Raw genomic sequence first — 121,896 nt, forward strand, 5'->3', positions numbered from 1 at the left:
GAGTGTTTCAGAATGTGCCTACGCAGTTTTTGTTTCTCTAGAGTAAGCAGTCAAGTGACAATGATTAACAATTCAAAAGTGTAATGGAGACGTGTTGGTGGTATAGTTGTAAGCATAGCTGCCTTTCAAAAGTGTAATGAACTATACAACACACTAAAAGATACTGTGTAAGCTTTTGATAGTTATGGCATTGGGTATTTGGGCTTTTTTAGGCTGGGGATGATTGCTTAGAGTTATTTTGTTTCTTACCAGCCTGGTGTGATGCCGTACGTACAGTGGGCCCGTAATAAAAATTGACTTGCCCAGTGAACTTCTTCCTGATCATTCTGCAGTCTGGAGCTATAATACATTTATCTGAGAAATAATGACCCATCACCTATACCCTTTCAGATGGGAGGGTTAAGATTTGTATATAAAAGGCATTCGATAAATGTTTGTTAAATAAATGAAAAGAAGTCTCTAATTGATTAATTCAAACACTGAAGTCTTTTGACCCACTGAGCATTGCCCATATGCAGAACACTATTTAAGGTAGTAAAGCAGGGGAAAAAATTAAAAGGCATGACTCCGACCTGTGAGAAGCTCCCCTGTTAGCAGGAGGGATTGAAAATGTGCACATGAAAAGTGATTCTGGGGGCCGGCTCCATAGCCTAGTGGTTAAAGTTCCCCATGCTCCACTTTGGCAGCCTGGGTTCACAGGTTCAGATCCCAGGCATAGACCCACACCACTTGCCAGCCATGCTGTGGTGGCAACCCACATACAAAATAGAGGAAGATTGGCACAGGTGTTAGCTCAGGGCTAGTCTTCCTCAGCAAAAAAAAAAAAAAAAAAAAGATTGGCAGCGGAAGTTAGCTCAGGGTGAATCTTCCTCAGGAAAAAAAAAAAAAAAGATTCTGACCTTGAGGAGCATATAAAGGATGGTTTAACCTCTGTGTGATAATTGAGAGTGGTAAAAACACCTGGCATGACAGAAGAGTTTGTGATCATCAGGTGGTGGGAAAGAGAAGAGTATTATGGGCGGTCTTGACTGGCTTCTATGTGCAGACTGCTTTCGGTGTAAAATCAGAGCCCTAGGATTGATCTTGGTGTTTCTCCCTACAGGATGGTTAAGACGGTAGGCTCTGTACTCAGTACTGGGATTCATGCCCCGCTGGACTTCTTACCAGCTCTGTGTGATCTTAGACAAGTTATTCCGCCTCTCTGGGCTTCAGTGTCTTCATCTCTAAAATGGGCATAATAGAGTAACTACCTCGTAAGGTTAGAATGAGGATTAAGTGAGCCTAGGGTAATGAGCATGTAAAGTGGAAAGCACTTGATCAGTATTAGTGTTTTCCCCCTTCATTTCTTTACAGACTTTTCTTCCCTGCTTAGGAAAATAGTCCCATCCCGAACACCATTAGGCCTTCAATAGAAAGCATGGTCTCTCTGTCCTTAGTCAGGCTCAGTCTAATTGGAGGGGTAAGCTATACATAAAATAACCCAAGACCAAAAACAGACGTCTAATACCGCCTTAAGGGGTAGGCCAAGGGCAGGAACGTTTGCTACAAGCTAGGTGAGTCAGTGATCAGAGAAAGCCTTTAGGAGAAGCACAGTGAGGTCTTAAAACAATAGAGTTTTTCCTAAGTGGGGATAATGACACTGGGGCAGGAATTAACCAGACTGTGTAGAGGAACTCGTTTGGAAAGTGACAAGTCTGAGGGAAGTTCCTCTTCCCCTGAGTGAACAGAGGCCACCTCAGATCTTTGCTTTGCTTTTCCTTCTCTGTTAGGTTCCTCTGATTCTTGCGCCATTTCCTCTGGCTGTTCTTCTGGCTTGGCCTTCACCAAAAGGCAGTGCGGTCAGACTCGGTGGGAGCCAGGAGCTGACCAGCAAGCAAAGTTAATCCAGTGCCTGCGTTTCCTTCACAGGACTCTGACACCACCATACCGATGGACGAGTCACTGCAGTTTAACTCCTCCCTCCAGAAAATCCACCACGGCATGGATGACCTCATTGGAGGCGGGCACAGTATTCTGGAGGGACTGAGGGCCCAGAGACTGACCTTGAAGGTGGGGGCCCTTCTGGGGGACAGGAAGAAGCCCTTTTGTTTTGGCCTCATCCAACAGTTTGGTACCTGCATTTACTTTTTGATCACTGTCCTTAAACTGTGATATTATGGTTGTGAGACAGAGCCTTTGAGTTTGGGATCCTTCCTGTTGGAGTTGAATTATTTCGAATCCAAAAGTAACCAAATTCCCTTTGCCAGTAGGTGTTTCTTGTGCTTGCCATGAACCATAATGTGGCATCTCTTGGTATCCAGGTCTTTTTCCATTTCCTATACTTATCATGAAAGTGACTACTATTACGAGAGGAACCCATAATAGGCTAAGAAATTTGCTTATAGATTCCACTCTCAGAAGAAGGAAGGCATGGCAGTACTTTGGCATCTCAGTCTCTCTCAGGTGTTTTCCCATAGGATCCCTCCTGTCACTTCCTTATACCTGAGACCTTTTTGTACTGCTGTAATGGAGCCCCCCGGTGGTGTCTCAGGGCTGCCGTGGTTGACTGCAGCAGGTAGCTTCTAGAGCACGACTCTTCACTCTCTCTCCAGTCACAGGTGTTCCCAGAAGCCCTGCCCCGTGGCTGAGACTCAAAGCCCCGGGAGTGGTTTACAGAAACATTACACAGACTCTGATGTCAGTCTGATGTTTCAGCCTCAGCCCTTTTCCTGTATCAACCCTGTGGATGACGGGGTGTGGACTGTGCCTGTTATCAGGGTGTGGTCCCCTGTGAACGAAGCACTCCCAGCCACTGAGCTGTGAGAAGCAGTCACTCGGAAGTGTGAGCTTTATCTTAGTTTTTCTTGGACCATGTTGAGCCTGTCAGCTCCGCGGGACTTCAGTGCATTTCTGCACAGCCCCTGCCGTCTTCACCAGGGAGAAGGTCATGCGAGCCGCAAGTGGCACTTACCTCCTGCTGACGGCCCCGGTGCTTCAGATGATCTGGAAGTGTGGCCGCCGACGGCTTCATGGGTGCTCCCCTCAGAAGAACCACCTGCAGTAATCTAAACTGATACATGATGATTAATCCACCCTTTCTTTATAAAACTGCTGGCCACCTTCCCATATCTCAGAAAAACAGTAAAACCGTTTTAGGACAAGACTCACCATGCCACGCTAACGTCGGCCCAGCAGGAGTTAGAGCTTATTAAAGCAAATGTTAGCTTCCTGCTGAGGTCTGTATCACTGAGGAGTCCAGCACCTCCTGCCCCTACACTGTCACCAGGAGTGAAGTGCCCGGACCCTGGGAGGTGGTTGGGGCTCGGAGTGCGAGGTTTCCGACTGCATTTCCAGTGACCCTACTGCTACCTATATGTCCCTGGATTCCCTCTACCTGCCTCACCCCTACTTCTGTTGGGGAATTTTCTGCCTGAGCCATTTGAAAGGAACATAGGAGAGAGCATGAAGGAGCTGAGCCTTGATTTGTGGAAATTTGTGGTTGAAAATGAATACATTTTTTGAAATTTCTGTTAATTTTCAGGTGATTTTAGAAGCTAGATACTTGAACTTCATAGGGTGATGAAACAGTCTGTGCTTTCAGAGCCTGGCAGAATCTTTAGCGAGAGTAATTTTCACCATCACTGTCCTAGGAAGAACATGGCTCTGGGCTCTTTGGCAGCACTAAAGTGTGACTTGAGAGATCTCTTGGTGAGGCTTGTCAGTCATTGTCTGGGCAGAACATCAGTTTTGAATTCTTGTCCACGATGCCTCGTGTTGTTCTCACTTCTCTTGTCTATTCTCTCAGTTGTTCGTTAATGTGTCGTTCATCTGAAAAATGGATGCGGGGCCTTAGGTTAGATGCCATCCATACAAATGTAATTGGTGCTGTGTGAAAAGTAAGTTGGGGTCTGGCCAGCATTCATTTCTATTTGTTACCTCGGAAGAAATTGAATGTGCATAAAAATGAAAATTAGGAAGCAGAGAGGAAGGTCAGGCTGGGTGGTTTGGGCTATTGGTTTAGGAATAAAATACCTTTTTATTTTTGATGGTGGGTGGTGATATTTATGTAAGGAGTTTTAGGTCGTTGTGTTGGTGTCTGTCTGTGTTGGCGTCTGGTGTTTCTGTTGTTCCATCTTGCCCACTTTGAAACCCTCTTGTAGACATGGACACTGACTTACACCCATTGTCCTCAGCAGAATCCCCGAGGTTTCTAAAGTGCACAGGCTGATAGCAAGGATTTTGGAGCTAGGGAGCAGAGCAGAGGTTTTTGATATTAGCTTTTTTTTAATACAAAATATTCTAATTTAAATTTTTTCATTGAGGTATAATATACATACAGTGAGGTATACAGACCTTATTTGTACAGGTCATTGAATTTTGACAAATGCATACACCTTTGTAACTCACATTGCTATCAAGACTAGACCATTTTCATCACCCCTAAAAGATCCTCGTGCCCTTTCCCGGTCAGTCTGCCCCTCCCCTGGCAACCACCATTTTGATTTATTTCACTATAAATTAGTTTCGCCTGTTACTGAAATTCATATAAAAGTATTTGTATTACTATTTAATATGTGGCTTCTTCCTCTCCGGAATGTTTTCCAGGCTCATTCATGTTGTTACACGTTGGTAATTAGGTCCTTTTTATTACTGAGCAGTATCACATTGTGCAGATATATCATAAATTATTAATCCATCCTCTGGTTGGTGTACACCTGGATTGTTTCCAGTTTTTGGATACTCTCCTATGTTTTCTTCTGGAAGCTTTATTATAGTTTTAGCTTTTATGTTTAATTCTATGATTTATCTCAAATTAATATTTGTGTATAATATGAATCGAAGATTCTTTTGTGTACATATATGTGATATTTACGAGACATATGTATGTATATGATACATATATGGGATAGTTATTAAATAACCAGTTGTTCCAGCGCATTTGTGGAAAGACTTTTCTTTCCCCCTTGCATTGTTCTGGCACCTTGATCAGAAGTCATTTGACCATATGAAAGGAGTATGTACCTGTTGATGCTGCTTTTTATATGTTTTAGGCGTGACCAAGAAAGCCCCATCTCGTAATGACATTCACCCGCCCTGGGCAAAACGAGTTGATCTTTGTTTTTCTTTCTTTTTATGTCTGCCCCAGGGGACTCAGAAGAAGATCCTTGACATTGCCAACATGCTGGGCTTGTCCAACACAGTGATGCGGCTCATTGAGAAGCGGGCTTTCCAGGACAAGTACTTCATGATTGGCGGGATGCTGCTCACCTGCGTGGTCATGTTCCTGGTGGTGCAGTACCTGACGTGAGCCGGCCAAGCCCAGCAACTGAACAGCATTCCCACTGCGTGAGAGTGTGTGTGAGAGAGGGGGCCCAGAGGCTACCTTTTGAAATGTATGTCCGTCTTAACTGTGAAGACCACTTGGAAGTAATTATGATCTGTAACCTGGTGGGAATTTCAAACCTGCTCTGTTTTCTGTACATCTTGGAGGGGAAGTTAGTGCTACCAAGATGCGTGGTGCTTAGGAAATGAAAGAAGTACCTGTTCTCTCTCACTGTTACTGTCACTCTCACTGGGGGAGGAAGTGATGTAAGGGTAAGGGATGAAGAAGGAAGGGGGAGGAAGAGAATGGCTTTGGTGGTTTTGTCCACAGAGTTGATGCACGCCCCAAGAGGACTTTCATGGTGAGCCTTGTGGACAGGATTGTCCACACTTGGTCATCATCCAGGCTTTCTGGCTCCTAGGCTGGAGCAGAAGTGAAGAGAGGAAGAGAAAGAGGCCCTCTTTTTATGTGCCCAGTATAGTAGATGGATTCACATGCCCTCCCCCCCTGCCCCAAATGACGTACAGATGACTGACTGCTAATACTTGTCATCCTTCCCTGGAAGCAGCTACCTAGAGGAAACAGAGGCATTGACGCTGTTACTGACAATGAGTAAGACTTTCCACATTACAATCGTTGGGTGTTTCTCCTTTCTAAAATGAGGCCCCTGTTATTCCTGGGAGTGTTCAGTCTTGAGACTGAAGACCCTAGTCACTGATTTTTTTCCAGTTAATAGAATTGTTGGCTTTTAAGGTTCCAAGAATGCAGCCTGGCACCCATGCCCAGGCTTTGGTGAGGCTTTGCCCCTTAGAAAGTAGCTGTGAGAAAAGGTTAGTAATTTGTCAATTACAGTCTCATCTCTAGTCTTAGCATCTCTAATTCTTTGGCTCTCTTCCCTTCCTTGAAATGTAGTAGCAACTGTCCACCAAGCCCCCATTCTCCCTGGCCAGTGTGAGCAGAGGCCACCCTGGAGATGTCCCTGGTGCGTATGTCCTTGTGAGACTATTTTCAGGGACCAGGACCTTTTTCTTTCTGTGACCAATCCTGGATTAAGTCTGTATCAATACCCAGCGTATTGTGGAATTTATTTTAAAGCCAGTCTGTTTAATGAGTTTAATTGCTGAAAGTACCAGAAAGACCTGGTTAGCAAATTTTTTCATCTATCATAACAGGCCTTACCAGCCCTAGACTCAGTAGCCTCATGGCAATACAAAAAATAACACTCAAAACTTCCCAGAAACACTGGAAACCTGGTCAATATTAACCCCACCTTGATTGTCTTGCCCCACCTACTTCCTGTCTGTGCTTCCTGTCGTTTGGACTATCTTCTGTCCTCCCTTTTCTGTATGTGTTCTGTTCCACTTCCCTTATTTACCTCCCACCTGTTTCTGTAGCAGTATTGGTCTTTTCAGGCACATCTGTGGCGTGGATCCCCTTTTGATGAATGTTTCTTAATTGTCACAGATTTTTAACATTAGTTTCCTGGTTACTGATTTCACACTTTTGGTGAGATCACTATTGCTCCTACCCCTCTGGGCTAAACAGGGGACCTGGGTTTCCAAGAAAGGGGGAATCCGTGACCCCTTCGTGAAAGGATTGAAGGCCTTGCCAGAGTGAAAACTGTGGCCTGGAGGGTGGAGAGAGGGATTCAGGCATCTTCAGACCTAATCTAACTTTGGGGAAGCACAGTTTGAAATTTCCTTCACACCCAGCACCCCTCCTCTCCCAGGGACCCAGCAGAGGGCTCTTAGCAGTCCATAAAATGGATTTTCAAACTGCGCAGCGCTGGGCAACTGAGGATCCTGCCAGACAGCACACTTTGGGGGGAGGTGGACAAGGAGCAGCTAAGCCATTTGGACTTGAACTGTGGGAGGAGGAAACTCCCCCCACCCTCCCTTGGCTGATGTGACAGCTATTTGTAGTGAACACCAGTGTGCTCCACACTCGCCTTTGTAGTGATTGTTGGCCTTGATGAAGCAGAAGTAAGGCCTTCCTTCATGCTGCACCTTCAGAGCCATTCTCCCTACTTTGTAATAAAAATGGTGGAGGCAGTTTGTGGGTCCTTACTGCCCGGGGCTAAGGAACGGCAGCCACAGTGTGTCTGGAGACCCAAGGTCACTGAGACCTCATGTCATCGTGTGATTGCCTTCCCTCTTTCACAATGGCTTTCAGTGACCTGTGAGAAACACACCTTGGCCAAGTGGGTGCTTCTATCTCCACAGTCCCCAATGTAGGGAAGCGTTCCAGGCCAGGGAAGGAGCACCCTCTAGTGGAGTTGGGGTGAATTCTTAGGTCGCGCTGGTGCAAGAATCTCCAGAAAGCCTCTGCTGTCTGTACACACAGGATTTTGGTGTGCCTCTTGTGTTTTAAGACAGATGGGTGTCAAGGAACTTGGGAATATCTTCATTCTGTGGACCTTTACTCTAGGTGTGACCCCCTAAGAAAAGCCAAACTCAAAGACCAAGTGAGTAGGAGAGTCTCGATCTTACAGAAGCCTTCACTGCTAGGATTTTTCCTAAGTCCTTTGCCCTGATGAGTTTAAATGGGTTTGATTTGCAGATTCGGATTGACACCTATTGTTTTTGAAACACATCAGTTGAATAAAGTGAGATTTATTTTATTTAGAAAATTATATTTTTGTAAAGGAATTTGACGTTTATTGTTTTCACTAATGACCCCTTTTTTTATGTTTCCAGGCCAGAGATTCTCAAACACTGCTCTGTGGCCAGGGGCTGGACTGGCTGCCTCAGAAGCAGCTGGGAAACTTTTTAAAAATGATAGATTCCTGGGCCTACCCCAAACCTTCTGAATTAGAATATGTTTTAAGTCTCTAAGGTAGTTCTGATGTGTGTATTTTTAGAACCACTGTCTTTTAGACAGAAGGCTTTTGTCTTAATCAAAGATAGTAGCATTTGAAAACATATACTGAACTAGCTCAGTATATCTTTGGGAAGAACCAAACTTACCAAGTCTAAAATAAAGTCTCACTTGTTTATATCCTATCTTATTCCGGAAAAGATTTGAGGAGACGTATAGGAAATACCTAAACAGCGAAGTAGGAAGAAGTGAAGACCAAGAGCAAATCAGAGTAGAACATCAGTACCGAGGAAGAGAAGCTCACGCGCTGGTCACGAAGCCCCGCGGCAGTGCTCTGGGGAATGCCCAACCTCGCACTGAGCCCCAGCAGCCAGAGCAGAGAGAGAAGCGTCATCTGTTACTGTCTAAATGGGAGATGGGGCTGTCATATTTGCTCAGGGGAAAACCCAGACCTGTGAGCTTGCTTGTGGCCCTTAGTGGAAGTCAGTCACGGTTGTTTTCCTGGGCCATCCTTCTAATCCTGACCAACCCTGTGAATGAGGTCCTATATTAACCCCATTGGGCGGATGAAGAGGCTGAGCTGTAGTGATTTTCCCAAGGCCCCACAGGGAGTCCTGGAGGAGCTGGCCCCTTGTCTGTCTGGCTTCATAGCCCCGGTTCATACCCACTGCACCGACCTGCCTCCTCTGCTCGGTGTGAGGTGCCAGAGACCACAGCAGCCTGCCAGGATTGAGTATAGGACTGTAGGGCATTTCTTGCGCCTTATATGGCAGGTTCTCCTGAAATATTTCCCAGTTGAAGGGGAGAGGGGATTTGGCAGGGAGCTGTTAGAAGTGGAGAATGGGAGCTGTACTCAGGTCCTGCCACTAGGGAGCGACAGAACCCTGTGGCTGCTCTGCCCAGACCTCGGCTCTGTGCCTTAGGCCTGGTGTTGGGAGAGGGGGAAACACCTGCAGATCTGGTTGGGTTTCTTTTTAGATGCAAAATTCCCTGCTGAGTAGCAGCTCTGAGCTGTTGTTGGAGCTCTCAGACTATGGCCAAAATGACCTCTCCAGTTCTAATTTCTAGGCCTCTCCAGTCCTTCCCTTATCACGTGGGCAGATGGGCATGTTGCAAACAAACGTAGAAAACGCTTCTCAAAGAGTGTTCATTCCTTGTCCCCTTCTTGTGTCCTTTCATATGGCACATGGGAGAGGTGGGAAATGGGATGGGGGTGGGGGGATCTGGCAGGTCCTCGGCCCCTCAAGAACAGTTGGTAAGTTCCCCGACACAGGGGCTCTGTGAGCAGGCCCTCCCTGTCTCTTCCCTGTGTCCCTCTAGCACAGGGGTCTCAACCTTGGCTCTACCTTAGAACCCCCCCACCCCCGGAACTTTTAAGAATACCCATGTGTGAGTCTTACCTTGATCCATTCTGTTTCATTGGCTTGGGGTGCAGCCTGGGCATTGGGAGTTTTAGGAGTTGTCCAAGCGATAGTAATGTGTAGACAAGGGTGAGGAAGATGGCTCCAGCACAAGAGAGTTTTACCCAAGGTAAGGGAGCCGTCTGCAGCCTTCCCTCTGGCCCTACCAGGAGAACCACTGCCCTAGACAGCGGGGGAGAGGGGTGGTGAAGCCGAATTCTCCCGTCTGGTTTGGGAAGGGGCCACGTCCTTCGTGGCCCAGTGAGCCCCCCTCATTGACTGATGTCTCTGTGTCTGCTGAGTAAAGCATCTTAGTGTGACAGGCCAGCCTTTCACTGCCCCCTCCAGAGTACCTTCCAGACACAGACACACACACACACACCCGCCCCGTTCTCCATCCTCCCTGGACTGCTTGGCCTTTGAACATGCCACCTTTGCACAAGATGTGCTGCAGACACCCCTGCAATCCACGTCACCTCCAAGAAGCCTGCTGTCCTCCCCAAGATGTACCTCTAGTACTGCATGTTTCCTGGGGAATGGTGTGTTCAGGTGTGTCCCCACTAGGGGACCTTTGTGCATCCTGTGCATGTACTAAGCGTCCAGTAGCTATTGGGTCAGTGGCCTGCAGGAGGACACTTGATGAGCCCAGCTCATGTGGGTAACAGACTTCTGAGAAATGAGGGCAATGGTTCAGCAAAGCTGTTGTGCCAGGCCAGGAGGGGGCCAGAAGGTTCAAGGCCACTGATGCCACTAGCCATGTGCTCATAGGCTCTCAACAGTAGCCATGGTTAAAGTACAAGGAGGAGAGGCATGGGACCCCATGAGGAAAGATGCGTCAACCAGGACTGTGGGGAGAGAGAGAAGGGTGACCAATTTGTTCTGGTTTTAAAGCTGAAAGGCCTGAATCCTGGTGACCTCCTCAGGCTGAGTAAACCAGGATAGTTGGTCATCTTTGAGACGCTAAAGGCTAAGACAGCTGTGACTAACGCAGGGCAACCAGGAAGAAGGGGACTGTAGCCTCGGAGGCTGACCTTCTGACCTAGTGGTTCCATTAGTGGGGTCTCACCGGCCCCTCCTCCGGGGCTCCTATGACATGGAGATGACCCCTGGAGAGCTGGCATAGGCTTGACCAGGCCCAGCAGGGGAGCCCTCCTCCCTCCTCAGTCCCTTAGTCCCCAGCGACCAGAGCCCTGGCAGATGCCTGGCACCAGGTTAGCTGTTTCACGGTAGACGGGTTGGAAGCAACCTCTGCCCTCTGCACCTGGCAGGAACTAAAGAGGCATGAGGCAGCAATAAAAGCCCTGAATCCAGGATGCAGGCACTTGGCTTCAAGTCCCAGCCCTGCTAGCAGCAGCCACATGGCAGGGCTCTCTGAGCCTCATCTTTCTCCTCTTAGAATGGGGGTAACACCGTCCCACATCCCTTCCCAGAGTGGACGGGGGGCCCGAAAGGCCTAATGTTTGTGGCAGATGCCAGAGGTCTGAAGCAATGAGTCAGCCCTGGCTGCTGATTGCCATCACCTGGAGAGCTTACAGAGTCCTGATTCTGGGTCTTGTCCCCAGAGGTTCGGAGCTGCTTAGTCTGGGGTGTGGCCTAGGTTTGGGGATTTCTTTCTTTCTTTTTTTTTTTTTTTTTAACTTTCCAAGAGATTTTCATGTGCTGCCCAGGTTGAGAACCACTGCTCTAAATACCCTCCAGGTGTGATGGGTTAGTATTCCTGTTTAACTGGAAAGACAAGAACTATTCACATGAAACAACCAGAGGACAAATGACATGCAGAATCCCCAAGGTTGAGAGACAAGCTTAGAGTGGGGGCATTAACTAGGAAGGGCTTTCTGGGCGAGAGTGAGGTGATGGCCGCAGGAGGACTGAAGGAGAGGAAGGGTTGTGGGAGCAGTTGTGGGGAAGAGGCCCACCTGGGGGTGTTAATAAGCTCTACTCAGCCTTAACTGCGAGGCAGCAGAGAGCTGCTGGGAGGGTTGGTGCACTGTCATCTGCTTGGCTCAGCTTCCTAGCGCCGGCTCGGAGCCAGTCCGAGAAGTGGTTGCTGCCCAGAGGCCCGAGGCACCTGAAGTGGACTGTATCCTTGTTGGTGGGTAACTCCAGAGAGTCGAACAGGTGTGGGCTGTGCAGAAGGGAGGCAGTTCAACACTCTTCCTTCCCTTTCCAGCCCGGGCAGTGGGCTGCTCGTTTTCTCAGCCAGGACAGCTTGGGCAGGCCCACCCTGTGGCTCTGCTCGCCTCTGGCCCCTTTCGCAGGGTCTGCTGTGAGCTGCTTGTGCCCAGGGCGTGTGTGAGGCTGGAGTCGAGGGACCAGGGAGTTGGGACCTCTGTAGGAGGGTAGAGTGATCACCGCCGCCCCCAGACCTCTCCACGTTGTTTTGAGTATGAGAAGATGAAGGCCTGAGTACTCCTGGATGTTGTCCAAGTCTTTGTGGCTAGTTGCAGGGAGTGCGCGTAAATTCGGTGTCCATAGTCATTTATCCCAGGAAACCATTTCTTTCTTCCCTCTCCTTTACCCGTGTGGCAGAGGGCAGCCCCCAGAGCATAATTCTACGATGGAGCTGTGGTCAACTCCTTGGATGAGAAAACAGCTTGGAATAAATTTTCTGAGGGCGTCCATTCGGAGAGAAGAGCACTTAAAGATGTGGAAGGCCTGGGATGTTCACTTAAGGAAAAGAAAATAGCTCAACTCCATTATGTTAATTGTACCCATTTAACATAAAAAGTCGACTTAATAATTAGAAGAGATGTCATGGGGCAATGATAGGTGCCAAGCAAGTGGGTTAGGTACCAGAGACTGTGTGTTCAGAGGGCAGAGAGCTCATTCAGACAGGTGCGGGAGTGGTGACCGAGCACTTCCTGGAGGAGGGAGGACTTGAGCTGGGTAGAGAATGGATTGGTGGGCCTGGAGGCTGGTACTGACCGATGCTCTGGGGAAATCAGGAAGGGAAGCTGGTTTGAAGGGCAGGAATGAGCTCAGGTCTCAGACGGCTGGGTTTTGGAGTGGCCTGTGGAAAGAGTCGGGAAGTACTGGATAGGAAGCTTGAGCGGGGTGATGGAGGAAGGCCAGGAGGCCCTGGCGTGAATGCAGTTGTAGCTGTCATCCTGAAACCAGAAATGCTGGGAAGGCTCCCTGCTCATGCCCTGGACTCTGGACCCAGGAGCCACTGCTCAGGAACGGTGCAGGGGGGTGGGAGGGTGGCTCCTAAGCCAGTCTCACCTTGCCTCGAGGGTTTAGATTAAAACCTCCTCTTTGGTGTAAATGTGTAGGAGAGAGAGTGTGCTGGGGCTCTGGGTAGCCAGTCTCTCTCAGGAGCACCCAGCAACCCAGACTCCGCAGGTGGGGGAACCCTCCAAATGGGCACAGTGTGGGAGGCTGGCACTGCTGCATACCCCGAGAGCTCCCCACAGCTCTTTTCTTGATGTTGACATGGTGATGGGACCTAGTGGGGAAGCTGTCAGGCTGGTGTGGGGTGCAGACAAGCTCAACTCTCCTAGGAGGTCCTGACCAACAAGGACCTTGGACGTGATCTTCTGAGATGCAACATAATGTGATGGGGATGGTGGGATGGTCTTTGTGATGGGGATGGCAGACATGGCTTAGAATCTTGACTTTTCCACTTCTTAGCAGGGTAACCTGAACTTCATTGCCCAAACTGATTTCGTTGTCTGTATAATGGGAATAATAATAGCTGCCCTATGATGGTGACTCATATGCCAGTACTTGAGATATTGTCAGTCTATGGAAGTGATTTGTAAGGTGGCAGAAGAGCTTAAGTGGTTGGAAGCAAGTAGGCCTGGGTATGCAGCCCAGCTCTGTTCCTTAGTATTTGTGTGACCTTGAGCAAGTCACATCACCTCTCCCAAGCCTCCGATCTCTTACCTTGTAGGGATTAATAATGCCGATCTCATGGGGTCGCTGGGAGCCAGTGAATGCTGCAGTGTATATAAAGTGCTTCTGCACAACCTGGCACATAAAGAGATGGTAACTGAAGTTTTCTTGTTGGTAATTAGTGTTGTGTAAGGCCTGGGTCTGGTCTCTTCTTATTCCCTTGTTAGTCAAGGACCTGATATCCCCAAAGAAAGTACCACAGGCATTCACCAGTTAGACTTCATTTGTGGACAGGTATAATGTCATGGACATAATAGTGAGTTTGGCATCAGAAGATCTGAATTCAAATCCCCGCTTTATTACTTATTAGCACTTGCCCTTTCTCTTTCTCTCTCAGCCTGTGTGTCTTCATATGTGAAGTGGGGATGGCAGTAATGACCTCCTTCACAGAATGGTGGTGAGGACACAACGGTCCAGCACGGGGATCAGTGAGGATGCTCTGGGCTGCAGGTACTAGCAACCCCAACTCCAAGTAGCTTAAGCAGTAAGAATTTGTGGGGCTGGAGCAGGCTGCGGGGTGGTTGATTCAAGGCTCAGTGACACCATCCAGGACAAACTTGGGACTGCCTAGCTTCCTTGAGAGCAGTGGAACTCTGGAGAGGGATGTAGGAGAGGCAACAGTCATGGAATTGTAGCCTGCTAAAGTTCATCCACTCGTTCACTTATTCATTCACTAAATACTAATTGAGCACCTACTATGTACCGTCATGGGGCTGGGCCTTGGAGTGCAAACGTGATTCAACACGGCCCTGCCTGCATGAGTGATCTATTGTGGTCTGTAACAAGTCACCACAAAACGTGGGGGCTTAAAACAACAATACTCAGTTATACCTCACAGTTTCTAAAGATCTGGAATTAGGACAGGCCATGGCTAGGATGGCTCCTCTCTGCTCTGTGATGTCTGGGGCCTCAGCTGGAAAATCCCAAGTCTAGGGAGGAGAATCATCTGAAGGTTCACTCACATGTCTGGTGCTTGATGTCGGCTGAGCTCCTTGGCTGGGGCTGTCACCAGAACACCTGCTCAAGGCTTCTCCGTGTGGCCAGGGCTTCCTAACAGCATGATGCCTGGGTTCCAAGAGTGAGCGGCCCAAGGGAGAGAGCCAGATGGGTGTATCCTTTTTACAACCAACCCTCAGAAGTCACATAGCATCTGGAGTTCTGCCATACTCCTTGGTCTGTGGCATCACAAGCCCCCCCCCCCAACCCCATGGGAGGAGTGTCAGTCACAGTGTTAAGAAGAACAGGTGGGATGGGGAAAACCCATGGGCGTGGCCATCTTTGGATGGTACAGTCTGCCACATTCCCCTTGAATAATGCACACATCTAGCTCACAGCAATAAAATGCACAAACTCTGTCGCCATAGGTACCAGTAGCATCTGCTCACCTGAGACAGTCGGGGAGGCTTTTGGGCTGAATCTCAGCTGAGTCAGACTTGCCCAGGGACAGCTTAGGGGGAAGCTCTCAGCATTGGGAAAAGTGTGAGTAAAGGGTTGTGCCCTGGGAGGGGCAGGAGCAGCTGGAGCTCAGGCTTGGTGGGGGCAGGGAGAAGGGTGGGCAGATGAGCTGTACCTGAGAGCAGTCTCATTACTCTCTGTCCTCCTCCATTCCCTGCCCCTCTGCATGCAGTAGGCACTTAATAAATGTTGATTGAAATGAGAGTGAACAGTGTGTGTCAAAGAGAGGAAATTGTATTCCAGAGTGATGCCACGGGGCCTCCCAGAGGAGGCATGGTATGAAGACAGGCAAGAAGTCACTTTCTTAGTGTAGGAACTTGAGGTCCTTTTCTTAGTTGCTGGCTTTCCAGTATTTGTCAGTGTCACTGAAAGGGTCCACAGGAGCTGGTAGCAGAACTGGTATCACTTCTCTTTCCCATCCCTCACTCCCGAGAGAATTCTTGGGTCCTCTTCCCTGCCCACTGGGCCCCAACCCACACTCTCCGCTGCTCCTTGTAGGGTGGGGAGCAGGTGGCTGCCTGAGGAGATGGGGATGGAGGTGGCAGAGGGGGAGCGATAAGGCCAGGAGGGAGGGGATGGAGAGGGAGGGGACAGAAAATGGAATCAGTAAGTATATGCTCAGTGCCGGAGCCAAAATCCTACACTGCAAATTGCTTTTTCCTTCACACTTGTCCCAGGAAAGAGCCAATTAAAATAGCACCAATTGGAAATGGAGGAATAATTGCAACAGGCAGCTTATTAACCCTGTCTCAGGGAGCATGCGGGGGCAGCTGTGAGATGCAAGAAGATCCTTCTTTGTGCTCAGACACCCCTGAGCTCAGGCAAGATGGCCCTGAGCAGCAAGGCCGGGAGGATGGGGCTACCCCAGCATCTTGCCTGTCTCAGGCCCTGCACAGCAGCCAGAAGAGCCTGCACTGGGCTCTATGGGGGGCACCCTGTGCTGTGGTGGGGTAGTTCAGTGGGCTGAGATGTGGGACTGATGAGATCAAAACACTCAGGTTCCAAATCCCAGAAGAGAGGAAAAGTGGAGCTGGAAGGGGTCTGAGGGACCACCGCGCCTGACCTTCTGGAGGAGGGTGACTTGCTAAGGGTCCCTCAGCCAGTTGGTATAACAGACGTAGAATCAGAGTGGAGGTCACCTGCTCCCAATCCAGTGCTCCTGCCATTTCTCCCTGCTGCCCGTGGGCATTCTCACCATGCCAGCTCGTCGTAGGCCTAGTCTGTGCTCCTCGCCCCAGCTACAGTCCCGTGACCTGGCACTGTACCATATTCTTGCTAGGCACAGCTAACTCAGGGTGGCAGGAGCCATGCCAAAGACTTTTTTTGCTTTTGGGCTTTCTCTCCAGGCCCCTCAGATATTGACAGGAACTGACACGCACATTGTCAGCTTGTGATGCCCCTAAGAGAATTCAGACAGATGTGGACAGAGCCCATGAGCACAGCTGAAATGGCAGGTTCCAGAGGTGTCCACTTGCCACCCACAGTGAAGCCTGATGGTAGGTGGCGTTCTCCCCACGGGTTACCCATTGGACCGTGTCTCATCCACCCAGAGTCAGTTTCCATGGAAACCACAAGCTCCTTATCCATCATTTTCATCTTTAAAGATTCCCACCCCGGCTGTCTGGGCCTGGGCTCCTCACCCAGCTGCCAAACCAGCCCACGACTCCAGATCCCAGGTTTAACAGTGAATTGCCGAGCTGCCAGCCAAAGCCTCCTGGGAGGTGCCTGGCAACTGGCATAGCCCTTGAAAATGACCATATAATCACTTCTTAATTGGTTCAGGAACTTGCTCCCAGTGGCTCCCTCTTGCACCCATGTCGGAGCCGCCTCCCTCCTCTCCCCTGGAGCTTAGCATTGGAGATCTTTCCTGCGCCGCCGTCTGCCCGATATTCCAGGCCAAGATAATGCTAATCAGGGCTACTGCAGGGACAGCTGCCAAGCCAGGGAGGAACCCAGCCTCCCCGGAGGCGCAGGTGGGAGAATGCGCGCTCCAAGCTGCTCGTCCACCGCGCTTTGCCTCACACTCCCGCTCCCAGCCAGCCCTGTTCCTGGCCTCTGGGTGGTGATTTTCCTTCTGTGCTTTTGCCTCCCTGCTCCTCCTCTCTAGGCATCACCTCCCTCACAGCTTGGCTCCAAGTTCACTCCCACCAGGAAGTCTTCCTTTCTAAACCATTTTTCTCTGCATCCTCTCCACGTGGCTATATTTGGTTCCTGCAACACAACTTTGTATATATTGCTTCAGGGAGAGGGAGAGGTTCCTGAAGCTATTTTTTTTCTAAAGCTATTTTTTGGTGTATTTTCTTTCTATACTGGAAAATTCTTGTAGTGGATGTATGTTGTTTGTCTGCCCAGCATCCCTTCTTTGGACTACAAGCCCTATCTCCTTCTGCTGGTAACATAATCTCTCTTTCCTGTGGAAAATCTGTTCCATGGGATTCAGCCAGGGCTGCCTCCTCCAACAGGGCCTGGCCAATCAGAGGACTTGGTCAGTAGGCCACAGTGGTTAGCTCAGGGATGACCACACGACCATGCAGAGCCAATGAGAATCTTCCTTGGTATTCCTATAGATACTGCTGGTTCCCTGACCAATGTCCATTCTCCCCGTGGTTCTCGCTAACAAAACCCTAATTTTATTGGTCTAGCAGGAAGCCCAGTTGAAAATACTAGCTTCTCCAGACTTTCTTTGAGCTAGGGATGGCCATGTCACCCAGTTCTTGTCAATAGATGTGGGGAGAAATTGCTGGAAGGGACTTCTGGGAAAGAGTTTCAAAAGGAACAGACTCAGCTGGCTTGTCCTCTTTAGCACTAATCCTAAATGATCATTGCCTCTATGAGAGCAAGACATCTTAACAGCTGTGTGGAGAGGCTGCCTGAGGATGAAGTCTTCCAAGAGGAGGGAGAGAGAGAGGACAATATCAGTTAAGCCCCTGGAGTGAGCCATACCTGAAGCCTCAGAACCTCCCAATTTGGAGAGCCAATAAATCCCTTTCCTACTTAAGCAGGTTTATGTTGAATTTCTGTCTCTCTCAGTGAAAAGGTCATGAAGGAAACTCTTCACAAGATAGAATTCATGTCCTTGTCTGTCTCTGATGTCCTCTTCCAAGCTATTCACATTATAAGATGCCAGATGCAAAGCTTGGCACACAATAAATATTAATTTAAATAGACTTTGAGCCCCCAAATTCTTATCTCCACAAGAGTCAAATAAGAACTTGAAAAGACTTGATATCTGAACTACTCTTTAAGGAACAAACTCACCAATTCTCTGTGGACATCTCAGGCCAAGCACACCACTGAGGCAATGCATGGCTTGGAATCCCTTCTCCTCTTCGCCAAACCATTCCTTCAGTACTCACCTCTCCAGGAAACCTTCCAAACTGGATCTTAACTCCATCAGCCCTCCTGCCTTTGTGATTCCTTACTGTTGCTCACACTTTGGTGCAGCTGTACTTGGTTAGATGTATCATTTGATGTAACTGTGTGTGCCTCATCCTGCCCCACCCCATCTCCTGCCGACTGACTGAAGAGCTTCTAAGAAGAGGGGCTGTGTCTCCACCATCAGCCTAGGAACTTTCTGGGAGCAGGAGCTCTAACTCCCCTCTTAGACTGGGGATTCGGATGCTGCCTCCCCTCACATCAGACTAGGAACTGCGCAGTCTAGAATCATCTCTCCATGCCTCATGAAGTCTCATTGGCAAGACAACAAAGTAGGGTCTGAACTACAACCCTGTAGAGATGGAGAGTAGGGCGGAAGAGGGGTAAGAGTGAGCAGTTAGCAGGAAGGTCCATCTTAACCTTCAGGAAAAAACTGATTACAGCCCATGAGATTAGTCCTGGATCTGTCATTTAAAAGTGCTTGTAATATTCTAACTCAGATTCTGTTCCTTCCTGTGTAGCAGTATAAGCAGAAATCTCCCCACATAAGGCCAGAATTCTGCATTACAAGCTTTCTTATTTCCTTTGTTCTCCGACTGTTGTGTAATGATGAACCCTTTATTGGGAAGCTTGTCAAATCCGCGTAGACACCTAGGGGGCGGCCATGTGTTTACTGTCTCTCGGTTCCTGTTGGACGGCAGCCCTGGAGGAGGCTGCGTGGCTGACAGTGCTGGCAAGACAGGATACCACCTTCCTGCTCTATTCAACTCGCTAGGCTGTCTGTGTATCCCCACCCCCATCTCCACACTGAAGCCTTTTTAAACAGCAGCTATACAAGGAGCAGTTGTTGAGGAACGATGCGGACATAGGGTCTTGAGGAAGGTAATGGATTTCCCAAAGACAGAAAGCCATTCAGGAAGGACAGGTAGCCTGAGTAAAGGCAGTGTGAGTGAGGTGGGTGAGGCTGCCCTTGGAGAGCTGACTTGGAACGAGAGAGGGCAGAGAGCAAAGGTGAGGAGGGATGAGGCAGAGAGGGCAGGAAGGGCTGGTTGGTTTGGTGGGAGAGGAGGAAATTGATGGAAGCTCTTGAATGCAAGTTGAGTTTATATTTGGTAGAAAAATGCAATGAGGAGAGAGACATGATAAAAATAGTGCTGATGATCCAGTCATCTTCATGTGGGAGGATGAGCACGCGGGGAAACAGAGGCACAGTGCTCACCAGCGGTCTGCAGCGGGGATCAGTGTGTATAGCGATGGCTGTGGAAGGGGGAATGGGGTTGGGGATCTGAGTGAACGACTCCTCAGCTTTTATCCAGGCTTTGTCTCTTGGAGGAAGGTGCTGGGGGCTCTGGCTCCTTTCCCCATCAAGGGGCTGATGGCTCCAGGAGGCTGGACTTCCATTTGGGGGACCAGTTGCTGTTAAATGTCATTGGATCTGGGCCACCCCATTCAACCCATGAAGAGCAGGTCTCCTTGTCCTCAGCTGTCTGAGACTTTCTTTCCATTGGTAGCGACTCACCAGGGGGCTCAGAGAAGACAGGAATGGGGAGCAGGCTGCCAAGAAGCTTTGGCCCAGGTCAACCAACTTGCAAGGCAAGGGAGAGAGGTAAAGAGCCTCCGACCTCAGCATTTTATAGGCATCCATATCACACACCAAATAAGGAAAAAGATGGGACATGTTTGCACAATAATTCCAGACAGAGTCTCCATGGCAACAATTACCCAAAAATCCACTCCTGACAGTCGCAACAGCAGGAGCTAGCAAAGAAGACTCTGGGGGTGGAAGACATGCGTGGGAACTCAGGGGATGGCTTCCTTTTATTCTTAAACTGAAGGAAGTGCTGACAGCAGGAACCAAGGCGTCTCAGAGCCTGAGTAGGCCAAGAGCCATTGGAAGCAGGAGCTGGAAGGAGCCTTAAAGATGGGCTACTCTGAGGCCTCACTGTGGAATACCCCAGGAGGATGTGCTAGCTCAGGGGTGAGGACTGGGCCATCAGGGCATCGCCCCTCCCACCACCCACTCCTGGTGGACAAGACTTCTCCGGCCTCCAAAGGTCTTGGGGTGGGATGAGGGATGGACCCAACTTCCTGGGAAGTCAAAGGCTCTGGGGAGTTTGAGTCTGCCCGAAGACTGAGTCCTGTCCATAAAAACCTCACACGTGACCTGGGTTGGGAAACCACCTCTAGCCTGCTCTCCCCCTGACTTGCGGTGTGACCTCTTAGTTTCCCCCACAGTGAAATATACAGCCTGCCTTGAAGAGCTAGTACAAGGCTGAGTGGGTAGCAGGAGATGGGCAACACTTCACCCAAGTCAAGTCCAGTGCAAAGACCAGAGGTCTCTGTATGGCCTTGCAGGGCAAACTTAGCTGCACCCAAGGCTCTCCTCCACAGGCAGAGCCGTGTCCTAGGACAAGTGAGTCTGTGTCAGGAGTGCAAGGGGGCCCTAGAGTGTGGCCCCAGGGAGTTGGTGGGAAGGTGAGTTGAGGTGACTTAGCAGCAGAAGCATCGTGTGCTTCCTACCAGCAGACAGATGGACAGACTGACTGATAGGATGAGTTCAGATGCAGGCAGCAAAGCATGCGACCTCCAGCTTTTTATGTTTTTAAGAAGAGGTTTGGCTCAAAAGGAAAAGTATTCCGCTTTCTTTTTGGAAAAACCTAAATCCACCCCACCTCCATGCCCAGCCTCACCCCCACTTCTCAGTTTATTTCTTTGTCCGGTAGTGCTCAAGAGCCATTGACTATTTTTCAGATCCTGTAGCTCAAGCTGCATTAAAAACTGTGGAGAAAGGAGATGTTTTTCATCTTTTTGGAGGGAACTAAGAAAAGAGGTAGTTTGACTCTGTCTCTAGAGCAAAGAAAAAACCTCTGCTGGGTCTCGCCTACATTTGGAAGTAAAACTTCCCTCCCGACTCCCACGGCGAGCAGTCCCCTCCACTGGAGTGTGGTGAGAGGGGATCAAGCTAGAGCATTGCCTGAGCTCTGTTGCTGTTCCAAGCTCTCTCTTTGCCATCCCACTCTCTACCTCAAAACTTTTTCCTTCCCTTTTTGTCTCCCTAACCATGGAAAGACCTCCCATCCCTGGAGGTCCTCAGAAGCCTTTCCTCCCACCCCTGAAGCTGACTTGTTTCCCTCCCCTTCTGGACCGAGCCGGGAAGAGAGAGATGCAAGAGAGAGGCCATCTGAGGAAGGTTGGCTGGGCTTTCAGGCAGGGCCTCACAGGGTGGACTTCAGAGTGGCCACCATGATCCAGGCGCCAGTAGGGTCCAAGGTCCAGAAGTTCATTTGGGCCAGGACGCTCGAAAGTGGCCAGCCACTCAGGACAGACCAAACTCAGTGATAAGCACCCAGAATGCCACTCCCTAAACTCAGAATGGAAGGGCTGGAGGCTGCCTTTCCAGTCACTGGACTCCTCATGCTCACTTTTCTGGGGATTCCTTTCCTGGAGTCAGGAAACCATGGGAACCAAAATACAGATGGGAAGGCCACTTGGAGAACAGAGAACCAGAGCAAGGGGGCTGTGTCCCCAGGGATGTAATACCCAGACCAGAGTGAGTCACCTCCTCAGTGGCCAGAAGACAGCTCCCCCACTCGCTCACTGCTTCATTTGCTCAATAGGCATTTGTGGTGCACCTGCTGTGCAGGCACTAGCTAAGTACTGGGGACACAGTAGCAGGGGAAAAAAGGCCCTGGATGGGGGAGATGAGGAACTCTGTGAGAGACACCGTCAAGAGAATGAAAAGATAAGCCACAGATTGGGAGAAAATACTCAAAAATCATGTATCTGCCAAAGAACTTGTACCCAAAATATATAATGAATTCTCAAAGCTCAATAATAAGAAAACAAACAACCCAACTTAAAAAGCAAGCGAAAGACACTTCACCAAAGAAGATACACAGATGGTAAACAAACAGGTGAAAAGATGTTCGCCATTGTCATTCATTAGAAAATGCAAATTTAACCCACAATGAGATGCCACTACACACATGCTACAAAGGCTCACATACAAACAAAATATGAAAACAACTGACAATGCAAACAAGACAAAACAGCTCACGAGGGCTGGTGAGGATGCGGAGCAACTCAAACTCTGACATGCTGCTGACGGGAATGCCGACTGTGGGAGCCACTGTGGAAGACAGCTTGGCAGTTTCTTCCAGAGTCAAGCATACACTTGCTATAGGACCCCACAATCCCACTCCTATGTATTCACCCAAGAAAAAAGAAAACTTTTGCTCACACGTAGCCACAAAAACTGTACATGAATATTTATGTTGGCTTTATTCATAATCACCAAAAACCAATACAACACAAATGTCCTTCAACTGGAGACAGTAAAAATAAAAATTCAATTTCCAAAACCTGTGATACATCCATAGGATGGAATACTACTCAGCAATAAAAAGGAATGAACTATTGACACGTGCAGCAGTGTGGGTGCATTAAGCTAAGTGTAAGAAGCCAGACCGAAAAGGCTATGAAGCATATGATTCCGTGTATTTGACATTCTGGAAAAGAAAAACCACAGGGACAGAGAACAAATCATTGGTTGTCAGGCGTTAAGAGAAGTGGGGAATGTTGGACTACAAAGAGGCAGCATGAGGAAGCTTGTTGGTTTGTTTGGGAGAGCTGTTCTGTATCTCGATTGTGTTGATGATTGCACAACTCTAAGCATTTGTCAAAACTCATAGTACTGTACACCAAGAAAGGCGAATTTTACTGTATGTAAATTTAAAAATAAAAACAAGTAGACATATTTATAATGACTACTTTGGGGAGAGTTTTAAAAAAAACAAGGTGGAAATAAAATACTAGACAAGAAAACTTGGTAGACAAGAGAGGTAATTAGAGTTTAAACATTCGAAGTCTGTTTTGTCCAGGATGAAGACACAGATATTGATTAATTTCAGACTGTTTCATCAAGGATGCTGTTAAAAATGGAAGGTACCCACTAGAAGAACAGAAATAAAATCCATACCTTCCAACTCAGTAGCAGGCGTGAAAGGAGGGAAAAAAAGAAGCAAGTAAAAAGAATGGTAAAAACAAAACACTAAATAAGATGGTATAAATAAACCCAATAAATTGGTTATCACAATAAATGAAAACAGATGAAACATACCAGTAAAAATTTATATTTTTCAATCCAGCTATATATTATATACTAACATGTTGACAGAGAAAACTTGCAAGGAAAGGGTTGCAGAAAAGATGCACAAAGAAAATATTAACCAACATATAGTTGGTACAGAAATATTAATATCCAACAAAATGTGCAGCCTTTATTGAATACCTACTGTATGCAAAGCTATGTCCTAGGCCTGTGGGGTGACATGGGAGAAACAGAAATGTGACACCTATCCTACAGGACTATTGTTGGGGTAGTGGCCATGTAACTCTAAATTTCTCTATTTAGTCAGAAAAGCTTGTTCAATAACTCTATGCAAACCCAATGAGAAATAATGTTTCTAAAAAAGGGATAAGGGAGTGAAGCATACATGGAATTCCAATAATAAAAGTCATTTACTGATCAATGTAGTGGTTAGTTTCCAAAGCACCCTGCAATGAACTATGCCTCCCAGGATTCATGCCCTTACGTAGTCTTTCCTCCCACAATGAATCTGGACTGGCCCTGTGACTCATTTTAATAAACAGGATGTGGCAGAAAAGAAAATATGCCAATTCCAAGCCTAAGCCTTACGAAGGCCTGGAAACTTCTGCTTTTGCACTTTGTGTGTGTGTGTGTGTGAGGAAGATTGGCCCTGAGTTAACACCTGTTGCCAATCTTCCTCTTCTTTTTTTTTTTTTTTTTTTGCTTGAGGAAGATTGTCACTGAGCCAACATCTGTGCCAGTCTTCCTCTATTTTGTATGTAGGATGCCGCCACAGCATGGCTTGATGAGTGGTGTGTAGGTCCACACGTGGTATTCGAACCCACAAACCTAGGCTGACAAAGTGGAGCACGTGAACTTAATCACTACGCCACTGGGCCGGCCCCTGCTTTTTCACTGTGAGAAAGAAAGCTGCCATGCAATAAGGACAGCATCCTGCTGTAGGAGAGAGGTGCAGCCATCCCAGCTGAGCCCTGCCTTCCAGCTGTTCCCGCCAAGGTGCCAGACTTCTTGCCCATCAACCCCTAGATGGCTGCGGTTCCTTCCGACATCACATGCAGCAGAAGCACTGCCCAGCTGGCCCCCAGTTGCCCAGTCAGCCCACAGAACCAGGAGAGAGAGCAAAATGGTTACCATTTTAAACCATAAAGTTTTGGTGGTAGTTTGTTATGCAGCTATCGATAACCAAATGATCACTCTCAATGTGTGCCATACACTGTGCTTGCTCATCTGTTTCATAAGTGGTGTTATTTAATCCTTTCAACAATACTTAGAGGTATGTGTCACTAACCTCCATTTTACAATGAAGAACTGAGGCTTGGAAAGAATATCTTGCAGCTAATAAGGAGCAGAAGCAGGGTTTGACTCGAGCCCTTCTTGATTATGGACTCCACACTCCCAACCATCGCACTGTGTGGCCAAGTGGGAGAGGTGAAGGGTGAAAACCACAAGACGTTTCAAAGTCAGCATCCCTCCTCTGTGAGCTCCCTTCCAGCTTTCCCCTCTTTGTCGTTTTCATCCTGTGCTACCAGGAGTGCGGTGGATTCTGGAAAGATGATCAGGTAAGTAGGCGGATGATATAAGTTGGAGATTTTCTGATAGTTTTGACGCATTTCATAACAAGCACTAATCATCCTCAGTGTTTAGTTGTCATTTGAGAAAATGTAAATGCCACATCTGCTCACTGCCTGTCTTTTCTTCTGGACAAAAGAACACATGTTCCCAACAAGGGAGCGTGCTTTGTTCCTCACCCTCAGTCACCACCAGAGAAGCCTCAGCTTTGGCACAGGTGGGGAATGGCTGCGTCTTTACGGGCTCTCCTCTCCCCCATATCAAGACAAGCTTCCGGGACCCTTGCGGGTCCATCAGGTGCTAGGGGTCATCTTAGTCCCCGCCTCAGTTTCACAGATGAAAACAAAGCTTCACAGGGAGGTGTGGCTGCACCACAAACCCGCTGAGAGCAATTGTCAGAGTCAGGCTAGGACCACGTCTCCAGATTCCTCCCCCAGTGCTCTCTGAACTCCAAGGTCCCCTGGAGTCTCCTCTCTAGCTGCAAAGGGATCTCTAGACTCCTAATGGAGGCCGCCTGAGTCCAGCAGTCTTTAGGAGTGCTGAGAACAGGATCTATTGAGAACAGGACGTGGCCCGGGAGCTCAATAGCCAGATGTTCAGCACCACAGACAGCTCAGCAGGCTTATTACTTGGGAGGCTGCTTGGTTGCTGTGCAAGGCAAAGAACGTCATGGGACAGAGACAAAAGTACTGGTATGTTCTTAGAGACCATCTTGTCCAGCCTCCTCACTTTGCACAGGAGGAAACCCAGGAACAGAGAGAAGTGACTTGTCCAAGGTCACAAGGCAAGTCAGCAGACAACCAGAGAGGAGGGCCCGTAGCCCATTTCCTCACACCTCTTCAGGACCCTCAGATGCCTGGTCCCCGTGACTTCTTAGTGGCACAGCCAGAGCTTGAATCAAGGTCTCCAAAATTTAGATCTCTTGCCTTTGGGGATGGCAAGAAAAGAAAAGAAAAAAGGAGAAATAAGAAGAAACTGAAAGAGCACCTGGCCCTGGTGGGAAGGTTTGTGATCTGGCCTCTAACGGCAAGTCCTTGACAGAAGCTTCCTACTTCCCCAAGGTGATGTGGCCTTTTAGAATCAATTTAGTTACCTTGGCAACCTCATTCTGGGTTTCATCTCCATGGCAATTTATTGGAGTTTTTCACCCTTATGGTAAGTACACATGTGACTGCCCATATGTACATTGCAGAAAAATTAATATAAAATCACATTTTTAGAAGTAGAGAATCTCATTATCCAAGTCCACAGTCAGGAGCATAACAAGGCAGGTTCCCGGGTGGACAGGGCTGGTGGCATGAAGGACCCAGGGCAGTCTTTGGGGTGGCTCTGCCACGTTACTGCCATTGCAAACCTCTCCTGATCTTTACAGCTCAGTGTATCCAAGCTCACCATGAGCATAAATAATTTCTCCTTTCCTGTATCCTCCAGTGCCCTGCCCATGGGGAAGCCTGAGTTACCTCTGCTGGCAAGAAGTGCTGGGGCAAGGAGAGAGGAGGCTGGTTCTTCTGACTACAACCTCCGTGTACCCCAGGAGTGCCTCTTCCTGCTTCTCTTGTCCATGCATCCCAGTCAGGGGTACCCCTGGAGCTGTTCCTGTCTCTTCTGATCTGTGGACTGTAGGCCTCCTCTTCAACATGACATAATCTGCCACCTGTTTTCCAGGAAATCTTCATGGTTTCTAGTCCACTGTGGGCACGCCTTCTGTTTTCCAGCAATGCTATGGATTTTCTTTCATGCCTGTCCTGATGTTTATAACGATGTAAAGCGCCTGGAGCATTTAGTCCACCATCTCAACCTTACCCTCTCTTTCTTTCTCTGCTTTCAGTGCTTATAATAACAGCTTTACTTGTCAACTTATAGTCTGTCTAATGATGGCGGTGGCTCATTTCTTGCATCATCATCATCTTCTTCATCAGCAGCAGCAGTACTAATTCGTGACTGAGGAGTCGCCATCACATTCTGCAACAAACAAAAGTGAGAAGGGCTCACAAAAGTGTTCCTCCAACATCCCACACAGTGAGACAGAAAAGTCAAGGCATGGTTTCATTTCAAAATTTCAATTACAAGTGTGAAACGTACCAGCTATTCACCTTCCAAATAGCTTTTGAATTCAGATAGACTTGAATTTGGACTCTGGTTCCATCAATTATCAGCCGAGTGACCTAAGCATTTTGAGCCTTGTTTTCCTAAGCAGAGATGACAGCATCTGCCTTGCAGGAACTATTAGATATGAGTTATGAGGGAAATCAAAAAGGAATATGTGATAACATATGAAAAGTGCTTCACACTGTTCCTGGCCTGTAGAAGAGCTTCTCTAAATGGCAAGTACGCTGATTAGCACCTAAAGGAGGACTCATTCCCGTGGAATTCTATTTGCATCTGACTGAAGAGAATGCGCACCCTCCTTGTGTTTCGTTTATTCGATCACAAGTCTTTGATCTCTATGATGCATGACATGACGCCCCTTGAAAGCAGGGGCTCTGTCTTCAATTCAACAAAGGTTCATGGTGTTCCTAAACTGAATAAAGCATCATGCTGGGTGCTGTAGAAAATACACACACAGAGAACACAGTTCGGGTCCTCAGGGGTAGTGTAGTGAGGGAGACAGACATGGACACCAGTAACCATAACACAATTCAGCGCGAGGCATATACCCTGCCCTGAGACAGTGTAGCCTGGTGGTTAGAAGTGTGAGCTCAGAAACCAGTCCACCTGGGTTTGGATCCCAGCTCCACTGAATTGCTTTACAACCTCAGACGAATCTCTTAACCTCGCTGGGCCTCAGTTTCCTCAAATGTAAAATAAGGTTGTTACTAGAAGCCACCTCTAAGGAGCATTAGTACATGAACTGAGCCTAACACATAGAAGGGCTCATAAACATTAGCTCTTGTTTTGTGGATGTACAGAGATCGTGTGATGGGGATATGTGATGGAAGTGATTATAATCCTCTTGCATGGACGAGGTTGCACTTGAGCTTGACCTTCGAGGACAAGTAGTTTTCAAAGGACAGAGAAGGAGCGGAGAAGCATTTGGGGGAAGCAGAGCAGTGGAGCAAAGGCATGGAGCGTGAGCTCTGCAGCAGTTTCAGGACATAGCTCTGAGGCTGGGTCTCAGGAGCACAGGGAGAAATACTGGGAAGTGGGCTGGCCAGAGGTTTAGGATCACCCTAGAAAGTCCTGAACACGGGCTCAAGCAATTAGACAGTTCTGCAGGCAATTCCCCCATTACAGGTTACTCAGGAGGGAAGTGACGTGATGTCACCTGTGTTTGGGCAAATCACCTTGGTGGCAGTGAAGGAGGGATCAGGCAAGAGGGAACTAGGTTGGCCCAGGGACAATTAGGGCGCTCTAGCACAGCCCAGGAAATAATCTTGAGGGCTTAAACCAGAGAGGTAGACAGGAGGGGAGAATCAAGAATGGTTTCCTGTTGGGTGGCTGGGAAGATGGTGACGGTGATGCCCTTACACAACCAGGCCACAGAAGAGGCCTGTCTTGGGGGTGGGGGGCCTTCTTCAGCTTGGGGTATGTGGCATGGCCCAGTGCACACTCTTCTATGTCCTTAGCTTCTGTTCCTCTCCAGTCCTCACAAAGCTCACAGAGCCCCCTACACAAGTCGGGTGCTTGGCGAACACCTGTGGGTAAGCAACCGGGGGAAGGAGACCTCCAAAGACTGCCCCCCATCTTCCTCCACCCCAGATCCAGCCTCTTCCTCTCCTCCCTCAGACAAAACAGGACTATGGGGTGATGCACGCTGCCACTGTGGGCACTCCTAAACATCCCCTCCTGTTTCTGAATCTTTAGGCAAAAATGACCCAACCCAGTCTCTCAGCATGGCCTCCCTCCCCTGGCCCATCCCAACAGACATGTGACTCCTTCCTACATGCCCATCTTAGAGCCCTGCCTGGAGTGTGCCCCCGGTGGGCACTGTTGGGCATCAACCACCATCATCATAACACTCACAACTGGTTGTCCAGTACCTGCTGTGGGCAGAGCGCTATGTCAGGCTCATCCGTCATTATCTCAAGGATCTTCTCAACAAACACACGAGGTGGGCTTTATGATTCCCATTTTACAGATGAGCAGAGTGTGACTCAGAGCACTTAATTAGCTTGCTCTTGCACACACAGCTCGTTCTATAAAGTCTGAACTGGATCCATTCCATTTGCCTGCCTCCCACACCAGCGCCGCCACCTGGATGGTCACAGGGGTCTTCAGGACACAGGTGGCGAGCAGGGACTACCTAAGACTGAAATACCAGGGCATCTCTCTTGTGATCAGCACCACCTGGCAGTCACTGAATGAGGAAAGACCTTCTAATTCTCAAGCCTGTTTCCACCCTGAGAGATTCTGATATAATTGGTCTGGGGTACAACCTGGGCAGCAAGACTTTTCAAGCTCATCCACGTAATTCTCATGAGCCACCAAGGTTGAAAATTGTTGCTCTAAGGGGAGGCCTTGCCCTGAGGGCGTCGTTGCTGACACCTGGCCCTCATCGTGGCTGCTGTGGACCTGCTCCGGGGCCTCAGCACCACCTCCTCCTGCAGCAGGGAGCTGTGCCCTGGAGGAGGTCCCACGGCACGGGCCTTCCTCTGGCCCTACACCTGTCTGCCTCCCTTGTCCTGCCCCAGCTCTTTCTCTTCTCCTCTCCCTCCTCAGATGCCCAGAGCCTTTTTATGGCCCAAAGCTCCCCGTCCCCATGAGAGGCCATTCTGGCTGCCCTTCTGGAAAGGACTCAAGACCCCAAGTTGATCCCGCTGCCCTCCTTGATTCTGGCCAGAGCACAGACTCTCACTTTTCCCTCTGTCGGGCCCACTCAGCACAGCAGGGAGGCTGGCTGTTTCAGCGGAGAGGATGGTGGCACATTTTCCCTTCCCTCTCCCTCCCCACACGGAGGGTGAAGCTTCAGGGTGGAGAGAGAGGGGCAGAGCCCAGGGCCTGGCTTTGAGGAAAGCCAGGACTGGGCCTGGTGGGGTGGGCAGAGCGCACAGCCCACATGAGGGAGGAGAGGAAGCACCCCAAGGCAGGAAACTGCTTTTTCGTCAAAGCCCGACCATAATCACCCTCAGTGTTGCTACTTCTCTTTATTTCCCTGCAGAGACACTGAGTATCTGGCAAATTGATGGCCAGGGTTGGTGGAGGCTGTGTGTTGGCAGAACCCGGGGCCAGGGCAGAAGGGGGTTTCCTGCTGGGCCTCCTGCTTCATTCTCCTCCATCCTCTTCTTCTTCCTTCTCTCTCCTCTCCCATCATTTTCCTCCTCTTTATCCTCCTTTCCCCCTCATTCTCCTCCTCTCTCTTCTTTCTTGCCTTCTGGTGCAGCTATAACGGGGAAATGACCCTGTAAAAAGCCCTGGCTCTTGGCCAAGATGGAAGGAAGACTCAGAATGGGAAAGGACCCCAACAAGAGGGTGAGGGTTGCATGGAGGGTCCCTGGAACCCCTGCTGAACTTCACCTTTGGAGCACAGGTGGAGTCTGCGCCTGCCAGCCTGGCCCAGCTCAGCAGAGAACCAGCGGTCTGCGCAGTGTGAGCACCAGTGACAGAAGTTGGCCTCTGCCCATCTGGCTGTGTCATCGTCAACATCCAGGTCCCATGTCCTGGGCTTTCTGCCCATGCATTCCCCTGCAAAGCAAGCCCTGGGCGAAACCCAGGTTCATAGCCAGCCTGCAAGCTCCCACCAGAACCCCATACCCACTGGCTGGTGCTGGCTACCTGGAAAGAAACAGTGGAGGCTCAGAGCAGGGCACCACTGAGTCCCCCACGTGGATGGTTGTTTCCATAGTCATGTTATTAGCATCTTGAGGGCAGAGTTGACTTCATCCTAGCAACCTCAGCAGCCCCCACCCGGAGAGTGATATAGGGCACGCCTAATAAGTACTGGCACTGGCTGGCACATTTATAAGACCTGAGTTTGCATCTCACCTCTGCCACCCTTTAGCTGCAGGTGTGACCTTGAACTCATTACCTAACCTCTTTGGGCCTCAGATTCATCACCAGTAGTAAGATAAAGTGAGGATAATGATGGTATCTGCCTTAAAGGGCTGTTATGAGGATGAATTTAAATAATGCCCTTAAAAGGAGTAGCATAGTGACTATGCAAAAAAAAAAAACCTACTTTATTATTACCATTGTTTTAATCTGGTTCGTGGAATGCAGCGCCCTTGTGGGTACAAAGGAGGAACCGATGCCCCAGTGTCTGAGGGTGTGTCTATGTCAGGTGTCCATTGGCTGGCCTGCCTGGGTCAGCCTGGGTGTGGATAGCTCTGTGTGTTAACTCCCAGGGCTACCAATCCCCACTGATGTAGTCTTTGGCTCCTCCAAGATGGTAGAAATGGGAGGACTTCCATCTCACACACACACAACCAGATGACAGTCTTATAAAAGCTGGTTTTCTAACTCTGTTGCTTTTTTTTTTTTTTTTTTGGCTGAAAGTTCTAGAATGCTCTCCACAGATTAAACGCTCCCTGTCCATGAACTGGAGCGTACCTATCACAGATTCCTGAGTTTAGGGGCATATGGCTGCAAAGGTAAGCAGGTGCTGCCTTAGGACACTTCTCCAGCTGCCATCTCAGAGGCCTGGACACGTGCCTGACCTGGCCTGAGCTAGGGTTCAGCGTTGAGGACATCCCACGTCCCTGGCATGATCTTGATTGACAAGAGAGGGTCATGAGCTGCACTCAAGGGATGCTACTCAGAAACCTGACTGAAGTCCTTTGTATAAAGTGTGTGTGTGTGTTGCACACATCCACACATATACTTTTCTCCAACATTGGAATGCTGGCTGTGAGCTGCTTTTGTCTGTGCCCACCACTGCTCACACTTCCCTCTTGCCCTCTGAAACCTCCCCCACGGCTCAAGGCTGCTCTTGGTCTGCTGCTGAGTTGGGGCCTCTGTGTGAACTGGGCTCAGACAGACAAGAGGGAAAGTAAGTGGATGGTGTGATGTAAGCCCTCCCTACGTCCCCCATTCCAGGGGACATCTTGCTAGTGAGGGCACATCTGACCCCAGAAATTCCATCCTTGATTCAGAGGAAAGGAAGTGGAGAGTTTGACCTAGTCCCTGAGACCCTGGAACCAGCTAGCAGCCCAGGGCTAGCGGCTCTGAGGACCCATGCAAGTACCCGGGGCCTCAGGCGCTGCAGGCCGGGCTAGACTCTAGCTCTGCCATCTCCTCGCTCACCCCAGGGCCTGGCACAGTTCCTGGCTCACAGCAGATTCGCAGTAGACACTGGCTGAATGAACGGGTTTGGGAAAGTCCGTTAAACGGAACCTCTTGTAAACAGGCCAATAAGAAAATGTCTGCTCTGACTCACCAAGCTGTTGGGGAGAGCAGCCAGATGACATAGAGTGAAGACTGGAGTCACACACCCGGGTGAATCCTGGCTCTGTCCCTTCCCAGCTGTGTGACCGCAGCCAACCTCTTTGAGCCTGTTTCCTCATCTATAAAATGGGAGTACTAATGAAACCCTTCTCACGAGGGGGACAGCTCAGGGCTTGGCATTAGACACTAGACACTCGACACATTATTTTCGTCCTGCTTATGAATGCTTTGAAAACTACAAAATGCTTCGCAAATGTGAATTACTATTTTTCTGTCCAGGGATCCCATTTCAGAGAACCAAATATATTTTGCTGGCAAAGAGTTCATACAATAAACAAAAATAGCAATCATCATAATAACTATCTTTGAGTGTCTACGGCATGTCAGGCATTGTGTCGGCTACGTTACACACATCATCTCATGGGAGCGATGGGTCCCACTGCTTCCATTTAATAGACGAGGAAACTGAGGCACAAAGGGGTTGAGTTACTTCCCCAGGGTCACAGATCTAGAAAGCAGGGTAGCTAGGACTTCAAAGACCAGGGTCCCAGGTCTTCTCTTCTGATGCCAGGACCTTCAGAAATTTGGGCCCTGCATCCTGGGCAGGCCTTGTAGGAAGAGCTCTCGCTGCCCAGTGCTGCCCACACAGTGGAGGGAAGCGCTTTTGAAAAACAGCCCCTTCTCCATCCTCCACTCAATGCCCCAGGCTCGGGATTCTGATCCAGTCTGCCTTTCCCCCGGAGCACTATGTCTCAGCTCTTATGTAACTTAGTGTTCCCACCCCACCCCCCGCGGTTTATGTAAGACAGCTCCGTAAACACACTGCAGGCCGCCAGGGCTGCAGGGAGAACTGACATAGGCTACAACTGTGATCTCACCTTTCCCCCCTTCCCAGGACCCCACTCACGCTTGCTGTGTTCCTCCTCAAGGCTTGAGCCTACCTTGTGTGTGCCTGCATGAGTGTGCATGAGTGTGCCCGAGTGTGCATAGTCGTTCATGTGGGTGCACTGGTCACGGGATGAAGGGCACAAACATCCATGTTAGTAAACACATATCTTCATTGTCCTTTCTCTTTTTTACAGTGAGAAAATCCTGCAAGACTTCCCCACTAAGGCTTTCCTTTTTCAGCCAATTCAGGAAACAACTCTTGAATCCCCTCCCCTTGACCCATCACAATTAGCAGCTGGCCCATTCTATTAGTCAAAGTTCCATAGTGCTCACTCTCACCTGGTCAGCCAGAAAACATCGTCTAACCCTGCGTTCCTCCTGAAACTCCTGTTTTCCATCAGTGGGGTTTTGCATGAACGCCTGCAGCTGTCTGAGCTGCGTTCTCCAGGCCACTGGGTCAGCCGACGCTCCAGACATCTGTGCTACACGAAGCCAGGTTGCCCAGATCATTAAAGACTGCTCTCCTCAGATCAGGCTGGGCCACCTGCAAGTCACCGTAAACCAACAGAATGTTCTCCACATTGTGGCTTTTGCTGCATAGACTCTTTACAAGTAGCCTCTGGCTTCTGGCCTTCGCTGGCCTGGCCTGGCCTGATTAACTGATGAGCTCTCCCAGGTCTGAGACTGGGGGGCGATGACACATCCTGATGATGATGATTCTGACTACACAGGAGGGCTCAGGAGCCAGAAGAGTCTGGATCCTTCATAATCAGGGACCATCTATGCTTTTGTCGAGCTACTGCCCCCCTCCCGCATAGGAACTAGCGCTGAAGACACGAGATGGTGTGCCCACTTCTCTTCCAAAAGCCAAGCGGGACACCACCCGTCTCTCTTCACATTCACCTTCACTTCCACCCACGGCAAAAGAGAGAAGAGGGGGGGTAGCGTCAGAGTCCTCCACCCCAGCATCTTCCAAGCACCAGGCGCCCGAGTGGGGTTGGCAGGAGGGCGAAGGGCGATCTAAATCTGCCACAAAGCCTTTCTGTCCTCCTGTGCCCCCACCCCCCAGTGTCAGCTTTCCCCGACCAGACACTTGCCCACAGCAGCGCCACCCACTCCCCCTTGGCCAGTGAGTGCCGAGGTTCTCACTGCTTAACACCCTTTAAAGGAATTCTGCACCAGAGAGGCGCCAGGGCTCCCGGCAGCAGGGGGCAGCTCATAACGGAGCTTCCAAATTCCCTGAACACAGCTGCATTTGGAAGCCATTTTCTCCAAATTAGACATCCTGGGTCCTTCACCCCACAAAGCCCTCTCCCAAGCTGACATCCCCCCTCTCTGGGATGCTGCTAGGGGTGTCTCCAGAATCTACTCGCTTACTCTCTACAAGGTGGGGGAGGGTTCCAAACAAGCCCTTAGACGCAGATTTTGGCCCTATAATTAAATTTTTAACTAGATCTAGTCCCCCCCCAATTAAATTTTATTTGTTCACTGTCCTGATGTTTTAATTTTGCTGTTTTCTCTCTTTGGGACTCAAGTCATTGATTTTTTTTCATCTCACGAAGTGGATTCAAATTTCCCAATGATTTAATTAAGCTCACCAGCTGTCCGGGCGCCCTGCAGAACCGTGGCTGTCCGCGTAGAAAATGGTTCCTTTTTCCCTCCCAGGCTGCGGCCTCGGCCTCGGCCTCGGCCTCGGAGTGGGGCGTCAGGAGCCACCGACCAGCCCAGGACTCCCCAGTCCTGCAGATAGGCGTCTGGTGACCGGCTTCAAGTGCTTGCCGCTAGAGTACACACCGCCCGCTCGCCCCCGCCAGCGCGCATCCCAACACACACACACACCCCCGCAGTGGTGCGGGTGGGAAGCCGCCAGAAGCCCGACGGCTTTTGGTTTTATTACAAGATTTCTTTTCAACTGAAAATCAGGCCAACAAGCTCAGAGACTCGGATTCCTCAATAACTTGCCCCCCACCTACTTACACACCAAACTCCCACGCGAGTGACCTCAGCCCCAAGTTGCATCCCACAGCCTCTCCACTCTGCCTGGAACTTCCTTTTTGAAAAACGGTTAAGAACTCCCTCTTCTACGCTCCCACCCCCCAACGCTGAAGCGCACACAGGAGCGAGCCGAGTGTGGAAGTCCCTTCCCGCGCCGCCGCCTGAGTCCCGCAGTGTCCCGGCCGGGCGCCCCGACGCACGTCGCTGCCCCTTGCGCTGCCTGGCGGGAGGAGGCGGCAGAGCCCGGGGAGGGGGAAGAGGGTCCCGGTCTCCCTTCTCCGTCTCCTTCCAGCCCCGCTGGCGAGGGCGGGCCGAGATGCTCTCAGTACAGCCCCAGGATGGCGGCGCCCACGTCCTTGGAGGGCCGGCGCTCCTGCATCAGAAAGTTGATCATGCTCTCCGACTTGATGAGCAGGTTGCAGCCCAGGAAGAAAACGCCGAAGACCACGGTGAGCGACAACACGCAAAGCACAGCGATCTGCGCCACGCGCGACACCCACAAGCTGCGCTCGTCAGGCGACAGCCCCACCGGGACCCCGTCGCTGGCGGTCAGCGGCGCGCCCCCGGGGCAGCAGCCCAGCCACGTGCCCAGCCCGTGGCTGCGGTTCCCCAGGGCGGCCCCGCCGCCGCCGCCCGCCGCCTCCAGGCCGCTGTGGTTCAGGAAGGTCGCGTTCATCGCCGCTCGGGGCCGGGGGTCTCGGCGCGCGGTCAGGGGCGCACGGGGAGGCTCGCCGGCTCCCGCGCTCTGGGAGGCGCTCGGGTCTACGTGTGCGCAGGAGAGGAGGAAGGCGGGGGTCCGCCCGCGCGCTGGCACCCCTCGGGCCGCCTGCTCCTGGGCACCGGGCGGGAAGCGGCGGCCCGGAGGAGCGAGCAACAGGCTGCGCGCGAGCTGGAGCCGGAGAGCCGAGCGCGCGGCGTGGTCTCGGGGGGCGCTCCTCGCCGGCGCCGCGGCCGCTCCCCTAGCAACGGCCCCGCCCCCTCCCCGCCTCCTCCCCCGCGCCAGGCCCCACCCCGTCTCCCGAGAGCGGGAATCCTGCCCGGAGCGCAGCTCCTGGGAGTCCCAAGGCCGGAAAGGGTCGGGAGATCCGGGCGGCATCGTCCTCCCCGCCGGCGAAGCTCGACCCCCTCGGGGCAGCTGCGGACTGTTCCGGGCTGGAAAATCTCCCCAAGGCGCCCATTCTGGGATTTGGTGCTCTTAGCAGCTAGATTCTTCCTGAAGTCTGCTCTCAATCTCTTCTCCGCTCTTTATTTAAATCCTGGCAAGCCTTCCGAGACATCAGGGGAGCAGCTGTGACCCCCGGCGCTGCCTTCCTTCCCCTCTCTCCCCTCTCCGCTGGCTGTGGCCCTGGGGCCGGAGCCGCCGCCCCGCGCCTCCCGGGTCCTCCCAGCTCCCCGCCCCCACCCCACTGAAGGCTGTCGGGGTGAGGAGTGCTCTCTGCCTGCGTCCCCCCCACCCCTCCCCATTGGATTTTTCTTTTAATTTAAAAATATTACTGGCGTTTTTTCTCCATTCCTTTTTACAAAAACACGTTATTGTAAACTAGTTAGGAAGTATGGATTAGCAAAATGAAAAAATCTAAATCCTCATAATCCTATCACCCAGAAAGTGCCGATATTGCCACCTGGATACGAAGTCTTCCCGGCCTTTCTGTGTGTCTATCTTTATACGCATTTACTCAAAATAGGGACGCTCTGGGGTCCAACCCAGTGGCGCAGCAGTTAAGTTCGCGCGCTCCGCTTTGGCGGCCCCGGGCTTGGCCAGTTCGGATCCCGGGTGTGGACATACGCAGCGCTCATCAAGCCATGCTGAGGCAGGCGTCCCACATATAAAGTAGAGGAAGATGGGCACAGGTGTTAGCTCAGGGCCAGTCTTCCTCAGCAAAAAGAGGAGGATTGGTGGCAGATGTTAGCTCAGGGCTAATCTTCCTCAAAAAAAAAGAATGTACTGTTCATACATAGTTTTGTACGTGTTCTGTAACCCTTCGAAATTTAACCGTGTAGCTTCTCCTAGTGGTAAATATTCATCAACGGTTGTTTTGAATTGCCTGGAGGACTTGAGACCCAGATTCCTGGGCCCAGCCCAGGGTTTCTGAATCAATAGGTCTGGGGCGGGGCCCCAGAATGTGCATTTCTGACATATTCCTAGGGTATGCTCATGCTGCTCTTCCAGGACCACACTTTGAGAACTTCTGATCTGCAACATCATTTTAGCGAAGGAATGGTGTTCAAGGTATAGGCTACTACAATTTGTTTAACCAAGGTCACTATTTTTGGATATTTGAGTTGTTTCCTTTTTTTTTGCATCAGAAACATTAGTACCATAAAGAGCCTTGTAACAAAGTCTTTGTACAGAAACAGTAATTTTTTACTTAGATTATATTTTGAAAGATGGACCTGCAGAATCAGAAAATTACATCCTACCAAATTGCTCTCCAGAAGCATACCAGTTTATACTCCTGCCCTGTGGGGAAGGGGAGCGTTGCCTTCAATCCTGATTATTGACTTTATTTTTAAAATCTTTGCCTGTGTGTATGGGATGGGGGTGGATGGTTTCTCAACCTTGTGTTAATTCGTATTCTTTGATTGTCATGAGGAAGGAAGGAAAGCATTTAGAAGTCTTTGCAACAGTCCAGGCAAAAGACTCTGACTGGAGGCTTGGATTCCCGTGCCAGTGGTGGTGGAGAGAGAGAAAAGTGGAAGGAAAGGGCTTGGCAAATTGCAGTGAGGGGGTGGGTTCAGGATTCCCCCAGCACGCCAGCATCTCGAAGCCACTCCCTCACCATGAGCAGAACACTAATTCATGTGTGTGTGCGCGTCTTGAGAAGCTATTGAATTTCTCTTCTTAAAGATGAAGAAACTGACCCACATGCATAAATACACACAGACACACAGGAGAGATTGGGAAGAGACCTGGCTCCCCTCCTCGTTCCTGGGAAAGCAGCCTGGCACAAGGCCACCCAGAGTTCTCTGGGCAGGAGTCTGTCTCCCTGCCCTGACCTCCCTCAGAGCCGGGACAGAATGAGGAGACAACTCGATCCAGCCCCACATCTCGTCCTCTGCTTTTCACCAGCTGGATTTCTTTAGAGGAATGCTCGTATATGTCCTTTGCCCACCCTTCTCCTGAGACCAATCCCTGACCTTTGATATACCCTGGACGTGGAGCGCATGCCCTTGACTCCATCCAAGCGGGGTCAGACTGTCTGCTGCACAGGAGGATGTGGTACAGCGGCCTGCCTACGCCGGCAAGAGGCTGTGGGGAGACCGATGGTTGGCTTTTCCTTCATTAAGCACCTACTATATGCTCAGTGCATTAAATATCTTACCTCACTGAATTCTCGCCCCAGCCCTGGGGTTCCACTGGATTGTCCCCTGGACGTGAGGAAGCAGAAGCTCAAAATGGTTAATTGCCTTACTCAAGACCACACAGCTAGTTAAGTATCAGAGCCAGAATTTGAGCCCAGATCTGTCCTGTTCCAAAGCTATGCTCTTGATGATTTCTGTCCCTCCCCCTTCCGTCATCCCTGATCTGGTTTCTCTGGCTACCTGGGGGGAGAGGAAGATGCTGTCTATGACGTGCGAGCAGGGAGGGAGAACAAGAACTTAGACTTGTGGAAATAAACAAAGACCACCCAAATGAGAACAATGACTATTTATTCAGAGCCTGCTACAGCAAAGGAGCCGGCTGCCATCACGTGAGTTTGGCAGGGTGTCAAAGGCAGGCAGAGAAGTGGAAAAGCTTTACAGTGGGAAAAAGGGAAGGCTTCTAGTGTGCCCTGACGGCAGGGGGAAGCCGGAGGTGGGCTAACTAGAAGCGGGGCATCCTATGTAATCCGTTAGGGAAGCATATTTGACTTTCTTCCTTTCATCCTATGTTGGAAAAGGAAACAAAACTGGGGAAGCTGTCAGTTATTGATCAAGTCTGGGCCGTTTGGGGCTGACTGCTACAGGGGTTGTGGTTTGGTTTCCTGGGCTGTTGCTGCAGGTGTGGGTCAGAATTCTGTTTTTGCATATGGTCTAGCCACTGTCTGTTTGTATATTCCACCCCTCCCCAGAGTTCAGGAGTGGGGGGCCTGCCTGGCCTGGACCCAACCAGATGCTCCCTCTCCAGTGCTCCCTCCTTCTGCTGCTCCTTTCTTCCTTTTCTAGAGCCACTGTTCCCAGTAAGTCTGGTTGCTGTTCGATGAGCCTTAATTCTTATAATAACCCTGAAAAGTAAGTGTATTTGTTACTTATTGGTGCGCCCAGCTAAGCTACTTCTAGATTCCTGGCCCTCAGAAACAGTGTGAGATAATAAATATTTGCTAAATTTGCTGAAGAGTTCCGTGGTTAAACACTGCATCCTGCATCCGCGATGGGAATTCACATGGGCTTATAAAGTCGAGCTGTGGCCACACCTTGACCACGGTCCTCTGAAGGCTCCACGGGGGGAGAGGACTTGCTTCCACGATGCCCCCAGCACGGCTGTTGTCTCAAGGCCTCGGTTCCTGGCCACATATTCCCATAGGGCTGCCTGAGTGTCCGCGTGACATGCAGCTGGCTTGCCTCAGAGCCACTCTTGAAGAATGTGCTGGAAAGTGAGCCACTGGTAGAAGGGAGAGGGCTAGGAGAGTGAGTTGCTGAGTAAAACCTGTCAGCTATCTCACTATTTAATCTTCACTGCAAACCTTAGAGAAATCAGGAGCCCCATTTGACAGACGAGCAAATGGAGGCTCAGAAAGGAGAAAAATCTTGCCTGAGGTCACAGAGCAGGTAACCGGCACAGCCAGGACTCAAGCCCTTTGCTACCTTGTAACATAGCCTGAGTTCTTTCCAGCAGTTTGTGTGTGGGGCGGAAGCGGGGCTTCCTTGCGAGGGCAGGACCCTCCAGACCCCAGGGCTCGGGATGGGTCTCAGGAGCCCAAGAAGGTGCCTGTCAGCTGGGCTGCGTCCGGATCTGGAGACAAGGAAGCTGTGGCCTCTGGGCCCAGCTGCACCTACACAGGGCTATTTTTACCCACCACCTCGGGGACAAGGCTGTGTCTCCCAGCTCTGCAAAGGCCATCTGGGCAGTCTGCTGCCCCAGGAAGAGCCTCCACCGGGGGCCACCATTTGTGCCTTGCTGTCCCTGTGGCTGTTTCTGGATGAATGTTTAGCTCTCTGGCAAGCCGTGGCCATCTGGGGTCGGTAGATCCAGAGATTAATAAAACCTCTCTAATTAGCACCACTTGCTGGATGGACCTATCTGAACTAAAATGTTAAAATCTGCAGATATTTTAAATCATTCACATTTCAAACAAGATTAAAAGTGCTCTATGCATGAGCCATTTTAGTGACAAGATAAGAATGATTTTATTTTCCTATTCTTCTGTAAACACACACACGAAAAATGTAAATAGATGAGCATTGCATGACAACATACTTCAAGGAGGCCCAAGGGCCCTTGAACACAATTTATTTTCTGAAGTGGTCTGCGACAACTCCCCGAGGATCCTGTTTACGCTGTTCGTTTGTTTGGCAAACTCTGCCTGGAGCGGGCAAAGGTTGCCTTCTGCCGGTTCCTGTCCACATGGTCCCACGTTGCACATTGACAGAGGGGAAGCTAATAACATTTCACTGCATCTGGTACAGAATTTAAATAAACATGGGTTGCCCTGGTCAGCCTTTGCCCCATAAAGGGCCTTAGGGTTCGCCCCTGCTCTGTTCCCCCACCGAGGTGGAGGGCAGAGGTGGCGGGCAGAGGTGGCCCCCAGGCAGTTCAGGCCAAAGTGTCTTTCCCCAAAGCAGCAGGAGAAGTGCCTTGGAGCTGCCTGGTAGCAGGAGACGGGACAGTGCCTGTGTAAGTACCACGCAGTGCAGAATGGGACCTGGAGCTTCACACCCCGCCTCCCGCCACCTGTCTGATGTGTGTTTGGGAGAAACCTTGGATTTTGGAGAACTGGGATCTACTTTTGCCTCTGCCCCTAATTGACTGTGTGACCGTGAACAAGTCAGCCATCCTCTCTGGACCTCAGGTGGCTTGTCTGTAAATCAAGGGAGCCGAATCAGATAATCTTCAACAGAATTTTATTTAGAAAAGCAGGTGGTGGGCCAGACAAGCCATAGTCTGCGTTTCTCTGCTCTGTGTTTCCTGTGGGTTGCAGAGAGCATGGAGCCCGAGATCCATGTGTTGTTTATACCTAAAGCACTGGCTAGGCCTCCGTTACCCCATCTATAAAGTGAGGGGCAGCTCTAACATCTGCCTTCCACAAACTGTGCTCAACAGAAGTGACAAAGACCTCAAAGGTTTCTCTACTACAGGACTTCTCAGGGCTGTGCGCTGTGAATTTCCCAGGGCGGATGCAGGCTGCTGCGCTTAACCCACACAAGCTAATATCTTTTGCCGCTATATACCGCTCAGCACAGTTTGGGAAACGCCCTGTAATCTCCCCAAAGACTCGGTCTCCTTCCCTGCAGAACAGGGGTGATGATGGTACCTTCCTCCTGGAACTGTCGGGAAGGTTAAATGAGGTCATGCCTGGAAACAAGCCTGGCACAATTTCCGGCACAGAGTAAGTGTTCACGAAACACTGGGAGCGATTATTTATAATAAGTTCTTCCTTTTCAGCTCTGACATTCTGTGCTTCCAACTGCAGCATGTAATTAAACTCCAAAGCATCTGGCTTCCCGAGTTGAAAGAACAAGCCTGGAGGAAGGAAGAAGGAAGAGAAAGATCCTTCTGGGTTGCCCATGTGGCACCAGCCTGGCTGCCAGTTGTCACAACAGGGGAATGTAGCAAGCTGCCAACCCCTAATGACAGGGCTCGGGGGAGCCATGGTTCCGTTTAGCTCGGATGCTGTGGGCGTATTTGAGAGGCGGAGAGGTGAGAGGTTGGATCAGTGCTGTTTTAGGGTCAAGCAGAAGAACCAACAGCATCCTGCATGGATCAGTTTCCCTTTCCCACTGTCCTGGGCACAGTGATCCCTGCCACTTGCAGGTATGTCTGACAACCTGGGGGGACAGTGACAGAGAGAGCTGAATCGGAAAAGGTAAGTAGGGGGATGCAGGCGAGAAGGGCAGGAAGGGCAGTCGCAGAGGGAACAGCATCTGCTATGGCTCAGAGGCCTGGAGGAGCCCATGGCTGTAGTCGCAGGGACCCAGGGGTGGGCAGGCAGTGAGGAGGAGCATCAGAAGAGAAAGCTCAAGAGTGGGTGGGCACCGGGACACTAGGGTCTTTATCCAAGTCAGTGGGGAGGCATTTACATTCCCTTGGATTTTTTCTAAAAAAACCTTCTTTTCAGTATTTTTCAAAAATTTGACAATGACTACGTATAGCTTTTGTAAGAAGAAAAATAACACTTTTGAGAAATGATCACCCTTGCAACCATGTGGAGGCCAGTTTGGAGGCTACTGCAATTGGCCAGGCAAAAGGTAATGATGAGCAGTTCCACTCACAGGATTACACCTAAAAGAATCAAAAACTAGGACAGATAGGTATGCACGCGTGTTCATAGCACGGTTCACAATAGCCAAAAGGTGGAAACATCCCAAATGTCCATCAACAGACGAATGAACAAACAAAATGCGGTGCAGCCGTACAATAGGATATTATTCACAAAAAGGAAGGAAGCACTGAGACGCTACAGCATGGACGAGCCTCAAAACGTGATGCGAAGTGCGAGAAGCCAGGTACAGAAGGTCCTGTGTTGTGGGATTCCGTTTATATGGCAGACCCAGAAGAGGTAAATCCACAGAGAGGGCAGCTAGTGGTTGCCAGGGGCTGTGGGGAGAGGGGATGTGGGCAACCTCTTAATGGGTACGAGAGAAAAGTCCCAGTGGTGAGAACTCTGAACTCCCTCATAGCCTGGTGACATAGGCCATTGAATCCCTCTTTATGGCTTCAGCTGCCTCTTACACAAGAGAGTCCTGTCTAAGTCACCTGATATCACCCCATGAGTCTCTTTGCCAAAGTTCTTGAATCAAGAATAAGATGATCATGCTATTGATGTTGCCAAAAGCTATACTGAACATGTGCGATGTGAGAATCTCGGAGAAACTTCCACCAGCCGTTGTGGGGGAGGAGATGGGGAAGGAAGTGGTTCACACCACACCAGGAACCAGCATCCAAAACAGCCGCCCCTCAAGGCCAGGTGGACGACGGGAAGATGTTCACACTCGTTTGAATGTTAGAAACGTGTCTTTTTCTCTCTCCTTTTCTGCAGGGCCATTTGACAGCATACAGAAGCTGCTTTTAAAAGTTCAGGTGTTTCCTCCAGCAATTACATTTCCGGGAGTTTATCTTATTGCAATGGTTTTCAATCTGTGTTCCTTATGGAACACTAGGATTCCAAAGATATGTTTTGTTGGTTCTGCGAAACTTTGATTTGAATGACAGAGGTGCTGAGGTTGATTTTTTAAAAAACCCAAAATACTGCAACCATCGTCTACAACCCCTAATTGACTTTCTAAAAATGAAATGTACATCTGAATTTTTAAAATACATTTAGCTAACAAAATGCCCAGAACCTGTTTGTTTATATGAGCTCCAGTTCAAGTTTCATTTGAAAAAGGGTCTTACTTCTAAAAATAAACAGTATAAAATCATTGTCTCAAGAAAATGATCATTTCATACTAGAAGGGTCAGCTTCAAGGATACTCACTACAGCACTGTTTCTATCTGGGGTCAGCCAACTATGGCACACAGGCTAAATTTGGCCACTGCCTGTTTTTGTAATAGTTTCATTGGAGCACAGCCATGCTCATTCATTTATGCCTTGTCTGTGGCTGCTTTTGCACTACAACGGCAGAGTTAAATATTTGCAACAGAGGCCTGATGGCCCACAAAGGCTAAAACATCTATTACGGGGCCCTTTACAGAAAAAGTTTGCTAACTCCTGGTTTTTAATGATGAAAAATTGGAACCAACCTAAATGTCCAAGAAAAGGGGATTGATCAAATTATAGAGCATCCCTTCAGCAAACAGACTGGAAGATCACTACTGAAAAATGATGCCGTAGCACCATGCCTCTCCAGCTTGGCTGCATGTTGGAACCACCTGGGGAGTCTTTAAAAATCCCATAGCCCAACTCCATCCTGGACCAATTAAATTTGACTCAGGGTGGAACCCAGACATCAATATTTATTAAGCTTTCCCAGGGGATTCTAATGCAGCGGCACTGTTGTTGAAGACTATTCAATGACATAGAAATATGGCCACTATATATTATTAAGAAAAGCAGATTATTTAACAGAGTGTATATGACTCTTTTGGTGAATTTCTACATGCACACAGGCATGCACATAGACTCACATGTATGAACAATAGATGCTGCCGGTGGTTATCTCTGTAGGATGGGGCTAGGAGAGATTTTGGTCTTTTTTCTTTTTGATTATCTGTATTTTTTATATGTTCTACAATGAACATTATATCTTATAATAAGTAGTCAGCTTAAAAAGTCATATACTTTTCATTTGGGGAAAAATACAGAAATGAGCATCTAATCAAACAAGGTGTCCCCAGGTCATTCGTGTACACAGCACACCCGTGGGGGTGCTGGCGCTGCAGCCCAGCAGCGAGGCAGGCCCCAGCCTCAGGGAGACAGCAGGGCTCTGTGAGTCCAGCCGCAGGCTCCTCCCTTGTTAAATGGGTGGATATGCCCCCCTCGCAGGATCGAGTGTCTGGTGTAAAGTGGGTGCTCAGTGGAGGTTGCTTCTTTCTCCTTAAGCAGCTCTCAGAGTCAGAACCCGTACCCGGTTGGCTTCCTGCTGTTCTTGCCCAAGGAGAAGGATTGGCTTTGCCAAGGCTGGGCCTGCCCAAGTTCGCCCACAGCTGCCGTCCCGGCTGCTATTGCAGCTGTGCTGGCTGGCAGCCGCCGCTCATCGGCTTTGGCTTCGAATCTCTGCTGCCCTTAGAATTTTCCCGTGCTCCCTAGAAAGACCCTGGCTTCTCATCAACACAACCTGTTGACCCTCTTATCAATACAGCCGGCTGGGATCCCCTATGCCCAGATTGGGTCTCATCTGCATAAAGGAGGCTTTCAGTCTTCCTGGGGCTAGTCTCGCTTTTAATAAAAAGGACAATAGTAGTTGCCATATATCAACCCTGTGTGCCTGGGCTCACACCATCTATCTCTCAGCCTCAACTCTGCAGGGTATGTGATGGTGTTCCCAGGTCACAGATGAGCCTTGGAGAGGCGAAGGAACTCAGCCAAGGTCACGCAGCTGGTAGGTGGCAGGCCCGTCTGGCCCCCAGCTTTCTCTCCTGTACCCCACTGCCTTCTTCGCTATCTCCATTCCTTCTTCTTCTCAAAGGCAGATGTTCCCCCACTTGATTCTAACATGCAGCCTAGTTTGATATAAAAGCAGTGATTGCCAACATTGACTATGGAAGCCTCTGCAAAGATTTTTTTAAATGCTGGGGGTGGAGGTGGGTGTTGGGGGGGAGGGTGAAGTTGGGAGGAGGGGGTGGGTAGTAACTGGAAGAGGATGCTCGCAGCCCCCTGGGGTTCTGGCAATCTTCTATTTCTAGATCTGGGTGCCAGCTGCGTGGGTGTGTTCATTTTTTGTGAAAATCATTGAGCTGTACATTTATGATATGTGTACTTTTCTATGTGCATGTTATTCTATAGTAAAATTCTTTTAATGATTTTTTTTTAAAGTAAAGAAAGGCAGTTGTCATCAGCCCCATCGCTGGGAGAAGGCGGTTGTGGCCTGTGCTCGTCATCTCAAGGATGCTCTTCACAGCACCGAGCCCTCGGCCTTCGAGCCTGCGCCTGTCCTTGACGATGAGCAGAAGCTTCTTCCTGGGCTGGTGCCAGGCTTAGTGACAAAATGCACGCTGTTGCTGCCGCAGGTGCTCACAACCCGTCAGGCCCCATGGCTACGCTCGCCAGCTCCTCCCTCCCCACAGTTGGACTCATACGACCCCATTCTGCCCGAGCCCTGGGACCTAGGGCAGCAGGAATGTAAATACCTACAGCCCAGCACCTGGGCCTAAGCTGCGCATCCCCTGCTGACTTCTGCCTCATATCATAATTCAAGTCACCTGACACAGGTTCTCTTATCTTCAGTTACAGACTCTCCGATTTTTAGCTGGGCCCATGGATGTGTGAAATGAAGACTGTATTTCCCATCGTCATTTGCAGCTAAATGTAGTCATGTGACTCAATTCTGGCTAATGGAATGTAAGCGAAGTAGTCTGCACAATTCTGGGAGTTCCCTAAAAAAGGAGGGTGTGGGGCCTGGCCTGGTGGCATAGTGGTTAAGTTCACATGCTCTGCTTCAGCAGCCTGGAGTTCACGGGTTCAGATCCTGGGTGTGAATGTACACTCTGCTCATCAAGCCATGCTGTGGCGGCGCCCCACGTACAAAATAGAGGAAGATTGGTACAGAGGTTAGCTCAGCAAAAATCTTCCTCAAGCAAAAAGATGTTAGCTCAGGGTCAATCTTCCTCACCAAAAAAAATGGAGAATGTTCTTCTCTTTTCCCTACTCTTTCCTACACTACCTGGAATATGGCATGGAAAGGCTGAGTTCCAGCAGCTATACTGTGCCATGGAGGGAAGTCATGTTGGAGGACTGCAGAACAAGATAGGAGAGCCTGGGCTCTCTGTCTCCGTTATTTCCTTTGTACCACAAAGCACTCTATTGGCTATGGACTGACTCCCTCACGGTGTCTTAACATGAGAGAGAAATGAACTTCTACCCTATTCGAGCCAATGATATTTGGGATTTTCCATTCCTCTCAACCCAACTTAATCCTAACTAACACTCAGGCCTTCTGACTTGATCCTTGGCCTGAGTTCCTGCCTTGGTCACCTGGCCAGTGTGAGCATGAGGGTCCTGGCTTGCTCCTCCTGCGGACTGGGGCTCTGCCCTCATCCATGTCAGTGGCAGGCCCCTGCCACCTGCTGGTGTGCCCCGTGTACCTGCCTGCAGGATTTTGTGTGGTTGGGCTTACCTCTTGCCAGCGTGGAGGACAACCCACCACTCCAATTGCTTTCCTGGAGTGTGCCCTTCTGCCTCCCCTCTTCCTGCTCCTTCCTTTGCTTACCCTTGGCTGCTGCCCTGTGCCTGACAGGCTGGCTGCTCCCTGGACAGCTGCAGCAGGGCCAACGCCTACAGTACCTTCTCCAGTGGACAGGTTTAGGAGCAGCCATTCCCGAGATATAAAAGCAGTGTCACCTTCATTCATTTATCCATTCAACAAATATTCACCGAGTGTTCTTCGTAGGCACTGGGGACTCAAGGGTAAGTAAGACGAGGTCAAGAGGCAGACCTAGGGCAGTGGGTACAAGTGCAGGGTGTAAGGTGAGGATGTCAGACACAGCCATCAAAGACACTGGAACCGATCACAGGAGTTTTCAGGGGGCTCCTTTAAGGATATGCCCATGACCTTGGTTACGTGTGCAAGCCTGCCTGGGGTCCTCAGCTTCCTCATTTGAATACGGCAAGGCTGAGTTGGATGATGTTTAAGATTCTGTGCAGGTCTGTCCTCCCAGGACTGGAGAAAAGGGCCCAGGAGCCCTTAGGCCTGGCTTTGCCGCCCATGGGCTACTGCCTGGCTTGGGGCCTTAAAACAGCTCCCACTTAAGTATTTATTATGATTCCATGGGTTGACTGGGGCTCAGCTGGACACTTCTTCTGGTGACAGCTCCCTAAACCCTCTGACCACAGTGTGTCCACAGGAAGGAGGGGATAATCGCATGGACCCAGAATCCGCACAGAATTCATGAGCTCATACCCTGGGTAACCGATAGTAGATGAGGGGCAGTTTCTCTTTATGGAAATAATCCAGCTGATAGATGAGGAAGGAATAATGGAATTAGAATAGCACCATATTTAACCCCCAGGGAATTAATGGATATAAGTGTTGAACATCAATAGCTGGTAATGTCACAAAAAGGAAGCCAATGAGACGTTATATCCCTTCTACGGAAGAACACAACACCTACTCTGACGTACTCTTGCCAATAAATTCGAATCTTAATCTGATCAAACCTCTAGACTCAACTATCAATTTACAGGAAATACAGAAGACAGAGCAATATGTTAAACTACATCATGGGTTTACAATCATCAGAACCCAGACTGCGGGCAATCTCTAGGATACATGACATGCCTTCTTCAATAATAAATTGCAAAGAAAAAGAAGAAGATGAAGGAGGAACCTATGGATTCAAAGACATTTAAGAGACATCGACCAATCACAACTGAGTGCATCTCATTTGGATTTAATTTAATCAAACTGCTAAATAATGCTTTTTGATATAAAACAACAGAAAATTTGAACACTGATTGAATATGTGATGATATTAAAGAATTATTGTTTTAAGAAAGACACGGTGAGATAATGAATAACAGTTGACAAAGTACAAAGTACCCAGCAGCAAGGACCTATTATTTAATGAGGCTAGGACGGGAGAAAGGGACTGTGCTGGTCAGTCATTAGCTCACTCCGTGTGTGGCCTTGGCCGAGTCCCTTTCTCTCCCCAGGCTGCAGTTTTCCCATCTATGGAATGAAGCAAGTGGACCTGGTGGGTCTGTGAGTGCTTGCTTGAATCTGGCCTCCTTTTGCTTTGTTCTCACATGTGCAGCCCTGGGGCCTTTACTTGGTGCCCATATCAACTCTGCCATGTGTCCACAAGGGCATAAAAACTGCAGGATGGGCAGAAGCCCAGAGCCTTGACCCCTGCCTACAACAGGAGGGGCCACCTCCCTGAGGTACCTCACCTGGAGGATGGAGCTGCGTGATCCCAGGTGGGCCAGTCCAAACCCGAGGGAAGTGACGTCCAGGAGAAACTGCTGGAGGACTTCACTCACTCACCCCACGAACCACGGCCATGAGCTATCTGCTCACCAGGATGCTTTGGTCTTGTTCTGATAACCAGGGCCTTCTGGTGAGTTCCCTGGGCCTGAATCCTGGCCTGGTCATCTGCTCAGGGCTTGAGACGGGGTCCTGCTGCATTGGACACAGTTCTCCAGGCACGAATGAACAACGCCACTAATCGCCACGTGTCACCTGCCCCTTGATTCCTTTTCCTGGCCTCTGCCCACCTGCCCTTCAAATGCCATCACTCTGAAAGTAGCAGCCTTAGCACAGAACCTCCCACAGTGTAAATGCTCATCAAATAAAGGGGGAAGACTTCCCTCCGGGGCCATCAGACATGCTTAAAATCAGGAGCTTTATCTCCAGAAGGTTAAACTAAAATACCACCACCTGCTACCAACACCAACCAGTTGAACACATGAACTAAATAACACCTCAGCCCCAAAGAGCAAGAAAGACAATTCCATTAAAGTGAGGAGCATAGAGCAGCTGCTAACCCACCATGTGGGTGTCAGACCTGGATTCAAATCCTTGCTCTGCCTCCTACTAGCTCTGTGACTGTGGGCGAGTCACTTAACCTCTCTGCAGCCAATTTCACAAGAGTGCTGTGAGGATGAAATGATTCTCTGTGCACGCTGATTAGCATCATGCCTCACACACGGGGAGGGTTCATTATGTGCTAGCAATTGCTTTTCGTGGAGGCCTCCATTGTAGCACCCACGGATGCTCCACCATCACCTCCTCACCCCAATTAAATCTTCTCTCCTTTCCCTCTCCCTTTCAAGAATGCTCTCTCCAGGGCTTCATTCTTTAGTCTGCTTGGCTAAGCCTGTGATGTTGCAGTGTGTGATCATGGAACCTTGCCTTGTTTTATAACGGTGGGGTTTTAGGCAAGGTGGAAGGCCAACACAAAAGGTACTCCGAGCCCGGGAGGTCTTCCAAAGGCACCATGAGAACCACAACTCTTTGGCGCCCTTTCCGACTACTTCACATCAACCCTGTGGATGACAGGCCTGGAGTTAAAGCTGCTGCCCACTGGAGACAGGACTCTCTTTCAAAAGAGAGGGTAGCACAAGGAGATCTCTTGGTGTTGAGGGACCAACAAGGTGGAATCAGGAGCCAAAGAGACCATGGCCCAAATCCCAGCTCTACTACTGTGTAAACTGGGGATATTAATGCTCACCTCCCAGGCTAGCCAGCATACAGGAGGGGATTTTACAAGCGTTGGTGGCCTGCAACCCCCACTTCCTGTACATGGGCCGCTGCTGGCCTCTAGTGGCCACTGTTTAAATTACACGGAGAGTTGGCCGGAAGACCCGGATGTGAGAGGTTTTCCCTCTTGATCTATCTGATGCTGGCGTTCTCAACCATGAGACCCGTAACTCCTTTTTCATAAAGTATGTTTTGTGTAATTATAGTAGTTTTTAAAGATTTAAAGCAGGTTTACTGAGGTATTGACATATAATAAACAACACATTTATAGTGTACAATCCGATAATTTTTGACATACGTATACACCCATGAAACCATCTTCACAATAAAGATAGTGAACATCTCCAACAGCCCTAAAAGTTTCCTTTGGACCCTTTGTAATCCCTCCCTCTGCCCCCTCCTACTCCCCCAGCCTTAAGCAACTGCTAATTTGCTTTCTGTCATTATAGATTAGTTTACATTTGCTAGAGTTTTCTGTAAATAGAATCATACAGTATGTACTCTTTTTTTTTTGTCTGGCTTCTTTCAGTCAGCGTAATTAATCTGAGCTTTATCCATGTTGCTGTGCATACCAATGGTTCATTCCTTTTTATTGCTGAGTAGTATTCCATTATATGAATGTACCACAATTTGTTTATCCATTCATATGATAGTAATTTACATCAATATAATGCCCTAATTATAATATGCAAGAAAAACTGAGGGAAAGTAATAAATAATAGGTCAGTTCCATGTAGATACTCAGGCGTGATCACACTGGAATGCATACTCACAGAGTCAGACGCTTCACCTATACGCACGGTTACCTGAACCCAGGTTTGTTTGGCTCCAAAGCCCAGTGGTTGGTCACTCCATGCAGGAGGGCACAATGCTGTGTGGCCCAGCGTGTGGGGCCTGGGACTGAGTGGAGAAGGTGGACACAGGCAGATTTTAGCTCAGTGGAAAGACTCGTTTTTCACACTGCTGACCATCAGGGGGACGTGTTTCTTTTTAAACAATGTGAATGGTGTGTTTGGAGTGGACCACCAAGGGATTTCTCCAATCTGTTAAGCACCCACACTCCTTCACTAAGGTTCATATTTGATTTTTCAAAGGCATGTTTGTATTTCACTTATCTTGGATTTCACAGCCAATCCAGGGCTTTCCATCGGCACTTTCCTGAGTGGAAATGTAAGACGTCTTTGCAGCCCTGTGCTCAAAGGGGCCAGCAGCCTGCACGGGCGCTCCTCAGTCCTGCTGGGGGCCTCTCTCAGGCAGGATGTAATTTTATGGACGAAAGTATTTGGCGATGCTTTTGAGGCAACAAGGCTTTAGAACCTTCTACCACTAATATAAACTTCAGTTACATTTACCTTCTTGGATAATCTGCCCACAGTGTTATTCTTAAAGGAGTCTGTTGGTTGGTGGTGACCTTTGGCTTCTGAGTGGCCTGTTCTTGCAAGGAACTCACTCCAGAAACTTTGAAGAATGTGGTTGACCCAACAGGAGTGCTACAGAGAAGGATCAAAGTCCCCGGCAAGTGTGATGGGACATGCAACTGCAGGTTCTCTAGACTTTGCTTCTTGACTCCATTTTTAACATCAACTCGTTTTTCCCTGAATTCAATTACATATGTCATACTTTCCTTCTTATCCTTTGCTTCTTCCTGTTTTCCTTGGAAATGATTTCCTTCTACTTCTTCTATGAAGTGAACGCTCCGTTCATTTGTTTCTTTTATTTGAATGAAAGCAGTTAAGACTATGAATTTACTTCTAAGTACATTTTGGGATAAATTTCAGAAACTTGATATGTTAATGTCATTTTCATCATTTTAGAAACCTGTTATTACAGACTTTAGTTTGCCTTTAACCCAACAATTAGTCAGGGGAAAAAAAAGTGTGAGCGTGTTTTTCTTTTAAAGTTATAAGAAATTGGGAGAGGGGAGTTAATTGTAGCCAGAGTATGAAGCCTATATAATTCCTCCTTTTGGAAGAACTTGAGGTATCATTTCTAGCCTAGTTTACAATCAATTCGTGTAACTATTCCTGAGGTGTTTGAGAAGGTATATATTCTGTGGGGTAAAGTGCATGCCTGAAAATAAAGCCAAAAATCGAGTCTTATTAAGATATAGTTTGAACATGTCTAAGTGGTGACTGTCTTTTCATATATTTTTCCTGGAACGTAGGATATCTGTCAGATCTGCAAACACCTTTTTCAGCTCTGGTGTATTTGTTCCATTTAAGTCTCCAATCTTCGTTGTCCGTATCTGTCCTTTTTTGTCTCTTTGTTTTCCACACGTCTTTCTGCTCTGCATTCAGAGAACTTCTCAAGATGGTGGCTGCAGCCTTGATCGACCTTTCTGCAGTTTGGATTCTGCTGTTTCTGCCTTCAATGCAGATTTCATTTCTGTCACCGGATTTTGGTTCCTTGTTTTCTGTATTTCAGCAGGCTGTATCATTTTGGAGTTTTCTCATATTTTATGGAAAACTCAAAGTGGACCTTTCCTTAAGCTTTCCTCTATTTTCTATGGCAATTTATTTCTAGAGGCATACTTTCCCAGCATTGCCCTTAGAACTGACGGGAGGAGCCCCGAACTGGACCCAGTGCTTTAGAGTACTCTGCACACAAAGTATTTATTTTTAAATAAGTTTATTAATTTATTTAAGGACCACAGTGTGCTCTGGTACTCAGGATCCGGCGCTCAGCACTGGCACAGCAGGACCTAACCCTACACACCCACTCTCTTGACTAATAGTCTTCAGGCCCTGGCGAGATGCTCCTTCCTACCCTACCCTGAGTCCTACTGCGTGGAAACGTTTAATGGAAGCTTAATGGGGCCGCCACTAGATATTATTTCGGAGTACAAAGAGGCTTCGAGCAGAAAAGTATTTGGTAAAAGACAAATGAACTAACTTGTCAGATCTTTCCTCTCAGTCTGCATGCAATGGACTTGAGCACAATGAAATATCACTTTCTAGTGGTTCTGAGTGTACAATTTCTTCCTGTTTTTATGTTTTTATTCATGGTTCCAGGGGTACATGTAAATTAGTCCAGTATTTGCCTCAGTGGTAAATGGAAGCTGAGGGAATTTTTGCAATATTACGTGAATCACATTACGCGTTACTCTTACATTTGTATATGTGTCTAGATTTTAGACATAACATGCTATTGATTCTTTACTTTGGCAATGAGATGGGCATTGACTGCTAGAATTATGAATTTTAACATTTTTATTTAAAAAGTTACTTAAATTTTAAATTAAATTTATAATTTAAATACAATTTAAGTTAAATTTTAAAATTAAAGTTACTTAAAATTTAACTAAGTTTTCAAAGAGTAGAATAAAATGTTTGGATTTATGTCAATAATTTTGATATAAAAATTTGATATTCATTAATTCTAATTTTTATTTTGCCTTTTGAATTGTTAGATACATTTCAATATGTTAAAAAGTTAAGTTTGGAAAACATATTGGAAAAATGCATTTAAAAATTTTTACATAGGGGCTGGCTCTGTGGCCAAGTGGTTAAGTTCTCGCGCTCCGCTGTGGCGGCCTAGGGTTCGGACCCTGGGCGTAGACATGGCACCGCTCCTCAGGCCACGTTGAGGCGGCGTCCCAGATTCCACAACTAGAAGGACCTGCAACTAAGATATACAACTATGTACAGGGGGGCTTTGGGGAGATAAAGCAGAAAAAGAAAAAAAAGATTGGCAACAGTTGTTAGCTCAGGTGCCAATCTTAAAAAAAAGAATTTTTTTATATAAATTTATATTTTTGATGAAAATATATTTAAATTTTTGTACCTTGCATATAACTGTTTTTAATCCTTAAATATATTTTTAAATCTTGACAATAACATAATTAGTGATTTTACTGAAAGAAAGAAAAATGAATTTCATGGAAATAGTTATAATCATTTATGAATTATGTATATATTTGTTATTCATCCCAGCATTATCAGCTCATTAACAGAGCACCCAGACGTGCGCAAAAAAATTGAATTCAGTCATCTTTGACATTTTTCTTTCAGTCAGATACAAACCATAGCTTCATACACACTTCAAAATTTTATCCCTTTAAAGGAATATTTGTCAGAATATGAGGACAGAACATATTTTATTTAGCAGCTTGTTAGTTTGGTTTCTAACTTGTAAATATTTAGGCAGATGATCAGTGGCCTCCACTGGCCTCCTCGCCCCCAGCTGTGACACCCAGAATTTATTCACAGGCCCCAGGTTGGGTTTTCCAGTTCCTTGAATGAGTGAGAATCCAACCAGGGCTCATGTCTATCACAGTTGGGGGGGTGGGGGAATAGAGGGTCCCTCTGGTCCCCCTTTGAGTGCTGACATCATCCCCTCTAAGATTGTAAGCTGCAGAGAGACCCTCCCTGGGCCAAATTCCCAGCGTGTGGTCCTGGGCTATGGACGCCTCTCCTTCCGCCCAGGACTCTAACAGTACAGACGAGTTTATCTGAGGCAGCTGAGGCAGCTGTGGATTTTTAGCCACAAACAGTACCTCATTAAGTAGTACCCCAAGAATGCCTTCCTCCCAGGGTTCCACCTGCACCCGAGCTCCTGCTGGCTTCCATCCCGAGATGCAGGGTGCTGCTGCCCTGCTGGGAAGAGAAGTCTGGAGGGGGAGGGTCTGGGGCAGCGCCACCCGCTTAGAAAGCTCTTCCTACTTTCTCTCGGACCCTGCCACGCCAGAGCTACCACCAGTAACAAACCTTTCTCTTGTCTCCTCTTTGCTACAGTTGGTGGAATGTCTCTCAGACTTCTGGTGACTAAGGATACTAAGATACGTGGCCTTCATAGGGGAGGAGACACGTTGTCAGGTCACCGTTCCACAGATGGTTAACCCCGGGCTGACTCTCCTAGGCAGGTCTCTTGTGGTTGCAAGTGACAGAAACCCAACTCGAACTTGTCTATGCAAGAAGAAACATTTATTGAATCACAGGATTGCAGTAAGGGCAAGAGTGTGCTTAGGCCTCAGAAAGAGTGGACTCTGGGACTGGAATCCTGTCTGGACTCTGCTCCCTCTTCAAGGGGCTTATCCTCTCAGATGGGCTGTATGCACAGGATTCCAAACTGTTGGCCTCTCCCCTGAAGGCTCCCCGTGAGAAGCTGAGCTGCTCCACTTAGTTTCAATTCAAAATATACTGCTTGGGACTTAGGCACACCCTGTCACCTGGAGGGCAGGGCCTTGTGACGGGCGGCTCCCTCTGAACCCCATGGGGAAAAGAGTTTCCCCAAAGGTGGCACTGTTCCCAGAAGGGAAGGGAGGTGGGCAGACAGAACAACCACTGCTCTCTACCCTGTCCCACCCAGTGGCCTTCATCACAGTTGTCACCAGTCCTTCCAGGCCCATCTACCATTTCTGCCTGAAGCTTGGATAGGCCTCAAGACTGAGCCAACTTACATGGTAAAGACTAGAGTATTTCCAGGAGAGTGATGACATCACAGAACTGGGGTTCCAGAAGGCAGGGGTGGCCAGGCACCCCCACCTTCTTTAGAACATGGTGAGCTGTGAGTTGGGTGGGGCTAGGCTATAGTTCATGAGGAAGAGGTGGCTCCTATCTAAACAGCTTTGTTCTACAGATTCTCACAGAGATCCCTGGGCCGGCTGGGACCTGGGTTCAGAGAGGGACGGGAGAGAGGTAAGCTTCAGAAAGGGAGAGGGGAATGCACCTGCCAGAACCACTGTCTTCTCCAAGGAAACCCCAAGAGGGGACTTCACGGGCAGAGATGGAGCTCCCCACTTCCCGAGGTTCGGTGACACCTGTCTCTGAAGGGACCTGCTGAGTCAGGGCAGAGGAGGGTTGCATGAGACAGACTTACACTAAAAATTTGTTTGTCTGAAATCCCAATGTACCTGGGCATCCTGTAATTTAATTTGCTAAATCTGGCAACTCTAGGGTACGAGAGAGCTGCAAAAGAATGGTTGCAAGCTCAGGCTGGCGTGGAGGAGTCTTAGGAGAGAGAACAAAAGATCCATGAGAAAGCAAGGCCATCAGGGCAGCCATCTTGTTCAAACAGAAGCTGCCTGGCTCAGGAAGCTGGTGGATGGAGGAACCCAGGGCCTTGCCCTCAGGAACACATATCTAGTTTAAGGGGAAACATACATACACACACACACACACACACACACACCCCTAGTGACAGAAATAGCCCCATCCTTTGTTTTCATGGCATTGACCATTCTGAAGAATATAGACCAGTTACTTGATAGATTTTCCTTCCATTTGGCTGTCTCTGATGTTTCCTTGGGATTAGATACAGGTTATGCATCCCTGACAAGAACACTACATAAGTGATACGGGTCCTTCTTGGGGTATCACATCTGGAGGGGGTCACATCACGTAATGTTTCTCTGTCCCTCATTGGTGGCCTTAAATTTGGATTGCAAGGTCAAAATACTGTCTGGTTTCTCCACAGTGTAGTTACTGTTTTTCCCATGCAACCAATATGCAATCTGTGGAGAGATACTTTAAGACCATGTACATATCCAGTTCTTCGTCAAGCTTCTCACCACTTCAGATTTAGCATCCATTGACGATTCTTGCTCAAACCAATCTATGATGGTTATGATGTGGTGATTTTCCAGCTCCGTGACTACCTCCACATTTGTCAGTCATCATTTCGTTGTCAGGAAGAGCTCACCCCTTCACGCCCATTATGTTTCTATTTATCTGTTTATTGCTATTATGAACTTATGGATTCCTATCTCATTCAATGGATTATAATCTGTTACTATCATTATTTATTTTGATGATGAAATTGTCCCAGATTACCTTGGAAAATTATGCAATGGTTTCTCAGATACAGCACCAAAACTATAAGCAACAAAGGAAAAACAGACAAATCAGTCTTCATCAAAATTTAAAACTTTTTTGTTTCAAAGAACACCACCAAGAAAGTGAAAAGCAACGCACAGAATGTGAGAAAATGTTTGCAAATCACATATCTGATAAGGTTCTAATATCCAGAAAATAGAAAGAACTTCTACAACTCAATAATAAAAAGACAAATAACCCAACTAAAAAATAGCAAAGGATCTGAATAAACATTTTCCAAAAATATTCAAATGGCCAATGAGCACATGAAAAGAGGATCAACATCATTAGTCACCAGGAAAATGCAAATCAAAGCCGCAATGTGATACACTTCACACTCACTAGGATAGCTTTGACCGGAAAGACAGATATTAACAAGCGTTGGTGAGGATGAGGAGAAATTGGAACCTTCATGAGCTGCTGATGCCAGTCTGGAAGTCTGGCAGTTCCTCAAAAGTTTACACATTAAGTTACCGGCAATTCCACTCCTTGGTATAGACCCAAAGAAATGAAAACACATGTCCACACAAAAACTTGTACATGAGTGTTCAAAGCAGCATTGTTCATAATAGCCAAAAAGCGGAAACAGCCCAAATGTCCACAAACGGATGAATACATGAACAAATTGTGGTATATCCATACAATGGAATATTATCCAGCCATAAAAAGGGACAGAATACTGATACATGCCATAACATGAACGACCCTTGAAAACATTATATTAAGTAAAAGAAGCCAGACACAAAAAGCCACATATTGTGTGACTCCTTTTATATGAAATGTTCAGAATCGGCAAATCTGTAGAGATAGAAAGTAGATTAGTGGTTGCCAGAGACAAGGGAGGCGGAGCGGGAGTGTCTGCTAACGGGTACAGGGTCTGTTGTGCTCCATGAAAATGTTCTGAAGTCAACTGTAGTGATAGTTGCACAGATCTGCAGATAAACTAAAAAACTACTGTACACTTTAAATGAATTAACTATATAACATATGAATTACAAATTGTGAATTGTATCTCAATAAAGCTGTTATCCAAAAAATGTTATTCCAGATTTGGCCAGTGGGCATCCCTCTGAGCTGGTCTCGTGTTCATTTGACAGGGCCCAATCCGTATTTTGAGTACTTTCTTCCTTTCTGGCACAAAAAGATAATCCAAACTTACCTCATACCCTTTCCTATTCCAGCCTAGGAATCACCCAGTTTCCCAAGAGTTCTGGTTCCCATTCGGAGGAAAAGTGAAACCAAGATCTGGGCATTTATTATCTCCTTTAATCATCAAGACAACCCTATTAAGTAAGTATTAGCCTATCTTCATTTTACAAATAAGGCCCAGAGAGGTTAAGTATGTTGTCCAAGGTCATACAGCAACCCAGCCTTTGAAAGCAGGCAATGCGAATCCAGAGCCCTTGCTCTTCACTGCTTCCCCTACACACACACCCACAGAGTGTGGAAGTGAAGGTTATTTCTACAACTAGATCACTCTTAGGGTAGACCTTATAATGAGCCCACCAGGAATTGCACAGGCAGAGTATGCCACCGGGAAGGTGACGTGTCGTGGGTCTGGAGGTGTGGGGTTGGGGGGATCAGCGTCCAGTGCGTAGCCCTTCCTCTGAAAGCACGTGCCCTGTCCTTGCGAGGACACACACACACACATCCGAGTGAAGAGTGAAGTCAGTGCTCACCAATCTCCCTCGCCAACCCCACCCCCACCCTTGTACCCAAATGCTGTGCCCATTACAAGAAGGGAAGAGGGGTGGAGACCGACAGATGAAAGGAGATTGGCCTTGCTTTTTAACTGGTGAAGCTGGGCAAGGGGTACACGGAGGTTCATGACAGTATTCCCGCTCCTTTTTGTGAATGTCTGCAATTGTCTGTAGTAACAAAGTATTTATAAAACAAGAAATGAGAGGAAAAAGACTGGAAGCAGCCAGATGGGGAGCAGTGAGTGAGCGAGGACATTCGGCTGCTCTCTCTGGATTCCTCAGGCTCGGGAGAAGCCCAGCAGGAAGTCTGTGAGACCCTGAGCCCCACGGCCGCGACCGCACCTCCCGCGCCCCGAGGATGGCGAGGGCGCTGCTCCTCTCCCTGGTCAGCTGCCTCGCTGCCGTGAGTCAGGCCAGCCTCATCAGACGCTGTGACTTGGCCAAGGTGCTGCACGAGGAGGACTTGGATGGGTTTGAGGGCTACTCCCTGAGTGACTGTGAGTGCCCTTCCTCAGCCGCCACCCCCGTTTCTCCTCCTCTCCTGGTTGCGCCCTCGGCGGCCATCTTTCTTTCTCTCTCATTCATCGTTCAAAAAGCAGCCCTCTGCAAGAAGCCTTCCCAGTATTCCATATTCATTCAACAATTATTAACTGAGCCCCTCTTGTGCACCAGGGATGGTTTTCTGCGCTGAGGATGGAGACATCAACAAAGCCCCTTCCCTCATAGTGTTCACATGCTGGGGGAAGAGAAGAGCAATAAACACACACAAATTTATGAAGTCTTTCTTGGTGGTGATAAATTCTCTGCAGAAGAATACAGCAGGGGGAGTGATCAGTGACGCTGTTGTGGAAGGGGAAGTCAAGGGAGGCCTCTAGGAGGGGGTGACATTGAGCAGCACTGAATGAAGTAAAGGACCTGGTCACCCAAATATCTGGGGGAAGAGCATTCCAGGCAGAGGGAACAGCCAGTATAAAGGCTTCGTCCTACTCCATGGTAGGGATATCTCCCTTTGGCCCAGAATTTGTGGACACCTGTCTTACAACACTGTCTCCTTTTATCTTGCTCTGTGGTTTTTTTAGGTACATATCTTCATTCTTGTACTATAGGCCCCTTGAAGGCAGCAACTTCATTTGACCCAGCTAAATTCCCTCACTGGGCTTTGCACAGTTCCTGGCACACAGTAGGTGATCATTAAGTGCAGAAAGCATTGACAGACAGATGGACGGATGAGTGATTGTACTGATGGGTGGGTGGATGGACCAAAGGATGAGAGAAGAAGATAAGGGGTGTTTCTAGCCCACTAGCCCATCTAGCCTCTTAGGCCTTGTTCCTGTCGTCTTCTCCCTTTCTCCTCCATCTCCCTTCTCCCTCAGCTTGGCCCCTTCTAAAAACCCTCTTCTCCCTTTTCTAAGGGCTGTGCCTGGCTTTTGTGCAAAGCAACTTCAACATATCAAAGGTAAATGAAAATACAGATGGCAGCTTTGACTATGGCATCTTCCAGATCAACAGCCACTACTGGTGCAACGATCACAAGAGTCATTCAGAAAACCTTTGCGACGTGGACTGTCAAGGTCTGGCCTGGGCCCCAGGGTGGGAGAGGTGAGAGAGATGACCAGGCTCTACTCACAGGACCTCTCTTCCCACACACAGTCTGGGAATGTTCCCGGGGGATGGCAAGGAATCAGGGAATCGCTTTACTGAGCAGAGTGTTTGACTAGTGGCCCTAATGACCATCTGGTTAGATTTTGCAGTATCCTCGAGCAGGATCCAGAAAGCTCTGCGCAGCTGGTGGTAGTAGAGAAGTGGCAGCAGCCAATGTTTATTGAGAGCATATTATATACTAAGCACTTTATGTGCATAGCTCATTTCATCCAACTTTCTATGCAGTAGAAACTAGTATGATTCCCCACTTTACAGATGAACCAACTGAGGCTCATAGAACCACTGCCGAATGCCAGACTGGTGGCCCTGAAGGCTCAGCTGTAACCACTTAGCAGTACTGTCTTTGGCTAATGATCTGATCAAAGGCCTAGAGAAAACTCCCCACCTCAGAGCTGATCCAGGAGGCTTCACAGGTCCAGGAGCTCCCCTTACCTCTGAGTAATGTCCCTGGGCTCTTCGCCTGAAGGGCCTCCTTCATTAGGCAGGACTTTACCCCGGTCTCTATGCTGCCTGTTTGGGCATTTCCTTTCCCTAGAAACCCCTCAAGTCAGTCAACCACCATCTGGGCGAACCACCATCTGTTCTGGCTAGGACCCAAATCTCAGTCCTCCTGCCTCTCCTCCACCCCGCACCCCGGTCACTCCAGCAGCCACTGTAGGGATGTCTAAACCGGCCGCTGGGAGAGAGGCCCTGCCTGATGGGGAAGCAGTCAGCTCCTGGGCAGCCTGTGCCTGTGCAGGGAGAGCCAGCGTCTGTCTCAGCCACTGGGACTCTCCTCTGTGCTCTCACAGCTGTTCTCCTTCTCCCTTTCAGAGTTGCTGAGCCCCAATCTGCTCTCGACCATCAACTGTGCAAAAAAGATCGTGTCCAGTGCAGGGGGGATGAAGAACTGGTGAGGGGGACACTCGGGAGCTAAGTTAGTGGGCAGAGCCCCAAGCAGGATGTGGTGACAGAGAAAGGGACAGTAGGCAAGGACCACAGCCTTTCTACAGTCTGGAACAGTATGGGAGAGTGGCAGGGCTTGGGCCTCTGACTTAGAAGACCTGGGAGCTGGTTCTTTTTCTGTCTTGTATTAAACAGAACTCCTTTGGTTGTAGTAACAGAACAACCTGAGCTAGCTCAGGAGCTTTATCCTGAGAGGACAAGGTGTCTGCTGAGCCCACCCAAGGGGTGCAGCTGGGCCTCGGGAAGAGAATGGAAGCAGGCCTGGAAACTGTCGGCCAGCTTTCCCTGGCAAGTTTCTGCTTCTCTTGGTGCATTTGCTTCCCTACTCCCCCTGCAGACCCGCTGTCTCTGCCCCGCAGTCCTCAAGACAGACTACGCTGCCCTAAGTTTATGGGCCAACATCCTAAGCAACCATAGAGACTGTCTAAGCTCAGACCAGTCCACGTGCCTGGGGTAGAGAATCTGATTGGTTCCACTTGGACCCCAGCTTTGTGTCCTGGCTTGCCTCAGTCAGCTGTAGGCGTGGGAACAGTTAAGCAATGCAATCATGGCTTCCACTGGGGCCCACTCTCTATAACTGGCAGCAATATTTTCTATAAAAACTGTGTTGCTCATCAGCTGGGCAGACACCCCCAAAGCTGTCAGCTTACTAATAGTGGATGTCGGGATGGTCACTTAACTTTTCTGAGCTTCAAACGGGATATACAAATAATATAAATGGCTGCCTCTACAGGCGACCGCGAGGGTGGAAGGAGTTAAGTACTGTGCATACTCTAAAAACACAACGCAACAGGAGGGACATGGAGGGAGAGTCAATGGTTACACCTGGGACTTTTTTTTTTTTTTTTTTTAACCAACTCTCGGCCCTGTACAACAGTGCTCTCCCCCTGCAGCGGGAGATGAGGATTTGAAAATGTGGGAGCATATCGAATGGGGAAAGAGGGGAAACCCTACAGATAAGGGAAATTTAAAGGAAGAATCAGAGAGGCCACAGGAGCACAGATCAGAGAGCTAGGAATGAAGGGGATTCTGGGCATTGCTGTGGAAGATGCACTAAGAGCTGGGTCACGTGTGTGGAGAAGCAGCTACTAAGTAGGAAGCAAGAAGCAATCTTTTTTCTCTCCAAAGGGTAGGATGGAGGTTGCACTGTTCGGGCCGGCCGCTCTCCTACTGGATGACAGGGTGCCACCTGGGGTGAGACCGTGTGCAGGACTGCTGTGGAGTCAACCCAGAACTCCTCTCTTCGCTTGGGAATTCTTCATTTCTTCTTCCTCCTGCCTCCCTGTTATTTTCTTCCCTTCCCGTTTACAAATAAAACTAACCAGAGCCCCAGGAATAAATGGTTTTCTAGGGCTTTCTCCATATTTCCATCCAGGTCCAGGACCCTGGTTCCTGACATTTGCAAACCAAGAGGACCACCATGACAAAGTTTCTGTATTTTTGGAATTATCAAAGCATTCCTTGTACGAAGAATGTGTTAATTTATTCATGATTAATTCCACGTATATTTGAGTACCTATTATAGTAGAGCGTGCTAGGTACTAGAAGAAGAAAGATCACACGTGACTATTGTTCTGGAGGTCAGGTGGAGGAGCAGAGATATACATGAAAAACAGATACAATGAATGAATGGATACATACAATGAATACAATGGGTAATAAAATCTATAATTACTGGTTTGAAACAGTATCAGGATCTGAGTAATTCCTCAAAAGCCAACTATTTTTGAAGTAAAAGAGAAAGCTCAGAAGTAGATAATGGGTGGGACTAAGGATCTGGTATATTGAGGTGGAGAAAGTATTGGTCTTTGAGAAATGGTACCAGGTGCCATTGATTTTTGGGGTGCTTGGGAGAATGGGCTAGAATCTAGGTAGGATGTGATTTGCTTGGAATGAAAGGTGCTGGTGTGGAGTAGAACCTGCTTAAGGACATTGCAAAGGCATAAAACAGGCAGTTGGAGCGTTGTCCTGTACCTTCCCTCTCATCAGGCCTGCCTGACTAAACTGGGGTGTTATCTTGGGCCATGTGTGTCCCTACCTGTGAACCTTAACTGCCTCAGCTGTAAAATGAGAGATTTGACTAATCGATGATTCCCAGACTTCTGGATTTCATAGACTAGTAAACTGTCAAAAAGATTAAGACCATAAGATTTCCAACCTTTTAGTTTAATGCCCAAGTAACAGTATTAATCAAAACAACTGTCCTCTATCAGCATCTCTTGACAAAACCATTTTTAGTATCAAAATTGAAGGAAGATCATACTTGTAGGATAATAAAATGGAATAGATTTGTGAAAAAAATTTTTTTTTAACTCTGATTGTATTGTCTTTTTCCCATTTTGCGAAAGACTGATGAAAACTTCATCACGGACCAGCATGGGTCTGAAGACCATTGTTTAGAGACCTCAGGAGACCTGTTTTGTAAGGTCCCTTCCGGCTCTAACATTCTAAGATTAAGCATCTTAGGACCTACTTTCCCTCTCAGTGTTACTCTGCAACACCGCTAACAATCAGGGCTCCTAGAACAGCCCTTGTCAGGACCATGAGCTCCAAAGTTGTTGCCCTACTTGGACACACTCTTTGATTTTTCCAAATTTCTCTCTCCTTCTCACCCTGCCTCCCAACCTCCCACATCATGCCACGCCTGAAAGCACACATACACAATACACCAGAGTCACTTAGGATAGTCAGAGAATTCTTTTTAAGGATTTCATGCTAGACTGTTAATGGCTTAACGAGTCATACGGTAATTTGCATGTTTAAAATTCATGAAAACATTCTAAAGTCAAAGGATTGCATCTTGAGTAGTCATTTCCCACACCGAGTCGGGAAATCTAAAATTTCAAAGTTCTGTAGATAACTACCACTAGTAGTACTCTGAGTCTTCTCCAGGAGGGTAAATGAAGCCGGCTGCTATGGAGGGGTCCCTACCCTTCGATCCTGTAAACTCACCCATTGGATTCTACCCTAAAAATACCCGGAAAATACACTAAGCTCTGTGACATTGGGGCAGTGGGGCTGCAGGAAGGGGAACTAGAGGTGGGGACCCGCTGGAGTGGGAGGGGCGAGGGGCGATCAGACACCGCCCTCGCCCCACCCCCTCCAGGAGGACCCCGCCCCTCGCATGCGCCCCTTTTAAAAAAGCGCGGGCGCGCCTTGCGCAGGCGCACTGCCTCTCGAGCCTTAGCTGCGCACGCGCAGTGACGGTAGGATGGCGGAGTTGGTGCCTTTTGCGGTTCCCACTGAGAGTGACAAAACCTTGCTGGTGTGGGAGCTGAGCTCTGGACCCACGGCCGAGGCCTTGCATGTGAGCCCGGCCTCGGTGGAGGGTGGAGGGTGGAGGGAAGGATGGAGAAAGCCGCCCCTGGTGGCTGGGAGTCCCGGAGTCCTGCCTTAGCCCCTCACCCGCCTTGTCGTCTCCGCTGAGGACCCTTAGTTCCAGAGGGGACCTCCGGTGTCAGCTCGCCCCAACAGGTTTCTGAGAGGTGACTCTCAACAGCCAGCATGTGTTGCCTTCTCATGCTTCTCGAATCTTCAGATTTCAGAGGGAAACTTGTTGATGAAAGGAGGAGTGTTCGCGTTGCACGCTCTCCCCAGTTGCCTGTGGAGAAGGGCTTGGGGAAGAGAGGGAAACGGGCAGTTTTGTTTTCTGGGCGTGACAATCCGTGCACTTACCTGGCGGGGGACCCCCCACAGCATTCTCTGTTCACAGTGTTCTCCCAGTTTGGCCTCCTGTATTCGGTCCGAGTCTTCCCAAACGCTGCGGTGGCCGGTCCTGGTTTCTATGCCGTTATCAAGTTTTATTCAGCAAAGGATGCCCACAGAGCCCAAAAGGCGTGCGACCAGAAGCAGCTTTTTCAGAAATCTCCGGTGAAGGTGGGTCCAAATAGGGCATTCCTGGCTCCGCTGGGGTGAAGCGCTGAATTCGGTGATAATACGCCAGCATTTGTACAGCTCTCTGGTTCACAGAATGCTTTCAGATGCGTTGCTACCCTGATCCTCTTGTCACCCCCCCCCCCCTTTTTTTTAGATGAAGAAACTCGAACTCAGGATGGTTAAGTGACTTACTTAAGGTTCATGACAATAGCTTGGAAGCTAGAGGTCAAACCCAAACTTACTGATGTTAAACCCCGTGTCTTTTTTTTTTTTTTTTTAAAGATTGGCACCTCAGCTAACATCTGCTGCCAATCTCTTTTTTTCTTCTTCCTCTCCCAAAGCCCCCCAATGCATAGTTGTACGTCCTTCTACTTCCTCTATGTGGGACACCGCCTCAGCTTGGCTTGATGAGCAGTGTCGTGTCTGCGCTCAGGATCCAAACCTAGGAAACCTTGGGCCACCGGAGCAGAGCATGCAACTTAACCACTAGACCATGGAGCGGCTTGTAAATCGCATGTCCTTTTATGCTGCCTCTTAATTTTAAAAATCTTCACAAGAAGAGTTTTGCTTATATTTAGTTTTGTGTGGATTTAAATGTGTGAGCTTGACAAACTCTTCTGTTAATTGTAACATTAAAGATACTTCAGCAGCAGGAGCATTACTCTCAAACTACCTATTCAGAACTCCTTTCAGTTCTCAGAAAACAGTTAAAACATTACTGCATTGTAGAAACCTTATTCCGTACTAACATGCCCTCCAATTTTACTTTTCCAAAGCCTCAGAATTCTATTTTATATGCTTTAATGCAACCACTATTCCCTTTTCAAGGGTCATTTCAAATCCTCTGAATAAGAGTGAGGCTTAGATTTCCCAAACCTTTCACTTTATAATTGTGTCTTCATAAGCCTTCTCTGATTGCCGTCTTGATCTGGCTACTTCCCGCCGATCTTGCTGCCTGTTCTTACCCATATTCCTTTCCTCAGTGAAGTAACCTGGATCGAATCTGAGAACTTTCTTCAGGTGTGACTCCAGGTGTACCACCTCCACTTCTGTACCCTGTTTCAACACCCTCTTCAACCCTGGCTCCACTGCGTGTGATTACCTGTCAGACATTCTTTAATTTGCAGACTATGATCTACCTGCTTCTAGTCTGTGACCATTTCACACAGCCACTCAGATGTTACAGATGGTGCTGGAAAGATTATGATACAATTGCTTGGCATCACTTGTGAGTAATGAGGGGTTTTTTTCCTCTCATTGGATATTAAGACCATCTCATAAGCTTTAGGTTTTGAGATTTTCACAGCATAAAGCACATCACTGATAGAGTGGTGAAGGAAGTATTTTACAAGTTAATACATAGTTCAGAAGAGAAGGAATTCACATTAGCTTTCTTTCTTTATTTAACACAGAGCCTTGGGACTACCAGCTGCCCCCAAAATTGTTATCTAGTTTAATTATATGTTCTTTTATACTTTGGCAAGTACACATAGTTCCTGTCTTTTTTGCTTTTTATGAATACAGAAAAGAGAATAATGTCTTAAAATAAAATCAAGGAAAGGCCTCAGGCATCTGAGCGAGTTTTTTTCAGTAGCATGAAAGAAAATGGTTGCCAGAAGGAACAGTGGTGAGGTTATCCAAGGTGACCACTGTCTCTTCTACCCGGGGGCTCAGAGCCCTTCAGAGGCTTCCTAGTTGTTCAGAACAGCTCCACTCTGGCTCGCCGTATGGGCTAGCCTCCCCTGCCCCACTCAGCATGTAAAAATTAGTCTTCATTTCTCCTTCCCAGCAGGCAGCTTCAGGTGGAGAAAGTAATTTCATTTTCTTATTTACCCATTCTTTTCATTCATTCACTCAATCAACAGACCATCACTTCCCTATTATATGCCAAGAACTGTGCTTGGTTCTGGGAACGAGAATAGAATAAGATAGGGTTCCTTCAAGCACTTAAAGAGCTTATAAACTGGTGATAGAAGAAGATGCACAAACAAATCAAGAAAGAATTAATAATGCTTTGACATTATTTGAATTTTTATGGATATATTCATAAACTACACCCTGTTTAAAATTGAAATAGACGTTTAAAAAAGAACTAATAAGAAATCCACAGTAACGCATAAGTCATTTAAAGAGTTAACATTGGAGACATTTACGTTCTCAAAGAAGCTTGTTAATTCTTGTTAATGTTTTAGTTGCTTATAAAGTTCATAGAGGTATGTGTATGGCCACTTCTAACAGGAGTTAGTGACTTGGGGAGGCAGGTGCTGCAGATTAAGGTCCTACCTTAGTGGCAGGTCCATCTTATCTGCTCTTTAGGTCATATTCTCAAACAGGAGCTGGGGGATGGGACAACAGGTAGTTTACTTCCTTTGCTTACTCACAACCCTATAATTTGTGTCTGCAGGGATCCCTTAGATGCTTTCATTACCACTTTCACCACCAGAGGTCGGGGAAACCTTCTGATTAATCGGGGCCCTGGAAATGATGCAGAAAAAGTACTGTGGCTTAAAAATAATAAATAACATTTATTTAAGACTTACTATGAACTCATTTGCTTAAAATGCTGTCTCCTATTTCGTCTTCACAACCACTCTATAAAATTGGTATTGATAAATCTCAGGTGTGTCTAAAATAAATCTCTGTGGCAGGTTATGGTATTTCTACGTCTGTCTCATGTCTTTAGGTTCGTCTCGGCACCAGACATAAGGTGGTTCAACATCAGGCCCTTCCCCTAAACAGCTCCCGGTGCCAAGAATTGGCAAATTACTACTTTGGTTTCAATGGCTGGTCAAAGAGGATCCTTGAGGTACACTTTGTAGATTTTGTTTGACTAACCAGACTCTTTTCAACATTGAAATCCTAGACTTTAGAGAGAAGCATAGAAGTGGGTTGTGGGGAAGAGGTGTGGGAGATCTCTAAGTGGGAGTATCTGAGCATTGGCCTGCCACCCAGAACTAATAATCATCTCGTCGACTTGGGCGGTGGTGTCCATAATTTCCTCCAGGATTTGTATGGTGTATAATAAAGAATAGTTGTCTATATCTAGTAATTCGTTTGCAAGTCTTACTGGCTTTTGAAGCTGTAGGACACCTCAACTGTTAGCTGGGCTTGCTGGAGTTTAGTTTTTATTTTTAGCAAGAAAACACTTTGAAGTCTACATTGAGATCCTAAGAAGGACCTTGAATTCAAAATCCTAACAGCTTCAGGATCTTTCTGACACTGAAGAAAGGGGAAATGAAAATGGAAATGCCACAGGAGCAGGACTTCAGAAGCAAAGCGTCAAGTTCTTCTGTGCTTTAGAGGTGGTGGTGCCCTCGCATGAGTGCAGAAGCCCTGGCGCTGGCGTGGCTTGGGAGCCTTTGGACCAGCTGGAGGAGGGTCTGTTTCCAGGCAGGGATGGGAGGGTTGGGGTAACGGCGGCAATCTCTTTTTTTCTTTCTTTCTTTCTTTCTTTCTAAAACTTATCTCTTCAGGGCATCTTCAGGCCCTCCCCTTGCTAAGCTACTAAAGCACCCCCTTACAATACAGGTTTTTATCTTAGGCAATACGTGACAGAACCTCTAACTTTAAAATTTTAGAGCTGACTTCCTGCCAAGTAGCTTAGGAAGAGAGAAATCATGTTTTTCCCATTTTTGGTTACGAATTTTCTTTGTGCTAAAAGAGTCCTTCAAATATAGATCTCTTGTAGCCTTCAGTTATCCCAGCAAAATCATCATCTAAAGATTTCAATAAGCTCTTGTGTAAATGTTCAGTCCTTTGCCTCCTATAGAAGGACTTGAGTGGAAAAAGAGTCAAATGCCGACACCTAGAAAGGGTATTCCGATTGGTACTGAGTTTTTTCCCTAGAATCCATGGCACTCAGGCTGAGGGTTTTAAGTCAGAGACAGGGCTCTTAGCACATGAAGTGGTGTGGGCTCCCGAGGGTGATGCTCAGGGAGAGGCCAGCTCATCTGCACCACCGCTGTACCATTCCCATTGTGTGATTCCAGCCCTGGCTGCACAGAACAGGGTCCGTCGGAGTGCAGTTTCAACTTGGCCGTTTGAAATCTGTGAGCGTTGTGAGATGTGTACCATTTTCTTGGCTCACATCTCCCTTCTAGTACTTCAGGAACTTCCGGAATAGATTTTGGCAGTAAAAATGTGCCCTTTAGGATATACCTACAACAGAGCCATTCAACCATACCCTTGTGTTGTGCTTGCCCTTAGTCACTAACATAATGATCTAAGAATCATGGATGAATTTTTATTTTTAAACATAAAACATAAAAATCAATTTCATTCAGATAGGCATTTTAAATCCATTTCTTTTGGTTGGACTTAGGACCATTATCATTCCTTATGAAAAGGAAGACAACCCAGAAGCTTGCTATTCAGAAAGCTCTATCAGATGCATTCCAGAAACTGTTGATTGTGGTTTTAGGTAAGACTTTCTTGATTGTCCTTAAAGTACTTCAGCTTCAATGAACAAATAAACTCATTCTGAAAGGTTAATTGAATGAGAATAATGGATATCTGAAACACTCCATATTCTTTCATTCACCAAATGCTTTCACAGCAGTGGTCTCAAATTTGTTCTTTGAGGCATTTGGGAGAAAAATGACAGCAAATACTGTTGTCCTCAGTGTAGAGATGTAGATTGATTTGCCTCAGTTCACACTGAAAATAAGTGTTTGATCCAGTTCTTTCTCGGTTGCTTGCCTATCATACAGAATAGTATAATGATTACAAGCTTTAGACACCTGTGTTTGAGTCCTAACTCTGTCTCTTAGATTTTTTTATGCAATTCGAGGTTTTACAGCCAGAGAGATTTGAAGGTATTTAACATCTCTAAGCTGCAATTTCTTTATCTGCAAAATAGAGTTAGTAATTCAACTTGCCTTGTGGATAAAGAGTAAATAAGATGATGAATGTAAAAAGCTTAGAACTATGCCTGGAACATAGTAAGCAGACAAAATAAGTTAACTATTATCATTGTTTTCCTGTTGGAGAGTTTATTAGATTATGTTTTTGGAATCAACTCTGTTTCCGTTTTAATTTCTGGCACTGACATATTGGGTGAATACGATTCTTCTATAATTATCAGCTACGTTTTTGTGAGCCTTGAAAGTGGTCATACTATTGAATAGCATTGACTGTGTTCCCTATGGAGTTCTCCGGTGGTGTGAATGTTACAGGCTGTGCCCAAAGTAAACTTTATGATTAGTACAGTCCCTGAACAGAATTGCTCCCCTGCTTCACAACCCTGCAGCCTTAGAGATCGAGAAATCCTAGCTAAGCTGTCAGAGCCCTTATTGCTTGTAAGGGTTGACCCTGGATTGTTCTCGGCCTTCCAGCCTGGGTGGCCCTTCCGGTGAAGGTTGACTTCCCTAATCATCAGGTAGAATCTCCATCAGCTGTCAGCTCTGAGTAACAACCTTTAAGAACCAAACTAAACTTCTGGGTTGTTTACCGCTCCCTAATATGCTAAGGTATCCCTTGTCCACACTCAAAACTCCTGAGACGAGAAAGCCTTGTGTCCCTAGTTTGCCTTGAGGGAAGATGTATTGTCTATAAAGTACATGAGCCAGTTCTGCCAATAAAGTGTTCAAATGCTTGCCTGCTCTCTGTCTCTCCAAAGCTTTGTTCATTGTATCTTGTGGAACTTTGGTTCCCCGGGAGTAGACACTTGCCTTGTGTCTAATATGAAGTATCTACTGTAGTCCAATGGTCTCTATCCCAAGTTTGAACTCACTTTGACCCCCACCTAATGGCTTACTGTTTTTTTTTTTTTTTTAATGTTATGATAGATTACAACCTTGTGAGATTTCAGTTGTACATTTTTGTTAGTCATGTTGTGGGTACACCACTTCCCCCTCCGTACCCTCCCCCCACCCCCCCCTTTTCCCTGGTAACCACCGATCAGATCTCCTTCTCAATATACTAATTTCCACCTATGAGTGGAGTCATATAGAGTTCGTCTTTCTCTGACTGACTTATTTCGCTTAACATAATGCCCTCGAGGTCCATCCACGTTGTTGTGAATGGGCCAATTTCGTCTTTTTTTATGGCTGAGTAGTATTCCATTGTGTATATATACCACATCTTCTTTATCCAATCATCATAATGGCTTACTGTTTAATCATTACGATCGAACATTTTTGTTTCCACAGTTTTTACTCCCTATGTCGTTATTCCTTAATTCCTATCTCTAAGTTCATAAAGTTTTTGGAACCAAACAAAATTGATACATCGTGTATATTTTTTCACAAATAGTTATGATAAAAACTGAAGTGTGAGATGAGGGAACTTCTAGGAAAATGCTCTTCTTTTCTGCTTTTAGAAATCAAAGGAATGTGTAATGATTGGGTGCTACCATTGTATACAGGAAGTTTTAAAAGAAGAAAAATTCTGAATTGATCCTTAATAACTTTATTTCAGAAAGTGGTAAAATAGCTGTGGCGTATAGACCCTGTGAAGAGATCACAGATGCCAGATCCGAAGAGGAACAACAGGATTTAATTCAAGTATGTGGAGACAGAAGCTGTAATTCAAAACAGCCAGCAGGATCTGGAAGACCTTGGCATGTACAGTCAGCAATGCCATCCTAGGAAAATGTGAACCTCTGAAACTACTTTTGAGGGCAGGGAATTTCTGGGGCTTTTCTTAAGGTCCTGGCCCTTGGCTTTGAGCCCTTATTTGCAGTTTAGAGAGCAGGCCTGAGGACCATCAGAGTACACCCACAGTTGTGGACACAGGCCTTTTAGGACTCCTCTCAAACAGGATCCCAGGGATGCGGGAACAAAGTAACTCTAGCCTTAAGTGTGATTATGCTGTAGCGTTTGAAAACTCTTACGTCTTTCAAATAAGATACTCGCCAGACCTCAGCATCTCATTTATCTTGTATGAAATATTTTGCGGAAGAACCTTTCTGTAAACCAATTATATGGATGCCCTGAATTAGGGATTAAGTTGCCAAAGTAATTTCTAAAAGAAAATATTAATGTACTACATATAGTACATTATGTACACATAGTACATTTGCTCCTTTTTATAAAAAAAGGAGCAAAATATGTGTTTCATGTCATTGAGAACTTAATTTGGGGCTAGATTTCTGATTATTTAACTCACCCCAGAGTTGCAAACTTTGAAGGGAAGGAAATAGAGAAAGAAAAGGTGATTACACTCTGAAAAAGTATTTGAAGATTTTTTTGTGTGCAAAATAATTATTTTAATCCAATTTAAATCAAACCAATCAAGGAAACTTCAAACTTAACAAAGTTTGGGCTTTAAGAATTTGAGCTTCCTGTGAAATGTGAGAGGAAGTATTCAGTATTGATGCTAAAGATTTCAGAAACCTGATTATAACAACAGATCCATCGCTAGATGAGGCTCATCTTGGAATCAATTCCATTTAAAAACCATTACTATGTGCTACACACTGGGAATAAAATGAAGCCCCTTCTCTCTTGGAGTTTAAGTGCTAGAGGTTGTGCCAGACAATAAACAAGGACTAAGATAAAATAGATTACGAAAAGGGCCATGAAGAAGTAGTAAACTGGGTGCTCGTTATAGTATTTCAAGAAAATTTTTTAACATGCTGACTTTTACGTCCTCCGTGTCTTCTCCATGTGTGCACACAGGGTAGACCTCTGACAAGGGGCATTGCTGATTTTTCTAGATTGATGGCTATGCTGAGCCACATTGGGAGGGGAGGAGTTTTCCCATGCCAATGTAAAGGGCTATTCACTTGGCTTCAGACCCTCTTTCCCAGAATGAATTGCTCATCCCTGCAAAACCTCTCTTACAGACGCGTTGGCGTCATTACCGATTCACTGGGAGCCCCTAACAGAGTGGTGAATTCATTATCACACATGGATACTGAGAGTTTAGAGGAAATGGCAACATTTTGGAATAACTGACTGTAAACTGTGCTCCCCTCCCTGCCACCCTAACTCGTGTTCATTTCGCAGGTCGGCTACTTTTCTTGGAAGCAGTATGGCCAAGGGGAGGAAGAATATCTCTCTGATTTCAGCTTTGAAGAAGAAGAGTTCAGATTGCCAGAACTGGACTAGCACTTTTGAATTTCCCGGGACGCCAGGCCCTGTGGCTTCCTTGGGAAGCTCTGCACCCCTCCCAACCCCCCACCTCCCCTAATCCTCCCATCCCCCCACCGCTGGGCTGCTGGAGTCCCCGGCCACCCAGGTCTGCAGCCCAGATCCTGCCTCTCTGTGAGGGGGGGAGAGGGGCCCAGAGGGAGGTAGTTGTTGTCTTTGCAGGGAGAAGAGAGGCTTGGACCCTGGTGGTTCTGAGAAAAGGGCTCGCTCTGGCGGTGCGGTGCCGATCTCGGCCGGAACTTAATAAAGGTTGCGTAAATAAAGGGTGCGACGTGAGGCGGGGGAGGGGCGCGCGGTTGCTAATGGTGCGCACCCGTCACCGGGCTGCCGTAACGGTTCGGCTCCCGCTCAGGGCGTGGCGCCTGCGCCCCACTGGCCTGGGTCGCTGCGCCCCGGAGCCCCCGCATGTCATGTCCCGGCTGCGCCTCTGGGCCCCACGGCTCCTCCTCACGTGGCAACTGTTGTGGCTGCCGGTCCAGGCATCTCATCCTCCGGAGTGGGCCCTGGACCCTATCCAGCTGACCTCCGAACCCCCGGGGCTGACTGAGCCCTGGTCTTCGCACTCCTCTAATCTCCCACCCGAATCGCCCCGTGCACTTACACCCCCGGCAGAGCCAGGGGGCCTTAATTACCTGGGGGCCTCTTCTCCAGCCCAGATGTTGGCATTGCTTCAGGAGTTGACTGAGACTTTGGTTCCATTCCCGGACACGGATTCAGCTGGAGAGCTGCCTCCAGGGCCAGATCAGTTTGCTGTTCCACATCAGGATCTGAATGATAAGCTAACTCAGCGTCAAAGGCTTCCAGAGGTGATTCCAATGCTAGGTTGGGGTCAGAATCAGGCCCTAGGTCTGCCTCCTCGACTCAAAAATCAGAAGCAAACTGTAGGTCTAGGTCAGGCTGGAGATCACCAGTCATTTGAAATACTGGTTCCACCTCTAGATGGTCAGAGTTCAAAACCAGCAAGGTTTATCGTTTCACCCTCAAACCTGAAGAAAGAGCTAGCTCAGCATCGACGGCTTGCCAAGATTGTTGTTGGAACTCCACACCAATTTGCAAAACAAACTCAGCATCTGGAACAACAATTGCAGGATGATTATTTAGATTCCAGTATGGAGAGCTTTTATCGTGAGGAGAACCAACCTATGGATTTCCTGGGGGCCCCAGATCAATCTGCAGAGCTTTCTGAGGAGGCTGAAGTTTCTCCATCCCTGCAGGAGGCCCAAACTCATCATCCAGAGACCCCTGAAACTTCGTCCCAGCATCCAGAGCCTGCTGAAGAGATAGAACCACTTCCTCTTGGGCAGCCCCTAGAGCCCCCCAAGGAAGCTGAAAATTCTGCAAACCCACAGGGGGCCCTGTCTACACCCCCTGAGTCTCCTGAGGAATCGAAACTGTCTTCAGTTCAGCAGGAGGCTCCAGCTGAGCCTTCAAATACTCTTGAAGAGGTTGAACCTGCTGAGCTTCAGCAGTCAGACTTCCACAATGTCACCGATAGGCCTGTGGATGTGGCACTTACCGTAACTCCAGAGGTGACTAAGGAAGTTGAAACTCCTCCCACCCAGCAAGAGGCCCCAGCTCAGCCTCCAGAGCTCCTTGAGGAGATTGAACTTGCTCCCAGCCAGCAGGAAGCCCCAGCCCAGCCCACACAGCCCCCTGAAGAGGTCCAGCCTCCTCCAGGTCAACAAGAGGCCCCAGCTGAAGCTCCAGAGTTCCCTACCATTGCAGCGAGTGGCGAGGCAGCAGTTCAACCTGCAGGTGAGGAGGAGGCTTATCATTCCAGCTTTCCCAACATTACACTTAAGCCTGTGGACGTGGCAATTACCATAACCCCAGAGCCTATTAAAGATGTCGAATCTTCTACAGCCCAGCAGGAGGCCCCAGCTCAGCCCTCTGAGCCTCCTGAGGAGATTGAACCTTCTCCATTCCCACAGGAGGCCCTGACTCTGCCTGCACAGCCTCCTGAAATGGACAAACCTTTTCCAGCTCACCAAGAGGCCCCAACTGAAGCTGCAGAGTTCCCTGCCATTCTAGCAAGTGATGAGGTGTTATCTCGACCTGCAGGTGTGGAGGAGGTTCATCATTCAGACTTGCCCACAGGTCCACTTGAGCCTGTGGACGTGGCAATTACCATAACCCCAGAGCCAGTTAAGAATGTCGAATCTTCTACAGCCCAGCAGGAGGCCCCACCTCAGCCTCTTGAGCGTCCTGAGGAGGCAGAAACTTCTCCAACCCAGAAGGAGGCCCCAGGTCAGTCTCCAGGGGAAGTAGAACCTTCTGCAACCCTGCAGGAGCAACCAGCACAACCTCCAGAGCATCATGAGGTGTCAGTTTCACCTCCAGGTCACCATGATGCTCAGCCTTTAAAGTTGCCCAATGTCACTGTCAAACCTGCAGATGTACAGCTTACCCTAACAGCAGAACCCACTACAGAGGTGAGACCTTCTCCAATTCAGCATGAGGCCCCAACTCTGCATCATGAGAAGCCTCCAACACAGCAAGAGGCTCCAACTCAACATCCAGAGCCCACTGAGGGGCTCAGACCTCCAGTCCAGCATGAGTATCCATCTCAGCCTCCAGAGTCCTTTATGAATGTTGCTCAACCTTCAGTATCTCCTGAGGTGACATTCTCACCTCTAGGTCTGGGTGAAGCTCAGCATCCACTGTTGCCTAATATCACAAGTAAACCTCTGGATCTGGAGGTTGTCGTTACTCCAGAGCCCACTAAGGAAGTCGGACATTCTCCAGTGTATCAGGAGGCTCCTCCTCAGTCTCCAGTTCCCCCTGAGCAGGTAGAACTTTCTCCAGCCTATGTCAAGCCCATTCTCCAGTCTCCAGAGTCCCCTGAGAAGGCTGAATCTTCTCTAGGCCAACAAGAGGCCGTAGCTCAGACTCCAGATCCCCTTAAGGAGATTGTCAAACAGGAGGCCCCAGCTCAGCCTCCAGAGCCACCTAAGGAGATTGTAGCACAATCTGCAGTCCATAATGAGATGACAGCTCCACCTCAAGAACAGGATCAGGCTCATAATTCAAGTTTGCCCAGTGTCCCTGTTACACCTGTTGACGTAGGGGTTGCCATAAGTTCAGAACCTACGACAGTGGTCGAACAGTCTACAGCCCTGCAGCAGACAACAGCTCCTCCAGATCACTCGGAGGTGACACTTGCACATCCAGAACAGGCTCAGGATCAGCATCCAAACCTGACTGGAGTCACAGTTCCACCTTTGGACACAGGGCCTACTGTAACTCCAGAACCTACGACAGAGGTTGATCAGTCTACAGCCCTGCAGCAGACTACGGCTCCTCCAGGTGACCATGACGTGACACTTCCACATCCAGAACAGGCTCAGGATCAGCATCCAAACCTGACCGGAGTCACAGTTCCACCTGTGGATGGGGAAGTTAACATAACTCAGCAACCAGGGTCGCCTGAGATAGCCCCTTTACCTCCAACAATTCCGCCTTCAGTGATACATCCTCCACAATATGCCATGCAACAGGCATCCGGAACTGAGCAACCAGAACAGAATCCCACCACACACATCAAGATCTGTGAGCTCTGTAGCTGTAAAGATGAGACACTGTCGTGTATTGGTCTCAGCCCAAAGCAAAAGCTCCGCACAGTGCCTGTGCTAGAGCCCCACGCCTACAATGGAACCTTGACCATCCTGTAAGAACCAGCTTTCCTCATTTGTTCTCTGCATCCTGCCTGACTGGGCAGCCTTTGCGAGGTCTTCCTGGGACTTCCTCGTCTCCCCAACCCACGTTGACTGACTGCCTGTTTTTACCTTTCATTTGTCAGCTGTTTCTTATCTTCATTCTCCTCCTTACTATTGTTCCCCCTTCTCCAGTCTTGTAATTGCCCTTATTCTTTTGCCTTATCCATTTTTTAAAGCCCCATTATTTCATTCCTTAACTTCTACTCTCTTCCCAATTTTGCTCCATCCTTCTTAAAGCAACATGTCCCTCTCCCCATCTCACTGGCGGTGATACAAGAAAGTGGTTAAGAATAGAGATTCTGGAGCCACACTGCCTGGGTTTGAACCCAGGTCTGTCATTTATTAGCCTTGTGACTCCATTTCCTCCTGTGTAAAATGAGGATTATGATATTTACCATCTCATAGAATTATTGTGAGATTTAGATGAGTTAATACAGGTAAAGCACTTATATCCCTGGCATATATACAATGTGTTAGCTATTACTATTATCAGATCCCTCATTTACGTCCAGAACTCATCTTTGTCCCAACTTTCTATATATATAGCACCCATTTTGTGCCCAACCCAGGGCTAAGTGCCGTAGGAGCCACAGAAGTATGACATTGTCTCCAGAAAATGACAATAATAGGTGGGAAGAAAGGGAATATGCGTAAAAAGGGAGATGATATATAATTAAGTACTAAAAGAGATACAGACCATGGTGATGTAATTCATTAGAATCTGTGATCACTGGGATGTGGAGGTCAGGAAAAACTGCATGGATAATCGAAAACTTTGGCCAGGATTTAAAGAGTGGCTATGATTTGTTGAATAGAGACAAATAGGGTGTACAGTCTAGGCAAAGCTGTGGCAGCAAGAATAATCAGGATTTAATAGAGCAGTGTGGCTATAAATAATTGGGTTAGGAAGCAAGGAAGATAAGACTATAAAATACCTTGACCATCAGCTATAGGTGTTTGAAAGTTACACTATGAGATATGGAGAGCCATTGAAGATTTTCAAGCAAGAGAGACAAATGATTAAAACAGGAGGATTATTTTAGATTCCACGTGTAGAGCAATCTAGAGAGGAGAGCTTGATTCAGGGAGACCAAATAGAATGCTTTAGCAAAATTTTAGAGTAAAGTGAGAAGGGGCTGAATCAGAGTAATTATGATTGGAGTAGAAAGAAAGCCCTGAGAATATGACAAAGGAAGAAATGACAAGGTTTAGTAACTGACTAGAGTTGGGGGACGGGGTGTACAGGAAAGAGAAAAACCAAATATGACTCTCACGTTTCTGTCCTGGATGATGAGAATGATGTTGGTAGAACAGGTGGAAATACAGCAGTTGGGAAGGAGAGCCCTTCTCAACACTTGAGGAAGATGAGTTCAGTTTCAGGCATTTTTATTAGTGAGCATAAGGGAACCAGGAGCCTTCTGGTTGAGTGGAAATGCCCACTAGGCACATGAGCAGACAGGTATTGGTTTTGACTTATTTCTGACCACCTCCCTCCCCCGACAAATGTGTATATAAACTGAATGGGTAAGTTGTTGCCGAGGGAAGAGGACAAAGCTACAGGTAAAGATTCCAAGTCATCCACCAACTTGGTGATTGAAACTGAACCTCAGGCATTTGACAGCTTTTAAACATGTGTAGTTCATAGACACATTCTCACTGTTTAAAGAACAACGTCACAGGTTTATATAGGACAAACCCCATCCTACCCTCCCTACCGTTCATAAATAACTCCTGTTACCGTTTTAGTGCGTGTCTTTCCTTCCAATCTCTTTCCTTTGCATTTTTCCCCTAAATGAGGTAATACTTTACTCCTTGCTCAGTGGTTTGTGCTTTTCCTTATGCAATATGTCTAAGAGATCTTTCCATATTAGTCCCTCTAATTTCAAATTGCCCTTATCCTTGTAACACCTGGAGAGATTTCCCCAGAGGGCACTAAGCCAAAGCTTTGGTGTTGCCTGGCATAGGGTTTCTTTATATTTATTTGCTGATAACGATAATTTCTTTGCCATTTTTCTGTTGAATTGTTTATAATTTCTCATTGATTTCTATGTGGAAGGAGTCATTTTAGACACATAAGTGATTTTGGAAAAACTACTTACACTCAAAGTAATTAACTGGTATTATCTATTCAAGAAATTGGACAGATAGGAAGTTCAGGTTCCAAGGACATGCCTCATTGTTTGCACCAGTGACCCCATATTATGTCTTTATTAATTGTGCAAACTGGGAAGCTGATAGCTGTGGAAATTAGAAAGCTGATATTATCTGCTTTTGAATATTCCTCACAAGGTTGCCATGTTTCTTTAACTTACTCTGTTCATTCTTTTCCAACCTAATTAAGGATCTGAACTGTGTTTCTTCACAGAAATTTCCAAGGAAACTATATTTCTTACATTGATGAAAACATATGGAATACATACCGTTGGGCTGAGAAACTGTGAGTATAATCTCCAAATACGAATACAAAAAACTAACTACATTGTAAATCCTTCTTGGTCCAGAATTTTGAGGTCAACATCTCTGAGAAAAGGTATTTCCCCCTCCATATCCCAAGTCAACCTCTATTAATTGCATTCTATGTTTGTTTTAAAAACTAAATTTGGCAGGTCTCCTTTAAAATAACTGAGTCAATTTAAACCTATTTTCCATTATGCAAGTAATAAGTGATTATATTCTCAATATGTAAGAATGAAATAACAGCTCCATTGAAAACCCTCCTTGTGCCCTTGTCCCCCACCCCTGAGGTAACCACTACTCTGAGTTTAGTATATATCCTTCCAGACCTTTTCCCGTGCATTTGCCTACATACATATTTACAGAGAGCAAAATAGGTTTGTTGTGTGATTTTCTTCCCTTTTTTTACATAAACAGTAACATCCTACAACTTGACTCTTACTTCATGCTATGTCTTAGATTTTGTTCCTTCCCTGTACATGGAGGGTTACCCCATTCACTTAAACTGCTGCATAATATTCCATAGTTTCACAGTTTAATAATTCCCCCACTGATGGATATTTAGATTATGTCCAGTTTTCTTGTTACATGCATTGCTGCAATGAGCATCCTTGTACATGCATCTTTGTGAACATGGGCAGGTATTTCTGTAGAGTAGATATCTAGAAGTGGAATTGTTGGGGTGAAGACTATGCAGATATAAAATTTTAATTGCCCTCAAAAAAATTGTGTCAACTTACACTCCAGTTAACTGGCCATGATAGCATTCATTTTCTCACACCCTTCCACTGCTGGATATTCTCCATTTTTTGGTTGATCTGATGGATGAATAAAAAAGGATCCCATCTTGGGGCCGGCCCGGTGGCCAAGTGGTTAAGTTCGCGCACTCCACTTAAGCGGCCCAGGTTCGGATCCTGGGTGTGGACATGGCATGGCTCGTCAGGCCATGTTGAGGTGGCGTCCCACATGCCACAACTGGAAGGACTCACAACTAAAATATACAACCATGTACTAGGGGGATTTGGGGCAAAAAAGCAGGAAAAAAAAAGGGGATGCCATCTGAGTTTGAATTTTTCTGATTACTTGTAAATTTAGATATCTTTATATATTTACTGAACAATCGTATTTCTTCTCTGAATTGTCTGTTCTTTGCCCATTTTCTGTTATCATTTTTTTATTGATTTGTGGAAAAAGTCAATTTAGACACATTAGTGATTTTGGAAAAAATGCTTATACTCAAAGTAACTGGCATTTTTCATGACAGTTTGTATGTCATATTGTTAGTTCAACTTAACGGACAAGTCATAAATGACTTTTGAATTAATAATAAAAGACAACAGTCATAGTAATCTAAAGATAGGGATTATGACCCCCCCTAAAATAGATCTCCCCTTAGTCCGATATCTTATTGGTAAGGATAAAATAATAGAACCGGCAAGTTTTTTTAATTTATGAATTTCTTAAATACTAAATAGAGTTTATATTTCCCATGATAGTATCTGACGTTGAGATTTATTTCCCACTTGTAAGAAAATTGAAAGTCATTTGGCACAAGAAATAAGTAATATAAGTTTCCTCTGGGGAGTGGAGACAAGGGTAGGCTGAGAGATGGGGAGGAGAAAAACTTTGGAATTTTGAGCCGTGTGAATGTTTATTACATATTTTTTAAAAATAAATTGAAATTTAAAAATTAATTTTAAAAAGCGTGTGTTTGAAAGTTTATACACTATAACATGAATCTGGTAAAGTTTGAAGATTTCTAAGTCAGCTTGAGATTTATACCTCATGAGGCAGAGGTTCCTAACTTGGGGTCACTGGTCTCCAGGGCAGGATTTCTTAACCTTTTTTATCCCTGTATATCTCTTTAGCCATCTGCAGAAGCCTATGTTCTTGGAATAATGTTTTTAAATGTATAATAAGTTAAAGTATATAAGAAAACAAAACCGATTATATTGAAAATATTTTTTTAAAAAATTAGTGATATAGTAATAAATATACTTCCCTTAACATGTTAAATAACAAGATATAGTGGTAGGTCTAATAACTATTATAACTTCAAGGTAGTGATGAGAAGAAATGCTATTTTGAGATACCTGCAACAAATACACGATATGAGAATATCTGTGATTTTTATTGGGGACCAAATTAGCTATCCTGTTCATCTACTGTGGTTTGCTGCCTGTGTTCATAATGGAAGGAAATGCTAATTTTATTTAAAGGTTTATGAAAATAGAGATGTAATTTTATTTCCCACCCAATTTTGGCCGCCTAAATTCAATCCATTCTATTCACGGGTCCTCTGCCTTAAAGGATGATGCCCAGTTGGAAATTGCATGCACACTTTTGCAGATAATGAGAAAGTGCACTTTTCTAGGGAAAGCGTTCATAGCTTTTATGAAATTCTCAAAGGGTTCTTGTCTCAAAGGATTGAGTCAAAATAAGTGTAGGGGAGAAGAAAGACTTTTCCTGTAAAGCTGTACTTATCCTCACAAATGCTAATAAATGGATAAGTTGTTTTAAATAAAAGCAGTTTATCTGAAAATTGATACCTGTCACTTTCTAAATTCATTTAACACATATTAATGGGGCATCTACTATGTGCCAGGGACACAGGCCCAAGAACAAAATAAACCAAATATCCCAGTCATCAAGGGGTTTACAAATATATAATGTAAAAATAAATATAATTTCATATATTGCTAAGTGATTTGGAGAGAGAGAAAGCAGGGGAAGTAGAGTATATCAATTCCAGAATGGCCTACTGTTTGTGTTATATGTGTAGTTAAGTCCAAAAAAGAAACTCTGAGCCCTCTCAGTTCCCTAGAAGTTACAGAGGTGGGGATAAGGATAATTGCCAATAATATAGAGTAAAAAATGTGTATGGTAAAATTCAGAAGATTGCCTTAGTGACAGGAAGTCTGGTCAGAAGTTAGACATGAATGTTTCTTAAATGTTAGTTCCTGCCCAGTTTTGATGTTTTCATGGTGTGAGAAAGTTTTAGATCTGGGTTTAACTCTGATTCTCTACAGTTTTAAAATTTTGCTTCAGTTAAAATGAATATTTGGAGTTTTACAGATGAATGCATTTTATTCCAATTAGTTGCTAATTTGAGGCTTTTTACAGTCAGCTTTTTTCTTTTTTTTTTTTCAGATTGGCACCTGAGCTGACATTGGTTGGCAGTGTTTTTTTTGTTTGTTGTTTCTTTTTCTCCCCAAAGCCCCCCAGTACATAGTCGTGTATTCTAGTTATAGGTCCTTCTGGCTCTGCTATGTGGGACGCTGCCTTAGCATGGCTTGATGAGTGGTGCTGGGTCCACACCCGGGATCCAAACCAGCGAAATCCTGGGCCACTGAAGCTGAAGTGTGCAAACTTAACCACTTGGCCATGGGGCCGGTCCCTAGGGTAATTTTTTAATGACTGACTCATTCTCAGTCTAAACTTTCCATATAGGTTGAATTTATTATTGTTATTTTAAAAAAATCTACTATCCTGTCATCCAAACACCTTCACAAAAAGAAACATCATTAATTTAAAATACATACTCTTAGGCCAGCCCCAGTGGCTTAGTGGTTAAGTTTGGCACGCTCCGTTTGAGCAGCCCAGGTTCAGTTCCCGGGTGCAGACCTATACCACTTGTCAGCGGCCACACTGTGGTGGCCGCTCACATACAAAAAGCAGAAGACTTCAACAAATGTTAGCTCAGAGAAGACAGTGCTGTAAACAGTTGAGGATCAGCCCTCATCTCTTCTCTGTCCTTAGTGAATCCTCATTGGTGTTTATATTTTTTGTTATAATTAGTGTATATAAGTTTGATTTTTATGTTGATTTTTTCATATACCATCATTTCATGTGACCTTTTTGTATATCATCTACAGTATACACATCCAGTTTTGTTATGTGGTATGAGGAGGTAGAGTTTTTTCCAGCTTTTTATAGTTATGAAAAGGGTTAGTATGAACATTGTTGGGCATATTGATTTGTTTTTTCTTTTTGCATCATTTCCGTGGAAATATGAAACCTTTACCTAACAGAGGTGAGAAAGCAATCAATCATAGTATCACCTGTTGACCATTCCCCCTTCACACATATTCTGACCATTACTGCTGTTTCTTCCATCATGGTGAATTTCAAATTGGGGTCAAGCTCTTTGATGCATTCTCAGGGCTTCAAGAGTTTTTTTGGGAATTAAAGGTTTTTTGTGTTTTTATTTTAATCCTCTTTTTTAAATGTGTGTAACTATATTCTGTATACTATAAACTACCTTATAACTGAGAACTGCCCTTGATTCCACTTGCAGAGTTTCCAGGTAGTAATATTTTAATTGTTATAGGCTATGATTAAGGAATTAAGCTATGAGATGGAATTCGTATAAACATGTAGCCAACAGACACTGTGAGGGAAAGCAGAATATTTTAAATGCAGAACTTGATGGAATAGTTTCACAAGGCAACATAGCATGTTCTCAGATCTCCAGGCCTCCTGAAGGATGTACAACTGTTAATATTACCCACGAGGAATGAGATTCTCCCAGGCAAGAGAAACTTAACCTTTGCCATCTTACAGAATTTCTTCAGTATTGGCTCTACCACTCCCCCCTTAGAGACACTGGCTTCCTGCTCATCAGGTGTAAGACATGGGTGCAAACCTCCCCCCCCCCCAAGTGTGTTCCTAGTCTTTACTGTGAGACTAGGTGAAGCAAAGGCCTTAACATTCTTTGGGCAGACCCAGCTGTCAGGCTTGTCTGTGGGTCATTCCTGTTCCCTTCATTCTGCATTCTGGAGAAATCATTGGCCAGATCTCTCAGTTTTCTAATACTTCAACTGTAATTTCTACTGCTCATATAGTGACTTTTTAAAATTAATGATAACACTTTTCATTCATATAATCTTGAGTTAATTCTTTTCACTGGATGCACTATCTGCTTACATCTGTCTGAGGATATTAATTATGTTATTCTAAAGTCCTCTTATGCTTTCTCTGTTAACTCTGATTCTTTGGCTGTAAGGTCTTACATTTGTTTTTGTTTTCTGTCCTTATTGGAGCTGGCTTTCTCACGTTGTGTGGTCATTCCCTAATGCGAATCATCTTTGCAGTTGAGATTCTACTGCTTCTGTTCTTCGGCCCCAGGGAACAGGTGAAATGAGCTTCTGGGGCTAAAGGATTCCCCTGAGAATAATGAAGAGGTGGGAGGTGCTTTCTGGGGGCTAGTCAGGGAGTGCATGCCTTCCTCCAGGGTCTGGGACCTTGCCCCCTTTCTAACACCAGATGCATTCCTGGAGGAAGACCACCTTTGCTGTCTGGTCCAAGGAGGAAAGATACGGCAGCACGCTGCAGGCTCCTTCTCCTGCAGCATCCCAACTATTCCCCCTGTGGGTAACCCAGGGCATTTCTTGTGGGGGAGCATTTGTGGAGCTGCTCCCACGCTTTGAGCTAAGGTTGTGACTTTTACATTATCTCATTTCTGTCATTCTTAGGGATTTTGGTGGAAGGGTGGAGACTTGGCATGTTTCAGTCTGCCAACTTGAAATAGCACAATTTCTTAGGAAAACAATTTTGTGCCCCTATAATATCCAAGAGAAAGTCAGGCAAGTTTATGTCAGGATAAAGTACAAGAATCTTCAAAGCAGCATTGTTTGTAATAACTAAGAACTAGAAAAATCTTAGTATCCACCAGCAGTCAAATGAATATATAAGATGTCGTATAGTCATATAATGGAATACTATTCATTAGGAACAACGCATGCCACATAAATAATCTTAAATTTTCTGGTAACCACTTAAAGATGAAACAGCTGAAATAAATGTTAATATATTTTATTTAACCCTTATGTCCAAAATATTATCATTTCAACATGTAATCGGTATATACATTATTAATAAGATATTCTACATTTTTTTCATACTGAGTCTTCAAAATATCCAAGCTATTGTCCTTTCTACATGTAATCAGTATAAAAATGGTTAATGAGAGAGTTTACATTCTTTTTTCCATACTAACTCTTTGAAATCTCAATTTGTTTGCTAAATTTTTATCAGAAATACTTGATCTGTATTTAGATTTCATAAAATTTACAGTTGAAACAGTAACATCACATACCATACATAGTTTTTGGAAACATGCTTAAAGGTTTTCTAGTAATTGCATGGAGTATCAGTTTTTAAATTTAAATTTTAAGTAATTAAAATGTGCTAAATTAAAAATTCAGCTCCTCAGTCACATTAGCTACTTTCAAGTACTCAGTAGCCACAAATAGCTGGACGTGCAACACCAGGCATTGAAATGAACCAACCTCAGCTACATGCAACAATACTGTTTACAAAATAATGCTGAATGAAAGACGCAACATACAAAATAATACATGTGATTTCCTTCATATAAGTTCAAGAAGAGGCAAGACTAAACTGTGTTGTTTATGGCTGACCTATAATAGGTAAAGCTGTACTGAAAAAGCAAGGGAATTATTAAAGTCAGAATAGTGGTTACCTCCAGGGAGTAAGAGAAAGGGTTGTGATTGGAAAAGGGCACACTGGGGTCTTCTGGGATGCTAGCAATGTTCTTTCTTGACATGATTGGTGTTACATGGGTATTTTCTTTGTAATTATTAAACTGAACATTTATGTGCATCTTATGCACATTTTAGTTCTCAAAAGTAATTTTGTGTGTGTGTGTATGAGGAATATTGGCCCCGAGCTAACATCTGTTGCCAATCCTCCTCTTTTTGCTTGGGGAAGATTGTCACTGAGCTAACATCTGTGCCAGCCTTCCTCCATTTTGTACATGGGACAGCATGGCTTGATGAGCAGTGTGTAGGTCCGCACCTGGGATACAAACCTGCGAACCCCAGGCCACCGAAGCAGGGCACACAAACTTAACCACTATGGCACTGAGCCGGCCCCTCAAAGATTTTTGTTTAATGGGGGAAAAAAATCAAATGGCTTCACTTGCAGCCCTGATATAGTTCTGTATGAGGCTTCCATAATAAGATTTGGGAAAAGAGAGGAGGAAATGGCCGTTCTGCCAATGTTGGTACCACCCAGAGTTGGGCTATAACAGACTTTGTGATCTAGAGAGTAGGCATTAAATATACAATTTGGGGGGAAGAGTGGATAGGGGTGTGTGTGTGTTTGTGTGTGACGGAGAGAGATGGACATAAAGGAGGACACGAGAAGAGAGGTCTGAATGAAAACAGAGCAGAGATCACCATCCCTAAATTAAATAAGAAATAGGGTATTTAAGTGGCACCATTACCCAGGTTTCCCCCACATATAGGAGTTAATCCTATGTGGTAAATAGTTGTAGTTATTTTGCATTTTGATCCAGAAATAACCTTTTTATTTTTCAGAATTCTCAGTGAAAATTTTTTGAGCGAATTACATAAGGATTCATTTGAAGGCCTGCTATCCCTCCAATATTTGTAAGTTAGTTAATTACATTTATTTCTGAGATTTTAGTTACATAATCTCTAAGATAAATAAGGGGTTCAAATTAGGTAATCTCTATAATTTCTTCCAGCAATAAAATTCTACAATTCTGTAAGTCTGTGAAGGGCCCCGGCCTATCTCTAGCATTAAATACCTCGGATGCATTTTTGTTTTTTAATTATATAGACAAGGTATAGATAGGAAAAAGCCCTTCCATTATAGAGGAAAAGTGATAATGAAGTCTGAGCAATTATAGATACGCATATGAACCTTGTTATATAAGAGTTTATATTTGCTATTATTAATGCTATCAAGTGGATTCCACTGACCCTGCTAGTATTTGAAATACCTGTGGCATAGCTTTCAGCATCACAGCAACACACAGCAGCCACAATATGACAACTGACAGACGGGTGGTGTGGTTCCCTAACCGGGAAATGAACCCAGGCTGCGGCAATGAGAGCACTGAATCTTAGCCACTAGACCACCAGTGCTGGCTCCAAGTGCTCACATACCATCTGCTTATATTTATATTTCACTTATGACCCATAGATCAAATCTGGCCCATGGTCCATTTTTATACAGCCTGTAAGTTAAGAATAGTTCTTACATTTTTAAAGGGCTGCAAAAGAAAAAAGCAAAGAAGAATATGCAACAGAGACCGTATGCGGCCTGCAAAGCCTAAAATATTTGCTATCTGGTTTTTACAAAAAAGTTTGAAAAACTTGATTTAATGAGGGGAATTAAAGTCAACCTCAAATTGTCACCTAAAGGACAAAAAAAACTTACATTAATTTGAATGCCATTAACCCAAAATTTTTTGATAATTTAATCTCAATTAAATTAACATTTAAATATTAAATACTTAACTAAGCAGATGAATTATGTAAACAATGTTGTCAGGAACTTATTAAGTTACCAAGAGAACAGACTGATGTTAAGGATGGCAGTGCAGGAATCGTTATACCAATATTTAAAAAAGATGTTTAAAATGATGGTTAAGTGGTATTTAGAAATGTTGACACTAAATAAGCATATCAGAAATGCCCCTGACTTTACTAATTACAAAATAAAAATCTCTCCAGCCTTGTTGTCAAGGAGAAAATGCTTGCCTAGTATTTCTGTTAACTTAGAGATAAGGAGATACTTTGTTCTTTGCTGTAAAAGCTCAATTTCCATCCTTTGTCCATGGCATCCAGAGCTGTATATGTCATTAATTCATATTAAGCTAATTAATGATGCTCTTTAGCAAGTAGATTAGTCTTGTAAATGTGGAAGGCTTAGGGGAAGTGGGTATGAAGAGCCTCACTTGACACTGAAAATAGTCTTTTGAATTGTCAAAGCTTCCAAGCCTTGGGGGACAACCACTTTTGTACTGGTCTTCTTGGGTACCTCTGCCATTTGGGCTCCAAACCTTACACAGTTTGGAGAAAAACAAATGAGATAACTGCTCAATGGATTAGGCCCTTCGTTACTTCTACTATGAAATACTTTGTAAGCTAATTATTTCATGTTAGCATAGATATTCTCATTCATTTTTTAAAAAATGCCAATCATTAAGAAAGCTAAAGAAGACTATGCCAAGCACGGCGCCTAGTATTGTAGGCACAGAGATGGGCAAGACAGGGTTCCTGTCCTTCCAGTAACTCATATTCTCACAGGAAAAATAAACTTATAAGCTCAAACCACAATGCACAAGCACTAAATGGATGACAAAGTGTTGGAGAGGCACAGAAGAGGGAGCCAGGAAGTAATAAAACTACAGCCCTTTTGGAACAGTCATTTTCCTCCTTCTACTCACTCCCCAGCTGTTTGTTTATTTTATAAATATTTGAGTTTGTTTTATGTCCATGCATCTCTTAAACATGGTAGACAACGCAGGTGAGCAAGTCTGAGTCCATCCTTTCAAGGAGTTTATGCTCAGAGGAAATGGAATGCAAAAATAACTAATCTAAAGGAGAAATAGAAATGGGCAATGAGAGGTATAAATTGTTTTTGGAGCACAGAAGGAAAAAAGACTTCATGTTGGATCAGGGAAGACGTTGCAAGAGCAGTGCTGTTTGAACAGGACCTTGAAGGGCCACTGGATATCATCAGGCAGACATCTTGGGAAGAGTAAGCTTGGAAAAGGAGAGTGGGAGAAAGGCAAAACACAGGAGCGTAGCTTGAGCGCCTGTAGAGTGCAAGTAGGGAGAGTAGGAGATTAAAGCAAGATCTCCTAGGGCTTTCAACGCCAAGCCAAGGATAGCATGCCAGGCTACCATGTCATCACAGCAGTGCTCTAGGATAAGCTTTAACCTGCAACAGAATCACTTGGAGGGCTTGTTAAAACACAAGCCCCATCCCCACAGTTCTACTAAATCAGTCCATCCAGAGGCAGGCTGAGAATTTGTATCTTCAATAAGTTCTCAGTAATGCTGGTATTTGAGAACCACTTCTGGAGAGTCAACCTGGTGACTGTGTGCGGAAGGGATTAGAAAGAGAGAGACTAGAGATGGAAACACCAGTCAGAAGACCGGTATACCCATCCAGGTGAAAAGTGGGGGACTAAGCTGGATTCAATGGAAATAAGAGAGTCAGCTATAGTCAAGAGTGGGTGTTTTCAAATAAAAATCCAGTACCATGTTGTTTTCTGTTGTCCCACCACTGTACAACTGAAGCAGTTAAATTCATGGCGTGTTAGGGCAATATAAAGCCAAAAATGAATTTCTATTAGTATGATAGAAAGTATAATTCTGAATTAGTTCAAAGTTGTGTATTAATTAGAGGAGTAACTTCTTTCAAGTTATGTGAAAGAGTATCTTTTATTTCTTCTGGTATTTAATTGACCTAGAAAAACTAAACCAGAAGGTGTGTAATTGTGAGAATATTCCTTTTAAGATTAGAAGTGATAATTATATATATGGAGATGAAAACTTTGAGCTCATAATCTAGAGCTCAAATGATGAGACTACTAAGGTCATCTAATCAATTCTTATGCTCTCAGGGATGATTACCTCCAGAATCTGTCAAGATCTATAGTTGTATATGTTATTTAAGAAGATCATGAAGGTGAGACTCTTATGAGAGTTGAGGGCAGGGTTAGGAGCTCTGGAAGGTTCCAATAGCAATTCCTAAGGTTTAGAGTTTAGACAGAATCTCCTTATTCAATATCACCATTCTAACCTCTACTAGTTGTTCCTACTAATGAGATATCTAATAGCTAATTGAGGCAATATTTTCCTTTTACTTTTCCTAGAGATTTATCCTGCAATAAAATACAATCTATTGAAAGACGTACATTTGAACCACTACCTTTTTTGCAGTTTATGTAAGTTACAAATATAACTTCATTATATTTGGAATTTTTATAAAACTTAATTGTAAACCTCTTTGTTATTCATTTTGAAATATGGTTAAAATTTTACTAGTAGAAAGCTACTAAAACTATGTAGCAAATCTTTTTTGTCTCTATCAAAGATTAGTGTGAGAATTATTACACAGATCAGAGAGATTCCTTCTAGAACAGTGGTTCTCAACCAGGGTAATTTTGCACCTGGTGCATTTGGCAACATCTGGAGACATTTTTGGTTGTCAGAACTGTAGATGCACTACTGGCATCTAGTAGGCAGAGGCCAGAGAGGCTCCTCAACATCCTACGATGCACAGGACAGCCCCCCATAACAAAGAATTATCCAGTCCATAATGTCAATAGTGTTGAAGTTGTGAAATCTTTTTCTAGGGAAATAAAGTTCACGTAACACACGTATTTATTGAGCACTTACTATTTTGTGTTTAATGCACCACATGTAGAAACATGAAAGTATAAATTATAAGCAAAAAATCCACAGGGAGATTTCTAATATGGAGGGAGTATTGAGGTTACAATTCATCATATATAAATTAGAATCACTGCCAAAGGATAAAAGTTCTGAAAGACTATCTTTTTCTCTTCTTCTTTTGCTTGTGTCTTTTTTTGTAGAAATCTTGGTTGCAATTTACTCACAGAACTGAGCTTTGGAACGTTTCAGGCCTGGCATGGAATGCAGTTTTTACACAAGTTGTAAGTGAAGTAGAAGAGGAATACATGTAAAAAACTATGTGTAAAAACACCATACAGTTATTGGCTAGCTGGGTGTAAGCCCAGGATGACCTCTGACGAGTATGTCTTAGGATCCATTGATTTTTTTTCCAAATGAGGAAACTATGGTACAAAGAGGCTGAGAGACTTGGCTAACTCACGTGTGGCACACTGCTTCCTTAGTACCAGACTCTGGCATGGGCGATAAAAGGCACCAAGCAAATAACACTCAAATTAGCACTGTCATGGGATTCCCAATGACACTGCTCTGTCTGATATGGGAATGGTCCTTGAAATTGCACTTTTGAATTTAACTTTGATTCCTGCTCACATGCAAAGTTCCCAACTGCTTACATGTATGCAACAGAGAGCTGCAGAGAATTAAATTCAGCACTAAGTTCTCCAGGGAGCAAAACATGTGGGTGCTTCCTCAGCCATCAGCTTCTTTTAAATGGTAAAATAGAAAGAATCCCTGAAAACCTGCACAGGGCACTTCTCTCCCCGGTCACCCAGAACATAATATTTTAAAAAGTACATACCTCTGAACTGAATTACCTGTCGGCTTTAGGAACCTTTGCGGTATGGAAAAAGATGTGTTAAGCTGTAGTGTGAAAAATATTCATAAAGGAAATACATTGCTATAGCCTAATTCCATATTCTTTCTTTCCTGACTACTCTTCAATAAGAAGTATGGGTTTTATTCCCTTTCAGCTTGAAAATTCTGTGACTTCTCTGTGACACAAGCAAATCCTGGTGGTTAGGTTCAGTGGGCTGAAGGGGATTTTAGACTCAAGGTGAAGATCGTCCTCTGAACATGACTTTGGAAAAGCCTGTCTTACCTGTCTCGTGGGTCAGAAATCCAGTTTCACACAGTTCATTTCGGGTTGGATGAAGATGTTCAGGGTGTGTCTGGAGCTGATTTCACAGTTCCTACAGATGCCCATCTGTTTCGGCCTCCCGTCTCCGCTCATTAATTTGCCGATACCTAACTTGGGAAAAGGACACTAAGGGTCAGTTTTTCTTTTGCCAGCGCACCAAAGAGCAGACTCATTAGGTCCCTCCACCAAGAGGTTTTAGTGGCGTCAATACAATGTCTTAAACGCACCACCTTTACCAAGCATTTTATGACGCTGAGAGTCCCGTGTAAGAATCTGTCTCACTATAGGTAGGTAGGCCACACGGGGAAAAAACTGTGGAATCACAGTTGATAAAAGTAATGAATTCACTCAAAAACACTCACCAAGTGCCATACCCACTGTGTGTCAGGACCGTACTAAGTGCTGGGGATACAAAGAAGAATAGGACAGGGACTTTGTCCCCAAGAAACTTTCAGACTAGAAGGAGGAAGATGGACATTGTTGGGAAAACATACAAGAGCCATGCTAGCATGTATGCAGCAGGGTAATGAGGTAGAGGGTGACGAAGTAGGGAACGGGTGGTGAGTTAGAAAAGATTCATAATGGAGGAGGCACCGGCTGGTTTATGTTGAGTTTCTGTGCTCATCTTAAAATGACAGAAAAAGGTAATGAAACAATCAGAGCTAGCTGGTGTTGGAAATAAGTTAATACTCATATCTTGTGATTTGAATAGAGCTGTCCTCCTAAAACTAACTCACAGTTACTGTCGAAAGATTGTCACAATATAGTGAGCCTGTGTTGGGGGCTGCACTCCTTCTTTGTTCTTTTTTTTTTTAAGGATTGGCACCTGGGCTAACAACTGTTGCCAATCTTTTTTTTTTTTCCTACTTTATCTCCCCAAACCCCCTCTGTACATAGTTGTATATCTTAGTTGCAGGTCCTTCTAGTTGTGGGATGTGGGACGCCGCCTCCACGTGGCCTGACGAGCTGCACCATGTCCGCGCCCAGGATCCGAACCCTTGGCCGCAGCAGCAGAGCGCACGAACTTAACCTCTCGGCCACGGAGCGGCCCCTCCTTCTTTGTTCTAATAGACAGAGCTGATTTGCTTCAGGAAACATTTCCCGTAGTGAGATGTAAACTTTACTGCATCTCTTTCCAAAAGCAAGTTGCCAAGGGCAGATGCCACCTCTCGAGTTGTCGTTTTATTACCTATGTGACATTACTGGGGTGTTTATAAGTTGAGACAGTATTTTTCCCTGTGTTACATAAGTTTGTCAAAAGGCCCCAGGTGAGCCGGATTTATCATGAATTGAATGAAGCTTAAGCTTCAGGGCTCCTGGCTTTCATAGGCCCCTTCCAAGGCCTTGGGAGGGGCCCTAGCAATTTTCGTATTCATAATTTTGTGTGTTTTTATTAGACAGACTTCCCAAGGTAGATGAGGTTTAGGTCCCACAAAACCTTGATTCACCCCTGGGTTTCAGGTAATTACAACTCAATAAGTTTCTTGACTGAAGCCTCTGTGTTATTGACAAACACGAGTGAACAAGTTAGCAGCGCGGTAAAGGATCTATTTTGAATCCGAAATCCACCCCAAAGATGTGCCAAGAGCTGATTGATAAAGTACCGCTTTTTTGAATGGTAGTAATAATCATATCTCTTTCTGATAAAATCAGGAATGAAATATATTATGGAAAACCAGCAGTGGTTGATAATCATAAGTAATAAGTATACTTTTTTTTTCCCTGACTTTAAAGTGCTTCTCCTTCCTTCACCTACACAGGTCCAGACTGACGGCTTATTTTAAAAAGTTCTTTTAGTCACTTTGTTGGTTCTAACAATATAAGTTCCATGACTTCAGAGAATGAAGGACTGTACGTGTAGAAAGGCTGTACCTCATTCAGGTAGAGCACGTTCACATGCTGGCTTGTCTGTGGTACATCAGTATTGTGCCAAGAACACAAGCACTAAGAGAGAATGAGAGGAAAATCCAAACCTTGTTCCTGCTGAAGTATTTACCCCACTGTTAAGAATATCAGTGAGATAGGTGGGGCCACACCATGAAGGCAAACTGAGCCGTGGTCACAGAGCCGCCCTAATGCTCCCACAGTCAGCTAGCATCGGTTTCCTCTAGATAGCTGTGGACACACAGAAGTTTACACACTTCAAGGTTTTGTCATCACTTTTTGATATGTGCTGGAAGCCTGGCAGCTTTTTCTCAGATTGAGAAAGGCATAAACATTAAAGATGAAAACAACTACTCAGGTCTGTCCGTTGGGGTAATTAAGGGTATCTGTTTTATTTGTAATAGTTCAGAAGTTTTGAGGTTGTCACACCCAGCAACTGCTGTCCTCTTCTTCTCCCAGCCACATCTTACTCTTCCCAGCTGTATAACAAGGTATCTTCCTTCTCTCGGAAACATAGTTGTTTTTCTCCTGCCCCATAATATTTCTTTAATCCCTACATTTCTTTAATAGTATGTTTATTAGTGTGTCCCAGACACTATACTAAGTGCTTGTACTTATACAGGTAAGATAGCATGGCTACAGCTCTTAGACTAGTTCTTGGCACATGGTAAATGCTCAGTACATGTTACCTCACTCTATATCTCATTTTCGTTTTCCCAGCAACTCTTGTGATGTAGATATTATTATCCTCATTTTGGGGATGAGGAAATTGAAACTCAGAGACATTGGATAACTTGCCTAGGTTCACACTATTAATAAATGGCAAAACTGCTTACGAGATTTTTCGAGTAATTTTCTAAGCAGCTCTGCATTCCCTTATAATAGGAGCTGGATGATGACAGCTTGGCTTTTTGTGCATTGTATCTGGAAGTTGGTTTCTAACTTAAATAGACCCTCTAGAACAGAGAGATCCTTTTCCCTGTGAAAATGCCCTCTTCTGGTGCTGCTGGCCGTGTCACCTCTGGGCATCCCCAGGGTTTCTGCTCACTGTCCTGGGCAGATGTGACATCATTACTGCTGAGCACCTGCTCTCTGCCCAGCCTTATGCCAGGTGCTTTGCATGTGCTCTTTTATTTAGTCCTCAAACTGCTTTATGAAGTAAATGGGACTAAGTAGGACTCAGAGATGTTCATGACTCAAGTCACTTCACCAGAAAGCGATAGCCAGACTTCAAACCTAGGTCTGCCTGATTCCAGGGCCCTTGCTTCTTCCACTGTTCCTCACTGCCAGGGACTTTTCAAGGCTATTCTCAGAACTTTGATTAAAATATAGATTCACCATTTCAAATTCTTTAGACTTCGCCCCCTGAGAAAGTGTTTACGTGACGCACTTAGAGGTATTGTACTGAGGAGCTTCACGTTGGGAGTCGTGTTCTCATGGCTCGTGGATCTTGCACCTGAATAAAGGAAAGAGGTTGCTCCATCCCCAAGTACTTTGAACATAGTGCAACAGGATTTAGGTCTCTCTGCTTATTTCTTTGACTACCTTCCTCCAAGGAACCAGTTTTCCCTGCCATCCTTGGGATTCTAGCTTAGACAGTTTGGGAGTTTGTCTTATTTTAAATTTATTTTCACTGCCTGCTTTGAACATTTTTTCAGCTAAAGCTGTTAGGATTACAGTACATTCAGGACAGTGATGACATGCTTCAGTCCCCACTTCTTCTCTGTCGCCTCTGTTAATAGAAAGGAAACGTAGCCCATCTATCTGGACCTGTATAGAAGAATTTGGAGGGGAAAAAAAAAACTGGTAAGAAATATTCCCTTTTTTGGGGAACTACCTTGAATCTGTCCCATTATTCTACAGCAAAAAGCTTATCCAAAAATATTTGTTTTCCTCTTCAAATAAGATATTTTTTAAATCATTTTAAACAATATTTCTTAAACTTTGACTTTGAGACAGTCTTTAAGGCTAGTAAAAACTGTTGCCATGTTTTACTCCTGTAAAGACAAGCCCATGAATATTAAAAAGGCAATGGACTATGAGTCAACACACCTTTTCTCTGTAAAATGAGGGAATTGAACCAAAATGGAAACGATCTCTAGTGCAATGTCCACTGTGAATCTAAAACCATTCATATTGCGGTTTGTGGAGAAACAGTTGCTGTAGAGTCTCCCAGATCTGAGCTGTTGAGTCAGTTCTCACTCCTTCTCTCCCTTGCCCAGGCACAACCTTGGTGAAGAAAAGACTGCCCTGCAGACAGGAGGAGGAAATAGGATCATTTAGGGTGGCCCTGTATTTGGATTTCGCTAGGGATAAAGGCAAGGATATTAATCTCAGTTGGAGAAGGGCTGCCTAGTTAAGAGGAAACGCTGAGCCGATGGGTACAAGGCCATGGATGAGCTGCTAAGAAAGAGTGAAGGAGTAGAGAGCTGAGATAATTTTGGAGGGAGGATCACAAACTTTGCTAAGTTGTTTTGGCTGCATATCGCTTTATAGTCCTTCTTACTGCCTGGGGGCAAAGTGGGCAGGGGAAGACGCAGAGGTGGAGGAGCTTACTTGCACAGAGCCCACCGGCTCTCATAGGTTTTTTGTAATGCCAAAGAAATTTTTTTCAAAGCAAGGAATATTCAGAGCCTCAAAGTTTGAGGAACTGTGCTTAACCAGACATGTGACACTCATATTCTTTCTCTTCATAACAGTATCTTACTAAATATTAACTCGTGGTACAAATCAAACAAGTTAATGGTACTAAAAAGATCTAGAAGAATGGGCTAGAATAGGAAGAATAGGGGAGTTCCCACGGCAAGATTATACTGCGTGGCTCCCAGCCTCGCCGCTGCCTCCCTCTGACCTTGGTCACGGAAGAGTCGGAGTCTTCGCCCCTCTTTTCTCCATCCAGCAACATGTTTGGTCTTCTGGCAACTGGTGCTCTATATATTACAACATGGTTCTTTTTCTTTAATTGAGCTATAATCCACATAACATAAAATGTAACATTATAAATTATGTGATTCGATGGTGTTTAGTATATATACAGGGTTGTAGAACAATCACCACTGTCTAATTCCAGGACATAATTCCCAAGAAGAAATGCTGTGCCTGTTAGCTGTGACTCCCTCCATCCCCCTCCTCCCAGGCCCTGGCAACTACTACTTTCTTTCTGTCCATACAGATTTGCCTATTTTGGACATTTCATATAAATGAAACACAATATGTAGCCTTTTGTGTGCCTGGCTTTCACACAGCATGTTGTTTTCAAGGTTCATCCATGTTGTAGCATGTATCAGTACTCCATTCCTTTTTAAGGCTGAATAATATTCTGTTATATAGATATACCACATTTTGTTCATCCATTCATCAGTTAATGGACATTTGAGTTGTTTCCATTTTTTGGTTGTTAGGAATAATGCTGCTATGAACATTCACGTACAAGTTTTTCTGTAGACATGTTTTTAATTTTCTTGGGTGCATACCTCACAGTGGAATTGCTGGGTCACATGGTAACTCTATGTTTAACTTTTTTGAGGAACTGCCAAAACTTCTATTTCTTAGAAGACAATATAGGAATAAATCTTTATGACCTTGGATTAGGCAACGGTTTCTTAGATATGACATCAAAAGCATAAACAACCAAAGGGAAAATAGATAAATTGGACTTTATAAAAATTAAAAACTTTTGTGCTTCAAAGGACACTAATAAGAAAGTGAAAGACAATTCATAAAATGGGAGAAAACATTTGCAAAATATACATCTGATAAAGGTCTAGTATCCAGAATATCCAGAATATATAAAGAACTCTTACATTCAGGTATTTGATCCATTTCACTTTAATTTTTATATATGATGTCAAGTGTAGGAGTCCAACTTCATTATTTTGCTTATGGATATACAAGTGTCCCAGCACCATCTGATAATGCTATTGTTTCCACATTGAATTGTTTTGGCACCCTTGTTGAAAGTCAATAGACTGTAAATGTGAAGGTTTATTTCTGGACTGTCAATTCTGTTCCATTGATTCATGTCTGTGTTTATATGTGTCAGTGCCACAGTGTGATTGCTGTAGCTTTGAATTGGGTTTTGAAACTAGGACGAGTGAGTCCCCGCTCTTTGTCCTTCTTTATTAAGAGTATTTTGGCTATTCTGAGTCCCTTGAATTGTCATATGAATTTTAGAATTAGCTTGCCAGTTTCTGGAAAGAAGTCAGTGGAGAATTTGATATGGATTGTGCTGAAGCTATAGATCTATTTGGGGAATAGTGCCATTTTAACAATATTGTCTTCTGATCCATGAACATGGCAGATCTTTCCATTTATTTAGATCTTGTTTAATTTCTTTCAACAATATTTTGTAGCTTTCAGTGTATGAGTTTTGCACTTGTTTGGTTAAAATTTTTTCTAAGCATTTTGCTCTTTTTGTTGCTGTTATACATGGAATTGCTTTCTTAATTTAATTTTTAGATTACTCATTGCTAGTGTATAGAAACATAGCTGATTTTTGCATGTTGATCTTGTATCCTGTCACCTTGCTGAACTCATTTATTAGCGCTGATAGTTTTTTTTTCTAGATTCCCAGGAATATGTCTCATGGTCTTCCAGTTTCCCAGGAATATGGTGGAGCAGTTCAGAGTCTCTAAGGACATCTCATTCCTCAGCTTTTCTTTTTAAGTTTTTGGTTAGGCTATTTTTAGCCTTAGTTGTTCTCCATTGTCTCATGCAGCTGCCATGTTAAAACATTTACCTGTAATTGTTTTTTCAAAAATGCCCCCTGAGGAGGGGCTAGCACCAGGCAGCTCTCAGTCAGGTCAAAGACAAGCCTTTCAAGTGAGGTCTTCCCAGGTACCACCAGACAGTAAAATCATGGCAGTTTTTTGGGAAAGAGGCTTTGGAGGCGCTCCAGCTCCACTCTGCTCCTTCTTGTACCAGGGATGTGGACTTTTTCAAGGCTACCACTGGGAGGGAGAACACAGGCCTAGGACAAGTTAAAGCAACACAGATCTCACTGATCTTACAGAAATTAATCAGTTTTTCTTGAATAAATGTCCCCTGGGTTGCCACAAGCCCACTGGTTAAATTTCCAGAGTTCTGGAAAAGGTGATTCTGACAATTGTTGCCAGTTTTTCTGTTGCTTTTATGGAAGGGTGAATTTTCAGGTGTCCTCACTCCACCATTTGCACTGAGTTGCCTACAACATGGTTTTAAATCTGTAAAGTCTCAATGACCATAGGCTCACTAAGTATTTAATCATGAGAGATAATTAGGAAAAGGAATACAAAGAAAATGTAATTTTCATAGAGGCTCTCCCAAATGGGATGAAGTTCGATGATGAAGTTTGAAAAGGTATTTCTATATTTAGTGCTCTCAAAATTAAGATAAAGTAACAGCTATTTTAAACCCCTTTTCTTCATACAGGTTAAACACAGTCTTTGGAGTCAGAACTGAGTTCAAATTCCAGCTCTGCTTCTTAGTAGCTTGATGACCTAGGACAAGTTATATAACCTCTCTGTGCCTCACTTTCCTCATTTGTAAAATAGAGTAATAACATTATCTAATGTATAAGGTTATCGTGAGGATTAAATGTGAAATGCTGATCACAGATGCCTGGCAGCACAATAGATATTAGTTGTGAAAATCATCTTTATAATATTTTGCAAAAGTATACTAATGATTCTTGAGTAGAGTTAAACTAAAGGCAGATTTTCTTTTCTTTCTTCTTGTTTCTTGTTTGTTCACTTGTTTGTTTTAAAGAATTAAGAAGAAAATCTATTCCAGCATTTTGGAATAAAAATTTGTGTCAAAAAATGAATTTGTTCACTTTATTGATATGTAAACAAAATGTTATTTATTTATTCAACAAACATTTATTAAGTACCTAGGAAGTATCAGGCACTATGTCAGGCACAGGGATAACAATGACAAAGTGTGGTCCCTGCCCTGAAGCAGACAGGTGATTATATACAATGTAACAAAGGCTGTGATACAGGAATACATGAATGTGTGATGGGAGGGAGTATGGCTTTCACCAGTTCCTCTTAGATTGATCCCCCTTCTTTGGCTCCAAGAAATTGATCCTATTTTTGTCTTTAACTGGGTAGTTTAAATCACGGAATTTTAAAAATTTCTAGAGATGAAAGAAAAGCATCTTGAAGTGCGGAGGACACTAGAAATAGTATTTCCTACAGAGCAAGGGCTTCCTACCAGCATAGTCACTTCAAGGGTTTTCAGCCTGGAAAGTTCTTTGGCATAGTTTTTCTTTGCTATCCACTTTTCTTCTATTTTTTTTCTCTTTTTCTTCTCCACTTTATCATCTAGAGACTTGGGTAGTTCCCAAAGGAAGAGTGCTTTATGGATTCTGAGGGTGATTTATAGGTAAAGACAGAAAATGATTTTTTTTTTTTACCTTCAAGTTCCATACCAAAAAAATGAATATAAACTTTCATGGCAGCTATTGAAAATGCAGATAATTTTAATTCCATTGCATTTTTCAGAATTCTCAGTCGTAATCCTCTGACAACTGTTGAAGATTCTTATCTTTTTAAATTGCCAGCATTAAAATATTTGTAAGTATTGCAACAATCTCATGGCTAATGAGATGATTTCTGCTCTTTTTTACCTTCACCAAAGATTAAGTATTTTGCATTCTTGTAAAAAGTTATAATTTAAATTTTAACTGGGTTATTGAAATAAGAGTTATTGACAAAGAAAAGGATTAAGAAAGAATATATATATCGGCAAGACAGTGTTGAAGCACACATACAGCTATGGAACATATAGATCCACGTAGAAATATCATTTATCCCAGAAAGCAATGAGGAATAACGTTACATTATTTTTTTTAAAGAGTAGTCAAGAAAGGTGGCTGCGATTGAGAATGAGAGGTGGGATAATGGTAAGAAAAAGATTGTACTGTTCAGCACCAAGGCCATTAATTTGATAATGCAAATAAATTTAAATTTCTTCAATAAGAGCTCTCTGGAATTATCATCTATGGTAAGTAGACTCTTGAGCTAGCTTGACAGAGAAGGCAGAATTGAAGGAATCACATGTCATTAAGTATCTTTTTAAGTATAGAATTTTTGTCTTTGGGTTCATATCATGCATCTTTGGGCTTCTCCTTCAGAGACATGGGAACAACACAAGTGTCACTTGCAACCATTGAGAGCATCCTCATGATGACCCTTGAATTGGAAAAACTGTAAGTTGATTTTTCTTACACTTATTTTCACTTAGTTGTTTTTTTAGATTTGTTTTATTGCCTTAAATCAAGTTTATTGAGGTATAATTTTCATTTAATAAAATTCACTCTTTTTAAGTGTACAGTTCGGTGAGCTTTGACAAGTGTATGGTTATGTAACCACCACCATGACATTTGAGATATAGAACACTTCTGTCACCCCAAAAAGGCCCCTCATATCCCTTTGCAGTCAATCCTCTCTCTCACCGCCAGCCCCTGGCAACCACCAATCTGATTTTTTTTCATAATGTTTAAAAATTTTTTTATTGAGTTCATAAGAGTTTACATCAATGTGAGATCTCAGTTGTACATTATTTCTTGACTGTCACCACATAAGTGCTCCCCTTCACCCCCTGTGCCCACCCCCCTCCCCCCTTCCCCTGGTAACTACTGAACGGTTTTCTTTGTCCAAGTGCTTGTTTATATTCCACATATGAGTGAAATCATCTGGTGTTTGTCTTTCTCAGACTAACTTATTTCACTTAGCATAATTCCCTCTAGGTCCTTCCATGTTATTGCCGATGGGATGAATTTGTCTTTTTTTCTGGCTGAGTAGTATTCCATTGTGTATATATACCACATCTTCTTTATCCAATCATCGGTCAGTGGGCACTTGGGTTGCTTCCATGTCTTGGCTATTGTAAATAGTGCTTCTATGAACATAGGGGTGCATATGTTACTTTGGATTATTGATTTCAAATTGTTTGGGTAGATACCCAGTATTTGGAGGGCTGGGTCATATGGTAGTTCTATTTTTAGTTTTTTGAGGAATCTCCATACTGTTTTCCATGGTGGCTGCGCCAGTTTGCATTCCCACCAGCAGTGTATGAGGGTTCCCTTTTCTCTACACCCTCTCCAACATTTGTTATTTTTAGTCTTAGTGATTATAGCCATTTTAACAGATGTAAGATGGTATCTTAGTGTGGTTTTGATTTGCATTCCCCTGATGATTAGTGACGTTGAGCATCTTTTCATGTGTTTATTTGCCATCTGTATATCTTCTTTGGAAAAACGTCTGTTCATCTCCTCTGCCCACTTTTTGATCGGGATGTTTGATTTCTTATTCAGTTGTGTGAGTTCCTTATATATTATGTAGATTACCCTCTTGTCAGATATATGATTTGCAAATATTTTCTGCCAACTGGTGGGTTGTCTTTTTGCTTTGATCCTAGTTTCTTTTGCCTTGCAGAAGCTCTTTAGTCTGATGAATTCCCACTTGTTTATTTTTTCTTTTGTTTCCCTTGTCTGAGAGGACATGGTATTTGAAAAGATCCTTTTCAGTTCAGTGTCAAAGAGTGTACTACCAGTATTATCCTCCAGGAGGTTTATAGTTTCAGGACGTATCTTCAAGTCTTTGATCCCTTTTGTCCCTACAGTTTTACCTTTTTCAGAATATCATGTAAATGAAATCATATAGAATGTAGGCTTTGTGTTTGGCTTCTTTTACTTTGCGTAATCCTTTTGAGACTCATCCGTGTTGTTGCACCTATCAGTAGTTCATTCCTTTTTATTGCTGAGTAATATTCCAGCTGTGTGGATATACCAGTTTGTTTATGCATTCATCTGTTAATGGACATTTGAGTTGTTTCTAGTTTTTTGCCTATTATAAATAAAGCCGCTAAAAACACTCACATGCAGCTCTTTGTATGAACATATGTTTTCATTCCTTTGGAGTAGAATACCTAAGGGTGGGATTGCTACGTCATATGCTAAGTGCATATTTAACTTTTTAAGAAACTGCTAAACTGTTTTCTAAAGTGGCTGTACCCTTCTGCATTCCCACCAGCAGTGTATGAGAGTTGTGGTTGCTCCATAGCTTCACTTGACCCTTATATTTCAGTTTTCAAAAAGTTTTAGCCTTTCTAGTAGGTATATAGTTGTATCTCACTGTGGTTAAATTTGCACTTCTCTAACAGCTGATGAGTCTAAGGCCATATCAACCTGAATGCGCCCAATCTCATCTAATAGCTAATGATGTTGAGTGCCTATTCATGTGCAAATGTCTTTTTTAATGAAGTGTCTGTTCAAATCTATTTTTTAATTGGATATTTATCTTATTGAGTTTTAAGAGCACTTTACGTATTCTGGAAAAAGTCCTTTGTCTCAGATATGTGTTTAGTAAATATCTTCTCCCAGGTTGTGGCTTGTCTTCATTCTATTAAAAGTATCTCTGAAGACCAGAAGTTTTTCATATTTAACTTTTGATGAACCCTAATTTAGAAATTTTTTCTTATGTAGTTTGTGCTTTTTGTGTCTTATCTAAAAAATCTTTGAGAACTCATTGCCTAATCCAAAATCACAAAGATTTTCTCCCATGTTTTCTTCCAGAAGTTGTATAGTTACATTTAGGTCTATGATCCATTCTGAGTTAATTTTTATGTATGGTGTGAGGTGAGGGTCAAGTTTCATTCTTTTTGCAGTTTTAAAAAATATCTCTGTAGGGCCCTTTTGTGACAGTTTATTACACAACTTACTGCACTTTAAATTTTGCCATCCCCCCTCCAATATGGCAAGCTAGTAGAAACTTGCTAAGGCTACATAGAAATATGCTAAGGCTACTTGAAGCGATGACATGAGATTAGGATGGGAAAGGGTGTTGCATTTAGCACTCTGATCCAACCATTTTTGTCAGGTCAGCTGACAAATGACTGTCTTCCCCACATTGTCACATCTGTTGGTCACTGCTTTAGCCTCATCTTCCTCAACCTCCCATAGCGTCTACCACAGCTGATCCCTCCCTCGTCAGCTAGATGCCTTCTCTCCAATATTCAAAATCATTTTCCTATGTAATTACAACACTGTTAACACTGAAGAAATTAAATTCCTGTACAATAATATTGTCTAATAAAGAGTTGATATTCAAATTTCCCAATTGTCTCAATTATATCATTTATTTTTAACAGCTTTTTGAGGTATAATTGACATACAGTAATCTGTGTCAATATATGTAAACACCATAAAACCATCACCAAATTCAAAATGTCCATCAACTCAGAAAGTTTCTTCATGTCTCTTTGTACAGTTATATGCTGGCATCATTCTATGAAGCAGAGTGCCCCACTCTTTTCTTTTTGAGTATCATTGTGAACTCACGGGTTCTTCTTTAAATTAATTGTTTTATACCTTATTATCATTGTTATTCTTTTGAATGTTCAGATAGTCCAGAGTTGGCCAATGTGATCTCTGTTATTGTTTAACCACACAATGTTTTCTATTCCCAGAGTAATTTCTAATATATATTTCTGATATATTTACCTCTCTCAACTAGGAATTAAGAAAGAGACTCCAGAAGTTGGGGACTTACTCAGACTCTTCTTAGAAGTCTACCCTCTTCCTGTGCACTCTCAACCCTAAGTGAGACTTTTGGGTTGGGAGATCATTCTGAATTAAACTGCAGATCAATGTCACCCAATTCTAAGCCCTGTCGCCTTTATTCTAGGCATACCATACGCACTGCTGTCCTGGCTCTTCTGTTGGATACTTCTGTCCTCCTCTCTGTTTATTATAATATTCAAGAACAGCAGTTGACCAACTGGTCCCTACCCGATTGTTCAGGCCATATGTCCCAAGAACTCCTTTTTTTGCAGAGCCCTGTGGTGGCCTTGGCCTGCCTCTTCTACATACTCAGTAACTCCTTGACCACTAATTTACTTATCTGTGTTTCCATTTATAGGGTCTTACCTAGCCGTATGGCCTGCTGCCTCTGCCAATTTAAAAATAACATTGAGGTGGTCTGCAAGACAGTCAAGCTACATTGTGACAGCGAGTGTCTGACGAACACCACACGTTGTGGTGAGTCTGCACTGCTTGATGATAAATGTGTAAATTTTTATTTTATGTTTTAATTTTTATTTTTAATCAATGATGATAAATATTTTAACTAATGATGTAATTGCTCTATCTTTATTCGCTCAATCGAATTCAACTCCCTAAATTTCTAAGAACTACTCCTTTGCTAAAAGTCAGATTCTCAGTTACATTATCAAGCTAATAGAAAAGAACAAGAGAAAGGAATGAAAAGGGGGAGGAAATTAACATTAATGGCTACATATTGTGTGTGGTGCTCTCTGCTTGGTACCTTACCCCCAGATGAGGACTTACTCATATAGTGCATCACAGTTTGTAAACTGATTTTATATGCATTAGGTCTCAAGTGCCCTTTGTCTTATAGGACAGATGTAGATAGATTTTTGTTTATTTTGTTTGCTTTTGCAATTTTACAAAAGAGCACAGGTGATGCTCTTTTATAAAAGTTTTATTTGGAGCCTCAGAGTTTCTGGTTCCATAACCAAAAGCTGCTACCTGGCCTTTCTCATGGATGGGAGGGCTCTTCGATTCTTAGACTGTCCAACTCTGAACTTACCATGAATCTCATTCTTCTCCATCCACAAAACACTCAGGTGTTTTTAAGTATTTTTCTGTATATTAGATGTATTGGCACCAACTTGATGACTTACAAAATGTGCTTTCATGCCCAGAGAGCTTGAATACAGGTCTCTATCAGTGACCTAGGGCACATCATAAATAAGAACACTTTGCTACTTATATAAAGACAGTGTTGCTTATTTTTCAAAACATTTTTTTTTTTACCAATTATATTACTCCCCTATCCCCTAGAGGTGGGCAGAACAGGCATTTTTAATCTCCTTTTACAGGTGAGGAAAAACAAGATCAGAGGTGTTAGGTGCTGTAGTCTGGTACCCAGGTCTCCTGTCCCCAGTTTCGGGCTCTCCACAAGCACCTCCTCCTCCTCTCTCATCACCTTTACCTCATCCTCTGACTCTCACCACCACCACCAAAAATACTTTTAATTTTTCTGGAAAAGAAGCCCAGCTGCACAATTGTACACTTGAACTTCATGCAGTGAAAACCTTTGGCTGGTTCCACAGGTAAAGCTGAAAGTATTAGAAATGAAATGAAATGAAAGCAAAGTAGGCATCTGACAAAAGTCTCTTTTTCCCTTCTGCATTTTAGGACTTGAAGTATTATTCCATTGATTTATTGAACATTCCCACCTTGGCATACAGTCTGGTGAATCTCTTAATCTACACCCCAGATCCCCGCCCACTTTTAAACAAAGATTCAGGGTGGACATAGTGGTTTTTTCTATATAGAGCCTTCTGTTACAGGGGCTAGGATATATGGGAGCAGGCCCAAGCAAAGGAACCTGTGGGTAGGTGGAGAAGGGCGTGTTCAGACCAGGACCTTTTAGCAGTGGATGGTGTTGTGGTCGTCTGTGATGGTAGCCAGAACACGAGCACACTGAAGAGGTGGAGAGAGGAAGCCTCACGCTCCCTCTGCATCTGAGGCGGGATGGAATGGGGCATATGAACATGAGGAGTCACAGAAGATCTGCAGGGGGTCTAGCTGAGCGGGGAAATATTTGTCTTCCAGCCGTGGCTTTTCTTGAGGACCGGGCAGTTGGCCCTTGGGGACCAATGGCCTAATCCTAACTATAGTTACTATATTTCATACCATGGAATGTTCTGAGTAGAGAACCACTTTTTCTCCTTTTGTTGTTGCCAATCATAGGTTTAAATTTGGGTTTATTTTTCTCCTCTCTACATGGCACTCAAATGTTTGCTGATTCCTAATTTATTTGACTGGGATATACAGCTGTAGGCTGACAAAAAGCTGTCCCATCAGTCTTTCATTATCAAAAGCAGTCTCTTCTTTTTTGACAGATGAAGAAGCATCTATAGGGAATGCAGAAGGATCATTCATGAAGGTATTACAAGCCCGGAAGAAGAACACGAGCACTGAGCTGACCATTGTGCCAGAGAAAGCATCCTCAGACAAAAATGGCGTCAGTTTGTCAGCATTCATGAACGAGCAGCTAGACTTTAATGATGAAAGTGATGTTATCAGCGCACTAAATTACATTTTGCCTTATTTCTCAGAGGGAAATCTAGAAGATGTAGAATCAACATTATTACCATTCATTAAACTTCTTTTTTCAAGTGTACAAGATGGAGCTGAAAAGGAGATGGGTCATTTGAAAAATAACACAAAGAACCCTTCTCTTATTCGTAAATCCAGTAATTCAACTTATAAAAATAAATTGAAGAGACTCTATTTTCTGGAAAATTTGTTAGATGCAGAAATCCAAGAGAAAATTGATGAGGTTAAAAAGAAAGAAAAAATTGCCATGCTTATACATTCCAACCTTTTAGGTCCCAAATTTAAACGCCAAATCTTTCAAAAGAAATTAGAAACTGCCCAACCCCAGGAAAACAGCCCAGCAATGATTCAGAGCGGAGGGAAAAGGCTGCTAAGAGTAAACAGGGTCCTTAAGGGCCCAAAGGGCATACAGAAAAGGCACTTCAAAGAAGTGGGAGATCAGCGCATCAAGAGGAAGCAGAATGCCCAGCCATTTGTGGAGAACGTTGCCAAAGAAAGAAGGCTCAGGCCATCCTCAGGGGAGCTGGAGCCGCTTCACATGGCCTGGAGGCCCAGGAAGTTAGTGGGAAACTCCTTCAACACAGAGCCTTCATCCCTAAAGGAAGATAAGGCAGCAGTCTCTTCTTTTCTGAAACAATACTCCATGGGCAGCCCTTCTGACGCCACAGCTCTCAATTCCCTATCTGAGGTTAAAAACAAATCAAAAGACTTAAGCTACACAATTTTTGTTTTAGAAGATGCAAATGCCAGAGTTAGAAATATGAAGGCTTCTAAACCAATCTCACATTCCAGAAAAAAATCCCTCTTTCATAAAACTCGCCCTCGTGTGGTCCACAGAACACCCAAGGTCAAAATGAGTCAAAAGTTCAGAGAGGAAGGTTCACTCAATAGACTGATGCTTGCAAAGAGGCCTCCATTCTCTGCAGTGAGAAGCCTCATAAACTCCCCTTCACGAGAGGCTTTTTCATCTTCAGAACTGACTTCTCAGGAAAATCCTTTTCTAGAATTTTCTCCTTCAGAACCTTCTGCAGAAAAGACTACTGTAGAAAACACTACTGCACAAAATGGTTTTGACGAAAATATTCCTACAGAAAATACTGCTGAGCCAGAAGACACTGTCTCTCAAATCACTGCGAGTAAGAATGTTTCCACTGCAGATGCTGCTGTCACTGCAGACAGCATTATGCCAACTGTTAAACAAACCAATGAAACCCAATGGGAATACCAGAAGGTGGGCACTGGCTTACCCTCCAAGCCCACCCACTTCCCTTTCCCGTTGTTCTCATCCCCGGGTGATCAATTTGAAACTCAGCTAAACCAGCAGCTACGGTCCCTCATCCCCAACAATGACGTGAGAAGGCTCATTTCGCATGTCATCCGGACCTTGAAAATGGACTGCTCTGAGACCCATGTGCAACTGGCCTGTGCCAAGCTCATCTCCAGAACAGGCCTCCTGATGAAGCTTCTCAGTGAGCAGCAAGACGTTAAGGTGTCCCAGGCAGACTGGGATACGGACCAATGGAAAACTGAGAACTATATCAATGAGAGCACAGAAGCCCAGAGTGAACAGAAACAACAGGAGTCCAGCGAGGTGAAGACAACTCCCAAAATGTGGGACCTGAACTTTTAGTCAGTTTAGGACTTGCCCCTGAAGCACCCAGCAGGAAGACCAGGGGCTCCTAGTCCGTGTCGTGTCTTGGCCATATAACTCTGGTTAAAACATTGACCTCCCACTTTGCTCATTTAGCGAATGGAGCCACTATTCCTAGGGTAGATGAGTAAAGGACCTAACACACAAGATAAATAAATTGTAGAAGAAACTGCTAATGATAAGATTATGTAACATTAGATTTGGTATGTTCTTTAAGAAACTATAAGGTACTCACGGGAAAGAATGGGGTTTCAGAGCAGTCTAAGCATAGTTAACTGTTCTTTAGAAAGGGTTTAAGAATAGTTAGCTTTAATAGTTTCCATCTCTTTGTTTAAAAAAAAAATTATCCTTAATTTTTTCAGCTCACAAAAGAAGTTCCAGGATATGGCTATAACAACAAAGTCATTTTGACAATATCTGTGACTGTAGTAGTGATGATTTTGATTATAATTTTCTGTCTCACTGAGGTAAGGACAACAATTAATTCAGATTTCCAGTATATGTCTTGTCTTTAAATAGATTTGGATCTCACAAACTGAAAATGAAAGCCGCTTTTCCACCTTCTACTACTTGACATTCCTCTTGAGTCATGAAGCCTGAGATCTGCTTTGTTCTTTTATTGCAAAGTATATTCCAGGGATTTTTAAAGGACGCCTACTCCCAGGAGATCTCTGTGGAACTGAAACCAAGATCACAAGCCCTTAGACTATTTTAAGAAGTTAAATTTAAGAAGGCCAGAGTTGACATGATAGTAAAATGCCTTCAACTCCAAGCTATGTTGACTTGATGTACTCACCAGTCACTTTCATTCTACCCCTGATTTCTTTCCTTATTGGCCGAAATGATGAGAGATATATAATCGCCACCCTCCTGGAGCTGTCAGTCACCCTGGGAGAAAGCACTTGGCTAACCGATGAAAGTGTGATCTTGTCAATTCATTAGATTTACTTAGCAGCTTTCTTCTCCAGTGTGTGAGGCGTTGTGTAAATAGGTTCAGTTAAAACACTGCATCAGGCTGCTCATGTCGTATTTACGTAGCCTGTTCCTGGAGCTTGCTTATCTTTGGTTCAATTGCATACCTTTCCCAACAGGCAGGTGCTAACATTCAAAGAGTCATTTAATGAGCTGACAGTCTTGGCTCTACCCTACCAATCCAACCTAATTTACCTTATTTACCTTTGCTACTGTCATGACAGGCCTCTGTCCCAGCCAAAGCAGCCCCCCACCATACCCTAGTCATACCACGCCCATCCTGACTTTTATCTGTGCCTTTGCCCTTCTAAAATCCCCTTATTTTGCTCTGCCTATGGAAGTCCTATGAATCTCTCAAAAGCCAATTCAAGTTCATCTTTCTTCATAAAGCCTTCCCTGAGTACTCTAGCCTTTCCAGTCCTAGTCCTTCTGTGAGATTTGTCACCATTTCTTAGGGGCCATAGTGAGGCATCCCCCTCCTCTAAGAACTTAAAAATATGGTAAACACTTTTTTAAAAGGTGGCTCCCCCAGAGAGAAACACCAAGGTCAACACATTATGGAGCAGAGCAGAGATGTGTAAGGACCAAATGGCTTCCTGATCTCTCAGACTTGAGGAAAACCTGACTGGATCCATTAACTGCTAAAGAGAAACATGTCTATCTTCAGGAGGGTTGGTCCATGGTAAAAGCATAGAAAAAGGGAAGAAGAGACCAATATGGGCAGTGGTCACCCTGGCATTGCCAAGAGTAGAAATGGCACCTCAGGCAGCAGATATGGAAAGTCAGGCCCACTAGCCAAGCTGTGCCTTTCGGGGAGATGGATGACCCGGCTGCTTCAGTCCTTCCCAGTAAATGCTGGGTTCAGCTGACCCTTTTGTTCTAGCTCTATTCTCACCAAGTAGCCTTCGGATTGTGCCACAGAGGCCCATCTCTATAGAAGGTAATTCCCTGATTGTGTAGACACGGATGCCCTGTCTGTGGAACAGATGGATATCTCATTGTAAGTCATAATCTGGCATTCTGACTTTTGATCAATCTTGTGATACTGATAAGGTGAGACTGCCCTGATAGAAAGAAGTGAGTTCTCTCTTGGTGAGGACACAGTCTGATTTCTGAGTCTAGGAGGCTGGGGAGTAGCGTGGGTCAGCTTGCCAAGGCCTCTGGGAAAACAGTCATTGGCCATTGCCCAGACAGTACCCTCTGCATCTCCAGGTGGCATATGGCCTTTTGCCTTTTTGGAATTTCTATAAACTCCTATACTGCTTTTAATTTCTATGTAGTTTAACCTTTCATTGGTATTTATTTATATGGTTTCATTATTTCCTCTCCCCATTTAAATGATAAGCTTTTTGAGGCCAGGGACCATGTAGTGTTTTTCCTGTAGTAGACAATAATGATGTTCAAAGGAAGAGAGATGAGGCATTGTGTCAATTCCACAGTGAGGAATCATGCAACCTAATATTTATATGAAGTAGCATACAGAGTTCAGCAATAGACAGACCCTTGTGTTGCTAACACATTTGAAATGTCACCTTTTAAGATTCTAATCAGTAGAAGAAAATGAATAAGTGGTATAGCACAGCTGCCTAACTATTTTTGGGGAAATAACAGCATATCCCTATTTCTCATCTTAAACGAACATATAAAAAGAAGCCATAAAAGTATTAGAAGAAAATAGAAGCAATATTTTTATAATCTTTTGGTGGGAAAGAGCTTTCTGACCCTGATAGCACAGACAGATCTGACTGCCTTGTCTGTGACAGCATTAGCAAACTTAGCAGTGACTTATGCCAAGCATAGGACAAAGAGTTTTCCATCTATTTTCTGATTTAATCCCCACAATCCTGTGAGGACGATATTGCCAGCCCTCTTTCACAGATGAAGGAGATCAGCTTAAGACTCCAGTGGCAAAACCAAGAGCAGAACACGGTTTCACCTACAAAGCCCATGCTCCTTAGTCCGCTGTTCAGTTTTGTCTCCTTAAAGATGAAAACACTGGGAAATGTTGGAAACACTGAAATTCAGTGAAAGCCACTGAAAGGATTAATATATTTAATATAAATAGGCTTTTATAAGTCAACAGAAAGAAGACAAACAATCCAGGGGAGAAAGGGGTAAGGTCTATGAAGAGCAGGAGGCATGTTGACAGTCTGTCACCGTATCTGCCGGTCCTCTCCTCATGGCTTATGGTGTGTGGGTTTTGTCAGCAAGGCCTTTGTCACTTCGTGGTACAAAAATACCTCTGATATTTTTATGTTTTCTGATATAAAAAGTCTCATATTTTCTTCCAGTACTTTTATAACATTTGTTGTTATATATTTTTAAATTCATCTAGAATTTGTTTTATTTTTCAGTGTGGTTGAGGTAAGGGAACTAACTTGTTTTCCCTGCCTGTAGATCTAATTGTTCTAAAATCTTTCATTGAATGGTTCATTCTGTCTTCACTGATCTAAAATACTATCTTTATCTGTACTCTGTTCTATTGATCCAGTTATCTTTTCCTATACCAATACCAGTATCACACTAAATTCTAGTTGCTTTATAACATATTTTGATACCTGATAGGGTAAGCTCCTGCTCTTTGATCTTTTTCATACATTTCATAGCTATTCTTGCATATTTTCTCTAGCAAAGGTCAGCTGGCTAGTTTTTGTTTAAAAAACTATCTTGGAATTTGAATAGAATTGCATTGAATTTGTAGGTTACCTTGAGGATACTTGACATCTTCACAACATTCTAGGAACACGGTATCTCACACCATGTATTCATTTCTTCTTAATGTCCTTCCGAAGAGTTTTAATGTTTTCATCACATAGGTCTTACACATTTTTTGTTAAGTTTATTCCTAGACATTTATGAATTTTATTGATATTATAAATGGGATCTTTCTTCTGTTTTTTAATTAGTTACTCGTGGTATATAGGAAAGCTATTGAGGTTTGTACCTTGATCTCTTGATTTTGTGTCTAGCCATCTTGCTGAATTCTCATATTACTGTCAGTAAAATTTTAGTTGATTCTCTTGGGCTGTTCAGGTTGTCCATCATTTCATATGCAAATATGTTTTGTCTTTTCCTTTCCAATACCTTCATTTTTCTTATTGCATTAATTAGGACCTCCTCAACAATGATAAATACTAGCAGTAATAACAGGCATCTTACTCTTGTTCTTGACTTTAAAATGATGCTGCTGTTCAGGTTTCTGGTAGATACTCTTATTTTCTTTTCCTACTTCTAAGAGTTCTTATTAAGAACTATCTGTTGAATGTTATCTAAAACAGCCAACAAAATATATTGCCAGCTGTATGCAAGATCCTAAGTTAGGTACTGTGGAAGATCAAAGGATTATTGAACAAGATAGAGTTTCTATCCTCAAAAAAAGTTATCTCACTGGTAGATAAGACTTAAAATAATAAGGAATGAATAAAGATTTTGAAATGGTCATTGTGATGGATAATCACGATCATGTTTTCTTCCAAAACAGATTTATTCTCATAGAACAGCACCAGAGGAAGGTACAGAAAGGAGCTCAAGGTAAATATTGGTCTGGCAGTTTCTAAACTAGAATTTTAGAACTAGAGCAGAACTTAGAACTCATCTATTTCAATCTGCTCATTTTACAGTAAGGAAACCATGAAAGGCATGAATAATACTTATTTCCCCTAATGCTTTGCTTTGATCCAGCAAAACTAGCTCCCCAGCGAAAGCTGAATTAGAGTGGGACTGACACAGGTGAATCTGCTGTCTCTAGTCCTTTAAGGAAAGAGGGTGGTGGGGAAGAAGTTTTGGTTGTACCTGTTCCTGCTGGTAGTGGGCATCAGGCCCGGCCAGAGGCCTTCTCAGAGGCTCTGGGGAAGGGGTAGGGAAGGCCACATGGTGTTGGGGTAAAGAGGCTAGTCTCCTTCAAGGTTGGTAGAAGGCAGAATATATGAATCCTTCCTGTAAAGTGGCAGGAAAACTTCCCTTCTCATCCTATTGGTTTTTAGGCCTCCACTTTCTATTCTCTTTATCCAAACCTCATGGAATTTTAGCTGGGAGAGACCTTAGACAGTACTTTGTCTCTTCCTTTTATAATAAGAAAGTGAGGAAGGAGAAGGGGAAATATCTTGCCCCATGATCATACTCCTGTGAATGTCGGAAAGAAGATGGTTCCTTTCCAGATGGGGACTTCTCCGTTGATTACACTGTGCTCAGGCTGTGAGCTACGTTTGATGTCATGACTCACTTGACACATACCATATAGAAATAAGTAGTTTCTAAAACAAACCTATTATGCTCACTCATTTTTTCTCTTCTGTTTTCAAAAAGAATATTTTGTGGTTTAGTGCTAGTCATGAGCTTTAAACTGATTTTACAACTCTCTCACTGATCACTGGCAGCCTGCAGTATGAAAGTCACTGAGCTAGATAACTTTGCTCCTTGGACTCAGGCACTTATTTGGTGTGATTCAACTCATAGGATAAAGCAGCTGGGAAAATAGAAGCACCATCTCTCCCACCCCCAGCAAGTCATGCCTGTGAGTCTAGGTCCGAAGGGGACTGATGTACAATGCTTCTGGAGGGAGTAAAGTGCTTCTGCCCAGTGTGGTTGTGCAGTTTGTTCACTGCACAACAGCACTTGGCCAAGGGCCAAGAGGTGAGGGGGCGCTGAAAATCCTGCCTATACTCCATTCCAAGCCACATACAAAGGTCTCCCCAGAGACATTGTGGAGCCATTTTGGGCAGACATGGAGAACTTCTGGAAGCTCAGGATGCATGGGATTATTTTCAAGATCCCAGGTCTGGGGTGATTTTGCTCGTTGTGATTATGGACTGAGGTACTCACTTAGTCCTAATAAGACCAGAGGTATATGTTGTGAGAGACATGGAAAATGGCATGAATCACTAATTGTCTGTCTGTGTTTTCCTCCAAGGAGCTTTTTTCGATTTCTGCGTAAGAAACGCTCAACGGATAGTGAGAGTAAGGTAAATTTGAGGAGGATAAAGCACTGTGGCCAGAAAGAGCAGGAGAAATGCATAATCCCGATTTCCCTTTCTGTTTTCTAGGGGGGCTTTTTCTGGAGAAGGCGGCCACTTTGGCTTAGGGATATGTACAGACCTCTCAACGCCACACGCAAGAAAAACATGGCACAGAAACTACATGACAAGGATTCTTCGGACGAGGAAGAAATTTTCAACAAGGATACAGGGTAAATGACTGGGGATGATTTAAAATTCTATCTGAAATGAGGAAATAATGAGAAGTTCAATGGTTCCTTTCAAAAGTAACAGCCCTGGCCCCGTTCTTCTCACCCCAGGGAGCTCGCCGAAAGCTTGGCAGAGAAGATTCCCACTACCGAGTCGGTGGCTGAGGAGGGCGGGGAGGAAAGTGAGATGGCCCCTGAGGACGAGTGACCCCAGCCAGCCACAGGTCAACCACAAACATGATTTTCTAGTATTGGCTTCTCAGCATTGCTTGGAAAATACTTATTTTTCTCATATTAAAATGTATAAATTCATATCCAACTCTAGCCATGTGGTAAGGAATTAAAAAGTAACTAGTTAAATATTTATATACAGATAACAAGGGCCATAGGCAAGACAAGCAGAGCTGAAGCTGGAATCCGTCGTGGTGGCCGGTGCTTCCACAAGAGGCAGTATGGGCAAAGAAGGATGAATAGGGGCTTCTCTCCCTTGCTTCCCCAATAGAATCAGTACCTGGGACCTGGAAAACATATCATCCTCAAGAGGTATAGATTACTAAATCAAATAGCTGTTTATTCTGGTGCTCTCCCCTGACTTAGCAAGTACCAGTTATTTGCAACATACGTGACCTCCTGCCCATAAAGGATCCTCCACTTCTGGCCCCATTCACAGGATCTTTGGGGTTGCCAGAATATTTGGATGATTGAACCTCCCTCCACTGTAGGGCCAAGGCCTGTCTTTTTTCCCAGGCTCTCAAACTCATGCACAAAAGCATGCCCTGTCTTGGTAGGAGGTTCCCCACCCTTACAAGCTAGTAGAAACTTCACATTGGGTTTTTTTCTTTCTTTCTTTTAAAAAATCCCAACCCTTGGATAGCTAGCAGGGAGGTGCTGGAGGGGGAGGGTAAAGAAGAATGTGTGAGAGCAGTTATTGCCCAAGACTCCCCTCCCCAGCCCTTTATTTCAGAAAACATTGGTGGGGCTACTTCTCCATTCACATGTACCGCCCTAGCCCCTCCTGACCCCACTGAGTGTCAGGTGTGTGCTCCTCGGCTCCCTCCAGCTCAGCCCAGCACCAAACCCCACCACTTCCTTCCTCACCCAGCGCAGATCCATGGCTGCATGATTCCAAGTGGTGATGCTAATGCAGTCTGCAGAAGATGCAACAACTCCTCCACTCCTTCTGCAAAGTCATGAATAGAGCACATTTAGTAAGTAGTGAGAGTTAAATGCATTAGTGAGTAAAAGAAATTCTGAATGAACAAGATTTGGTAATCTACCTAGATAAACACAAATAGATGCTGGTGGTTTAGTAATAGGAGAGGAAGAATGGTGCCAACCACAGACAAGAGCAGAGTCCCCCAGAGGAGCAGTGAGACCAGGAAATGGCCCAGCAGGTTTTGCCTGTTAGGTAGGGCTCCAAGCAAAATGAGCAGCACATCGGTTCCTCATCTGGTGTCTTAGTTTGCTAATACTAGGCGAGAGACTCCTGTTCTCCTGGTGTCTGCCCAAGTTCCCTCCCAAAGTTTCTTACTGAGAATGAAAAACAAGCACTTTTCTCTGTGTGATGACTTCAGTGAACCAACAAATATTTACTGTGTTTAAAGCCCAAGACTAAATAGTAATAAGAGGAAGCAACAGCAGCATCTAACATTGACTCTTTGCTTATGTGGTGCCAAGCCCTGGGTTGGGCACCTTGCAGTCTTAATTAGCCCAACGGTCCAGGGAAGCATATTTTGTTATGCTCATTTGATAGATAAGGAAACAAGGCTGAAAGAATGCAGGCAACCTGCTCGAGTGCCCAAGGCCACACCTCCAAACCTGCGAGTTAGAGTTTTAACCCAGTCCTATTAGACTCCAGAGCCTGCTAACCATACACTGCCCTGCTCTCGGGGGTCAGGATACAGAGAAGTATAAGCCATGGCTGCCATCAAAGAGTCAATCACAATAACAATAATATTGATGAGGAGGATGATGGCAGCTCCAGTTTACTGAGCACCTGCTGTGGGCCAGGTCCTGTGCTAGACACTTTAGTTACACTGTAAGGTCACAACGGCAGAAACTCCCCATGCCAGCTCAATCTCTGTAATGAGAGGGGGGGTTGATTTTAATAAGAGAGTCGGACACAAAGACAGGAAGCTGACAAGAAACCAAGAAGAGAGATCGTTGTACTGCTGGTCTTTTCAAAGTATAGACCAGGATTCCAGGCAGCCCCAGGTTCCTTTTGGGGGTATTTCCATTATTTCAAATTTGGTACATAAAGTGAGGCTTAGACAAGATTTTTTTATACAACACTACCTCAGATTTGCACAAGTCTTATTAGTCTCAAATGCTCCCCTACCATATTTCTAAACTAAAATTCCCAAGAGTAAGATTCTGCTTTGCCCAGCTTGACCTCAGTTGGACAGTGTTTTTGCCAGAGCCCAGAGTCTTCACCTGGCTAGCCTATGGATGAGCTAGTTCATCCAGGTACACACCCCCAGCCGTAGCCTGGAAGGAGGAGGGGTGTGCAGGGTCAGGTGGTACAAAACATGGCTGCCTAGGGCTGCCTCTGTCTCCATTGTACTGGTGGGCAAACTAGCTCAGAGCCCAGCTCCTAACGGAGATCCGAGTGATAGAAGGAGATAGGGGGATACAAGGCCAGCAGCTATTAAATGAATGAAAATTCTCACTAATTCCGATGAAACCTGTCAGAGAAATCAGCCATTTTTTAAAAGATAATGAAATGAGGCAATGTATGATTAGGGCAAAAAATGATACAGAAAAGAAATGTAGGGGTTCAAAGGAGAGACGGTTAGGCAAGCTAGGGAGAGTCCATGAAAATGATGGAACTTGAGTTGGGCCTGGATTATATGCCAGACACCGTGCCTGATACTGGGGAAAGAGTTGACTATGACAAAGTCCCTGCCCTCACGGGGCCCCTAAGACTGGGAGGAGGGACAGACACCTGAAGATGTACGTAGAAGACAGTGTGTTGGACATGACAATAGCAGTGTACCAGACAAGTGGTTTAGCTCTTGATTGGCGGGAAACCAGTAGATGTGAGGGCTGGCTTGGAGGAGAGGAAGTGGAAGAAAGCCAAACAGAAATTTTTTAGGCTGACAAGATAAAGGAAAGGCATTCTAGACAGAGGATAGTACAAAGGCAAAGAAGCCTGAAACCTCGAGTGTGCTGGACCTTTGTGCAGTCTGGTGTTCTGGAGCGTGGAGCACAGGGAAGAAAAGTCAGGACATGAGGCTGTGTGGGCGAGCATGGAATGGATCTCAAAGGGCCTAGTGAAGGCCCACGGACCTGACCAAACAGAGCACAAACTACTAATGTTTTAAGCAGAGAAGAGACATGATCAAGCTTTAGTTTTAGAAAGAGTACTTTGATGGTGGCCCATAAATAGGCAAAGAGATCAACTTGGGGAACTGGGAGAAAATGGGGCACCAGAGAGGAGGTTTTGATGCAGCTGAAGAACGTGTAGAGTGGATATGCATGAGTGAGAACTGGAAGGACAAGAGCTTATGTTCAAAGAGTAAAAGACTGGAATTTTGAGATTCTTCTGGTAAATTCCAGATGATGATAAAGTCCAAGTGTAATCTGGGAATGGGATCAGTGAATTCTTGGGAATCCAGGAGGTGTGGAGAATCACATCGGGTAGTTGTGGAGATCCATTCCCTTTCCCCTTTCAGTAGCTCAGCAGAGAGCTAGCTCAGCAGGTACCAGTGAGCTCAACGGGAAAAACAGACTCCCCCTTTCTCATGAGATTGTTTTCTTTCATCAGTTGGTTTCCACTGTTAGTGGAATAGATGTTCCCTGCCTTGCCATCCCTATAAACGTGTGCATCCTAGGCAGGCTCCCTCTCTACAGGAGCTGTGGCTGTGGGACACACGGTCCAGCTAAGTCTGGCCTAATTCCTTTCTCTGAAAGCTTGAAGGATTGAGTACACTGTTACTATTTTGCTTGTAAGTTTCCCCAAAAAACAACAAAACCCTACTTTATATCTGCACATTTAGTACTACTGTCTTCTTTACCTGATGGGGTCAAGGAATTTTATGTCCAGGAAAATCTATGGGTTGTTGGCATGGCAGGTATTATGGTACATGGGAAGACTTGGAGCCTGGGGCCAAAGTCCCATTATGAGGGCATCATTCTTTAATATACCAGCTCAGAGGAGAGCCAGCCCTGATGGCCTAGTGGTTAAAGTTCAATGCGCTTACTGCTTCGGTGGCCCAGGTTCAGTTCCCGGGCACAGAACTACACCACTTGTCTGTCAGTAGCCGTGCTGTGGCGGCAGCTCACGTAGAAGAACTAAAAGGACTTACAACTAGAATATACAGCTATGTACTGGGGCTTTGGGGAGGTAAAAAAAAAAAAAAAAAAAAGAAAGGAAGATTGGCAGCAGCTGTTAGCATGTTAGCTCAGGGCGAATCTTTCCCAGCAAGATTTACCAGCTCAGAGGGTCTCTAGTTTGCCTGGTTCAACCCCTATATCAGACAGTGTATTGATTATCTGGTGCTATGTAACAGATTGCACCAAAATAGTGTCTTAAAACAACAATAAACATTTATTCCTTACAATTTCTTTGAGTCAGGAATTCAGGAGTGGCTTGGGCAGTTCTGGCTCTGGGCCTTTCATGAGGTTCTGAAGATATCAGCCGGGGCTGCAGTCATCTGAAGGCTTGCCTGAGGCTGGAAGGTTCACTTCCAAGGTGGCTTGCTCACTTACATGGCTGCAAGGTGGTGCCAGTTGTTGCAGAGAGGCCTCAGTTCCTCCCCACATGGGCCTGTCCACATGCTACTTAACTGAACATCCTTACAACGTGATGGCTGGCTTCCTCCAGAGTGAGCAATCTAAGAGAGAGAGACAGAGACAGACGTTATCCTTTTTATGACCTAGCCTCAGAAGGCACATAGCATCACTTCTGCCACATAACACAAATAGTTAGAAGTCATTCATTAAATCCAACTCACATTCAAGGGCAGGGGATTTAGACTCTACCTTTGAAGAAAGAACAGTCAAAGAATTTGCAGACATATTTTAAAACTACCACAGGCAGGAAAACAGAAACAATTCTAGATATTTCAAGCAAAAAAAAAGAGATTTTTTACAAGCAATTGGTGCTTACCCTTGGAGAAACCACTGCTGAGGTCCTTGCAGCCCCCCAGCCCCGAGGCTGGTAACTGGTGGGGGAATACCCAGTCCAACTTGCAGCCTGCACGTCTGCTGCTGCAGAAGAGGCAAGAATGACTTCTGCCTCTTTCCACCTTCCGAATTCCACACAGTACATTTTATTGGCAGAACCCTGCTGTCAAGGGAATCTGTGAAATGTGGTTCCCGGGCTTCCGGTGCCTGCAGAGAAAGGGGTAGAAATGTGTGTCAAGAGCCAACAAACACTGTCCAGCACACCTCCAAATACAGGTGTAGTGAGGAGGCCCCACCTGTACTTGGAGGTGTCCGGAGCCCTACTCCTTTGTTTTGTAGGCTTATGGATGTTCCAGGCTTTGTGAAAGGCAGGTGGTGTCTACATGCAGTAACATGGTGGAGAGCTAGCTAAGTCAGAAACCTAGAATGGTGTCATTCGAGCTGGGCAGCAGGTGAGGTACTGGATGCTGATGACATGCAGTCATCCCCAGAGGTGACTGGAGAAACACCTGGAGTTAATCCTTAGTTTGGTCACTGGAATGAAGGCTGGGTGGACTGCAGGCAATGCAGTATCGGAGAAAACACAGCCCCCATTCAAAAGGGCTGACAGAGAAACGGTGTCCATAAGGAAATATGATTTCTCAAAATATGGTCTATGGACCTCTATATGCAAACAATCCCTGGGATGCTTATTTAAAAGGCTGATCCTGAAAAATAAATAAATAAAAATAAAAGGCTGATTCTGGACACCCCGCCTTATCAGAAAACAAACCAAAACCAGACACTACTTCAAGCAGTAAGGACAGATTTTAATCAGAAATATACTATTACAATAGTATAGGGAAATGAGTTCATCATGAACTGAACTCAACTGAGATTTGGACAGAGGTGATCGGGCATTTTGAAGGGAGACTGAGGGATTAGGGGAGGGGGCAAGCAGGGGCTCTGTAGAGGCAGAGAAGAGAGATTACAACGAGCTGGAAGGGAGGGGTTGGTCCAGGTGAAACCCATCTGGGCTTGCTAATTGGCACTTATCAAAGTTAGACTCCTAGCCTCTCACAACAGGGGCCCTATTTCCAAGTGTTGGCTGGAACAATAGTAAATTCTTCTGGCAGCCTTGAGTTTTCTCAGACAGGCACTTTAAGCAGGGCTAGGGTCATTCTAGGGATGTGGCCTTGAGCTGTTAGAAACTATGTTAGTGTTTGTTCGAGTCTTTATAGGCCGAGGTTGAATTGAAAAGAGTGCTCAGAGGAGCCTGGCTAGAGTTTGGTCAAGGGGACAGTCATTCACCTTCCAAACCCACATGCCCACCCCTCCTGAGTCAATCTCCGAAACAGAGGGACCCATTTTAAGAGGGCTTTGTATGCCCACTAAACCACTGAAGTACGATGAGGAGGAGGACAGGAAGGGAGGGGAAGCAGAGGTTCTCCAGCTTCTTCAGGCCTGGAGGTCAGCAGGGATTTGAGGGTGGGAGAGGCAGGTCAGAGCAGTGTGAGGATGACTGGGAGGCATGACTCGATTCTTAGCCTTGAACCCTCCAACATAGGTAACATTGGACAGCTGCCATGCCCACGAAGGTCAGGGCCTCTCACTCCTGGGGGGCGCCAGGCGCCACCAGCTCTGGCTCCTGAGGTCCTGGTGGGAGTCAGATGTTACTGAGACCTGGAAGATGGCAGTGGAGCACTGGCTCGGGAGGTATAGGGGGAGCCCACCCATTCAAGAAGAGGAAAGGTCCTGAGGCCTGAAGCAGAAGTAGGAAAGAGAGTTTGGCGCCACACTGTGGAGTTTTTTGGCTTGCAGGGCAGAAGGAAATTAAGACTAAAACCTGTGAACAATATGAAGGCTTCATGTGGATGAGACCACACCCCAAGGATGGGGGAGCAGTAAAATAGGAGCCTGGCTCCCTGACACAGGAGCCACCAAACTAGTCCTGGACTATTCAACCAGATTTTTACATGAGAGATCAATGAACTTCTTTCTTATTTAACCTGTCATGTTGAGTCTCTATTGCAGCAGTTGAACCTATAACCTAATAGAGGAGTGAGTACATGTACGGGTTAGCTATTGCCATGATAACACTATGTCATCAACCGGCCCCAAACTCAGTGGGTTGGAATAACGATTCTCACCCATCTGTGGGTTGGCGGTACAGTAATGCTCTGCTGGCTGGGTTGGTGCCACTTCTCCCTGCAAGTCTGCAGATCAGCCGGC

The 121,896-nt window shown here is 45.2% G+C and overlaps 5 protein-coding genes and 1 long non-coding RNA gene across 14 annotated transcripts in view; 5 read left to right on the plus strand and 1 right to left on the minus strand.

The window, feature by feature from the left end:
* The window catches only part of GOSR2 (golgi SNAP receptor complex member 2), a 19,838-nt gene extending 11,904 nt beyond the window's left edge, over positions 1-7,934 (plus strand). For 2 of the 4 annotated variants that reach the window (XM_001487945.6, XM_014739593.3), the window contains 2 exons: positions 1,909-2,049; positions 5,126-7,934. In XM_001487945.6, coding sequence (XP_001487995.1) covers positions 1,909-2,049; positions 5,126-5,287 — 303 coding nt within the window. In that variant the 3' untranslated portion in view covers positions 5,288-7,934. Of the gene's footprint in view, positions 1-1,908; positions 2,111-5,125 lie in introns of all 4 variants that reach the window. The other 2 variants (XM_005597305.4, XM_023652346.2) reach the window with 2 other exon arrangements.
* A 27,046-nt stretch (positions 7,935-34,980) lies between these two features.
* On the minus strand, positions 34,981-36,102 carry RPRML (reprimo like). Its single transcript, XM_005614737.4, has one exon. The coding sequence runs from the start codon at positions 35,799-35,801 to the stop codon at positions 35,448-35,450; it is 354 nt and encodes a 117-aa protein (XP_005614794.2). The 5' UTR covers positions 35,802-36,102; the 3' UTR covers positions 34,981-35,447.
* Positions 36,103-55,566: 19,464 nt separating this feature from the next.
* Positions 55,567-62,708, plus strand: LYZL6 (lysozyme like 6). Of its 2 annotated transcripts, none has more exons than XM_001494897.5 (6): positions 55,567-55,755; positions 58,113-58,221; positions 58,914-59,128; positions 60,044-60,202; positions 61,107-61,185; positions 62,367-62,708. In XM_001494897.5, exons 3-6 carry the CDS (start codon positions 58,990-58,992, stop codon positions 62,434-62,436), a joined length of 447 nt encoding a protein of 148 aa, XP_001494947.1. In that variant the 5' UTR covers positions 55,567-55,755; positions 58,113-58,221; positions 58,914-58,989; the 3' UTR covers positions 62,437-62,708. The 2 variants fall into 2 exon arrangements, with proteins under 2 accessions (XP_001494947.1, XP_070082185.1); XM_070226084.1 differs by having other exon boundaries at positions 55,581-55,755; positions 58,806-59,128.
* Positions 62,709-64,424: 1,716 nt separating this feature from the next.
* Positions 64,425-114,877, plus strand: RDM1 (RAD52 motif containing 1). Of its 3 annotated transcripts, XM_070226088.1 has the most exons (20): positions 64,425-64,545; positions 64,935-65,114; positions 67,798-67,920; positions 68,315-68,492; positions 69,436-69,534; positions 71,532-71,617; positions 73,064-76,874; positions 79,289-79,360; positions 86,721-86,792; positions 90,038-90,109; positions 90,761-90,841; positions 100,107-100,178; positions 100,739-100,813; positions 104,526-104,644; positions 106,537-108,344; positions 108,767-108,871; positions 112,858-112,907; positions 114,286-114,337; positions 114,419-114,561; positions 114,670-114,877. In XM_070226088.1, the coding sequence occupies exons 1-7, from the start codon at positions 64,450-64,452 to the stop codon at positions 73,163-73,165; spliced, it is 864 nt and encodes a 287-aa protein (XP_070082189.1). In that variant the 5' UTR covers positions 64,425-64,449; the 3' UTR covers positions 73,166-76,874; positions 79,289-79,360; positions 86,721-86,792; positions 90,038-90,109; positions 90,761-90,841; positions 100,107-100,178; positions 100,739-100,813; positions 104,526-104,644; positions 106,537-108,344; positions 108,767-108,871; positions 112,858-112,907; positions 114,286-114,337; positions 114,419-114,561; positions 114,670-114,877. The 3 variants fall into 3 exon arrangements, with proteins under 3 accessions (XP_070082189.1, XP_070082187.1, XP_070082188.1); XM_070226086.1 differs by lacking the exon at positions 64,425-64,545 and having other exon boundaries at positions 64,601-65,114; XM_070226087.1 differs by lacking the exons at positions 64,425-64,545; positions 86,721-86,792; positions 90,038-90,109; positions 90,761-90,841 and having other exon boundaries at positions 64,601-65,114.
* Positions 66,226-67,660, plus strand: LOC138916122 (uncharacterized). The gene is made up of 2 exons (XR_011422869.1): positions 66,226-66,342; positions 67,519-67,660. It is a non-coding gene; the product is annotated as an uncharacterized lncRNA (long non-coding RNA).
* On the plus strand, positions 73,097-114,877 carry LOC100063851 (leucine-rich repeat-containing protein 37A3). Of its 3 annotated transcripts, XM_005597306.4 has the most exons (14): positions 73,097-76,874; positions 79,289-79,360; positions 86,721-86,792; positions 90,038-90,109; positions 90,761-90,841; positions 100,107-100,178; positions 100,739-100,813; positions 104,526-104,644; positions 106,537-108,344; positions 108,767-108,871; positions 112,858-112,907; positions 114,286-114,337; positions 114,419-114,561; positions 114,670-114,877. In XM_005597306.4, the coding sequence occupies exons 1-14, from the start codon at positions 73,510-73,512 to the stop codon at positions 114,764-114,766; spliced, it is 6,183 nt and encodes a 2,060-aa protein (XP_005597363.3). In that variant the 5' UTR covers positions 73,097-73,509; the 3' UTR covers positions 114,767-114,877. The 3 variants fall into 3 exon arrangements, with proteins under 3 accessions (XP_005597363.3, XP_005597364.3, XP_070082186.1); XM_005597307.4 differs by lacking the exon at positions 90,038-90,109 and having other exon boundaries at positions 73,510-76,874; XM_070226085.1 differs by lacking the exons at positions 86,721-86,792; positions 90,038-90,109; positions 90,761-90,841 and having other exon boundaries at positions 73,510-76,874.
* Positions 114,878-121,896: the final 7,019 nt, after the last annotated feature.

This window comes from Equus caballus, chromosome 11, assembly GCF_041296265.1.
Source record: "Equus caballus isolate H_3958 breed thoroughbred chromosome 11, TB-T2T, whole genome shotgun sequence".
In the NCBI taxonomy this organism is placed as follows: domain Eukaryota; kingdom Metazoa; phylum Chordata; class Mammalia; order Perissodactyla; family Equidae; genus Equus; species Equus caballus.

What these genes read in the sequence shown, in the direction of transcription:
- RPRML (XM_005614737.4), bottom strand. Translation starts at nt 35,801, where the DNA reads ATGAACGCGACCTTCCTGAACCACAGCGGCCTGGAGGCGGCGGGCGGC.
- LOC100063851 (XM_005597306.4), top strand. Translation starts at nt 73,510, where the DNA reads ATGGTGCGCACCCGTCACCGGGCTGCCGTAACGGTTCGGCTCCCGCTC. An exon ending in TTGCCAGCATTAAAATATTT is followed by an intron (nt 100,179 to 100,738) that starts GTAAGTATTGCA and finishes CTTCTCCTTCAG; the next exon opens with AGACATGGGAACAACACAAG. An exon ending in AACAACAGGAGTCCAGCGAG is followed by an intron (nt 108,345 to 108,766) that starts GTGAAGACAACT and finishes TAATTTTTTCAG; the next exon opens with CTCACAAAAGAAGTTCCAGG.
- RDM1 (XM_070226086.1), top strand. Translation starts at nt 64,743, where the DNA reads ATGTGTTGCCTTCTCATGCTTCTCGAATCTTCAGATTTCAGAGGGAAA. An exon ending in TTCAGAAATCTCCGGTGAAG is followed by an intron (nt 65,115 to 67,797) that starts GTGGGTCCAAAT and finishes TCATGTCTTTAG; the next exon opens with GTTCGTCTCGGCACCAGACA. An exon ending in ACTGTTGATTGTGGTTTTAG is followed by an intron (nt 69,535 to 71,531) that starts GTAAGACTTTCT and finishes ACTTTATTTCAG; the next exon opens with AAAGTGGTAAAATAGCTGTG.
- LYZL6 (XM_001494897.5), top strand. Translation starts at nt 58,990, where the DNA reads ATGGCGAGGGCGCTGCTCCTCTCCCTGGTCAGCTGCCTCGCTGCCGTG. An exon ending in GGGCTACTCCCTGAGTGACT is followed by an intron (nt 59,129 to 60,043) that starts GTGAGTGCCCTT and finishes CCCTTTTCTAAG; the next exon opens with GGCTGTGCCTGGCTTTTGTG. An exon ending in TTGCGACGTGGACTGTCAAG is followed by an intron (nt 60,203 to 61,106) that starts GTCTGGCCTGGG and finishes TCTCCCTTTCAG; the next exon opens with AGTTGCTGAGCCCCAATCTG.